At 37.3% G+C, this 144,179-nt stretch overlaps 8 protein-coding genes and 1 non-coding gene across 10 annotated transcripts; 7 read left to right on the forward strand and 2 right to left on the reverse strand.

The window, feature by feature from the left end:
• The first annotated feature begins 56,750 nt into the window (after positions 1-56,750).
• LOC111879071 (uncharacterized) lies at positions 56,751-60,207 on the forward strand. Its single transcript, XM_052769312.1, has 8 exons — positions 56,751-56,969; positions 58,309-58,432; positions 58,542-58,609; positions 58,709-58,768; positions 58,849-59,007; positions 59,176-59,322; positions 59,396-59,719; positions 59,911-60,207. Exons 1-8 carry the CDS (start codon positions 56,832-56,834, stop codon positions 59,992-59,994), a joined length of 1,104 nt encoding a protein of 367 aa, XP_052625272.1. The 5' UTR covers positions 56,751-56,831; the 3' UTR covers positions 59,995-60,207.
• Positions 60,208-60,905: 698 nt separating this feature from the next.
• On the reverse strand, positions 60,906-60,979 carry TRNAN-GUU (transfer RNA asparagine (anticodon GUU)). The gene has a single exon. It is a non-coding gene; the product is annotated as a tRNA-Asn (tRNA).
• A 207-nt stretch (positions 60,980-61,186) lies between these two features.
• LOC111879079 (uncharacterized) lies at positions 61,187-62,743 on the forward strand. The gene is made up of 3 exons (XM_023875557.3): positions 61,187-62,183; positions 62,264-62,320; positions 62,521-62,743. Exons 1-3 carry the CDS (start codon positions 61,355-61,357, stop codon positions 62,553-62,555), a joined length of 921 nt encoding a protein of 306 aa, XP_023731325.1. The 5' UTR covers positions 61,187-61,354; the 3' UTR covers positions 62,556-62,743.
• Positions 62,744-67,635: 4,892 nt separating this feature from the next.
• On the forward strand, positions 67,636-70,702 carry LOC111879119 (probable inactive purple acid phosphatase 1). The gene is made up of 13 exons (XM_023875595.2): positions 67,636-67,706; positions 67,820-67,993; positions 68,069-68,160; positions 68,241-68,307; positions 68,403-68,525; positions 68,606-68,698; positions 68,810-68,939; positions 69,048-69,129; positions 69,204-69,336; positions 69,445-69,650; positions 69,726-69,851; positions 69,930-70,239; positions 70,317-70,702. Exons 1-13 carry the CDS (start codon positions 67,668-67,670, stop codon positions 70,563-70,565), a joined length of 1,824 nt encoding a protein of 607 aa, XP_023731363.1. The 5' UTR covers positions 67,636-67,667; the 3' UTR covers positions 70,566-70,702.
• A 424-nt stretch (positions 70,703-71,126) lies between these two features.
• Positions 71,127-74,626, forward strand: LOC111879070 (probable inactive purple acid phosphatase 1). Of its 2 annotated transcripts, XM_023875547.3 has the most exons (13): positions 71,127-71,362; positions 71,469-71,633; positions 71,735-71,826; positions 71,894-71,960; positions 72,053-72,175; positions 72,277-72,369; positions 72,666-72,795; positions 72,934-73,015; positions 73,102-73,234; positions 73,308-73,513; positions 73,599-73,724; positions 73,808-74,117; positions 74,217-74,626. In XM_023875547.3, the coding sequence occupies exons 1-13, from the start codon at positions 71,360-71,362 to the stop codon at positions 74,520-74,522; spliced, it is 1,836 nt and encodes a 611-aa protein (XP_023731315.1). In that variant the 5' UTR covers positions 71,127-71,359; the 3' UTR covers positions 74,523-74,626. The 2 variants fall into 2 exon arrangements, with proteins under 2 accessions (XP_023731315.1, XP_023731314.1); XM_023875546.2 differs by lacking the exon at positions 71,127-71,362 and having other exon boundaries at positions 71,463-71,633.
• A 14,819-nt stretch (positions 74,627-89,445) lies between these two features.
• Positions 89,446-92,583, forward strand: LOC111879063 (probable LRR receptor-like serine/threonine-protein kinase RPK1). Its single transcript, XM_023875541.3, has one exon. It carries the CDS (start codon positions 89,628-89,630, stop codon positions 92,439-92,441), a length of 2,814 nt encoding a protein of 937 aa, XP_023731309.1. The 5' UTR covers positions 89,446-89,627; the 3' UTR covers positions 92,442-92,583.
• A 147-nt stretch (positions 92,584-92,730) lies between these two features.
• LOC111879064 (ABC transporter G family member STR) lies at positions 92,731-95,792 on the forward strand. The gene is made up of 4 exons (XM_023875542.3): positions 92,731-93,211; positions 93,328-93,507; positions 93,597-93,865; positions 93,940-95,792. Exons 1-4 carry the CDS (start codon positions 92,849-92,851, stop codon positions 95,546-95,548), a joined length of 2,421 nt encoding a protein of 806 aa, XP_023731310.1. The 5' UTR covers positions 92,731-92,848; the 3' UTR covers positions 95,549-95,792.
• A 2,707-nt stretch (positions 95,793-98,499) lies between these two features.
• On the forward strand, positions 98,500-98,977 carry LOC128132780 (uncharacterized). Its single transcript, XM_052769728.1, has 2 exons — positions 98,500-98,655; positions 98,741-98,977. Exons 1-2 carry the CDS (start codon positions 98,500-98,502, stop codon positions 98,975-98,977), a joined length of 393 nt encoding a protein of 130 aa, XP_052625688.1.
• A 7,424-nt stretch (positions 98,978-106,401) lies between these two features.
• Positions 106,402-108,498, reverse strand: LOC111879057 (ninja-family protein AFP1). The gene is made up of 2 exons (XM_023875534.3): positions 107,411-108,498; positions 106,402-106,982 (listed from the first exon to the last, which is right to left on the reverse strand). The coding sequence occupies exons 1-2, from the start codon at positions 108,069-108,071 to the stop codon at positions 106,603-106,605; spliced, it is 1,041 nt and encodes a 346-aa protein (XP_023731302.1). The 5' UTR covers positions 108,072-108,498; the 3' UTR covers positions 106,402-106,602.
• Between the last annotated feature and the right edge of the window lie 35,681 nt (positions 108,499-144,179).

Genomic DNA, 144,179 nt, shown 5'->3' on the forward strand with positions numbered 1-144,179 from the left:
CTCATAGGACTTTTTGAATTCGGCATTCATGGTGGCTATCATGATGCAATGTACCTTCGTTGCATCACGCTCGTGAGTTTCAAAAGCGGTCATTTCAGTCGGAGTAGCGATTTCTGGTTTGATTTTCTCAAGCTTCTCATCTAGGACATACTCCTTGTCCTCATAGCGAGCAATTGTGCGAATGTATCTTATCCATTCGCTAAAGTTCGTCCCATCGAAAGTGACCTTTTGACAAAGGCTCATCAATTTGAATGAACTAGCAGCAGCGTTGTTTGCGTTCGACATCTACAAATAGAAAGGACAAAGATATATTAGAATATGAATCCCTAATTATCACCCAATAAGAAAAATTAGGGCTAGGATCCAACAACAATATTTACATATTAGAAAAGGGATGTCGTAATCTAACATGCAAACAACTTGAAGGTGAGTGAATGACGATTCACTAATTCTCCACCACAAAACTTTAAGTTCTAAATGTATTGAGAATTCCTAGGTTTGGATGAGATACATTGAAAACTATTCAATGGCATGTTTAAATCTCGATATGCCCCTCTCATTTGTGACTGGGATACCGAGGATCACAAAGTGGGTGTGAATTACCATGCAAATTGACATAGTGCCTTCATTGTAACGATCACCTATTCGATGTGCCGGTAAACCACACACGCTCCATCGAACTATGATAAAAAATGAATCACCCTTTTCCACCTTTGCTTAGAACCAATTAGTGTGCCGGTAAACCACACACGCTCCACTAACTTCTTAGCAAGGGTGCAAAGTGTAATTTCATGGGATTGCATCAATTCACTTTTCCTAAAGTAACTAAGATTGGGAAACTTTGAAAAACATGTAGTTACTTTGTATTTTATATTATACTTTTAATGAAGAGATGAGGTTGCCCTATCCTACCCGTTCGGCTAACGACCCTCCACCGATCAAGCAAATGGTGGGTGTGAGTGTACACCCATTAAGCGCTATTTTATAGGCAGCAACCTTATACCCATCTTATAGACCGGCTTCGTGAATGAGGCCTACTAACGGTAAGACTAGTATTTTAATTATACATATATATATATATATATATATATATATATATATATATATATATATATATATATATTAATCTTGTAATATTATATTAGTATAGGGTTGGATTTTAAACTTGTAAAATTCTAGGGTTTGAAATTTAAATTGTCTAAATTAAACTTTTAATCACAAAACATAAATTTCAAAACTTGAGGGCAAGTTTTAAACTTTTAAAAACATGGAGGATCAAATAACAAATAATCTTAATTAACAATTAATTCCATAATTATCCATATTTGATTTATTTAATGATTTCTTGCAAAACAATTTACCAATTTGATAAAATAATTAATCAATTATCACATAAGGAAACAAATATTTTATTAATTGATAAATATCTTCAATTAGGTCAAGAATATACTCATATATATCATAAAATCGGATTTATATTGATCTAATATGATTAAGGCAAGTATCTCAAAGATAAACAGCAAGAAATCCCGAAGTTTCCTTTTTCTGACGCTCAAACTCGCCGAGTACCCAGATGGACTCGCCGAGTTGAGCCTACTCGTCGAGTACCACCATGGGACTCGCCGAGTTCATCAGCCAGAGGACAAAAAAAACAATTTTTTCAACAACAAACAAGCAATCAAAGTATGAATTCAATAGAAACCAATCTAGGCTCTGATACCACTAATGGGTTTTGGCCATATGAACATTCCTATGTGCACATGCAACCCTAATGCTTGGATCTAGGTTTCTCTAATTGAACATACGTTGAATCCAAGACTTCTAATGGCTAACATGCAATAACAATAATATGAAATCAGAGATTAGAACTTTACCTTGAATCACTTGCTTGATCTTGTTGTCCTTGAGGCTTTAGAGTCACAATTGTCACTCCTCTAATGGCTTACAAACACCAACTAGCAAGGAGGATGATTTGAGAGAGAGGAGGGAAGAGAAATTCGGCCAGGGTTTCTTCTCTAAGCACAAGTGTCGAAATCCCTTAGCCCCTGGGGCCTATTTATACTTGTAAGGCTCCTAGGGTTTCACCCTTAAACCCTAGTTGGATAACTTAAGCCCTAAGCAATCCAAATCCTTTCCATGATAAGCCTTGGACGATTTTATGGCTATCCTTAGCCCTAGAAATCGTCCACCCCTTATCCATAAAGGATATATAGCCCAAAGTGCAACTATCAAACAATTGACAGTTTATACCCCTTTATTTAATTAATCTCTTTAAGTCACCAAATTAATTCCTAATTAATTTACGACTTATATTAATCAAATAATAATATTATTATTCCTTATATTATTCTTATAATATATTAATAATATTCCTTCTCTCATTATAAATCATCCTGTCAAGTTGCTATGGTGAAGGCAACCCAAAAGGACCATGCTCAACCGGGTCAAATACTTGCCTAATATAGTTGTAGCCTTAGACACTATTCCAACAGATACCACTGCTAGGATAACATATCTAATGGGTCAGCCTTGGTGCCTTAGACCCCTTAGTATAGTGAGATAACTCACCTCGCAACTAGTGCTAAAGTACTACAAATCTCGGACTGTTTTCTCAACGGAACTCCCACACTACCACACAATAAATGCTAAGTTAATACCCATCATGACCTTCTTGACTAAATGTCCCCCATGCTCATGAATTCCCCAGAATACCCCAAAAGTCCAATAGTCAAAGTCAACTATCAAGGTCAACAGTCCATGTTGACCTCAACTCGTCGAGTACCCTCAGCTACTCGTTGAGTTCTTGGCATAACTCGCCAATTCACCGAGTCACTTGAGTGACTCGCCGAGTTTCTAGTGTCAGTGGCCGTAAACTCCTCGACCAATTCATAGAGTTTTCCACTTACAACTCGTGGCGTTCATACGTGTCCAAAGGTTGGGAAAACCCTAGACGAATCGTCGAGTCACTCATCTGACTCGCCAAGCCCACAACAATCTTCATCGGACTCGCCAAGTGGACTATGCGACTCGCCGAGTCCCTAAAATCCTTCATCCATACAGAGGCCTTTTAAGCCTTGCTAAGGCTCCAAATTATAGATACAGCTTCCCAGGGCATGTTTATCACGTAAAGTTGAAAACTTTACGTGCATGCAAAGCTCTATAGTGTAAAAATGACAAAACCAAGCTTGTAAAGAAGTCTCACACTTGAGGGAAGGCTCATACTTGCCAAAGCTGATAGCTTTATGGATCTAGAGTCCAAAAGGAGTCTAGATCTGAAGTTGCAACTTCAGATCTTGGCTCAAACATAAGAAACCTTTCCTAAAACCCACCCAAAAGATATTTAAGATGCAATGTGTAACACCCTGTTCTGGATTATTTTGTGATTTAAGGCCCGTGGGCCTTAATCCGAGTATGAGAAGGTTTTGAGGCATTGAAATAGAAAGATTATGCCCTTTTGGGATGTAGGTGAGGTAGGTTGTGTGATAAAAGAGTTTGGTTTGTGCTTTAAAGCCCAGATGTATTGTTAAGGCACTGGTTCGAGCTTTTCATGAATTTTGGATTTGAGTTCGAGTGGGATTCATGAGGAATAAAGTTAATAGAAGTGTAGGGCTTCTCGTTAGCTTTCTGTGGATATAAGGATCATCGGAAACGGACTTATAACGAAGAAGTTATGGCCTTCAGAAGTTTTGTGGTTTAGCCGAGTACGCTGGGTGTAATTTAGAGTACGTTGGGCGTAATTTGGAGTACGTTGAGCGTACTAACCAGGGAGGGTCGCGAATATTCTTTAGAGTACGCTGGGCGTACGCTAAACAGACCTGAACGCTATTTTAGGGTCTTGGGCCCTATTTAAGGTCCTTATCTCATAACCTAACCTTAATACCTTCAGCCTCCATCCCTCTAAACCCTAGAAATCGACCCTAAGCCTCCATTTGAGTGATTCTTGAGCATTTTGGTGATTTAGTGAGTTTTTGTTGACCAGAGGGTCCAACGAGCTACGGGATTGGAGGGTCCCGCTGAGACACATCGACCGGAGGGTCATACTGTAGCCTCGAGTGGCGTATGTGTTGTATGCGGTATTTTGGGGGACTCACTAAGCTTCGTGCTTACCGTGTTATGTGTTATGTGTTTCAGGTTCTTATCAGGATCGCGGGAAGGCGGCGGCTCGATTGTACACACCAGAGAAAAGAGTCACGAATGGGGATCCTGGATTTTGATAATGTTTTGGAAACTTTGTTGAGTATTAAATGGTGTTTATTTAAAATGCCATGTGTTTTATGAAATTAAAAATGAAAAATTTGTTTGAAAATTTACGGTGTTACACAATGAGCCAAGGTAATAGCATAATACCTTCAAGAGCGTGTCAACTGAAGTAGATCTTTGCTTCTCACGAGTTCCTTGCTTCAATTTACTTGTTTCCCCAAGTGTTTCTTCACCAATATCCCTCTTCTAAGCTTTAACACACTAAAGAAACACACACACATGATTTAGGGTTTAAGGGTGCCAAGGAGCTGTAAAGGGGAGGCTGGGGAGGCCAATGATCCTTTAAATAGGGTGCAATACCCCGGAATTTAGGGTTTCATCTGCCAGCTCCTACTCGTCGAGTCCCTTCTTGGACTCGGCGAGTAGGTCACTAAAACTCGTGGACCAAATCGCTGTTAATCGACGAGTAGGGTAACCAACTCGTCGAGTAGACCTTGAATTCAAGAAAATACTTACATAAAATCAAGACATGAAAATCGGGGCGTTACAATTCTCCCCCACTTGAGCTAGACTTTGTCCTCGAAGTCTGCCACGGCAAACAGCTCTGGATAGTGCTCCCGCATCTTTGCCTCTAGCTCCCACGTCCACTCGGACCCCCTCGGATGCTCCCACTGTACCTTCACCAAAGGTATCTCCTTGTTCCGTAGAACATTCATTTTCCTCTCCAGTATGGCCACAGGTCTCTCTATGTAATTCAGGAACTCATCGACCTGAATATCATCCAACGACACCACTGCCTCCTGATCCATAATGCACTTTCGCAACTGCGAAACGTGGAAAGTGTTGTGGATCCGACTAAGCTCCTCCGATAGCTCTAGCATGTATGCCACCTTGCCAACCCTGGCAATGATCCTGAACAGCCCAATGTAACGGGGACCCAATTTCCCCCTCTTCCTGAAGCGGATCACACCCTTCCAGGGTGAGACCTTCATGAGTACCATATCACCCACTTGAAACTCTAACTCAGATCAGCGTTTGTTGGCGTAACTCTTCTGTCGACTATGAGTGGTCTGCAGCCTAGGGATGCAAACGGGGGCGGACTATAATCACCGTCCCTGTGCCTGACCTCCAATCTCCATACCCATCCCCGCCCCCGACCCGCCAAATCCCCGACGGGTTCGGACGAAAAATTCCCCGTCGGATACGGGGAACCCTATGGATACCCGTGCTGTTAATAAATTTTATTGTTTTTGTAAATGTAAAAAGTTTAAAAAAAACACACACATGGCAACAATAATAGAAAAAACAATGTTAAAATATTCATGCTTCTACTTATGAATTTTACAGGGGATTTAAAAGTAAAACTATAATTATAAATTTAACTCATACATATCAAAATCTAGAGTACTTTAATCCACAAATCTTATAATGAACATACAAATGTCATGTTCCATTCTTGCTTTTTCCACTTAATTTTTTACCACAATAGTTGCATATGACGTTATCAAATCCATCAATCTTTTTCTTTTTAAAATGACACCAAACTACATAAGCCGTTATGTTTGATTGTGCGGGTTGTTGATCTTGACTGTCACTAAAATTACACAATACATTTAATAAGAATTAGAAAGACATAACTTCATTTATACACTAAGTTATACAATAATTTAAAAAGAATTACAATTTTTTTCTATTCTACAACAATTAGCCATAAATCGTGTTATTCACATTAATTTATTCATGCATACCAAATTATAAGAACATTAAAAAGAATTACAATTGAGTTTATGATTATCGATTACACAGACCTTTGAAAATTTTCAGGAAGATCATCTTAAAACCACCTCATCATCAAGATATCAACCCATAGTGTAACCAACACTACTGAAACCTATTAGTTCCTTGAGTTTCAAGCATTAAAACTAACACTATTGTTCCTTCAGTTCAATTAGTTGATAGAATGATAGTCCACATATATTAGAAGATGAATCTAGCCTATATACCTCCCTCCTAACTTTATATAGATATCAATAATAATAAAAATGATTCTGATGAGTTTAAGAAACTCTTTGATCGTTTAGATCTTATAACAGGTAAACCACAAAAGTGATAACAGCAATATAAAACACAAGAGTAAATCTGAATATGTCGAATGATTAGATTGATTCAATCCTCAGCAGAGCTCGATAAAGAACTTCCGTTGTAGAGGATATTAGGGTTATAAAAGATAAAGATCAAAATACTTGACAGAATTACTTCCAAAATCTTACGTTCTAGGATGCATACAAGCACCTATAAATACAAAACCCTATAAAATAACTCACGGATGGACAGGCCCATACCGGAGACTAAATGGACTAAATATCGAGCCCAAGACGCAACACCTTATGGACCTAACAATCTCCCCCTTTGTGTCAATTGGAGCGAGACTATCACTTCTTCTTGCTTGGTCCAGCTGTAGGAACTTTCTTAGTGGTTTCAAACAGATGTGGGATGATAGCAAGGATTGTCTGTCTGAAGTGAATGTATCACTGGATCATGTCATCGAAGTACTTCTTATCGTCTGCTGAATTTTGCTTGCATCGATGAATGATACTTATAACATGTTCCAAGCATGCAGTGGTGTAAAGGTGTTTGTCAGCTAAGGCGAACAGGCATTTTTGGCCTTCGTTCCTTGTAAACATGACAGAATTCCGTTTCAGGTCGATCCTTCCCATTTGCATCATGTTGAAATCACTAGCAGAGCCGACCGGAGAAATAGTGGGCTTTTTCTTGAAGATGCTAGCAATCTCCTAATCCATCTTGGAAACTTCCATAATGTAGCATACAATCATCCTCTTGAAGTGATCGATAATCGGACCATACTCAGCTTCATTGGTGAGGAGGATGTTGTGCAAAATAATCCATTCATGTGGATTCAGGTTGGGAAGATCAGCAAGCAATATGGCATGTTCGGTTTTAGCAGAACCTCTCAGCACTTTGAACCGAACGTTCGTGAAGTTCCCCTCACGAAACGGCTTGAGGACCCGAACGTTGACGATCTTCTGAGCGCTCCAAGTTTGATATTGTGGTTGAGCGGACTTTAGATAGAATTCGACGAGTTCCCTATCAACCTTTGGATGAGGATGAGGAACATCAGCAACGTTATCAAAGGCGTGGAAGATAAAGGATTTTCGGGTCAGTGGCATGTCGAACTGTGAATCGACAGAGTTGATACGATCCAATGAAATCACTGGTTCGAGCCACAGAATGATGGGAGTTTCAATTGCCTCTTTCAAAAGCTTCTCAAGAATCCACAGAGGAAAAAGGGTTTTCCTACTCTCAAGAAGGTCATGAGCCTCCTTCATTTTCCTATCGTTCGCCTCAGCCTCTCTGGCAACACGAGCGCTCATGTCTGCATCTTTATCACGACCCTGTTTCTTTAAGAGATCTGCAATCGTCTCTTTATCATCGTCATCACTGTCTTCAGCAATTTTCTTTCCTTTATCTTTGACACCCGAACCTGAGGCTTGACCTGCTTGAGGAGGTTCGGTTGTTTTAGTTGCTGTAGAAGTGGGATGTGATAGCCCCTTGAACAAGACAGTGAAGAAGTTGTTCCACTGAGGAGGTAGGCAAGATTTCTTGAATTTGGTCACTGTCGTCATAATTTCAGTGTATCCCATGTTATAAAACATGGAAAACAACGGCCCCACCGGGATGGATTCAGGATTAACCCTAGATTCGTCAGGTGCAAACCCTAAAAGCGAACAGAATCGCTGCTTGGAGATGGAGGCCTTGTGATCAAGAATGTCGAAGAAGATTCGATCGACAGACTTGTCATAGTGGGCTGTGGAGAATATTTGCGAAAGACACTCCATTGGAACTGTTTCGACCTTGGTGAGAGCAGGAACCAGCGGCGAATACTTGAGACATTCCATGATTGGAAACATGAATGCATCGTAAACTTGAGGAGTGAGGTCGATAATCAAGCTTTGTTGAGGACGGATTGGCAGAATGTGAGAAGTAGCATGAACTGAGGAAGAGTCTGCCATTGAAGAGAAGGATTTGGGAGAGATGATGAACAGTAGAGAAAACGAAGCTCTTTTTGCTCTCTAAGGATTTGGTGCAGTAAAGAGGTAAATTATGGAAGAAATTACCTTTTATACCGTACTGAGAAGAGAGAGAAAAATCTATTCCCAAATCTTCAAGGGAAATACGAAGAGTTTCCTTAGGTGATTGACATGTGACAGTTGAGATCCCCAATGATTACGTAGGAGAAAGAAAAACTGTCCCGTTTCACACGCCTTCCCATCAGGCGCCGTTTGAAATGTCAAGAACGGTTCCACTCCACACGCTTTCCCATCAAGCGCCGTTTGAAATTCAAACCGATTGGACTTTCGGCTGAGTCAACAGCTTATCCCTTTAGAGTGATGTGTCATCATAAAGCAAAATAACCACGTGTAACACTGTGATCCACATCTCTTGTATAACCTCAAATTCCATAGCAAAAAGTTGCTTGTAAGTAATGAAACCAGAATTATGGAAAATCAAAAAGATTTCCGTGCATAGTGTGTAAAAGAAAAAGAAATAAAGCAACACATATGTGGGAAAGTGTGATGTCAGCAAAGACACGAAACAATGGATCCCGGGCACGAATCTCTTCCTTCAAAGTCAAGAGAGACCTTAAAGTGTTTGTTTGGTTTCCCATTAAATTACGATCAGACACTTATTGAGAAGTGTTGAAAGGCATCTTTTAATTAGGCTAATTTGGGTGGCTTTCGCTTCAATACAGAATTCCTGATCTTGACATAAGACAGAAATCGACTGAAGTACTTGTGAGACCAATGTGGTCTGTTGAACAAGTAGGTGTGGAGAGAATTTAAGTGGCAGTTTGAAAATACTTTTAGGGGAAATCTAAAAAAAAAATAGAAATTGGATTCCAAGGGAAGAAATGTTATGGGATTTAACAATTTCATAGGAATCACACAGAGAGAAAATTAAGAGATTTCAAGGTACAGCCCCATAGGTGAATTCGTCAATTCTTTAGTGAAAACTAGAGAAAATTTAACTGGTCACCGTCAATGCATAGTAGGTATTGAATTGTGGGTTTCACTTAGCACGTAGTGGCACGAAGCTAAGATCATGAACACAGAAATTGTGTAACCATAAACCTTCGTGGTAATTTCTGAGAGTCTCAAGGGTTACGTGTATGAGGCGAGTAGGATGGAGAAAAGTATTGGAGATGGTGTAAAGAAACCAAAGTACCTCTGCTATTAAAAAAAAGGACCAAGCAGAAAACTCTTATCTCATGTGAGAAGAGAGTAAGGTAGCTCATGATTAGAATAAATAGAAAAGCCTAATTGGGAAGACAAGGTTTGTATATACCAAGTCAGTAAGGCTATTATTCAGAATCGGATGAGGTTTTGGACACATACAGCAGCATGCTTCTAGGGACACTTAACTATTAAAAATGTGAGAACAAGACTTTCTCCACAATTATTCACAAAAAAATTAACGAACACAAAAAAAATGTTTTTGGAGTTTTTGATTTAAAGAAGAAAAAAAATTTTAGAACCGAACCCAAAATAGACCGAACGCTCGGTTCATTTCGGTTTAAAAAAAACTTTGAAAAAGTAAGAAAGAAATAAGAAATAAGAGTACAAAAATTTTACAACCAAAGAAACTACCTTTAAGTGATAAGCGAATATTAGAGAATAGGACCGAACCCGAGCGCTCGGTTCATTTCGGCACTCACGTGAACCGAACCCGAACGTTCGGTTCATTTCGCTTCCTACTTTTAGTTTTGAGAAGTAGTTTTTGGTACTAACTTCGATTCCATCATACCTAGCCCTTGTACAATTTTATTGAAACTTGCTTCAGGAAGAGCTTTGGTGAAGATGTTAGCCAGTTGATCAGTAGTTCGTACAAAATGAATCTCTACGTTTCCGTCTTCTACGTAATCTTTAATGAAGTGATACCTCAATGCAATATGTTTGGTTTTGGAATGTTGCACTGGATTATGACAGATCCTAATTGCACTTTCTGAGTCACAATATAGTGGTATCTTTTTCATATTGAGTCCATAATCCCTGAGTTGACTTTGGATCCAAATCACTTGAGATGTGCAAGAAGCGGCTGCAATATATTCTGCTTCGGCTGTAGACAGTGAAACACATGTTTTTTTCTTAGATTGCCAGCTCACCAACTTTCCATCGAGGAATTGACATCCTCCTGTAGTGCTTTTCCTGTCTAAACCACATCCTCCAAGGTCTGCATCTAAGTAGGCTTGAACAAAGAACCCTGAGTTTGAGGGATACCAGAGACCGAGAGGTGGTTCGCTTCAGATATCGGAGTATTTTTTCACTGCTAGCATGTGTGGTTCATGAGGATTCGCCTGAAACCTAGCACAATAACACACAGAAAACATTATATCGGGCTTGCTAGTTGTGAGGTACAATAGGGAACCAATCATTTGGCGATATAGCGTAATATCGACTGCCGGTTTTTCCAAGGATGGTGTGAGTTTGGTGTCGAATGCCATTGGAACTTTGACCTTTGAATCTCCCATCATGCCAAATTTAGCAAGAAGAGTCTTGGTGTATGCTTCCTGGTTGATAACGATGCCTTTGGGTCCCTGTCTAATGTTTAAACCAAGGAAAAAGTTAATCGGACCCATTGAGCTCATTTCAAATTTAGTCTCCATCAGCTTTCTGAATTCAGCTGTTAAGCTAGGATTCGTTGAGCCAAAGATGATATCATCGACATAGATTTGAACTATCATAAGGTGGTTACCTTCCTTCTTTCGAAAGAAGGTTGGGTCAACAGAACCTTGTTTGAATTTAGACATCTTTAGGAACTTAGTTAGCGTTTCATACCATGCCCTATGCGCTTGTTTCAGACCATAAACTGCCTTGTCTAGAATGTAACAGTGATTTGGATGCTTTTCATTCACAAAAACTGGAGGTTGCTCCACGTAAACCGTTTCTTCAAGTTCTCCATTCAGAAAGGCGCATTTCACATCCATTTGATAGACCTCGAAGTTCTTGTGTGCAGCGTAGGCAAGAAATATTCGAACAGATTCCAGCCTTGCTACTGGAGCAAAAGTTTCTTCGTAATCAATTCCTTCTTCCTGGTAGTATCCTTTCACCACGAGACGAGCTTTATTTCGAATCACATTACCCTCCTTGTCCATTTTGTTTCTAAATACCCATTTGAGACCAACGACTGAGGCATCTTTTGGTGTTGGAATGAGACGCCATAACTTATTTCTTTCAAATTCATTGAGTTCATCTTGCATAGCCTGAACCCAATCAGAATGATCAAGAGCAGTATTGACGGTCTTCGGATCAATTTTGGATACAAAGGAATTATACATGCATAACTCTACTTTGGAAAATAAGGAGGTTTGCTTTGCCTTCACTTGGGATCGGGTCAGGACCTTTTCAGATACATCACCCACAATTTGAGACACAAGGTGATCTCTGGTCCATTTGATGAGAGGAGGATAATTTGGATCATAAGTGGGATCCAATTCAGCATTTACCTCTTCTTCCAACTCAGATTGAATATCATTATCATAAAGCAAAGTGGAATTCTCCCTCTCGACAGATGACGAATCATTTGGATTATCAGGTTGTTTCGGACCTTCGGGAGCAACAAAACTCTCAGGTGTAGCCGGACTTTCGGGTGCTACCGGACTTTCGGGTGTAGCTGGACTTTCGGGTGCTACAGGACTTTTGGGTGTAGCTGGGCTTTCGGGCGCTACATGACTAGAATTCTCCCCCTGAAAGTGTGAGTTCGGTTGATTTGAAGAAAGTAGATTCTCCCCCTCAACTGAAGTGTCGTGCTGAGGAGGTTCATTTTGAACTTTTTCTCCTTCTCCCATTTGTTTGGCTGCATCTTTGACAATCTGCTTCAGATGATCGATTTTGTTGTCTGCCGCCTTGGCTTCTGATAGAATGGCTTTCTCAGGTTCATCGAACAGGTCAACGAACTGATCAAATAGATTAGCAATCGTGGCTGTGACTTGACCTGTTTGAGAAAAAATCTCTCCAATAGCTTCTTTAGTAGTTTTTAGCTTCTTGATGTAGCTGTCATCGAAAGTCACATAATATGTTTCTTCAATCTTTCTAGAACACTTATTTAAAACCTGGTATGCTTTTGAAGTAAGAGAATATCCCAGAAAAATTCCTTTGTCAGCTTTAACATCAAACTTGTTACGATGTTCTTTGGAGTTGAAGATGAAGCATCGTGAACCGAACACATGGAAGAATTTTACGTTCGGCTTTCTGTTATTGATGATCTCATAAGGAGTGAGAGAGAAAATCTTGTTGAGATAAGACCTGTTCTGCGTAAAAAAAAGTTGCAACAATAGCATCATCCCAGAAATATAAGGGAAGAGAAGCAAAACTTAGCATAGTTCGGGCCGCCTCACACAAGGATCGATTTCGCCTTTCGACAATACCATTCTGTTGAGGCGTGTAAGGGGCTGAGAAGTTATGACTGGTTCCTTTTTCTGCCAAAAAGTCTTCGAATTCTTTGTTCTTGAATTCCAGTCCATTGTCGCTCCTAATGTTTCGAACGACTTTTCTCAGTTGCACTTCAACCTTTTTGAGAAACATATTTAACTTAGGAGTGGCCTCAGATTTGTGCTTCAGAAAGAATACCCATGTAAAACGTGAGAAGTCATCAACAACAACAAGAATGAACTTGCTACCGCCAATGCTCTCGATTGATGATGGACCACACAAGTCGACGTGAAGCAACTCAAGTGGTTCAACAAATTTTGTGTTTATAATTGATGGGTGACTTTGACGACTTTGTTTCCCCATTTCGCATGCGGCACACAAGTGTTCTCGATCAAACTTGAGCAGTGGAAGACCCCGAACATGACCTCCAGTGACAAGCTTGTTGATGTCTTTGAAGTTGAGATGTGAGAGCCTTCGGTGCCACAACCAGCTTTCGTCAGAATGAGCTTTGGACAAAAGACATATGGCTGGATTTCCTTTGATTGGTTTGAGATTTAGAGGAAACATTTCGCCTTTTCGATCTGATTTGAGAATGACCTTGTTGGATTTCTTCTCTATAATCTCTGAACCTTCATTGTCGAATGAAACTTTGAGATCGGTACCTCCAACCAGTTGAGATACACTAATGAGATTGTACTTCAACCCTTCTACGTACGCCACCTTTCTTATTGTGAAGTCTCCATTGGTTATCATCCCATAACCCTTTATCATTCCATAGGAGTTGTTACCGAACTTGACATTGCAACCATCTTGAAGAGATCGAAACTCCCTTAGCTCTTCCTTCCTTCCTGTCATGTGACGTGAGCAGCCACTGTCAATGTACCATTCTTCTTCGAACTGCTCATCACTGATAACCTGCAAAAATTAAGCAGATTTAGGAACCCAAAGTTTCTTGGGTTCACGTGAGCCTTTCACATGAACTGGAATAGTAAGAGAAACATCAACAAGATATGTGCGTTTAACTAAGGTTGTTTCATCTTTTCTTTTAATAGTAAACACTTTGATTTTGTTAGAATTACCTACAGGTGTTTTGGATTCAGATTCTGGTGTTTGAGCACTAGACTGCTTTCGGTTCTCCTTGACTGAGGAAATCTTTGTTTTTCCGTTCAAGTTCGTTAATGATCTTGAATTTTGTGTGGAGACTGAATTGGGTTTAGAAGAGGGTTTAGAATGAGAAGAATTAGAAAAAGAGAATTTAGAATGAGAGTTTTTCCTGACTTGAGGTTCAAAATGACCCTTTTGTTTATGATCATTATGTTGAATTAGTGTCTAAGTCCATAACTATTTTGGTATGTACTTGACCCGATGGTGCATGGTCCTTTTGGGTTGCCTTCACCAAAGCAACTTGATTGGAGAAATAAATAGAGAGAGAGGTTATTATGATTTATTAATATGTTATAAGAATAATATATTAAAGGAGAAATCATATTTGTTTAATTAATATTGGTCAATAATTAATTAAGAATTAATTTTGTGATCAAGTGTAATTAATTAAACTAGAGGGGTTGAATTGTAATTATGTGATAGTTACAAAATAAGGTAAGGATTATCTTATTAATAGGTTGGACGAATTTAAGGTGATAAGGCCTTAGAATTCGACTAGGATAAGGGTTTTCAAGGCTTATCTTACGGTTAATTGGTGGGCAAGCAACTAGATAAGGATAAGGCTAAAACCCTAATCTCTACACCTATATAAAGACCCCCAAGGCTCATGAATTCGTCCATGCCTTCCCAAGAGGTCCTAGAGACGAATTCTTATACCTCTCCTCTCTCTTTATACCTTCTCCATTTGCTCTTGGTGTTTGTAAGCCATTAGAGGAGTGACACTTGTGACTCTAAGCCTTCCAAAGTCAATTCAAGGAGGAATTGGGATTGTTATTGCTACATAACAATCAAGGTAATATCATAAACCTAATTATATGTTAATATCGATTTCCATATGCTAGAATTAGGGTTTATAGTCTTGGATTCAAAGCATGTACAATAGAGAAACCCAGATCCAAGCATTAGTATTTGTATGAGCACATAGGATGTCTTATGACCAAAACCCATCACACTAGAGGGACCGAACCTGGATCTTCGGTAGCTGCTCGATGATGAGCCGAAGTTGGATTTTTGGTTGTTGTTGGATGGTGGTCTGAAACTTGGTCTTTTATTATAAAAGCTTGAAGGACTGAAATTAGGTCTTTGCTTGTTATTACTTGGCGGACCGAAACTCGCTTTTCGGTTGCTGCTGCTTTCGGGACCGAACCTATCCTTTCGGTTCTGTGCTTCATGTGGCCCGAAAGTCTTTCTCTCTGACTTAGAATCTTTATCATGGTAAGAGTAATGAGGATTTTGAGAACGCCAAAATTGCTTTCGCTCTGAGAGATTCTTCTTGTATCTAAGATTTCTCTGCTGCTTTTGATTTTTCACCTGTTTCGGTTGTCTGTGGATATTGGCTTTTTGTTTTAGCTTCTTGACAGCTGGTTCACTTTTCATAGATGAGGTTTCGCTTATGGAGGTGACTTCTTCCACAGGTATTTCTTTTGTGCCACTTGTACCAGGTACGTCAAAGTTGGTAGGCTTATTTAGCGGTTTTGGCACATATCTTCCTATGGTCTTCCAAGATGTTCGCTCCGACAGACCAACTGTTTCGTCTGCATTGTCAATAGGAGCTGACCAGAAGAACTCATCACAACCATCTGTATTGTCTTCATTCACTATGGCAGTGAGTTCGGTTGTTTGATGTTCGGTTACTCCTGTAACCTTATACACCTGATTGGGAGTGGTTCTAACGAGCGAATTCCACAGACGAGCGAATTCCACAACGGCCTTTTCTTTAAGGGCTGGGGACTTAGTTTTGGACAAACGAGCGAATTCCACAGAATTTTCAGAAATCAGATTTTTGTGGTTTTCAGGTTCGCTCTTGACAAACTCAGAACAGTCGACTTCAACCTCTACAGAAATTTCACTCATATCATCGTCCTCATCAAGTTCAGATGCGTTTTCAACATCAATTTTATTTTCTGAACTTAAATTGGCACTCAATGAGTCGAATTTTTGTATGGTTTCGGTCCAGAGTTTCAGTTTATCGTTTTCATCCAAAAGATTTTTAAGCATGTCCTTATGGTCTTTGGATTTTATAAAAGATTCTATTTTGTCCAGACCATACATATAAGTGGGATTGACATCATCGGAAGATACAACACTTTCACAATTGTATGCTTCGGCATCGATTTCATCCTCCTTAAACTCAAGGAAGGGTAGAATCATGCGATGTATCTTCTACCCTATTTCACAATTTAGATGCAGTTGAGTAATGTTAGCATAAAGTCTTTTAGCGATTAAACAAAAAACATTCCTTTGTTTTAACAATTTCAAATTGTCTCTTTGTAAATAAATGTTTTCATCCCTAGACTTAATTAGCTCCGACTCCTTCTGCTCAATCCACATCCTTCGCTCCTCACTCTTGGACGACACCCTGCTTATTTGGTCAGTCAAATTAGAATTTGTGACCTGAGTTTGAGTTAAACAACTATCTAGATTTGAAAGTCTTGAATTCAATTTATTTAATTCCTTTTCATATGATGCTTGTGGAACTTTAAACGAAATGAAAATGGATTGTACCTTCTTGATCAATTCGTCGAGCTCATTGATCTGCACACTGAGAGGCTTTGTTGTAAAGCATACGTCCTCTCGTTCCTTGGTTGCATCATTTCCACCATCAGTGTTGTATCCCCTCATCTGAGATACATCCGCCACCATGAAACATCTTCCACTAACATCACCACTCTTCGCAACATAAGCCTTTCCATGAGAAGGCTTTCTCACTTCATCATCCTCTGAGTCGGTCGACCATACCTGTACGCCACCAAACTCGTCATCATCTGCCGAACCCTGCACAATAAGAGCATTCATAGAGGGATTAGTAGCAACTTTCTTCCTCTTAATCTCCTCCAGCTTTTTCATAAGAATTGCCTCTTCATCTTTCTCCTCATCCTTCTCAGCCATCTTCTTCAGCACACAATCCTTTGCATAATGATTCTTTCCCCTGCAGTAGAAGCAACTGACACCAGAGTCAACTTCACCCTTAGCTTCCTTTTTCGACTCCTCAACTTTTGGTTCAACTTTTACTCTTTCGGAACTATAGCTTCCTTGCCAATTACAATTTTTGTTGGAAGGAAACTTCTTCTTGATAAACCTTCTGGGATTTGACACCATTAAAGCATAATCTTCGGCTGTCAGATCGTGATCTCCTAGATTAAGATCCTCTTCATCTTCTTCTACACTTTTACCCTTGGATAAGAGCACTAGAGACCCCAGACTAGAAACCACGCTTTTTTCTTGCATCACTATCTTTTCTTGGGATTTCAAAATTCCCACCAGTTTCGCCAGCGAGTAAGATTTGAACTGTTTGTGCGCTTTGACTGTTAACACAACAGCTCTCCACTCAGATCTTAGACCATTCAGAAAAGTGACCTTCTGTTCAATAAGCTTCCTTTCAATATCATGTTTGATCATCTTGCTGAGAAGATGATTGAAGCGATCAAACGTCTGTGTAACAGATTCATCAGGGCTTTGCCTGAACTCTCCAAATTCAGACAGGAGCAAGGTCTGAATTAAGTGCTCCAGATCTTCATCTGTAGAATACAGCTCTCGCAGCCGATCCTATATTTCTTTAGTAGTACTGCAGGAACTAACCAATCTAAACGTGTCAGATTGAAAAGCGAATCAAATTAGTCTCAATGCTTTGATGTTGCACTGAAACTTCTCCTTTTCGTCCTGAGCGACATCTTTCACATCTTTTAACAAATCATTATACTCCTTTTGAGTTTTAATAATTCTGGATGTTCCTGAATGAGCAAATGGTCCAGATACAATGGCTTCCCATATCAAATACCCATTATCTTCAGATCCAATGACGTAGTCTTCGAAATGATGCGCCCAAACCTCGTAATCTTGAGTGTAGAGAATTGGAATCTTGGTTGTAGATCCTATACTGTTTGAGATATTGATAGGATTGGTTTGAGAATCGTCCATGCTTGATCGTTTAACCTGTAGTAAGATCATACTTGTAATACATAATATTAGGGCAAGATGAATAATTACTGAGATACGTCAATTATGGAGTGACGGCTCAATATATATCAGTAAATGCGGAATAAACCCTAATCACTTCTTTCACAGAAGAGATGTGTATGAATTACACAGCCTCCTGCTCTGATACCAATTGATGAGTTTAAGAAACTCTTTGATCGTTTAGATCTTATAACAGGTAAACCACAAAAGCGATAACAGCAATATAAAACACAAGAGTAAATCTGAATATGTCGAATGATTCGATTGATTCAATCCCCAACAAAGCTCGATAAAGAACTTCCGTTGTAGAGGATATTAGGGTTACAAAAGATAAAGATCAAAATACTTGACATAATTACTTCCAAAATCTTACGTTCTAGGATGCATGCAAGCACCTATAAATACAAAACCCTATAAAATAACTCACGGATGGACAGGCCCATACCGGAGACTAAATGGACTAAATATCGAGCCCAAGACGCAACACCTTCTGGACCTAACAGATTCAAATTAAACTAATAAGATAGAAGTCCATGGGACCGTGAAAAGTGTAAACTACAAAATTCCATTGCAAACATAAGAGCACATACAACTCTCACACACAGACATTAAAGGTATAGAAAATCGATTCTTGTTTAGCAGGTTAGATAAATAAAGAAGGAAATCAAAATTTAGCAACCGATGTCAAATGCATAAACTAAAACCAAGAAACAAGCAACTAAATTCAAAACACACCCGATATCTATTGATAGAATTGAAATGAACAAAATCAACGATGAGAAATCATATTTCAATCAAAATACATTAAAAAAACGATTGAAGCAAGTCATTCAAAAGAAATCGGATAAATAATACATAGCATCGATGAGTTGTATATGATATGACTACTGATGAGATATCAATTTTTACTAGCTAGACATGAGATTAGATTGAGAAATCGATTACAGTAAGAGGAACGATGAACAGGTATACATGCAACACAATCAATGAAAAAACTTACATGGGGTTCAGATTTTGGAGTGGAAACAGAGGATTATCCATTGAAGAGTTCAAATTGTTCTTTGAGGAGTTCAATTTATTCCTGAATCTTGACTTCTAGTAAGTTTGTGTCGATATCTAGGGTTTAGGGTGAGCAAGAAATCGACAATGGAGGAATGACGAGTTTTATTCTTGAAGACTAGAGACATTAATTGAATCTTGAAATGTGAACCTGAAAGGTTGAATCATGAGAGAAGAACGAAGAGTCGAGTACGACTCTCGAGTCTCGAAGAGATGAAAAACGCTGGAAAGTGGAACCATGGAAATTGGAATCGTTGCTTGACTATAATTACTATTATATATATATATATATATATATATATATATATATATATATATATATATATATATATATATATATATATATATATATATATATATATATATCGGGTTTTAAACGGGACGGATAGTACTATGCCCATCCCCGACTCATCCCTGATTCGGGTAAGATATTTAATCCCCATCCCCGATTCGTTACCCGCTAAGTCGGGTAATCCCCGATCCGTTCGGGTCAGGTCCCCGTGGGTAGTGGGGAATCCCCGATCCGTCTGCATCCCTACTGCATCCGCTGCCTAATCTACTGAATCTTATCGGTAGTCTGCAAGACAACCTCCGTCCGTCCCATCACCCTGTGTCCGACCTCACCCCAACAAACTGGGGTGCGACACCTCCGCCCATACAACAGCTTGAAAGGTGGGGTGCCAATGCTGGAATGATAGTTGTTGTTATAGGCGAACTCTGCAAGGGGTAGGTGGGAATACCAATTCCCATCGAAGTCAATGACACACGCCCTCAACATATCCTCGAGGGTCTGAATGGTCCGATCGCTCTGACCGTCAGTCTACGGTTGAAATGCTGTGCGAAAGTGCAACCGCGTGCCCAGTTCCTCGTGGAACTTCTTCCAGAAATGGGAGGTAAATCTAACATCCCGGTCAGAGATAATGGAGACCGAAACCCCATGGCGAGCAACGATCTCGCGAACAGATATGTCGGCCAATTTCTCACCCGACGAACTCTCCTGTATCGCCAAGAAATCGTCACTCTTGGTCAATCGATCTACGATGACCCATATAGCATCAAATCCCTTTGCTGTCCTCGACAACTTGGTAATTAAGACCATCGTGATATGTTCCCATTTCTACATGGGAATCTCTAGAGGTTGCAGCATGTCATGTGGCCTCTGATGCTTGGCCTTAACCGTCCTATCGGTCAAGCACCTCTCGACATACCAAGCGATTTCTCGCTTCATACATGGCCACCAGTAACTTAAACTCAAGTCTCTGTACATCTTGGTGGCCCCTGGGTTGAATAGAGGAGTGAGACTTATGAGCCTCCTCCATGACTGTCTGTCTGACTCCATCAGACATCGGAACCCACACCTGACCGTATCGGGTCAATAATCCCCGACCATACTGCACAAACCGGGTGTTCTCAGCATTGTTCCTCTCCGACTCCCAATTCTCCGGTTGCATGCCCTCAACCTCAGCATCCCTGATCAAGCTCACAAGCGGAGAATCCACTGCTATCCTCATACATACCGCTGGGGTGGAAGACCCAGCTGACTTGCGACTCAATGTGTCCACCACCACATTTGCTTTACCGAGGTGGTAAAGGTTCTCGCAGTCGTAGTCCTTGACTACATCCAGCCACTTGCACTACCTCAAGTTCAGGTTCGGCTGATCCAGGATGTGTCTCAAACTCTTGTGATATGTGTATATGGTACAACGGACCCCATATAGGTAATGTCTCCATATCTTGAGACTCAACACCACCGCTCTCAACTCTAAATCATGAGTAGGATATCTCGTCTCATGCGGCTTCAGCTGCCGCGACGCGTAGGCTACCACCCTTCCTCTCTGAATGAGGACCGCCCCCAACCCTGTGATAGATGCATCATAAAACACCATAAAATCATCCACTCCCTCCAGGTGTGTCAAGATTGGAGCCTTGCATAAACGTTGATGGAGAGTCTCAAACGCCCTCTGCTGCTCAGGACCCCACTGGAAATCCACCCCCTTCCTCATCAGACGAGTGAAGGGAATTTCAATCTTAAAGAAATCCCAAATAAACCTCTGGTAGTACCCTGCTAAACCCAGAAAACTCCTGATGTCCGAAGGAGACCTCGGCACTTCCCACTGCATAACTTCCTCGATTTTCGCAAGGTCGACCAAAATCCCCTCCTGATTAATGAGATGTCCGAGGAAATGGACCTCTCGCAGCCAAAACTCACACTTCGAGAACTTGGCATACAACCGTTCTCGCCTCAGAACTCACAACAACTCCCTGAGGTGCTCCTCATGCTGCTCTCGGGTCTTGGAATACACCAATATGTCATCTATGAGCACAATGACTGATCGATCAAGCATCAGTCTACAGACTCGATTCATCAGGTCCATGAATAATGATGGCGGGTTGGTGAGCCCAAATGGCATCGCCACGAACTCGTAATGACCATAACGAGTTCGAAACGCGGTCTTCTCCACGTCCTCCACTCTGACCCTAACCTGATGATACCCTAACCTCAAATCAATCTTGGAGAACCAAGATGCACCCTACAACTGATCGAAAAGATCATCTATCCTCGGGAGTGGATAACGGTTCTTCACCGTCAACTTGTTCAACTCCCTATAATAAATGCACATATGGTGCGAACCGTCCTTCTTCCTGACGAAAAGGATCGGTGCTCCCCATGGAGAACTACTAGGTCGAATAAACTTCTTGCCCAACAGTTCCTACAGCTGTGAAAATAGCTCCTGCATCTCGGGTGGCGCCAACCGGTACGATGCCTTGGCGATAGGAGCCGCACTCGGCACTAGGTCGATCCGGAACTCGACCTGCCTCTCCGGAGGTATCGCTGGCAACTCCTCTGGGAACACGTCAACAAACTCCCTAACCACTGGAACCTCTAAAAGTGAAATCTGATCCCTGACCCACGTATCCACCACATATGCTAGATAACCCGCACACCCATGCTGAATATACTGTCGAGCCCTGGTAGCCAAACAAAACCTTGATCCCACTCTGGTGCCCTCACCATATACAATCAGTTCTCCCCCACTTGGGGTTCGAGCTACCACCTGATGACCCTCACAGTCAATCATGGCACCGAATCGACTAAGCCAAACCATCCCTACAATCACACACACACACACACCTCCCCCATGGGGATCAAAATCAAGTCTATCAGAAAGGATACTCTGAAAATCTCCAACTCACATCCTCGGTAGACCGAAGAAGCAAAAATCTTGTGTTCATTGGCGATGGAGACTCGCAACGGACACTCTAGCTCACTTACTGGCACACTGAACTCCCTACAGAAAATCTGAGATACAAACAAACGACTCGCCCCCTAGTAAAATAAAACCAATGCAGGAAATGAGTTCACTAAAATGTACCTAAACACATGTACAACAGATAAGCATAAAACAGATATAATAAATGAGATAAAGGATAGAAACATACCAGCAGCCACATCCGGTGCAGCCCTGGCCTCCTCTGCTATAAGCTGCAAAGCACGTCCTTGAGCCTTCGGAGGCTCTGCCTTAACTGGCCTCCCATCTGAAGTCCTCAATGTAGCCGGCGCGGGAACCTGTGTCGGCTTAGCGGCAAGCAACGGGCAGTTGGACTTCAAGTGGCCAACGTGATCACAGTGATAACATAACCTCAGACTCGGAATCGGGGCGTTCTGGCAACAATCCTTCGCATAATACCCCTCCTTGCCACACCTGTGGCACCCACTACCATCTCGACAAACTCCAGAATGACCCTTACCTTACTTTCCACAAGTGCGGCTCTGCTGACCCTCGGTCCTGGAATCAACGGTCTTAGACCGCTTAGGCGCCGACTGCGACTATGCCGAGGCCTACCGTTGCTCCCTCAACTGCAGCTCAATCTCCAACTCACGCCGCCTAGCAACCTCCTGCAACTCCAAAAGAGTATCACATCGCTGGGTGGACACAAACTGACGAATGTCATTCTTGAGCATGCTCATATAATGGGTCATCTGAGCCTTCTCGGAAGCAAACTCTGGGCAGAACATCGCCCTCTCTGTGAACATGCGGGTGATCTCCATCACCGACTCCCCCTTCTGTCTCAAACTTAAGAACCCCTGAACCAACCATTCTCTCTCAACTCGTGGGACGTATCAGGTGCGAAACATATCCCTAAACTGCTCCCAAGTAATAGCAACTCTCTACTCATCAGTGTACGACCCTGTCGTCAACCTTCACCAGTCCTTGGCCCCGAGCCTCAACATGTTCAAGGCACACCTAACCTTCTGGTTAGTAGGACATGAACACGTGAAGAAACATCCCTCCACGGCAGATAACCACCTCATGGCTCTAATAGAATCCTGGGTACCATCGAATGTCGGGGGCTTCGTGTTATCGAAGTCTTGGTATTGGAAGCCCCGACTGGTTCCACCTCCTCCTACCGCTGATACAGCTAAGGCAGCTGCAGTGGCAGCCGTCTCTGCAAGGGCTACGTAACGCTCGTGAAAGTACTCAACCATAGCGGTCTTAATAGACCTAAACATCTCTAGCAGTTGTGCCCGGAACATAGTAGCAACCTCATCATGCATGATCTCTCGAATCCTAGCATCCAAATCCTCTGTACCCATCTACACCAAAGGCTCAGGTGCTGCTGGCCCCTCCTGGCCTCCGTCCCCTGATCCTGATCCTGAACCGGACCCAGTCACAAAGCGTCTCGTCATCACCATTCTAAAACATACCACAAGATATCAGATACTCCACATAAATAACTGGGAACCAAGTCCCGACTAAACCCTAGGGGTTATGACTTCCTTGATACGCGTATGGGTCATGTGCTTTTAGTAGTACGGTCCCATATTACCTTCCTCACCTACCCATATTTGTCTCAAGTATCACCACAACACCCTAACAATATTCTACCAACTGGCATAGCAACTAGCATGTAAACTAACTCATACTCAATCATGATACCACTGCTAGGATAATATATCTGATGGGTCAGCCTTGGTGCCTTAGACCCCTTAGTATAGTGAGATAACTCACCTTGCAAGTAGTGCTGAAGTACTGCAAATCTCAGACTGCTGTCTCAGCGAAACTCCCACACTACCACACAATAAATGCTAAGTTAATACCCATAATGACCTTATTGACTAAATTTCCCCACCATGCTCATGAATTCCCCAGAATGCCCCAGAACTCCAATAATCAAAGTCAACTATCAAGGTCAACAGTCCATGTTGACCTCAACTCGTCGAGTACCCTCAACTACTCGTCAAGTTCCTGGCATAACTCGCCAACTCTCCGAGTAACTGGAGTGACTCGCCAAGTTTCTAGTGTTAGTGGCCATTAACTCCTTGGCCAACTCGTCGAGTTTTCCCCTTACAACTCGCCGCGTCCATTCATGTCCAAAGGTTGGGAAAACCCTAGCCGACTCGCCGAGTCACTCATCTGACTCGCCAAGCCCACGACAATCTTCATCGGACTCGCCGAGTGGACTATGCGACTTGCCGATTCCCTACAGCCCTTCATCCATACAGAGGCTTTCTAAGTCATCCTAGGCTCCAAAATACAGATCTAGCTTCCCGATGCATGTTTATCACGTAAAGTTGAAAACTTTATGTGCATGCAAAGCTCTAAAGTCTAAAAATGACAAAACCAAGCTTGTAAAGAAGTCTTACACTTGAGGGAAGGCTCATACTTGCCAAAGCTGATAACTTTATGGATCTAAAGGCCAAAGGGAGTCTAGATCTGAAGTTACAACTTCATATCTTGGCTCAAATATAAGAACCCTTTCCTAAAACCCACCCAAAAGAGATTTAAGATAAAATGAGTCGAGGTAATAGCCTAATACCTTCAAGAGGTTGTCAACTGAAGTATATCTTTGCTTCCCACGAGTTCCTTGATTCAATTTACTTGTTTCCCCAAGTGTTTCTTCACCAAGATCCCTCTTCTAAGCTTTAACACACCAAAGAAACACACAAACACACACACACGATTTAGGGTTTAAGGGTGCCAAGGAGCTGTAACAGGAAGGCAGGGGGAGGCCAATGATCCTTTAAATAGTGTACAATACCCCGAAATTTAGGGTTTCATCTGGTAGCTCTTACTCGTCGAGTCCCTTCTTGGACTCGGCGAGTAGGTCACTAAAACTCGTGGACCAACCCCCTGCTACTCGAAGAGTAGGGCAACCAACTCGTCGAGTAGACCTTGAATTCAAGAAAATACTTACATAAAATCAATACCTGAGAATCGGGGGGTTACAAATTTAATCCATTAAAACCCAACAAGAACATGCATGGTCCTGATCTAAGCATCAAGTAAGCATTTTTATAAACTTACAACCTCAAGTTTGCTAAGAGTGGCAACTCAAAGCTTCTGAAGTGGTGTGCAACCACTAAATCTCACTCATAAGGTCAAAATGGAACCAAACCCCATATAATCTTAGATCTCAACTTCTAATGATCAAGATAAAAACTTTTTACCTTCAATGAGCTTAAAATGCAGCAAAGAGTCCAGATCCACAAGCCTTTCCTTGAACCACCACCTTGTACTAAGCTTCCACTTCTTAAAATGCACTACAAGCCACCAAAAATGCATTTACAAGGTTCACAAGACTCTTTGTTGCAACTATAGCTCGAGATTTAGGGTTTAAGACACTAGAGGATAAAATAGAGGCTCAAACCATGGACTTAAGGAGCTTAAATAGTGAGCCAACACTAAAAAAATTATGGTTTTGGCACTCAGCTCACTATGTTGGGCGTAGTTTTTGTACGTTGGGCGTACAGCTCTAAGTCCCGCATTTCACTTATCCAGCACTACACTGGGCGTACCCCGTATTACGCTGGGCGTACTCACATGCATGCATCCTTGCATGCATGGGACTGCCTTGTCAAATATTTCCATTAGGGACCAAAACTGCTAATAAATTCAAAATACAATAACTCCCTTGTCCTAGGTCTGTTTCCAATGAACCTTATATCCGCGAAAAGGTAGAGAGAAGCCCTACGCTCCTAACAACACACCCAAGCCTTAAAACCTCCCGAACAAAACCCAAAATATATAAAATACTGAGATACCCAATTACAATCATACCCTTGGCTCCGAAGACACACTCGAATACTTGGACCACTTATACCATGGAAACTACATCCGAAATGGGGTAAATCCTTCCTTTATCGAAGCCCTAAGCCTCATGACAAATGATGACTGGGTCGCAGCCCCAAGCAACGGAGCAAATCTGAAACCGAGCATTACAACTCATCATCTTCTTTGGTAGTCTGAGAGTTGTCCACACTCTTTGGTTTGGATAATCTTTTGTTTATGTTATTGACTTAGGAATACATGTGATTTTTAGAAGGTCAACATAATGTTGGTGATTTTACAGGTTTAGTAAGCGTGAAAATACGTTGTCAAAGTTCTTAAGTTAGCACTCATTGTATTCTCATCCTAAGTCAATATGTTTGCGTAATTCTTGTGTTGTTGTAGTAGGATTCAGATAGTTTAGTGACTAAATCGGAATCCTGATTTGGATCGAGGATGTATATTCTTACTTGCCACTTTATTTTATGGTTGGTATTCTAATAATATTCCTTTATTATTCCTTTTATCATATTGTAGGCACTACTTCTCAAGGAGTTCCTCAAGAATAGTGGATATCTAGTTTAATGAGCGTATTACGAACTCATTTCTAGAGTTTGATTGTATTATCACTACTATTTTAGGTTGGTTCCTAGTAGTAGTCTAAGATATTTTTAGTTTAACAAAGTTACAATGAGTTCCTATAACCGAGATGTGACTGTTGATCCTAAAAATCCACAACGCTTCATCGGACGTCATTGTGTTTAGAAAGTTATGCCTGCTTCGACTTGTTGTTGGGTTGTAGCTAGTAACCACAAGTGGGGGTGTCGACCTTGTATAGATCTATACATATCTTTCCCGCTCACTTAAGATTTAACGATTATAGGTCGAGAGCTAGCTGAAAATTTATCAATGTGTTCATGAATCGTGTCTCATCTAACTCTTGTTTTCGGGGCCTCCCCTGGTCGGTCATGTTGTTATCTGTGTTGTATTTATATGTTTTTACTTATTGTATATATTATTTATCTGATATATATATATATATATATATATATATATATATATATAATTTGTGTGTTTTGCGTAGCCGAGTATTTTGCCAGAGTAACACTAGGTACTAAGCTTATCCAAAGGGTGGCTAAAATAACGAGTTTCAACATTTCTTGGCAACTGAACGACATGATAACTAGGTATGATCTTATATATCATAGTGTTTTAACGTAACAACCAGACATAATATTAGCTAAAGAGTTTGGGCAGAGTAACTATCGGGCATAATATCATCCTAATGTTATGAGCATAATTATCTAACTACTATTAGTAATAACTATGTAAAGTTGCATTTTAGACACGTATCCCCCCCCCCCCCCCCCGAAAACTTTTGGAAAATTAGGTCGTGAACTCACCTATAATTCTTGAAACCATTGATGTAGGGTAAAAAAAACCACAAGTTCGACACTAGAGAGGCGCTCGGGAGTCATTGGTTCAAATTTTAAAGAGAGAGAGGGGTATGTTGAGGTGTGAGAAGGGATCAACTGAGTCTTTCTATTTATAGTGGTTTTGGTTTGCACGCAGTGTGTTGCGCACCGTGAAAATGCACGCGAACCATACGATGTTGCCATGTGTCGAACTCTTAATGTGCTACGACATCCCGTATCTCGACGTATCGAGTGTTAGATGCACGCAACACACTGTGCGCGAGCACGTGTAACGATAAAAATTCAACTTTGAAATTTCATAACTCTCACATACGAACTCCATTCTCAACGACTCTTATATATCTGTGTAGGTCACCTTATTCTCTAAAACTTTCCTTTTGGTTGTTTTGTCTAATTTTGACTTTTGTTTTTTGACGTGTTTTTATTACTGTTAAAAATCACAATTCTCTCATATGACGTATGTTTTAGGTGTCCTTTGTTCCATAATTCCTACTTTAAGTAGTACTACGATTGCCTAGTTGGTGACTTTTTCCAAAAGTCAACCAATCTCCTTATAGTTTTCGTCGTTGTAACTTTCGAAGTACGACAGACATTTATTTATTGTAAATGTCATATCTTATTCATACTATGTTGGAGTTTTGCGAAATTTATATTTATGGAATTGCAGTTGAGTAAGGAGTCTATATATGCTGACCTGCCCTCAAATTGATGCGACTTTTTGCGCATTTATTTTTGAGTCTATGGTTTGTCGTCAATAAGGGTGGTAGTTGAAATTTTAAGCATTTGCACTATTTTATTGTCATTTTTTGATGTTGACTATCGATGGCGGTTGGGGACGTATTTCCTGGGTTGTCACATACTCCCCCTGTTGAAGGAAATTTCGTCCCCGAAATTCAACTTGTAGTGCACGACGCAAAGGCACTTAGTTGAATTTTAGCTTTTGGAGTTTTTCTCCTATGGGGTAGTCCTATAGAAGTATTCTCTATTCTTAAGGTTTGTTTTTGCAATGAGGTTGGGAACCATTTTGAGTTCTGTCGGGAGGCTGATGGTAAGGTCCGTAAGCGTTAAGTGTCCAACCCCTTTAAGTTTTAAATTTCGTCGGGTATTTGACGACTTGTGAAGGGTTATGAGGTAGTTGGATGTGTATTCCTACTTTTAGTTTTTCGATTTCTTATCATTCTATATGCTTATAGTCTTATTTCTATTTCACTTTACACTAAGAGGAAACCTAAAGTTCCTATTGACCAATTGTGCTAGAGTTCCCTTGAAACTCTAATTTTCGTTCTGCGATCCCGTTGTTTCTGTTTTTAAGAGTGCTTATGTTTTTTCTTCGAGTTATTGTTTTATGTTTCTTATCTAAACTTTTTGGGTCTGGATGTGGTGGTTTCTCCTTATCAATTTATTTTATGCTTATGTCACCTTCGAATATTTGGCCTATCTTAGTTGGCTCTTGTAGAGTTTGCTCGAGGTTTTACTTCTAACTAACTGGTGTGAGTTCTTTCGAGATGTTAGGGATCTAATTAACCTAGTGGTTTGTTATGAACCTTATAGTTTGGTGTTATCTTGAATAACTAATCTAATATACTTCGTAACTAAGTCTACGGGTAGTAGTTGTTTATCATGATAGTCATATTCGTATGATTTCTAGCTGTTTGGCCCTTCGTGCCATAGATATTTAGTTTTTCTATTCTCTTTGTATACATATGGATTCATGGGTGGGAGTTTCTGTAGGGTTACAATGTATCTTGCCCTAAAGGGTATGTTCTATCATAAGTGCTTAGGGCCTTCTTAACCCTAATAGGTGTACAAGTCTTTGGGGTTCCATCTTTTTGTGCACTTTTTCATTCCTTGAATTCCTATCTTTTTCGAGTAGGCGATGTTTATACTTATTCTAGCTTTGACATGTGTTTCTACTTCTGGTATTACCTTTGTGGGTAGAGTTATATTATCATCCAGTTATTCATATTTTTCTAAAGAATGGAGGATGTCTTATTTATTCCTCAGATTCAGATCTTACTATTCTACTAGCCGAGTAATATATTACGGGTGGTAATCGTAACATAACACTTCTTAAAATCTTTGTGGGTTCGTAGGATGGTTTCTATTCCTTTTGCCTAAGGATTTAAGCTAGTTGCTTTGTTGTGCCTGTGGAAGGATCCTAACTGGCTACTTATGAATTCCTGGTAGATGTTTCTAGGTTGTTACTATGTTAGGGGTATCCTCCTAGAATTTTTCTTTTTCTTGTTTTCGCTTCAAGATTCGTGTTATAAATTTTAGGTTTGTATTTGGTTTCTTAGCAACCTGTCTGCTTATCACTTTCCATGTAGGTTTGTTTTTCATTTCTTTCGTTATTTGTTTATGGTTTGTTTATTTCAGTTTATAGCCTTTTTGGTGCATCTAGAGTTCTTTTAAGTTGGGGAATGAGTATTCTAGACGATTTTTCTAGGGCTTTAAGTTGGAAGGGGTCATGCAAAATACCTTAAAATTTAAAAAAATATATATTTATGGGTCTCCTGGGATGCGCGTCGGGTATGCGCGTCGAGTTGGTGTTGTAATAAGCTTGTAAGAGTACCGATTATCGAACCCTAATGCTTATTAGGTTAAAAATTGAATTATAACATCCCAAGATTCAAGTACAACTATTCAATCCTCCTTTTCTCTTATTGTCAAGTTTAGCCCTTTTGAGGAATTATGTGGCAAATGAGTACGCTGGGCGTACTCGGGAATACGTTGGGCGTACTCATGTGCTTATTTTGGACGCGAAGTCGCCAAGGTACGTTGGCGTACCTAGAGTTACGTCGGGCGTACCCGGCCCAGGTGCAAAAACCCTAATCTGTCTTGTGCACTATTTAAAGGGTGCTAAGGCTCATTTCTCAGCCTCCATATTAGTGAGTGAAACCCTAAGAGAGAGCCTCTTATCGTCCTTAGTGTGTGTGAGTGTTGTTGGAGCTAATTGTGCATTGGTGACTTAGTGAAGAAGAAGGAAAGGAGCTCTTGGAAGCTAAAGCTTGAAGTGCCAATTTGGATCTGAGATCTACAGAGAAAGGGGCTACACTTAGAGGTATAAAGTTCAAAACTTTCCTCTTCTTTTGGTTGTTGTTGCATGTGCCATTTCTAGGGTTAAAACCCCCAAAGGTGGAGACTTTATGAGTGTAAGGTGCTCCATGGTCCGAGATCTGTCCCTTTTCAGTGGTATTAGTGGTTTAGATCCATAAAGTTTTCATCTTGGTTGTTAGTTTGAGGCCATGCTTGAGTAATAAGCCTTCTAGAGTTAGAGAATGGAATATTATGGGAGTTGGTGACTTGTTCAGCCATGCAAAGGCTTAAAGTCATCAACTTTATGGATTAAGAGGCTTAGATGTGGTCAGATCTAGAAGTTGGACGTGGGTCTTAACTGTTTAAGACCTCAAGAGCTAAGGGGCTGAAGCAGGGGAGTACACCGGGCGTAATCCCAGTACGCGCTGCGTACTGGGTGGTGTTCCCCGATTCTGAGAGGCATCCAGGTACGCTCAGCCTACACATCTGGTACGCGCAGCGTAACCCAAAAAGTTGACTTTTGGTTAACTTTTAGGGTATGGTCTATTGTGGGGCCTTTTGAGTTATGAGAGGGGTAAAATGGTCTTTTACCCTTCTGAGAGTGTCATAAGAGGACATAGTCTAGCATTTGAGAGTTATATTAAATAGGGTATTTATTTCATATTATTAGGCAGAGGTTAGGCCAGCGTTTACCGAGTCAGAGATTTACCGAGATACCAGATGTGAGTCTTCTCACTATACTTTACCTAGAGTGGTAACAGGGTTATGTGACACTATATTTTAGAGCTATGTGCCAGTGTATTTGCATGCTATTTATGTGTTATAATTGTTGTGATATGTGATATGCATGACTCAAAGTTTACAGAGCAAAGACCAGTGGGTCCATAGAGTTAGGACCTTTGGGTCCACAGAGTTAGGGCCAGAGGGCCCACAGAGAGTTGGGACTAGAGGGTCCCACTGAGACACATTGACCAGAGGGTCAAACAGAGTTATAGCCTCGAGTGGCTAAAATGTGTTAGAGTGGTATTTTGGGGAACTCACTAAGCTTTATGCTTACAGTGTTATGTGTTATGTGTTTCATGTACCAGTGATGACCGCGGGAAGGCGCCGACATGATTCGTACACACACACATGGATTTTATGTATTTCGATCTTGGGGAATGTTTTGTGAAACAAGGATATGATACAATGACATTTTATTAATAAATGTGTTAGGAAAATGTGTTTTGAAAATGCGAAAAATTGTTTTAATTTTTACGGTGTTACAAGCTAGTATCAGAGCCTTGGTTTGAGGGATTCGGGTGCACCTTCGGGCGTATCTGAACTCAAACTAAGGATTTGAGGAAATTTCGATAATAAAATAGTTTTCAAAAGAGTAAAAAGAGCTTTCGAGACAAAACAGAGCAGAGTCGTGTGTACGAACAGCCAGCACCCGAACGGTGATTTCCCAAAATACCATTACAATAAGTGTTATGAGATATGATATGATATGTTATACGATGAGTTATATTATGCGTGCTAGAGTAGACTAGGTATTCTTATTAGGACTAGAGTGGCCTGATATGTGATGCCTTAGTCTAGGAGTCTTGCTGCTAGGGATGCTTTAGAGTGTTTAGATAGCAGCAAGGAGCTTATGAGAGATCTGCTAGCGAGTATCATATGATTAGAGAGAGTAGAGTACTTGGGATTTGGGACTCTAGGAGGAGGACTTGGGGTGAATGCTGATGCGGTATGGACGGTAGTATTGGGCCCGTACTACTAAAGACACCGGGTCAGTGCACAGTCCAAGTAAGAATCCTTAGAGTACCAAGGAACAAGTAGGGTGGAGTATTCGAGTGTGAGTATACTCGAGCGAGTCCTTGATATTTTTCTGTTGTATTTCATAGAGAGAGAGATAGAGAGAGATCATAGTTGGGACACACCACACTCCAGAGAGCAGCGGTACGAGTGACGAGGAGATCCGTAGGATCATCCATGAGGAGGTGGCTGCGGCCATCAGGGAAGAGATACCAGAGATGTTCAGGTCTATCAAGACCACACTGATAGAGACATTTGATGAGAGATACGCTGCTCTTTCTGAGTCTGTTGTTTACAGAGCTAGGACTAGTGGGTCCATAGAGTTAGGACCTTTGGGTCCATAGAGTTAGGGCCAGAGGGCCCATAGAGAGTTGGGACTAGAGGGTCCCGCTGAGACACATTGACTAGAGGGTCAAACAGAGTTATAGTCTCGAGTGGCTAAAATGTGTTAGAGTGGTATTTTGGGGAACTCACTAAGCTTTATGCTTACAGTGTTACATGTTATGTGTTTCAGGTACCAGTGATGACCGCGAAAAGGCGCCGGCATGATTCGTACACACACACATGGGATTTTATGTATTTCGATCTTGGGGAATGTTTTGTGAAACAAGGATATGATATAATGACATTTTATTAATAAATGTGTTTGGAAAATGCGAAAAATTGTTTTAATTTTTACGGTGTTACATGGATGAAATCGAGTCTGAATCCCGATCTGTCGTCGACGTGTTCTTGAGGCGCACGACGCATATGAAGATATCTGGGGCGCATCTTCAAATTCACAACATGATTTAAGAAACGCGCACGAGGAGCACATTTTTCTATATTTTTCCATTTTCATATTTCAATTGACTAATGTTCCTAATTAATTTTCTCAGGTTCCATGATGAACAGACGACAACGAATAGGCCCGTTTCCTCATAACTGGACGACACACCCGATTTTATCGTTCCTGGCTACTCTTCATGACCGAGGGTCTTATATCAAGAGGGTTTTAGAGTTGCTAACTAAGTAGATCAACATTCTGCATTCTCTGAACTGGCGTACTACAGATGACTTGGGCTTGACGGAGCTGTTGGAGCCTTTTTTTATGTGATATCTTCGCGATGTGACAGGCCTCATGACTTTCATCAGTCTCACATGGCATTGCATTTTGGGGTTACGGGAGTTCATCTTCAGGGAGCTTGTTACAGAGTTCCTTTCTACTTTCCGGTATAACCGGGACACTAGGATTTGGTCGGATGACTCAAACTTGTCTTTCAAGCTGGGTAGAGTTGCCCGGTCTTGTAGCTTGATAGAGCTTGGGCAGTGTTTGGAGATATATCCTGCAGAGAATGTTGATCATCCTTTATTGGAGGCCTACTTGGACCATTGTATTCTCTCGGAGCCGAGGGAATATAACCATTTGAGTGTCTGGTCCCTTTACATCGGAGATTACATTGCGAGTTCGGCAAAGGAGAGCAACTTCAGATCTCCTTTGTACTAGTTCATGCACTGTTTGATCGCCTCCACTATTCACCATCATAAGGAGCACATTAAGGTCCCTTCAGGTGACCTTTTTCCTATGTGGTTCCTCCTCCACACCGATTTTCACCTCTATATTCTTTACACCATTGCTTCTTTTCTCTCCTTCAGTCTAGCTCTGGGCGCTCAGCCACGGATCAAGATCTATGGTAGCCATTTCATCTGCTGTTTGGCTCGGTCTAATGGGGTTGATACCAATGGGATGACTCGTTATTCCCTCCGGGAGCTGGATGAGGCAGCTTTGACATGGTTATGAGTTGTTGTTCATGAGCCATATCGGATTTTGAGGATTCCTCCTGATGATATTGTTGTGCCCATCCGTCAAGTGGATCCAGAGCATGAAAAGGAGCAAGAGTTTGAGCAGGGTTGTCGTCAGCAACAAGTACAACGTGCTTCCCCTACTGCTTAGTGGGGTCCGCAGCCTGAGATGGATATAGCCCATCCCTCTAGGCACATGGATGATCTGAGTAGTGAGGTACATGATTTCCATCATTGCCATCAGTGGATGGCGGGGGCTATGAGTGTTTGGTTCACTTTTTAGGGATTTTCCTATCCCGTTTACCAGCGACCGAGTGATAGGCGGGTACATCAGGGACATGTCACGATGATGATGATGATGATGGTGATGGAGTTGGAGACGACGAGGAGTATTTAGATTAGTTATGTTTATTTGTTGTTTAGGTGTGTAGGTCGCTTTCTGACACTCTTGTTTTTGTATGTTCTAGCGGTGATGTATGGGCGTAAATACCTTCTTTTTGGTAGATGAACCTATGATGTATATATGTGGATTTATTTTGATATTATATATATATATATATATATATATATATATATATATATATATATATATTATATCTTGGTTGGTTTATTACTATATTTACTTTACTCCCTTCTGGATTTGATCAAGCTTTTAATCTATCAGTTACCATATTTAGGCTTAGTAGTGCATTAGACCCATCCCAAAATAAAAGATAGCTGATCAATTCTATGTCTAGTCTTGGTTTTACTAATGTACTATTAAACATATCTAGGGTACTTAACCTAAAATATTTATTCCATAGGAATTTTATTATATATTTTATTAATCTCTGGTTTTGCACTTCAAGACTATCAAATAATGACCAGTTAAGTGAGAAGTACCGAAGGGTAGGACCATTTTAGCATATAACTGTTTCGAAATCTAGCAACCCAAATGATAATTCAAACTTGTCACCCCTCCCTAATTAGTCTATTGGTAGTGTATTTTAATAATACTTTTAGTCATAGATCTAAGTACAGATCTTTATAGAGTATATGTCCCTAGGTTATAGTCGTATTTGTTGTGTTTTGAGCAATCTAACACTCCTAAGGTGTGTATGCAACCCTAAATACCTTGGATCTATGTTTTCTCTATTATATATGCAACCTTGAACATTCCAAGGTATTACCCTAACTAGCATACAAAAGTATATCCATGGGTAATAAAACAAGTTAGATAACATACCTTTTCTTGTAGCTGGAAGCCTTAGAGCTTTAAGAGCTTAGTGCCCCAAGTGTTGCACCTTAAATGGAATCACACAACACCACCAACAATTGGAATAACTTGAGAGAAGAACACTTTCACTTCATGAAATCAGCTAGCCCTCCTTACCAAGACTCTAGGTCACATTTCTCTAGGTAGAGTTAGACCCTGGCAAGATGGGTTGTAAGACTGTAGGAGAGCCATAACATTCATCGGATTGAGGAAGGTTATCGCTGATTTGGGGTTGGTTGTGATGTAATACTATGGTCGGGCCGGTTACATTCACCTAGAACGAAGTAGACTACCTAATGTTCGCGTGATGGTTAGTTAAGTTGTCCCTGGTTGGAACAGGGGTTGTTGGGTTCGTGTTGGCAAACAGACTAGGATAGCTTTTTTCAGATAGACTCTTGGTCGGAGTCTCGTGGTACGGTCGTGAGTGGGGATATCAGCTACAACAACTGGTTGGAAATTCGGTACTTCAATCAATTGGTGGGTCAGTACGGGACCGGGGAGATCTCAGATTGATCGAAAAAGCAAATTTTAACATCTGTTTTCCTAGATGAATCGAATTAGGGTTTCAAGGAGTTAAAAAGTAGAATTTTAGAAGAAATAGAGCCTCACGCATGACTTTTGAGTGGCCACAAAGTGAGATGGGTTTAGAAGAAACATTTGATCGGGACTGGTCTCACGGCGTGAGACATGGAGGCTCACAACGTGAGAACTGATGCAGCCCAAGCCCATGATCTTTTAGGGTTTCCTTCTTATTTAAGCACCTTTAAACCCATCTTAGGGTTCATCATCAACCTCCAAATCCTCTTTCACCTCATAAAAAACCCTAGTATTCATCCTTGTTGATTCTTGGCCGTTTTTTGAGCAATTCTTGGTTTGGAGAAGAAGGTAATCTTTTGAAGCGGCTTCTAAGGAATCATCGTCATCATCACCTTACATTGTCTTTAGACCTTTGTAAGTGTCAAAGATTCCTCCTTTCTTGTTAGTTGAGGCTAGATCTATATTTTTCCCACTTTCCTCCTTGTTTGAGCAAGTTTGAATGAACGGAAACCATAAAGTTGGCAACTGTATAGGTTATAAAGGCCTTAAGAGTGTTATGGAGTTCAGATCTAGTGAATGGTTGGGTTTTGGAACCTTGCATGAAAGTTGGATGTCTTTTTCTTCAACTTTTGACCCAAATGAGATCTAGACATGTATTGGACATATATTTCTTAAAAGCATCACCTTTACAGTGTATTATGGAGTTATAAGACCTCTTGTAAAGTTTGAGTGAAAGGCTTAATGGATTAAGGACTTAAATATTGGATTCTTGGCTTCAGGCTGTTCTCACAATGTGATACATGAGATCTCACAACGTAAGGGTTGAATGACCCTATCTACTGTTAAGTTTCCTTGAGCTCATGACGTGAGAGGAGGCAGCTCATGACGTGAGGTCAACTCCATTGACTTTTCCTTGATTGATTTGGTGTGACAACTGTCACTTTCTGGTCAAGTCAAAGTCAAATAAAGTCAAGAAGTCAAATTGGTCAACTCAATTAACCCTTCTATATTAGGGTTTACATTATGTTTACTATTGTACAACACACCATCCTAATGCAAAGTATCACTTAGAGTTTTCACGTGTTCAGAAAACCTAAACCCTAATCAGGGTAAGTGATGGAACTACTCAATAAAACATTATTACATACCTTACGTTGGCGTATAACACTCATAACAAGGCATAACAGGGTTTACAAACCTTGCATTAAGAGGCAAAACACTAACAAAGGTCACAAACAAAGTCTCTCTCAATCTCTCTCACTTTATCTCTCTTTCTCCCAAATCTCTCTCAAAACCTCTTTCAACTTTTTATAGTCATCCGGGGCATCCCGACACTTAACTTAGTCAAAAACTACTTGAAACGGGAAGATTATTTGAAAAACAGCCTTGTAGGGTCGAACCCTCTTATAGGACCGAACCCTCTTAGAGCCGAAGCCTCTGCAGAACCAAAACTCCCTAGGACCGAACTTGCATAAGACCGAAACTACTTGAAGGGCCAAACCCACCTTCGGTTCAGATCGACCTTCGGTCCGAGAATCAACCTTCAGCCCCGAATCAACCATCGGTCCGAAGATCACCTACTTTCGGTTCCATGCTTCACAAACCGAACCCTCGCAGATTCGCCTCTTCTTTCCCAGTTTTCAACCACCTTCGCTTCTTAAGCTCGTTTTTGATGATTTTAACGGGGAATTTTCACCCAAACCCATACTTTAACATATTAAACCCCATAAATCCATATTTTAATCTTATTTTTGGGAAAACTTTAACTATGGACAATATCTTTTGTACAAGATATTGTCTATGAGTGTTGACCTTTCTAAGAAGCTATGACACCAACCACTCCCATACCCACTCTATGACAACCCCCAATCACTCTTCACCTATAGCTAATCAACTATTTGTACTTTCATCCTTCTTCAACAAGTTTCCCCACCTTGTATCTTACAATCAAAGCCTAGAAACCCTTATCTCTCCTACAAAGACTTCACTTCTCACCTAAAGCAAATTTACCTCTCTCTTCCACTTTCTCTCTCTAAAAACTCGAAACTCAAGGGCTGATATTGAGCTTCTCATCCACTTTTGGTAAATATCTTCATCCTACTCTTGAATATTCTACTCTCCTTCACTCAAATCATGGATCTCTCATACAAATATCGTCATATTTGTTCTTAGAATTTTCAAATCCTCAAGTATCTTCCAAGTGTTCTTGACTTGGAAACTTCTTTTCTTCAGCATCCATCCCAAGAAATCACTCAAGGTGAGTTCACAACCCTACATTTTCATGTTTTCTACAAGTTTTAGGGGGGGGGGGGGGGACAAAAGTTAAATCACCTTAACAAAACTCAAACTCATACTTCAGCTTTTCACAGAAAAGTCGAGTCCTATTCACAGACTGTCTTTACCATCTTAAACTTAATATATTTAAAAACTGTTTAATATGAAATTATTTCAGGTTTATACATTTCTAATGACTACTTGCACATGTTCATACAGTTTTTCTACAATTTATGGCGATTTTTACAAAATTGTCTATCATTTCAGAAACAACTTCGGACCAATCTGTGAAGTTGAACATTTTCACACAAGTTAGAGACTTCTAAAAATCATAATAAAAATTATGAAAAAGCTAGACACATTTTCTAAACTCTCAAAGTTTACAGATTTAGTTTTCGACTTTGTATGATTTTTCTGTGATTTTTCTAAAACAATGCAGAAAAGTTGAGAACTAGTTAAACAGCTTACAATATTAACATCACTTTGTAACATGTTGAGAAAAGTGTATAACAATAAGTTTCTAAATGTTGAATGTATTTCTTGCTAGTTTAACATCATAAACAGAAATTAGACATTCATGATAAGGGTTTTCATTCACTTCGAACACGCACAATAAACTATAATACGTATAGTTTATGGATTTTACATTACAAACATACTACATAAAAGGGGATTTACTTCCATCACAGAAAAGGTTTAACAGTCAATCCAAACGTAAACTCGTTAAAGTAAATAGTGAGACATGTCTTCATTGTACTCTTAGAGTACGGGTTAAAATTCATGTAAGTTATAACCAAAGTCTCTTGTAGGGAGAGTGTCATAATTGTGTATAGATATATATTAGGATTGACAACCCACACCCAATGTTGCTTGCAATAGCCCGACCGGCCACTCGGGGGTGACAAATGTCATAACAGTTCCAACGCCTGAAGAACATCGCAGCAGGTCTACTCTGTCATAGTATGGTTATAGTGACTTACATAGGCAGATAACGACACATAGTTTACGGGAATTTCTACTTTAAAAAGGGGTTTTAGCTATTTTAAAACTGCATACATCATTACAAGTACGAAACACACACATACATTCGGTCTTGGGATTTAAGACTACATAACATTTTATAAGGAAAATATCGGATTCTTCTTGGGTATACATTACAATTACAAACATGTTACAAGTACAAAACACACACATACATTCGGTCTTGGGATTTAAAACTACATAACATTTTATAAGGAAAACATTGGATTTTTCTTGAAGTAAACATTACATTTACAAGAAAAGGTTTTCAAACTCTACATCCATAAGCTTATGAACTCACCAACTTAATTGTTGATACTTTTTTGAAACTACTTTTATTCTCAGGAAATCGGTGAAACAGGAAATCAACAACTTTTGAGGATGGGACGTTAAGACGTCAAACATTTCATTTTGTCATCATGGTGTAATTGATTTTGAAACATGTAAACCCATACTATGGTGTAAAATTTTTAATTATATTTATGATGGTTGTATTTGTTTTGGTTACTACTATACTCGTTGTTATGATACTATACATGAAGTCCGCCACTCCCAGACGTTTCCGCCATCCTTGGTTTGGGGGTGTGACATTTGGCTAGGATGAGTCAATATGGGTTCGAATCGGATAGAGTGAGCTCTCACAACATGACCAAGGACTGGTCACGATGTGAGGATCGATAGTTGAAATTATGGGTGGTTGACTTTGACTTTGAGGGTTGACTTTTGGTCAAAGTCTCTTATTATAAGGTAGACTTATGATTTACCTTGTGTGGAATGATAGGAGGTGCCGTGCACCCATATTTTGGTAGGAGAGCACTTAAATCTGGTTGGCTTTATGTTAAGGTGAGTTTCCTCACTGTACCCATGGGCCAAAGGCACCAATGTCGGCCCACTAGGATCTGTTATACTAGTTATCTATGTGACTCTTGCATGGTGTGTTAGTCTAATCCCATTGTATGATTGGCTAGGCCCATTTGTATGTTGGTTTGGGCCCACGGATCAGGAAGGGCTAGGCCCAATGTATGTTATGTAGGGTGCTAGTTGTCTCTGTGACTCTTGCATTTGTATATCGGGTTAGGCTAATTGGTTTGGAAGGGATAGGCCCATTATGGTGGGTTGGTCCCAATGTGAGGGCTAGGCCCAATGATATGTATGGTATGCGGTATTTTGGAGAAATCACTAAGCTTTGTGCTTATGTTTTTATGGTTATAGTGTCAAGTACCTCCGGTTCGAAAGGGAAGGGCTCGACTTGATCGCAACGCATCCACCCATGTTTCCGTAACTTTATGATTTTGGGATTGTACTTTGATAACTAATTTTTACTATGATATACTTTTGAATGATTGAAAAGGATTAAATGTGTTTATGATTGAATTGAAAATGAAATTTTTATCTTATAATTTTAGGATGTTACAATTTGGTATCAGATCCTTGGTTTGAGGGATTCAGGCACACTCTCGGGTGCGACTGAACTCAAACTAAGGATGTGGTAATCTTTTAAAAGAAAATGAATTTCTAAACATAATTTTGTAAAGAAAAAGGGGGTGTGATGCATGCAATCAGCTGAGCTCAAGTAAGTGATTCCCATAATACCCAAACATGTTGATATGTTATATGATATGAATGTTTGCATGCTACGATAAGGCTATGGATACTTTTAGGAATTCCATGATAGATTGGCCTGATATTTGATGCCTTGTAGCCTAGGAACAATTGGATGATATGATTGGGAATACGTATTGGTAACAGTAATTGCTAAGTGTATCGTATACCGTTAGGATCATATAGCCTTAGCATGACTGATTTGACCTTATTTCCTGTTCCTTGTCTAGTTGTGGTCCTTGGGTAGAGTTTTTCATTCGACAGTCTATTTGATCTTGTATTGTGTATAATTTGTATGCATTAGGCGACCAACAGTGAGAGTGGAAGTTCCTAACATGGGTTGTAGTAAGTGAGCTTGATATATCCCTTTTTTGTTTTGCGGCTTGGAGTGTTACTACACGAATATTGGTTGATTTGTGCTTTGTGGAGCTCTTAGTGATGTGAGTTAACTATTAAGTAAATAAGTTATGTCACATGTTGCAAAGGTTAAATAATCTCAGAGTGACGGATTTGACTCTATTGCACAACTCACGTTTGAGTCTAACTGTTGTAGGGGACAAGGACTATAATTCTCATTAGAAGTATAATGATAAATATAAAGTAACTAAACCTTTTATAAATTCCCAATCTTAGGTACTTTAGGAAAATGTGAATTTGGTGCTAACCCATTAAATTACACTTTGTACCTTACCAAGTTGTTGGTGGAGCGTGTGTGGGTAACCGACACACTAACATGGACTAGTAAGAGTGGCAAAGGGTGACTTAATGTTTATCATAGATCGGTGGAGCGTGTGTGGGTAACCGACACATCGATTAGGTGATAAAGATTAAGGGTACCAAGTTAATATGCATGGTTATTCACACCTTGTTTGTGATCCTCGGCATCCCAGTCACAAACTTGAGAGGGCACAATCGAGATTTAAACATGCCATTGAAAAGTTCAATGAATCTCAAAAGATCTAGGAGTTTCAAACCAATTAAAACCTAATTCCTATTTCATTTTTCATGGTGGAAATTGGTGAATCGTCATTCGCCTATGTTCAAATATTTTATAGCTTGGATTACGGCATCCCTCTTCCAAGTTATAAAATATTATGTTGGGTCCTAGCCTTAATATTTCATATTGGGTGTTCTATTAAGGACTTAAATCAACTAACTTGAATTTCTCCCATTGTAGATGTCTGGTTCAGACAACTATGATCTTCCTAAATCTCTTGGAACAAGCTTTCCTAATGAAGATGATGTCCCGCGATTGGATCATGGAAATCATACTCCTCTTCCTCCACCTCCTCCAATTATTCTCCCTAACCCACAAGCTCGAAGACTTGAAAAGTTCAAGATCACTCAAGCCCTACTTGAAATGCAACATAAAGATGAAAGACATGTGTGTACTAATGTCTTAGAGATGAAGTCATACATTGACAGGTTGAGAATGTTGGGTGTTGTTGTCCCAAGGAAATTGGCTATTGACTGGGTTCTTCAGTCACTTCCTGAGTCGTATAGTGAGTTCATTAAGGACTACTATGTGACAGATCACGACATGACCCTTATTGATCTTTCTTATTTACTTGTTGTTGTTGAATCAGAAATGTTTTGGCGCATTGGAAAAGTAAATTTGAGTGGAAGGTCTATTTCTCAAACTTCCATGGACATTGACAATGGTAACATTAGAATTACAGAAAAACTTTCTATTCCTAATGGAGAGGGATCGGCCTTGGTCAACTCGGCTGACCAAAAGGTAAAGGGAAAGGCTAAGTCTGTGATAGTCCTGTGTACCATTCCCAAAGAGTCTATATGTTTTTTTGTCAAGAGAAGGGGAATTGGTTGCGAAGTTGCCCTAACTACCCGAAAAATATAGGAGAAGGAAGAATCAAAAAGTTTGACTCTGCTTCAGGTAAGTCCACTATCTAACTCTATTAAGTTCCTAATTGTTGATTCTTAATACATGATGTGACTAGGTTGCATTTTGATGTTTTGTAGGATCAAGCAAAGGGAAGGAAACATAAAAGAAGAGTATGATGAATCTGATCGCGAAGATGGATTTCAATCGCATGGTTCGAAGATCGGATTTTTGAGTTAATACCTGGGGGTTATGATAGATTGCTAGAAAATATGTAATAGCATAGTTTTCATTTAAAGTTGCATTGTAAGGAAAAAGTTTTTTCCGCATTTTATAAATAAATAAACTTTTGTTTTATTTTATTTTGTATCTCCTTGAAATGGCCATTATGAAAAATTATGTTTGTATGTTTCTAGCAATAATGGAAATATGAATTTGATTCTTTCATTTGTGGTAGTGTCTAGATTTACCAAATAAGGAAAGATTCTCATCACCCAAGTTTCAATTGGACTGAAACTTGGAATCATGCAAGTTATATTGTATGATGAATGAGAATTTTCATCTTTGGAAAATTAAGATTAATTCCTTGTTCACATGTATATGTGAGTCAAGTGAAGGACAAAGGGATCGGGTACACTAGGTTGTGTGCTGGTCAGGTCCACCACAAAGATCGATAAGGCTACTCATCATGATTTACTAAAAGTTAGTAAAATGGTTACACTTACAAGGTTAAGTGTAATTCTGAAACACTAGAAAAGTTTCATTGTATGACAGGGCGGATGAGAAGAATCAAATTAGGCAGAAAGATAAAAGGTTTCTCGAATCTGAAAAGATGGGAGAGTACTTTAGTATCATGTTTTATGATCATCTTACTGATTATGAAACCATATCTCAATTCATCCTCTAAGGAAATCTTAGTGCATTCTAATGGCTAAAAAGAAGAGTCATGAGTTGTTGAAGTGGTTAAATCAACAAGATGAGTCATACTTCGTTCCAAAACAATTCTTAGAGTCATACTCCAAGATTGTAACTTGAGTGACACATCTTAAAGAAGGTTAATAACACTTGTCAAATGTAAGAGTACAATGTTTTCTACTCTTGTACATTTGAAATTGGTAAGTTGTGATGTTGTGGATAAAACAAAGACCAACTAAGGCCAACTGTGTGAAGTGTTTGTCTTGATAAGAATCCGCACTATCTCTTGAATATTTGTTTGTCAGGAATGGTTCTTGGCAAGAGAGTCTTACATGTCAAGATGACAGTGGGAGTCTAAAAGATCCTAAAAGAGTTTCAAGAACTAACCAAGAATAAAACCTGTAGTTTATCACTAGCGCACGACTTGAGGTTTGCAACCTATTGCGTTGACATATTCTTCTTTTTGTGTTTATTCCAGTTAAAGTTGACTATGCATATGAGTTCTACAAGCTCTCAATTGTTTTCATAACAACCTGGAAGCAATGGTAGGCCTTGTGCTACCAAGTGGCAAAAAGTTAAGATTGCACAAGTTCAGTCCGGATGAGTTTGGATTTATCACTAACCTTGTCTTGTGATTATGGTTTTGACAAATTCACATGGATAGGAACACATACACTATAAAATCTAAGTGTCATAAGGTTTCTCTTCGATTCATGAAAATGATGGTGAGGAAACGCTTTCACTGAGTAGATTTTAAGTAGATAGCAATTGTGATATTTGCATTCTTAAAGTCATCAGTGGAGCGTATGTGGTTAACCGGCACACTAACATGGACTTGTGATAAATGGAAAAGGTCTAAACAATTGAGACTATGATTACAACATCCCTTTTCATAGTTCTAAAATTGTTTAGAAACACATGTGAGCCATCTAAGGAAAGGTGTATGATTTTGATAAAGTCTTATCAAAGCATCTCGTATTAAAAATCTGAACTTTGGTAAGAAAGTCAATAAAGTATTGATTTCTAGAAGTTTAGCTGATACATGTCAAAGCTAGTGGGAGCATGAGTGTTATGCTAATAATCATCATGTTAGTGGGAGCATGATAATAATGATAAGTGTTGCAAGTTAGCAATGTTAATTATAGAAAACAAAACTTTCAATTGGGAAAAATTGTTTTGCTATAATTAAGGGAGAGGAAATCATACTTCATTTCAATTCTAAAAGATCAGATTGAGATTTTAATCATCTTTAGTCATATATATATATATATATATATATATATATATATATATATATATATATATATATATATATATTATGTTTTAATGGTTCAACATAAGGAAATTCTATATATATATATATATATATATATATATATATATATATATATATATATATATATATATTACGTTCTCAATATTCGATTATGATTATGGTATCCCTCTTCATTGTAGAATTATGAAAACATGGAAAATAAAAAAAAATATTGTAGCAAAAGACTGGTCTAGGATCATGTCTTTATGTGAGACATCATGAATCGTGTCCCATATGCTTCAGATATAGGATCGATTACATGTGCTATAATATTTATTCTTTCTAAATTTCCAAATGCCTAGGGCATTAAGAGGGGAAAAGGTCTAGAATTGGATATGACTAAAATGATTATGCAATTGTCGAGGACAATGTGAGGTTTACCAAAGATTGGTTGCTCATGGACAGTTGGAAGTATGGTATAAATTTTTTGGAAAGGACCATATTAACATATTCTGAAAAAAGGCAACTCTTATTCAAAAGTGATAGTCAGATTGGGAATACGGAAATGTTTCATAAGTGGAAGTTATTCATTAAATCTATGTAAGATTAGAAAAACTTAATGCGAAAAGGATGTTTAAAGGAATGTACTTTGAATTTGAGACTTCGTTTCCATGGAATTGATCTCCATTGGAGTACTCTGTAATGTCTGTTCACAAGTCTTTGTGACTTTGTGCATAGTCATTACAAGAGGATCAATGCATATAAGTTTAGAATCTAACAGATTTCGGTAAATGGCAGGAATATGGAATTCTTACATTTACTATAAGGATTTGGGATTGTGAAATAAGAATCATTGGAATTATGTTTAATTGATCTATTCAACAAAGTAAGGATCATAGACAAACATAGTGTGCATATTTGGTGTATGGCATAACTATTGTTTGGACAATCATAGTGTGCATGTTTGGAGCATGGCATGACTATTGTTTTGATTCAAGTATAAAGTTGATTATTCGAAACATTATGCAATGAATAATGAGTAATCAATATGGTGTTTAAATAAAAGGTGTTTTATTTACTCTCAAAGGTGCTTGGGACCATATAGGATTAGTATTATTCTTATGTTTCACTTTGCATGTTTTGACTTCCCGAATAACTAAGTTATTCAAATTCTCCATAGTCAGTCATATGTTGGAAGTAGATATGAATCAAGACTGACATGAATTTGGCTTGTAGATGTCTAAGGTGTTGGATATAGCAAGAGTTGCTACAACATTCATGAGTGCTCCTGGAATGAGATTTGGGTATTGGATTAAACCCACGTTCATTTGAATCACTTCATGGATTTTATCACGAGTGATCATGAGACGATAATATCTTATATTCTTCAAACCTAGAGATATGACTTGTTGACTATAAGTTGATTATACATTGATTATACGAAAACGCATCAGTAACTTGATGTTATAAAACGTGCCTTTGTGTATGATTCAACAAGTGGTTAGTACAAGCATATGAGTCAAATTTTATCCATTCCTTTTACCCTTGGATGGATAAAAGCGATATATGTGGGGCCCTCGATGATTTAGTGATGACACCCCTAAGTGCTTGGCCAAGCCTGGACTGGTTTGATTTGTTCAATTAGTCAGTCGTCATAGATCGGAAATTGTGAAACAAAAAATGGACAGAGATAATGATTATAATACATGTCTCAGTCCATATGGTATCAAGAATGGAGGAATATATGATCCCTTATCTAATGGATAAGTCATTTGACTAAGTCAGAGTTCGGCAGCGGCTTTAAGAGCTACGATTGCTAGTCGGGATCTTGGAGTCATATGCAATAATATTTTTAGACTTATCCAAGTGGGAGACTGTTGGATGAGATGTCTAAGCCCATAACTATTATTGGTATGTACTCGACCCGAGAGTAGCATGGTCCATTTAGGTTGCACTTCACCGGAACAATTTGTATGGATAGTCTTTTGAGAATAGTATGCCTACGGTTTATTAATATATTAAAAGTTGTAATATATTAATATGAAATCATAGTATTTAATTAGTATTGATCAAGAATTAATTTAGAATTAATTTAGTGATCAAAAGGAACTAATTAAATATGGACTCTTATATGTAGCATGGGCCAAGTTCATTTAGGTTGGGCTAAGCTTGCATGGATAGTCCATGGAGTTTTTAACCCATGGATCCTATGGAAATGAAAGGTCACGGGTATTAGGGTTTACATGAATGTAACCTTAATCCTCCATACTATATAAAGAGGTCTTTGGCACATGAAATGGCACTAGTGTGTGAGTAAACAAGAATGGGCCAATTTCTAGTGTGGTTATTATTCTCTCAAGATTTCCAAGGTGTTTTTGGTGATTTGTGATTCCACTTGAGGCTTACACACTACTGGGGCTAAGCTCTTAAAGTTCAAGACTTCAAGCTCAATCAAAATGTATGTCATTTAACTAGGCTTTTGTAGTATAGTTGCTTCAAATTATGCTAGTTAGAATTAAAACCTTGGAATATTAAATATTTTCATTCATAATAGAGAAAACATAGATCCAAGGTTTATAGGGTTGCATGTACACCATAGGAGTGTTAGAATACTCAAAACCCTTCAAGTTTGCTCAAGGTTGGGGTGTTCAGGACCTTGCAATGATTGGTTGGCGAATCTGTGGTGATGCATAGCAGATATGTGGTTGGATCTAGGTTGAGGGTTGTGTTAGAGCCTTTTTGCCTTTTATTGTCTGATAAAGGCTTTGGGGTTTGAAGCATGACCCGGACACTTGATTGGGATATAGTCAATGTGATGAGCGTGTTTAATTGTGGGTTGGTATGGTAGATGGAGAGCAAGACCATGAGGTGGCTCATGGTTGATATTAGAGTGTTGTAAGATTGCGAGGTAGTCATAGTATACACAAGGATGATAGGCTATCGGGGAAGTATAAGTTTGTGATGTAGTCGTAGCATCCACCACAATGAGGTAGGCCATGGTAGGAGTGGTTGTTGGGCTGATAGACGATCATCGCATGCTTAAGTTGAGGCAGACAGTATTGTCGGAAGATTTATATTTGTTTTGGTATGAGAGTCATTGGATCTAAGGAAAGGTTAGTCCTATATAGCACTTGATTGGGTGAGACCCGTGGGCAAGGCCCGTTCGATTGTGCAGACTAAGTGAGACCCATGGGCAAGGCCCGTATGGTTATGATAGAGTGGGTAAGACCTGGTGGGTGTTGGCTTGAGAAAGATATTGGATCACGTTTAGAGTGGGACGAATTTGTGGTCAGTGATTGGCATTCGTGCGGTGGTTAGGCTAAGGTAGCACTTATCAGCTTGACTCTTAGTCAAAGCCTTATAATGGTACCAAGTGCGAGATTTCCAGTCTCGGCGGTCGGTTAAGGCTTTTGCATCTCAATATAGTAGAAGGTAAGGATGGATGTAGGAGAACTCGAATAGATGGAATTTGCAAATTTGTAGTTATCAGGATGTGATTTTTACATTGGTTAGGCACCTAGGGGTGAGACTTGCATTGGGAGAAACCCTTGAATACAAATAGAAGGTTCCAACAGCGATGAATGATTGGGGATTTTGTTTTCTACTGGTATCGGCAAGATAATTCAGGCTCGAAAGGGGGTTTCGTGTGTTTGGATTGTGAAGTGGAGTGGAATTGGTAGTGATTCAGAATGGTTAGTCTGTCAGGGAGTCGGAGAAGGTTTTGCGACTTAGGTTTTCAGGCAGAGTGGTGATCGTTGTTCTTCAATAGTTAAAGTTTGTGGAACAAGGATCTGTTTGTTACCAAGGTATGTGAGTCCTGCTAAGGATGGGTTCGATCGTAGTCTTAGAAGGTTGTTGTATGTATGAGTCAACTTCTTAGTCCGTATTAGGGTTGTGGAAGGACTGTTCAAGTTACCTGGCGTATCTGGAAGGTAGTAAGGAGTAATTTCGAGGACGGAATTTAATTTAAGTTGGGGAGAGCTGTAACACCCATTTTCCTGGATGAATCGAATTAGGGTTTAAGGAGTCATTATGTGGAATTTTAGAAGAATTTGAGCCTCACAACGTGACCTTTGAGAGGTAACGGCGTGAGATGGGTTTAAATGAAACTTCTAATCGTGACCGGTCTCATGACGTGAGACATAGAGGCTCATGACGTGAGAACTAATGCAGCCCATGCCTATGATATTTTAGGGCTTCCTTCATATTTGAGCATCTATAAACCCATTTTAGGGTTCATCATCAGCCTCCAAACCCTCTTTCACCTCAGAAAACCCTACTCTTCATTCTTGTTGATTCTTGGCCATTTTTGGAGCGATTCTTGGTTTGGAGAAGAAGTAGAAGATAATCTTTTGAAGAGGCTTGTAAGGAATCATCATCATCATCACCTTACATTGCCTCTGGACCTTTTTAAGTGTCAAATATTCCTCCTTTATTGTTAGTTAAGGCCAGATCTAAGTTTTGTCCCACTTTCCTCCTTGGTTGAACAAGTTTGAATGAATGGAAACCATAAAGTTGGCAACTTTATGGGTTATAAAGGCATTAAGAGTGTTGTGGAGTTCAAATCTAGTGAATGGTTGAGTTTTGGAACCTTTCATGAAAGTTGGATGTCCTTTTCTTCAACTTTTGACCCAAATGAGATCTAGACATGTATTGGACATGTATGTCTAAAAAGCATCGACTTTCCAGTGTATTATGGAGTTATAAGACCTTTTGTAAAGTTTGAGTGAAAGGCTTAATGGATTAAGGACTTAAATGTTGGATTTTTGGCTTCATACTATCCTCACAACGTGAGACATGAGATCTCTCGACGTGAGGGTTGAATGACCCGATCTATTGTTAAGTTTCTTGGAGCTCACCACGTGAGAGGAGGCTACTCACAACGTGAGGTCAGCCCAAGTGACTTTTCCTTAACTGATTTGGCTAGGATGAGTCAGGATGAGTTGGAATCGGACCGAGTGAGCTCTCACGACATGACCAAGGGTTGGTCACGACGTGAGGATGGATAGCTGACATTATGATCTGTTGACTTTGACTATGCCCGTTGACTTTTGGCTTGGGTTGACTTTTGGTCAAAGTCTATTTTTATAAGGTAGACTTATGATTTACCTTGTGTGTATTGATTGGAGGTGTTGAGCACCCATATTTTGGAAAGAGAGTAGTTAGTTGTGGTCGGATTTGTGATTCGGGTGAGTCTCCTTACTGTACCTATGGGTCGAAGGCACCAATGTCGGCCCACTAGGATCTATTATGCTAGTTATCTATGTGACTCTTGCATGGTATGTTAGGCTAAGCCCATTAAATGATGGGCTAGGCCCATTTTTATGCTAGGTTGGACCCATGGATCAGGAAGGGCTAGGCCCAATGTATATTATTTAGGGTGCTAGTTGTCTCTATGAATCTTGCATTTGTATTTCGGCCTTGACCCATTGGTTTGGAAGGGCTAGGAACATTATGGTAGGTTGGGCCCAATGTGAGGGTTAGGCCCAATGTATAGTATGTGGTATTTTGGTGAACTCGCTAGGCTTTACGGTTATAGTTTGATGGTTATACTTTCAGGTACCTTCGATTTGATAGGGAAGGGCCCGACTTTATCGCAGCGCATCCACCAATGTTTTTCCGCAACTTTTGTGATTTTGTGATTGTACTCTGATAACTAATTTTTACTATGATATACTTTTGAATGATTGAAAAGGATTAAATGTGTTTATGGTTGAATTAAAAATGAAAATTTTACCTTGTAATTTTGGGATGTTACACGAATGTTGGTTAACAAGATGAGATTTGTATGTTGGTATGGCATCAACAGTTGACTTTTGTGTTGGAAATCGTTTTTGTATTCGATTGCGAGGTTGCCGGCATCGACGAAAGGTCAGGAATGTTGTTTTCCCGCATCAGTTGAACAACTCAAGGACATAGAGGTTTGTTTCGGTTAGGGTTATAGTATGGAGTCATTAGGGTTGTGATTTGGAAAGTTCATGTATGTGTAACATCCCGGTGTTCAGGTACTTCTAAATTCATCCCTATAATTCTATTTCATGTCAAATTGGTCCCTAAGTCCAAGATTTACGCCTTGAAGCCCTAGTGGTAATTTTGTAATTTGGGCATGAGTACGCCAAGCATACATGTGTGTATGCTGAGCGTACTAAGGAGCGCCCTAGTACATTCGGCGTACACTTATGTATGTTGGCGTACTAATGTCAGGAGGAAACCCTAATTGTTAGGGTTTGGGTAGTATTTAAGCAACATTATCGTTCATTTCTCCCCTCCTTTTCAGCCTCCACATCCTTTGAGACGTTTTTGCAAACCTTAGCCCCTTGTGTGTGTGTGTGTGTTTTGAGCTCAAGTGTGTGTTTTTGGTGTGTTAAAGGAAGAAGAAGTTGCATCAAGGAGCCTTGAAGTGGAAGCAAGCTTGTGGATCTGAGATCTTTCTTGAGAAGCTCTAGAAGGTATAAAGTCTTTACCTTGATGTCTTGGTTGTTAGATCCCATTTTTGGGTGCTTTACGTTGCTTTTCTTGTCCCAAAGGTCCCATATTGTGGATGGTTGGTTATTTTCATTTTGAGTTGTCCTTCCAATGCCATAAAAATGAGGTCCCAATTGTTAGAATTGTTTCATGCATCTTGTAGAAGGTCTTAATGGATTAATACCTTGTGTTAAGCACTTTGTGGACTTGTAAAGTCATAAAGTTGGAAACTTTATGACTCTAGGGTGCATTTGGACTGTGGATCTGAAGTATGGACTTGAGTGCTTAAGCCATTAAGCACTTAGTAAAGTTTTGGGGTTGCAAGGGTACGCCCCACGTAGTCGGTCAACCACCCCGATGGTGGTCAATGCGAGACTTCGCGTACGCTAAGCGTACCTTCGGAGTACGCCTCGAGTACTCACATGGGTCAGCCTTTTTGAGTTGACTCGGTTGACTTAGTAGGTTTGACCAGCTGACTTTGACCAAGTTTGACCTTGAGGGCTTTTTGTGTATTTTAGGAATTTTTATGGAATTGGTCATTTGGTGGAAATAGGTATCATATAGAGAGCTGAGATTCGGAGTCTGACCTCATCCATTCTGTTCAGTTTGCGAGGTGAGTTTTCCTTACTGTACTTACAGGTCGAAGACACCAATGTCGGCCCATTGGATTGACATCCTGTTATGCATGCTATTGTACTAAAATGTTATGTTAGATTGGTATCGTGGTATATAGGATGATGCTATGCTTAGTGATATGTAGATCTGGTCGACTGGTTGTAGACTGTTATATGATTATGTGTTATATGCGCACATGTTTGGTCAGTGGCTGAGGCTTCACTGCTTTGTGCGTAAGCCAACATGCCGGGGCATACTAACCCGGTTGACTAGGCCCGAGGGTATTCCATCTCAAGAATGATTGGACCCATAATATGCTGGCATTCTAACCCGATGGTTGAGGGGCTGGGGTATTCCAACCCGATCGTTGATTGGACCCATACATTCCAACCCGACGGTTGAAGGGCCCGGGGTATTCCAACCCAATGGTTGATTTAACCTATAGTATGTTGTTATTGTATATGTGTTATTTGTTTGTGTGTTGGTACTTTGGGGGAACTCACTAAGATTTGGGCTTACAGTTTTGGGTTATGTTTAAGGTACATCAGATGATCGCGAGAAGGCGAGGGCATGATCATGCACCTCCTCGTGTTTTGTTTTATGATTTTGGGAAAACTCTGATATTAAACATGTTTTGAAAAGTATTTTGTAAACAATGATGATTTGTGGATTGGTTTTAAAAGTTTAAAATTTTCATGAATTTTATGGATGTTACAGTATGTATGAAGGTCATATATGTTTAGGATTTTTAGTTTTCATGCAAAGTAGTTGGAATCTTCCTTAGTTGGTCGAGGCCGGAGGATTAAGGTTCGATTTTTATCGGGATATGTGATCCATGTTGAGATTGGAGCTTTGATAGCATAAATAGAAGATGGTATTCTACACAAGAGGACTTCTCAGTCCTAATTAGTATCCAAGAAGTTCTGGCAAGTTCGTCGGGTATGGTAGAGTAAGTTGTAAGGAATGATTTCGAGGACGAAATCTAATTTAAGTGGGGGAGAGTTGTAACACCCGTGTTCCAGATTGGTTTAGCTTTATATTTATCATGGACTAAAGATAAAGTCTTGGGAAAAACTTTGCGCCACGACATGGCGCAAGGATGCCCACGACATGGCATCAAATATATGATTGTGTGTTTTATTGAATAGCCATGGCATGTAATTAGGCTAGAAACTTTATCCATTTAGACCATGGAATAGACCAGATCTGAGCTTTGGAGCTCTTAGAATCAAAGAAAACGACTTGGACCATTAAGTTGTTGGAAATCCAACACCCACTGTGACATCCCCATTTTTACGGTCAGAAAAAACTGATTTCGTTTATGTTTTTATAATAAAATCAAAGTAATCTTTCAAAGAAAAGTGTTGCGGAATTTGTTCCTAAAACAAAATATTATAAAAATTTATCAAAGCAGTTCTTAAAGAAATGTATTTTCATTACATTACAAAACTCAGGATGTCATCGTCAATACAGATCAAAAACATAAACAACTCATCATAGGCCACAAAACAAAATTGGCCTCAAAACAATATAGGCCTTACAACATTCTATTTATTTTATACTGGCATATAAATCCATAATCTCTCATCAGATCATCCAACTAAGCTTTTGCCACTACCTGTAAAACAAGAAACTGAGTGGGTCAAGCTGGGGAGCCTGGTGAGCATATAAGGTTTTCAACCCACAATAAATAAGTTTATTATTTCCAACAATCATTCAATCCGATTACTCATTCCCGTTATCCTCACTTTACGTCCCTAAAACATCTATTAAAAGGGACCTATCCTAAGGAATTTCATCGGGATGGACACTACTGCTAAGGGCATTCCTCATCCATAAGGGTTCGTAAGGCAACCATGGGGGGATGGAGTACACCGATGAACACATCGTGCACAAACACCTACAGGTTGCGAGCCTGCTAGCGTTCCAATGGACTTCTTAGAAAAGTCTGTGGTCGTCATCCATACTCCGCTAGATGATTGGATCAACGTCAACATCAAGGCCTCTCATCATTTTATTTCATCACACACCAATTATTTCATTTACCCATGTTTTACCTAACATATTTGTAGATATAAAATACATATACAGTCTAGATCTGAAAAACAAAGTTCAAATCTTTCACCCAACATAGATCTTTAAAGTAAAAATACATATACGGTTCAGATCTAAAGAAAAAGGTCTAGATTTGACAAAAAAATACATATACAATTCAGATTTGAAGAAAAGTCTTAGACCTGAAAGAAAAAGTTCAGATCCGAAAAGAAAGAGGTTCAGATCTTTCATCCAGCATAGATCCCAAGTAAACAGATAATAAATATACATATAGCATGTAATTTATATAAAATACTTCATATCTATGTGTAAGATGAAAGTGACTATACACTCACCTGATAAGGAGTGATTCAGACAATACTTCGCTTCTTAAAACAATATTCTTTGATGAAACCGGGAGGTTTGCTTGAAAATCGGGCTCTGCACGGGCAGAGTTTCAAACCAAAAAACTCTTTTTCTCGGAGCCTTCGGGTGCTCTGGGGTTTTCTTTTAACGCTAGGGAGGTTTCCTACACTTCGGGGGTGTTTTGGAAGGCTAGAGAGAGATTAGAGAGAGAAAGATAGTTGAAAATGTGAGGAAAAGGGGGTGCACCTCACACCCTTCGAGGACTACGTTGGGCGTAGTTCCGAGGTACGTTGGGAATACACCGAAGTTCGTACAACGCATGTCGACAAACTGCTGGGGCAACGTGGCTTATCTCGGACCGCAAGAAAGGAGTTCACTAGGCGTACCAATCCTCGGATGCAGGGCGTACTCGTACGCTGGGCGTCCGAAGGTCTACGCGGGGTGTAGCCTCGCATCCAGCTTCGCAACTTACACCTCCGACTTAAAAAATTCGTAACTTTCGCATACGAGGTTTGTTTTTGACGTTCTTTATATCCACGCGTAGGTGAGACCGTACTCTACAACTTTCGTTTAGACTCCATCGGCTAATTTTACTCTATTTTTAATGTTATATTTTTAACAGGCCGGGACAGGAAAAGTCCGTTAAATTTCATATCTCCTTCATCCGATGTCCGTTTTCATTTGTCTTTTTATCATCGCGCTACTATTAACGAGATTTTCGATTCTCGTTTAGGTTGCGTCGGCTAGAAATATTTCGATCTAATATTCGAACTCCGGGCTGCATTACGCTAAGCCGAAACTTAGAAAAATAATAACTTCCTCATATGAAGTCAGATTTGGGCGTTCTTTTTATGCACGCCCTCGGTTTAATGAACACTACGACTTTAGTATAGATCGCTAAGACTAAAAATTCCTCTATCGTAAATTCTATTTACTTCACGTTGTGTCGTGCCGGTTCTACCGCAAAAATTCGACAAGTCATAGCTTCTTCGTTATAACTCGGATTTCGGTTTGAAAGGAACGATAGTTGCGACATTGACATAGATGGTTGGTGATGATGTGTGGTATTGGTGGTAGTGGTAGAGTTTTGCTTTTTGACTCCCCAAATTAGTGAATTAGTAATATTATGATTCTATTAAATTGTGAATTTTGTGTTAATATATGAATCGATGTTTGAATGAAAATATTAGACTGTAAAAATTATAATTTTACTCTTTTCGTACCAAAAAAACAAAAAAAAAAATCAAGATTTTAACATGTTTAATAAGTATTATGTATGTTTTTACTTATAAAATGGGGTACTTATATTATATTTTATATATATACTAGGTGTGAAACCCGTGTATTACACGGGTTGATTAAAAAAATATATCAAAATTTAAATATTAAGAATTTTTTAAAATAAATAGACATATTCTAATGAATAAATATAACCACTATTAAGAAGATCATCCATAATATCAATGATTGTTTTGTTATATTCATTAAATTTGTTATCATATTCAATGTATTTTAATATATCATATATATATTTTTTAAGATTTTTTGCATTTATTATCACATTAAATATACTTAATACTTTACATATATAAATTTAGTATTATGTGTCATATTAATTGATTTAATTAAAAAAAACCACAAAATGACATGTGGATTTAAATTTAATCAAAAAATTTACAAAATTACATGTGACAAATTTAATGAAAAGATGACATTTGGAAAAATGATCTTCATTTATTAGGATATATATATATATATATATATATATATATATATATATATATATATATATATATATATATATATATATATATATATATATATATATAATCTTCGTCAATTAGTTAATTAAAAGTTGAAAAAATTATTGATTCTTCTATTTAAGACATTAATATATCTACACAAAATATAAGAGTCCTTATTAGATATAAATATTAGGGGTGTTTGTTTGGGTGAATCGGTTTGATCCGATCCAATCAAGTAAATCAAAATGAATTTCAGTTTTCAATACATGGATCCGAATAGCCTAAACTATTTTCAAATATGATCCAATCCAACCAAATTATAGTTTGGTTGGATCGGTTGTTACAATTCAGTTTTCAAGAGGCAAGACATTTTAAATAATGTATAAATTAAATATTAGCTAACTCTTTAAAAGTAACTAAATAAAACTTTTTAGCTACGAATTATAACTTATAAACAACTATTAAGAAAATTAGTTATAGTTTAATATTTCATTGACAAAAAACTTTTAATAAGAAGTACATATTAAAGTATTATCTTGATTGAAAGTTTCTAATAATTAAAAAATAATTTAGTAAATTATTAAATGATTAAATATATATAGTAAAAATAAATAATAAGTGTTGTTTGTTTTTTTTGGATTATTCGATTCTTATTTTATAAACCAAAACCAATCTGAAATCTAAAAATAATAATTCAGTTTAACTTAAAATTAATCAAAAAATCAAAATACCTGAACCAAGAGTCCAATTTAAATTATCGAATTGAACAATTTGATTTTAACCAAACAGTGAAAAGCCCTAATAAATAAATATGTATACCAAATAATTTCTTCAATAAAATTAATAGACTCCCAAATTAAAAAAGGCAACGATTAAAATTAAAAAGAAAACGGACGAATCAACATCCCCTTTCTTTGCATCGCATCACACTCAATCACACCGTAAAGGTCATTAGAGAGAGAGAGAGAGAGAGAGACGAGGATGGACACCGGAACGCAACCGAGGCCGCAACCACAACCGCCACGCCGACCGCCGACGGAACCACTTCGTCAACAAGGAAATGGCGATTTCACGGCAATTGTCACCGTTCTATTTGCCTTCATTGCTATTGCCTCCCTTGTACGCACACTCACTCATGTCGACTTGAATAATCGTATTTATACACAAACCTAGAGATGCTGGTTAATATATTGTTGACTTGTACATCTGTAATATTAAAAGTTTGATTCTATTGAAGAACTTTGCTTCTAGAAATCGCTAAAACGAAACTTAGGGCTTTACTGCTAATAGTGCTCTTTTGGGTTTAAAAAATTGTAGGCATCTTGCAATATTTGTACGTTTAGGATCATAATTCTCAGAATGTTGCTCTGTTTTTATCTCGGACATTGGGATGCAATGTGTAGTGCTACTGCACCTTCCAGTTTTGGAACTCACTCTTTGAGATCGTAAGGATCTAGAGCTCAGACGAGTTTCATTAACTTCTGAATACAATGGTATAGTAATCCATGTGTTGTGTATCAGAATCAGACAATTTCCTTCTGTTTTCTGAGTTTCAGGATCAGTTTCGAGGTTGTATACTCAATAACAAATACATTAGTATGATTTTATATATTAGGATTTTGCAAACGCATTCCCTGAAGTTGAATGTATTCCCCAGTTAGCATTAGTTTTGAGAGTAAGATTTCTGGTGGCAAATTCGATTTTATTTGTGCTCTAGGGTACGTTGTAACCAAACCAGTACATAACTACATTCTACATATACTATAAACTGCAAAAGGAATCCCTGAAATTTAATGTATTTCCAAGTTTGCAAGAATGTGAGAGAATGATTCCTGATTTCATGTTGGTCATTTGGTCAATTTAATTTCATTTATGCGTAAGGGCGCATTATAACCAAACAGGCACATATTTGCTACCAACTTATAAAGCGAAATCTGACACTAAGTTAAAAAGGATAGTTTGGAGTACAACCAATTGCCAAGTAGTTTCACATCAATTCATATGGGATAAGTAATTTAGAAGAAATCAATTTTTAGTACATAATATGTTCCTCCATTGAATGTTCAGTGTTCTAGATCAATTCATCCTTTAAATGGCTTCCCCTTTGGGGACACACATCAAATGTTTACTTAAATGAGTAGCTCCTTGAATGTATTCATCTAACCAGCAAAGTAAATGCTTTCAACAGAGAAGCTTGTGGTCCAGTTTCCTCTTATCTGACATTGATGCCTTATTCATGACTAGTAGCTAATGTAATTTTGTTTTCTTCTATGTTCTTAAAACATATTCCATTTTTGGACTACCCCTTCTATTTTACGACAGTGAAGCTTCTTATTCTATTCTTATTATATGTTTACCTTGCTGGCCATGTGTAATAACAATTCATTTTTGTTTCTTATAACTTGTGGAAATAAAGATTGTTGGTAAATGGTAATAACTAATAACCCATTTTTTGTAGGTTTTGATTCCATCTTCATCACCAAACTTGAAGAACAGCTTAACAGTCTTGCATCAAGTTCCTGAAGGTCATGTTGGGGTTTACTGGCTAGGGGGTGCCCTTCAAAAGACAACTACAACTCCAGGTCTGTTAATACTTAATACTACTTCATACTTCATACATAATATTAATATCTTTCAGTTTCACATCATAAATCAACCACAAACTTTCTATAAAATTGCTTTTAAATTTAGGTTTTCACCTGAAGTTACCTATCATTACCCATTACGAGCCTGTCCAGGTCACCCTTCAGACAGATCTGGTAAGTTTTTTCTTTTATATACTCTGAAAAACATATGTATCACACTATCACTGAAGTTGTTGTTACTAAATCCATTCGTTATACATATATAATATATAGGTGAGAGACATTCCTTGTGGGACAAAAGGGGGTGTTATGATAAACTTTGACAGGATAGAGGTAAATTTTTATATATATAATTTCAATTTGTCCTAAAACTCATCAAGATTTATTTATATATAATTATTTTTTTCCTACAGGTTGTTAATCGCCTGAAAAAGGAATCTGTGTATGACACCCTTCTCAACTATGGTGTAGAGTATGACCATACTTGGATATATGACAAAATTCATCATGAAATCAATCAATTCTGCAGTGTTCACTCCCTTCAAGAAGTTTACATTGACATGTTTGATCAGGTATATAATATATATATATATATATATATATATATATATATATATATATATATATATATCGATTCTCTTATGTAGTTTTAATGCCATGTTTGTGATAAATAAAATGAAAGTAGGTTGGTATATATATATTATGGGTAAAAGAGTAAATTAGGTTGGTATTTTTTGTAGATTGATGAAACAATGAAAGATGCTCTTCAAGCTGATTGTACGCGTTATGCACCAGGCATAGAGATTATCAGTGTTCGTGTCACAAAGCCTAGAATTCCAGAAAGTGTAAGGAGAAACTTTGAGCAGATGGAAGAAGAACGCACCAAGGTTTGAAATGTCTAAAATACCCTTGAAAGGTATAAGTATAACAAAATAAGTAATTTTTTGTTAAATTTTATAGGTGTTGGTATCGGTAGAAAGGCAGAGGGTTGCTGAGAAAGAGGCGGAAACACAAAAGAAGATTGCTATTTCGGAAGCTGAGAAGAATGCTCATGTTAGCAAGATTATAATGGAACAGAAATTAATGGAAAAAGATAGTTTGAGGCTGCAAGAAGAAATTTCAAATAGAATGTATCTTGCCCGAGAAAAGAGTTTGGCTGATGCCAAATATTATCAGACTATGAGAGAAGCTGAAGCAAATAAGCTGAAGCTTACACCCCAATTCTTGGAGCTTAAATTCATTGAGGCAATCACTAATAACTCTAAAATGTTCTTTGGAAACAAGGTCTATTTCTTTCTCTTATCTCTCTTATTGGATATATATATATATATATATATATATATATATATATATATATATATATATATATATATATATATATATATATATATATATATATATATATATATATATATATAGTAAAGCAGTTAAATTTTAATGTAAATAACATTATTATTTTATTTTGATACATACAGATACCGAATATGGTGTTGGGTCAAAGGTTGCTTGGGAACTTCTTGCAAGAGGTGGAAGGAAGAACCAATTTGGAAGCAGCATAGTTTGACTGAGTATGACTATGAGGAAGGAGGTTTTGTTACTCTACTTACTTTGAGTAGAATGATTCTGTCTGTTTGATTATATATAAATTAATAGATACTACAAAGATTCTAGAGAAAACACGAAAAGACCTTTGCGTGAATCGGTAGATGTTCATATTGGACTTTTGTTTTCTACTTGCACCACGATTTTATGATGGGAATACCTGTTTGCAATTGTTATTTGTTTGTTTATTTTTTCTTTAATGATGAATTCTTAATTGGCTATGTCAATATGAGAGCATAATGAAATCAGTTATTACTTCATATCATTAGTGCAAACCATTTTTAAAACGTATTGCATTGATGTAGAGGTAATTGTAAAAAACTAGATTACATGGTATGTGTGGATGTAAAAATTACCACATCAATATTACATGTCACCTACGTAATCAATGTTACAAGTTGGTTGGGACTCGTGGGTTCGATGCGTTAGTATAAGAAAGGTAAGAAATTAAATTGGTTAAAATATACTAAAATTAATATAAGCTTGATTCTAAATATCGATAGATAGTAGATTGAACTTTTATGTGATTTTCCATGATTAATTACAATGGTAAGTCATGGTAATATATGACAAATTAAAAGAACATTAGGAACAATTTTTTTCATCAGGTGGTTATTATTGCATCGATATCGATAATTGTTAAAAACTAATGTGAGAATATTTTTTTTTTTTTTTTTTTTTTTTTGATATGGATGCAGAATGTGGGAGTTTATAATCAAAGATAATTATAGCTACTTCATGGTAATGCGACAAATTAAGAAAACACTTTGAAAAAGTAAAAAATTCTTACCATGTCATATATCTACAAGAATAATAAATTTCTTAAATAATAATGACAAAATTGAACAAAAAAAAGTGTAAAAGTAAGCGCTAGAAGGAGGGGTCGAACCTCCGACCTTGTGGTTAACAGCCACACGCTCTAACCAACTGAGCTATTCCAGCTTTGTGTTAAGTTAATTTGAATAATAATATAAATCCATCCATTTATCCATGCATAAATGAATTCTATATTACATTTGTAAGAAACTAAGAATGCTACCACCACATATGTGTAGTATTTGATTTTTGACTTTTACATACATATATAGTAAATCAAAGATGATGGAAATTCAGGTTCAAATTCAAATGAAAACAAAATAATTAGTACTACTGTCTGTAAAAGTTATAACCCATGATTACATTGAATCCACTTTTCAAGAAATCTTGAAATACTTTCACACCACACCGAAAGAAACCACCTTTTATGATATTGATATCCCCCTTTTAACTCTTTCAAACTATTTCCAGACACCAACACTTTCTTTCAGTACTCCATTAATGCCTGCTACAACAAGCTCATGTTCATGGCCACCGGCATGGACATGGCTACTTCTCAACTTCTTCCTCTTTCTCCCTAAAATACCCTCATCCCACGTACCTCCCATCGTCCCTACCTGCAGGGACAAATGTGGAAATCTCACTATCAAGTACCCTTTCGGCTCCGACTTCGGCTGTGGCCATCCGGATTTCGCTAGATACATAAAATGCACCTCCGGCGAGCTCCGGTTCTCCTCCGGCACCGGAATTTACAGTGTCTCAAGCATAGATTACACCACTGCCACCCTCGTCCTCACTGATCTCTTCATGTCAACATGTTCTTCCATGCAAAACTCCGGCAGCTTTCGCCTGGATCGGGGCAACCCGTTTACGTTATCGTCACAAGATACATTTATCCTACTTGGGTGCTCCAGGACTTCGCCTGTGTTCGACCCGAACGAGGATTTGTGTGATACGGGTTCGGGTTTGCATCTTTGTAGGGGAATGTATTCTTGTGAAGGGGTTACCGGAATCGGGTTGGAACCAAATGCGCCTGTTTCGAGCTGTTGTGTTTATCAACCCGTTATAGATTTCGGGTCGGGTTACTGGTTGGATCTACCGAAACTTCAGTGTTCGTCTTATGTTTCGATGTATGGATTCGGTGGTGATGAAACGGATCCGATGAAATGGCAATTTGGTATTTCTTTGGAGTATAATAACTCGTATTATACTGACACGTGTAAGAGTTGTGAAGCGAGTGGTGGGTTTTGTGGGTTTGCTGGGTTGACTCAGTCCTTTTCTTGCATTTGTCGTGGTGGTGGGAACTCAACGACTAATTGCTTTGGACGAGGTATGTACTATGTACAGATTTTAATGCATATGGTAAAAGTTTGGATTGCATATTATGACATTTGGATTTAATGTGGTTAGGGTATGCTTGGAGTGGGACATGGAGACACAAAATTCAAACCAAGATAAGTTTTGGAGGTAAGATGAAATGAATATATGAAATGTCCTTTTTTAATTAGATAAAAGCTATAAATATGAAAAGGAAAGTATTTTATAAAGTTAAGCCAACACTTAGAAACTAGAAAGATTTGTGTACTAATTTAGCACAAAATCAAAGTACTGACTATTGTTATATACTTATATTTCTATGTTTAAATGCCAATCTTTTGTTTTTTCAGGAATTTTGCTCTTGTGGGTGGTGCTTCTCCTTTAAAATTGTTAGGGAATTTGGTACTTTCTTGGTTTAAGAATCAAGAACGACTCATTTTTATTCGAAATATATTAGTATCTATTTCATAGTTTAGAAAATTATTATTTATTTGGCTTAAATATCAAAGATGATAAGTCGTGCTCTATGTATTTATATGATGTTTAAGAAGAATAAACATAGTTATCACTTAATTACTATGAACTCTAATGCATCGGTCATATCCTTTGTGAAAGTTTTAACAAAAAACTTACCTTTCGTCATAAATGATGTTGGTCTATAGTCTATAGACATACAAATGGAAAGTAGGAATAAAATGTTTGTGCTACTTCGATTTTCAATAATAGATATGTGGCATACCTTTCTCCCAATTGTTATAAATCTCAGCGTAAACAATAAATTACGAAAATCCTCCCTATAGTTTGATCAAATCTATAAGTTTTATCCCTAAAATTCTTTATTCACACGGAAGGTCCAATTTTTTTGTTACAATTATCGTCTCTAACATATATAAGATGTCAATTTTGTCCTCATCCATTTTTTTTTTAATTTTTTAATAAAATATTGTTAACACCTACCCATTTTATACATGATTCAGATATTGAATTTAATTTGAGTAGTTTGAAATTTTTGATCAATTTTCGTTCATACCATGATTGTTAGGAAAAAAAAAATTTCCCAACCCAAATTTCGAACCTTATCCAATCTCCAAATTGATAAATAGTTATATATTTGTGTTATCCTCTTTTATACCTCTGTTTTGGTATATCACATGTTTTGTCCAAAACGGACATAGGATAAATTAAAAATTAATAACCAAAATAGGGTGGTTAAATGAGGTTTAGAGGAGTTAAATTTATTTTTGTAATTGACTTCTTAATGGATTTTTTGGTTTCAATGTGGTTTATACCGAAATTAAAAACAATTTTGGTTATAACGTTTATGTGTAATACTGATTTAATTTGGTAGTTAAGTCATTTGTTTTATAATTACCATTTATGATTATGGTGACAATTACAAGTTTAATTCTTGTATATGACAACAAGAAACCAATAACGATTTACTATTCTCCCTTCTATTACTATGTTTTATTGTTGTAAAGAATCGACTATTATATCATGGAAGATAAATGTCTAATAGTATGTGTGGAACTATTTTTAGGAAAACGTATTTACACATGCCTCAGTCAACATATCATCGACATATGGCTTAGATTTGGTTGTATTGTTTGATTATGTTTCGAGTTGAATCATTTGGGTTTGGTTTATATCAACCGGTGACATTGATTACGTCTAACATGCCTTTGAGGTTAGACATGTTAGACGAATCAATAAAAAGTATTGCACTGATATCAATAAAAAGGGAGAATAGTAGAAAAAGAAACTCAAAACTTATAAGCCACATCAATAAAAAAGTATTGCACTAATATCAAAAGTACCTCGAAGGGAGCCTGTGGAGAAACTCAAAACTTATAAGTCATTTGCTTCACAAAGATTTGTCTTAGAAAAATAAATTCGCCACAAAGATTTGTCCATTGAGTAGTAAATTAGAGAAATGAGAAAGTTAGAAGAAAAAAATATGAGTAGTGAAAAACACAAAATCAGATACATAGGCGATATCAGTTTCCACTTATATTGGGAAAAACGCTATAAGAGAGACAAGTTACTCTTGCATAGATACATATTACGATTCAATTGAAATCTCCGGTCGATAAGATAAGCTGATAGGGCATGATCGGGGAAATGGGTGTCTCGACTCATTGTTTTCTGTTGTACGCACTCACATCCATTCTACGTTTTTGTTTCCCGTTATTGTTTCTCTAGTTCTCTTCTATGCTCTAGCAACGCACCTGCATTCATGACAAATAAAATTATACATATATTAGAGTTAACCCCCTACTTATGATGTCAATGTAACCCTTATTAGTATCTCTAACGTATCATTTTCTTTAATCTTGAGTTACAACAATGTTTATGTATAGAAATAAAAAAATAAGTCTTAAAAATTCATAAATTTGACCTAATAAACATCTGAATTTTAGAAAACTCAAAACATGAAAATCATAAACCCATGTGTTAAGTTTCTAACAACAATTTGATGATATTTTATAAATTTTATATGATTATTCTAATACAATATCGTATTTCCAAATAATTTAAGAGTTAGTTTGAAAACAACTGCTTACATTTTCAATGGAAATATGTATCAATTTCTTGTTTGTAAATATAGAATCAAATAATGTTTTTATTATTTGATGTTTCTTTGAAATCCAATAATATTTTATCAAATTTATCAAAACAATATATAGAAGTTGTTGATTAATATTAATACAATCAATACAAAGTTTAAATGTGGAAATATATGTAATCTAAATTTAGAATAATGTAAGGGTGTTGCTATATGTGCTCCTCATTACTAATTGTACCATACCCAAAAAGCTTAGTTGCCTTCTTAATTACAGGGTGTAAACGAGACGAGAAAACTCATGAGAAACTCGAACCTGACTCGGAAAATATTCGAAATTGACTATGCTTTAATCGAGTTGAGCTACTCGTATACCTTATCGAGCCAAGCTCAAGTAGTAAGTACCTGACTCAAAAAGCTCGTGAACTTAATCGACTTAAAATGTTTGTGAGCTTCGAGCTCGAGTATTCTAGGCGAGTTGAACTTCAAGCTTGGCAGTAGTCGACTTGACTCGACTCGTTTACACCCGTACCATTAATTATCTTAAACATTAATCAAATAAATAAAAAAGGGTTTTGACCTTTTAAATTTTTTTTTTGTCATTTTGTTGTCTTTTTTATGTATAAATTATTATTATTATTATTATTATTATTATTATTATTATTATTATTATTATTATTATTATTATTAAATTTTTTCCTATAATATTTTTTATGTTGTACAAAGAGTTGTTCATATTTATACAGTCATTCGAATAATTGACAGACGTTCATATTATTAATATTAATTATTTTGTCGGTTTGATTATCATTTGTTATTTTTTCATTTGGATTATCCATGTGTTATTTTTTTCATTCCAACTATCCATGTGTTACTTTTCGTTCCGAATATATAACATTATATTTTTTCATTCGGATTATTTATGTGTTATTTTTCGTATGAAATAATTCGAACAGAAAAAGTAAGGCAATAATAGTACGAACGAAAAAAATAACAAATGAATAATCTGACCGAAAAAATAACCCAATGATATTACGAACGAAAAATTAACACATGGATAGTCCGAACGAAAAAAAAAAACATATGAATAGTATAACAAAAAAAAATAAAAAAATTTGCTTTATTATTATTATTATTCTTTATATTATTGTTACTTATAATGTTTTAATAATAATAATAATAATAATAAATCAAATAAATTAAATAATATTAAAAAAATAAAAGACAAAATAGACTAAAAACAAAAAAATCAATTAAAAAAGATAATGATATAAGTACCTTATTTCCAATTCCACCATAACCATCTGATATGATTTTTTTTCTTCCGATGTTTTTTCCTTATTTTTTTGTTTTAATTATTTTTTATTTTATATTATTATTATTATTAGGCTGGAAGGAATTGTAACACTCTTAGTACGTTGCCATATAAGATTTCTTTTACTTTTTTTATGCCATATAAGCTTAACATGTTTAGCACAAAAATAGATAGAGAGTTGAAGTATGACAATTTATTAGGTTTAATTTTGAAGAAAAAATAAAATAAAATATATAAAGAAATATAAATCAACCAATCACAATACCTCTTCATACTCTCTTTACTATGTCTTCTCCGTACACCCATAATAACTTTTTCTTAGCACCCTCCTAGCGAGTGGTGTAGCTTCCTTAGCACCCCCACTTCCTATATTATTATTATTATTATTATTATTATTATTATTATAAATTTTGATAACCATATAACATTGGGACGACATTATAAAATTCGAACGGCTACATAAAATGGAACAAAAACAAAGTTTGTCTTTATTTATCACGGATATTAATCGGTTCGGTATTAAGTTTTAATTTCCAATATGAAATGGCATTTGTAGTGTAATTCCAAAAAAATAAGTTCTTTTTTTTAAATAATAGGAATAATATAATAAATAAAAGAAAAAAAACAACAAAAAACAAAAATAAAAAGAAACGAAAAAAATGATATCAAATTAAAAGATAAATAATTGATTAGACTGATATTAGATGGATAAAAATTATAAAGAGGATATTTATAGCACAACTCTTAAAAAACAAAAGGTTAAAAGAGAGAAAGTGTAATTAATAATTAGGAGTGCGTATAAAGTTATCATAACGTAATTAAGAAGTATTTTTTTTTCTCGAAAGACCGTTATGTATAAAATTTTAAGAATTAAAAGAGCGAGTTTCCCCTTTCCGGGGACAAAAACATTTATCGGATTCCAATGAAAAAACATACATTTGAAGAGATTTTTATAATTTTGTCTGAGTTTTAAATTTTGTTATAAACTTTATCTTTTTTTTTTTATGAATTTTTTTAACTGTTTGTACAACTATTTCTCCAACATTTTTTTTAGAAATTATTACATTTTTTTTCATTACTTTTTATATATTTTTACAATTTCTTTATAAAAAACATATATTTATTTTTTTCTATATAACTACTATTTGCAAATGATAAGAGGAACAGTTCATTAGAGTGTTAACCTTTATTTCATTAGCAAACACTTGGATTTATTTATTTATTTTTTTCTATTAAACTAGAATTTTTAGTTTAAAATAAATAAACTCATTCTGGTTTTCAGCCGTTATTTTCGGTTTTGGAGAGAGTTTGCTCGAAGTCAAGCACATGACTTTCCTCTGTTTTGCAGTCGACGAACCCCTCAACATGGATGACTCTCAGTGGAAGACTCTACTCTACCTTCTGACCTCCGCCTGCCAAAATGGAAAAAGTCCAGTGAAGATCGACGCTAATCTATAGTAATAATTGGAGAATATCAGTTGACTTCATTGTATGCGTATTTCACAAAATTCCATTTGACCTTGTGATGTGTTCTCATTTGCACTCTACAGGTTAGGCCTCTTTCTCCATATGTATGTGTAAGTATAACTCCATTCCATTTATTCACTTCACTCTGATTAATGACGATTAGAACCTGTACACCTTTGATTCTCAGTTTGGTAATTTGGTTAATAATCTAGGGTTTACAATGTCAATCACATTGTTTGTTTCATCTCATCTGTTGGTATATATAATAAACCTAATTTCGCACTTCCTTTTTTGTTGGCATCAGGTAAATGTAGGCGGATTCACATTGCTACTAACCTTATGGGGTTTCTCAAGTCTCCAAGGCGTCTGCTCACATGGAGTTCATCCTTTAGCCAGAATTGCTATAGAGAAGACTGTGTTGGACCTCAATGATTCTGCTTCCAGTGTTCAAGTCTCTCCTTCAGTTCTTGGACCAGGGGTATGATTTGATCTCATAAAACGTAACTTTTTTCTTGCAAATATGAAATTTGTAAATGATGTGTTATACTTATAGGGGCAAAGTTTTGATTGGGTGGATGTTAACATAAGCAATCCAAATCCATCAGATAATGATTGGATTGGAGTATTCTCTCCTTCTAATTTCAGGTACATTGGTTGCATTTCATTATTATGGCCAAAATTTCAGATGTATTTGTGATAAACCCATTCCCTTAAACTATTTTCAGTTCTTCCACCTGTGCCCCTGAAAATCCTAAAGTTCTTGCACCATTGTTGTGCACTGCACCAATTAAGGTTCGCCCTCACAATTCAAAATCCTTCTTGCTGAATTTCTGTCTCTTTTATCTTTTTACTATTATTTTGAAACTTATTGTATCATTTCTTGGCAGTATAAGTATGTAAAAGATGGAAATCCAAACTATAAAAATACAGGAAAAGCATCATTGAAGTTTCAATTGATCAACCAAAGATCAGACTTCTCTTTCGCCCTATTTTCTGGCGGATTATCACAGGTTTTAACTCTTATCAATTATTATTCAAATGTAATCTGAAAATGGCATTTACTTTAGAATCTCATATACTTTATTAACAGCCAAAGCTTGTGACAGTGTCAAATACAGTTGCCTTCGCAAACCCAAATTTACCAAATTACCCTCGCCTGGCTCAAGGAAAGCTATGGAACCAAGTAAATACTCTCTCTTGTTGCTAATCTTAATACATATACACCAATTCCAAAAGGTTTTTCTTTTCACCAATATAACCTATTTTCTTGAAAAAAAAAAATTACAATTCTCAGATGAGTGTAACATGGACTAGTGGATATGGAGTAAAAGAAGCCAGACCATTTGTTGAATGGGGTAAAAAAGGTGGAAAGCAGAAACGTTCATCTGCTACAACTCTCACATTTAATCGTAACAACATGTGTGGTATGTGACCACTTATTTATTTTCTTAATTTTTTTTAATAATCATGTATTATGTTATTTGTAGAAAATAATGCTTAGAAATATACTAAGAATCACAATCTTTTTGCAGGTGCTCCAGCAAAAACAGTTGGTTGGCGTGATCCTGGATACTTCCATACAAGCTTCTTATCAGGACTTTCATCCAACTCATTGTATGCTACACGTTTTTATAGCATGTGATTTTATAAAAAAAAGGCTAAATTTAACAAATCTTTAATCATTATAGCTATACCTACAAGTTAGGTCATAAATTATCTAATGGAACAACCATTTGGAGCAAGGTGTACTCATTTAAATCCTCTCCTTACATTGGTCAAAACTCTCTACAACGTGTCATCATTTTTGGTGATATGGGAAAGGTATATATAATATATGATTGTTTCTTTCTGGCTTAATGAGCTATATGTGTTAAGCACTTAATCTGGACAAGTATATATAATTGTTTCTTTTTTATTCATATGATGCAGGATGAGGTTGATGGGTCAAATGAATACAATCAATATCAACATGGCTCTCTTAACACTACCACACAACTTATTAAAGATTTAAACAACATTGACATAGTTTTTCATATTGGAGATATTTCTTATGCAAATGGATACCTCTCTCAATGGGATCAATTCACTTCCCAAGTTGAGCCAATTGCTTCATCTCTACCTTATATGATAGCAAGGTATCTTACTATAATCAATACTAAACTCTCACACCACAAGGGCAAAATCGTCACATTCTTTTCTAAATATCGCAGTGGTAATCATGAACGTGATTGGCCCGACTCAGGATCTTTTTATGAAACCGAAGATTCAGGAGGCGAGTGTGGTGTTGTGGCTCAAACTATGTTTTATGTCCCTTCACCAAAGAGAACCAAGCTCTGGTAAGTAAGTCTATGGTTTGAACTTTGAAGGGTATTTTGGTCATTTTTTTTTCAAATAATCTTGATGTCTTGTCTCAGGTATATGTCAGATTACGGGATGTTCAGATTCTGTGTTGCTGACTCAGAAAGTGATTGGACAGAGGGAAGTGAGCAATACAAGTTCATCAAAAAGTGTTTGGCATCTGTAAACAGGAAAAAACAACCATGGTTGATCTTTATAGCTCATCGTGTATTGGGCTACTCTACTTCATGGTTTTATGATATTTTAGGATTATATGGTGAACCTGATGGAAGAGAGAGTCTTGAGAATTTATGGCAAAAGTATAATGTTGATATAGCCATTTTTGGGCATGCACATAATTATGAAAGAACATGTCCTATGTATCAGGTATATATGTAATATATCTTGTGTTACTTTATAGGTGTTTTGGATATTGTTTTTAATGTTTTTTTTTTTGGATTCAGAGTAATTGCACAAACAATGGAAACCCAAATTACAGAGGGAGGTTGAATGGGACAATTCATGTGGTGGCTGGGGGTGGTGGTGCGAGTCTTACACAGTTTGCTCCGGTTAGCCAGGAATGGAGTTTGTTTAGAGATTATGATTATGGTTTTCTAAAACTTACATCATCTGATCCTTCTAAGCTTTTGTTTGAATACAAAAAGAGTAAAGATGGGAAAGTCTATGATTCCTTTACAATTTCTAGGGAGTAGGGGGTCATAAAAACATTTTATTTTGCATAATGTGTTGTGTTAATGTATTTTTGTTTTGTTTTTGAGTCTTAAGAGACTCATAAATGTTGTGTACTAACTATTGAAAATAAATGAATCATGTGAATTGTGAAGGAGAACCCGTTTATTATAAACGCTTAGCTTTCGTTACAAACATAAGGCGTGTTTGACAAAAATAACCGTTAGCTGGAAGATATAGATTTTATTTGTGCACAAGTGTTTGACATAAGTAGCTTTCTAGCTTTTAAATATGTAAAATTATATAAAAATCAAAAGTTAAAAGATTTGAAAGTTGAGGTAGTTTTTGGATTATGAGTTTTTTTTTGTTTAAAATAGAAGCTAAAAGTTGCTACGGGTGAGGGATATTTGCTTTAAAAGCTTTGTCTTTTTTTTTTTTTTTTGACACTTTTACAATATGAACCTTATCCAACACAAATGAATCTTAACAAACATAAATGATTTATTAATAAAAACTTTTATAAGTATACCATCCAAATGATCTAAAAATAAAGTCTAAAGTTACCCTGTTTTTTGTTGATCATTTGCTTAAAGGAACATGGTGTCCAACAGAAATGATTAATCTTCGCAATCTCTAGATATGCTTTGTTTGAATTACCCTTTACTCCATTTATGGTCGCTTATTATACTATATATCTTCTGCAACTTGACCTTCTAAAATTTATCTTGTGTTTACACTTCTTCTCTCTATCTCTCACCCCTTCTGTATATAAAGCTGCGCATTTATAGCCTATATGCGCTAATTAAGATCAAACACAATGGTAATCAGTTGACATATTGGTGTTTTTCTTAAGATTCTATTCATTCCATTTGGATCAATTTTGCTCGCTTTTGTAGCTATGAGTCTAACTACACGGATATATGCAGGCAATGGGGTTGAAGTTGCTAGCAATTTTATGGGTTTTATGTAGGATTGGAGGCGTAGCATCACATGGAGATCAACCTTTTTCAAAAATTTCAGTACATGAAACTGTGTTTGCTCTTAACGATGCTGCTTATGTTAAAGCATCTCCTCTTGTTCTCGGATTGAAGGTAGCTTCAAAATTAACGTCTTCGATTTACCATTACATATAAGGCTTATAATTCGAATCACACAATCGGGATTTTGGATTAAAATCTGTAACTATATCCAGGGGCAAACCTCCGAATGGTTGACTGTGACGTTGCACAATCCAATTCCATCTGTTGATGATTGGATTGGAGTATTCTCGCCGGCAAATTTCAGGTATTTCTGATTCAATCGAAATTAATAATATCAAGCGTTTAAAATCTTCCATTTTCGTTGTTTTCAGTGCTTCGACATGCCTCCCCGATAGCTCAATGGTTGCTCCTCCATTATTGTGCACTGCACCTATCAAGGTTTCTTATAGGTTTCTTCAGTTTCATCGATACCTTGATTTATTTCATATTTGTTAAGCTACAAATAAACCAAATCGTGTTTCCTTTTTCAGTTCCAATATGCAAATTATAGCAGTCCTAACTACAAAGACACAGGAAAAGCATCGTTGAAGTTTAGATTGATCAACCAAAGATCTGACTTCTCCTTTGCATTGTTCAGTGGTGGATTATCCAAGGTTTTTGCTCATGGCTTTCTGTCATTTTCATCTTCACCCTTTTTATTCTATCTTTCAGTTCCAAATCTCTAACATGAAATTAAAACTTCATTATGAAATAGCCAAAACTTGTTGCAGTGTCGAATTCAGTTGTTTTTGCATATCCAGATGCCCCAAATTACCCTCGATTAGCTCAAGGAAAGATGTGGAATGAAGTAAGTTTATTTCTACTTCACATGGTGTTTTTACTTTTTTTACTCATTTACTCATTTCCACAAGTATAATAAATAATAATTACTCAATACATTAGGAAAAAGCAAATGAGTAGTCATTTCACAAGATTTGTGCCATCTACTCACTTACCCCATTAAGTCAATCTTTTTGTATCAAGTCAAAAGGATACATTTATATATATACTAAATGAGTACTAATGTCTGTCTTGTGGATAAAGTCTTATATACACAAAGTCTGTTTCTTTTTTTTTTTAAACCGAATAAACTGTCTGAATCAGATGACCATAACATGGACAAGTGGATACGGAATCAACGAAGCCGAACCTTTTGTGGAATGGGGCCGGATAGGTGAGGTGGCACGGCGTTCTCCTGCTGGGACACTGACAATTGACCGAAATAGCCTTTGTGGTATGCAAATAATATTTAAATATCAGTATTCATGTTAAGTTTGACTCTCAAAAGTCACATATCAACACTAGTTGGACAAAATGAACAATTTTTTTTTATTTTTTATTTTTTATTTTTTTTTATTTTTTAATTTTTTAGGAGCACCAGCAAGAACAGTTGGTTGGCGTGATCCTGGATTCATTCATACCGGATTCTTACATGAATTATGGCCCAACTCAGTGTATGTTGATCTTTTTTTCTCTTTTTTTAAAATAATAAATTTGATTTTATATGTTTTCATAAAATATATCAATGTTCTTTATGCAGGTACACATATAAATTAGGACATAAACTTTTAAATGGTAGTTTAATTTGGAGTCAAGTTTACGAGTTCAAATCATCTCCTTACCCGGGTCAAGATTCTCTACAACGTGTGATCATTTTTGGAGATATGGGAAAGGTGAGGGACCGTTTGTGAAAATTTAGTCCATATAACTAAATGCTTAATTAATAGTATTGTTTAAATGTTGCAGGATGAAGCTGATGGGTCGAATGATTATAACAATTATCAGCATGGATCCCTTAACACAACTAAACAACTTATTAAAGACTTAAAGAATTATGATATAGTTTTCCATATTGGAGATCTTTGTTATGCCAATGGGTACCTCTCACAATGGGATCAATTCACTGCTCAAGTTGAACCAATTTCCTCTACAGTACCTTATATGGTAGCTAGGTATATATTTCTTCTCAAAAAGAAAAGTTCAATTTTCTACTTAGAAAATATAAAAAATACAATGTTTTAATATCATACTTTGCAGTGGTAATCATGAGCGTGATTGGCCGAATTCAGGATCTTTCTATGAAAACAACGATTCAGGAGGCGAATGTGGGGTTTTGGCAGAAACTATGTTTTATGTTCCTGCTGAAAACCGAGCAAAGTTTTGGTGAGTTTTTTTAATCTTTATACGATAAAAAAGCGTATTTTAAAAAAAAAAAAAAAGAAAAAATGTTTGATTGATTGTTGAAGGTACTCTACGGATTATGGGATGTTTAGATTTTGTATTGCTGACACTGAACATGATTGGAGAGAGGGAAGCGAACAGTATAAATTCATTGAGAATTGTTTGGCGTCTGTTGATAGACAAAAGCAACCATGGCTTATTTTTCTTGCTCATCGTGTATTGGGGTATTCATCCACTTCATTTTATGCTGTTGATGGAGCATTTGGTGAACCAATGGGAAGAGAGAGCCTTCAAAAACTTTGGCAAAAGTATAAAGTTGATATTGCCATTTATGGTCATGCACACAATTATGAAAGAACATGTCCCATTTATGAGGTATCCTCATCCTCAAAACTTATAATAAACTATATATGTACTTTTGTGGTTTGGATAAGGGGCAAAATAGTCATTTTTATATGTACTTGTAATTTTTAGAATATTTGCACGAGCAATGAGAAGCACGATTACAAGGGAAGCTTAAATGGGACAATTCATGTGGTGGCGGGAGGTGGAGGGGCGAGTCTTACTAATTTTGGAAACGTTAATACTACTTGGAGTTTAGTCAAAGATGTTGACTATGGGTTCTTAAAACTCACGGCATTTGACCATTCTAACCTTCTGTTTGAGTACAAGAAGAGTAGTAATGGGAAAGTTTATGACTCGTTTTCGATTTCTAGAGGTTATAAAGATATATTGGCTTGTGCTGTTGATAGTTGCCCACCCACAATCCTAGCTTCTTAGCTTTAAATTTGTATATTCATCAATGTTTGAACTCAAATTAGTTCAATCTTTTGAGTTCTTTTTTGTTGAATGTTAACTTTTATAAACAATGGGATTTCAAAATACTATATTTGTTTGTGTGTGTGTGTGTGGATCAAGTGTAAAGAAGATGAAGAGGTAGAAAGATGCAAAATGTTGAATCTTTTGAATTGTTAGGTTGATGAAGAGTTTTTGTATGAGCAAATAGCATGCAAAAGGAACGTATTTAAGCCAATTTTTAATTTAGCGAACGAATTTATACATTCATGTTATGTGGTTATAGCTTTATTCTTAGAACACCGGCTTACCATTGAAAAAGATAAAAAAAAAAAAAAATTAAATAAACAAATAATGAGTGGTTAGATGAGTAATGTAAATTATCTTTGTATGTGTTAGATGACTTATTGTATGTTTTCTAAAGGCAACATCAGAAGGTAGTCGACCAAGTCTCATGATCAAGAACCCAAAGCTCACCATTGTTGACTAATGTGTTTCTATGAACCGGCTTCACGTGTACGTAAATATTTTGTATCTTTTTATCTTTATTAGAAGTATTTCAGTGACTAGACAATTATATACACATCAAATTACAACAAAATAGAACTAATTAACAAAATAAATGAGTGAACAAAATAACCAAATGAGTTGTTGTATAATCATGTTTGGTTGGTAGACCGAGATTGAAAGATCCATCCAAATATGTTAAATGAGTGAACAAAATATCCAAATGAGTTGTTAACTAGACACCAAAATGATATCAAATTAATAAATAAAAACAAAAAAGCTATTTTTTGAAAAGATTAAATTTTAATCTCCATATGGGGAAGAAATAAAGTAATCTAACCACATAAAAAAATAATTTTTTTTAAGCAAAAATAACCACTTGGTCCGTGATGGGCATTTCGGAACAAGAAAAAATATTTTTTTTTAATGATTTCGGAACGGCATTCCGGACCAACATTCCGGATTCCGGACTAAAGTTTCGGATTTCAGAAAAAAAATGTCCGAAATCCAAACAACAATTCCAAAATTTCGAGAAAAAAAATCATTTTTTTACTTAAATTTAACCAGAAGTTGAACAAACATAGTAATATGAACTATATACGATATTAGTGTATAACTATATTTTATTGAAAGATGATAACATTAAACATTTCATGATTTAGCATTCGGAATCCAAAAAAAAAAAAGATTTCTTTGAAAGTTATAAAAAAAATTCGTGAACCGTACTCGAGAATGAAGACATTTAGAAAAAAATAGTTATTTTTCAAAAACTAATATAACTTATTTTATTTTATTTTTTTAAATAATTAGATTACTTAACTTCCCTTAGCACTAAATAACTTACTAATACACATATTCGATGTCCATTTGAAATATATTTATGCATTTTCGGTTTAAGAGTTAGTCAAGCAAGCTATTATTTATTATTTACAAAAAATGATATTAAAATAAGGTTTCATCTACTTTACAATACACTAAACTATATTTCTATCCTTGTATTTTAATTATGAAAAAATAAGAATTCTCGAGCTTTAAAAGGGATTTTTGTAAGAATTCTTCAAATAAAAATAAGTTTATAGTTGTATGATATCATTTTATGCATTATAAAAAAGAAGAAAGAAAAAATATCCTTGCTATGTGAATTGATAGTAGGGATGAGCTTAGTACCGAAACCAATATTGAACTTGAAAGTACCAAAACCGATTTGAGAAATTTGTAGGAACCGACACCAAACCTTTAGGTGTTATATGGTACCGGTCGTATCCGGTACTGTGTAACGCCCCATTTTCACATTCCGATAAAATTCAAAATAAATCGTCATTTATAAAATTCGAAGTAGAAATATATTACTTTTTAGTCAAAGTAATCATCATAAACATGTAAGAAACACCAATACGAATTCCGTAGATATATAGAACGCCCAGATCCGACATCGTATGAAAAAGTTATGCTTCCTCGAAGTTTCACGATTAAACCGACACGACTTAACGTATCGTAAAAAGTAAATTTTAGATAGGTTGCTTATTAGCATAATCAATCTAAACGAAAGTCGTAGTAGTCGTAAAACCATGAGTGTGCATATAAAGAACGTCCAAACCTGATTTCGTGAGAGGAAGTTATTATGATTTTTCAAAGTTTGAGCATAGTAGTGCGAACACACAAAATCGAAATTCAAATCAAATGATTGTTAGCCAAAACAATCTAAACAAGAGTTGATGATCTTGTGAATATGAACCCGTCGATATAAAGACAGTCGAGAACGGAGTTCGTATGAAGAAGTTGTGAATGTCGCACAGACTGTAACAGTTTAAACGGTCTAAATATGAATTTTAGTTAGAGTGAGAATTAGTTGTTGAGACCTAAAGGAAAATTGCAGAGCTCGTCGATAAGATTCCGAGGATATAAAGAACGTCGAAAATGGAGCTTGTGTGCGAAAGTTATGGTCATCTGAAGATTTCTGGAAAATGCCTGCAACGATGACGTGGTGGCACCAGAGTGCGCCACATGGCAAAAGACGCGCCGAGCCCTCTACCCGACACGATGATGTGTCACCACAAGGCTGTGACATGTGTCACCATAAAATCTTGACACATGGCATGCTTTTAGAAAAAGGTGATGTAGACAAACCCGGACGAGACATGTGGCAAGTGAAGGGTGGAGCCAGCAGAATGAATGGGCGCAACGCGCATGCCTTTTTCCCCTATAAATTCTTCCGATTTTTACTTCATTTCCACTCCAGATCATTCTAAAACTCTCTTAAACCTCCCAAATTCTTTAGGCCCAATTTTCGGGATTTTCATTGGTCAGTAATGAGGTTCTAGTGTGTCAGAGGGTCCGAAAAATAGGAGCTTTCGGGTCGAGATTCTGTCCGCGCAATTTTCTGGTTTTTTGCTAAAATCTTTGTAAGTTAAGCTACACTTATTTTATTTCAAGTGTAACTTATGTTTATGTTCATAGTCGTCATTGTGAACATATAAATAAGAATTATTAGTAATTCCAATAATAAGACTGATTGATCTACTTATGGGAGAGGTGCTTAGAATGGTCACATTGGATTGGTTGTTGGATTTCAGAAAAACTATATGTCGAAAGGATCCTGCCTCCCAATTGTCCTGCTTGGCCGATCCTTATTTGATAGAACTCTCGGTATTCGTTGGGATCGGTGAAAATCTAGTTTCCATTACTAGAATCCCATAAGAACTAATAAGTAATAATATAGGTTAATACTTGTTTGGCTCGTTAACCACCAGTGGGATCACCCAGAAAGCTGTTAATCTTATGAGAAACTGTCCAGGTGAGTTATCTCACTATACCATGTAGTATAATATATATCCATGTATGTTAGGATAGATAACTAGTAGAGTAGAAAGTATAAATGTTCTTGTATTAGTAGAATCTAAAGTGGAGTCTCTATATGTGTTTTTGTTGTAACATTTGACTTAGATAGAGGTTGACGGTAGAATGGTTAATGAGGTTGGGAGCCTATAGTCCCACGTAGATTTAGTTAGGGGATGATGGTGGAACGGTTTAGGAGGTCAGGAGCCCATTCCAAAATACAAATCTTATTGGAAGATCAAGAGTTATTGTTTGTATGCATGTATATGCATTGTGGTATATGATATTTGGGGAAAATCACTAAGCCTAGCGCTTACCCAGTTGTTATAAATGTTTTTCAGGTACTCATGAGAAAGGGAAACGTTGGAATGTACACACGCGCATTCGCAACATGTTTCCACATAATGTAAATTACACTCTGATATATTTTAATAAATAAAAATGAAAAATTTAGGTTGAAAATCAGGACGTAACATACCGACATTAGTACTTCGATACCAATCTCATTCTAGTACCAATATTGAAATATACAAATTACAAATGCAAAAGTGCATGCACACTTAAACTAACAACAACTTTAGAGTTCATATGAGAGGGTTATGATAACAATGTACACATAGTAAAAATAAGAATTCAAAGACATGTCACAAAATATGAATGATTTTTATATGCAACAACCCATGTTTGAGGCTTTAACTCGGATTTAAGTATAACAAAATAAGAGATTCTTGATGTCGAGATGAGTTTAACACAAAAAAGAACACGTAAAAAAATAATCCTAATCTAAGTTCATATAAGAGAGTTATGAGTGTTCAAAGTTGAATAAATTTTTTATATGGATTCGGTAAGAAAAAGAATAACCAAGTCTAGAAAATTAAATTTCAAGTACCCATGCTTAGGATCAGGGCCGACCCTAAGGGTGTGCGGGGTGTGCAGCCGCAAACGCCCCGGAAAAAATAGGGCCTGATTTTTGGTTAAATTTTATAGTTAATATGTGTATATATATTAATTTACGCAACATTCTATAAATGTAACTTGTGGTTCAGTTGGCAAGAAATTACGCTGTATCTTGTTTCATTCAATGCCACTGGGGTTCGATTCTAGGCACCACATTACTGTGTTGCCTTTTTGTTAAAGTTAGTATTGCCTTTATCGTCTTTAAGTAATTAAATTCATATTTGTCTTTTTTTTCCTTAAATTAATTAGTTTTTTTTTTTTATTTTTTTTCCTAAATATACGTTACCCATCCCATTGACTATAATTTATAAGGCTCTAAAGTAATTTAGTCCACTAAACAATCCAATTAGACTTTTTTTTTCTTTTAATTAGTTCTCATTCTTTTTAATTGTCGTCACCCACAACAATTAAACTTTATTTATTTATTTAATTTTTGGAACGACAAATAAATATAATCTCTTTTGTCTGTGATTGAACCCAAGACTTCCTAGTTAGTAGTTAGATTAGAAACCACTATATTAGCCAAATGGGGTAGTCCCAACAATTGATTGACATCATCACTTAAGTATCTTATTCCATTAAAAAATCGCAATTAAATGATTTGAGTCTATTAGTCTAATTAAATTAGTAGCGATTATCTATTTCTTTTTTATTAACAATTCAGACGTTATGAATGTTGGTATAACTATGTAAGATAATCTATTGAACCATTGTTTTTTTTTTTTAATAATAATATTGACAACTTAATATTAACTTTTTTTTTCTGTGTGTGTGTGTATATATATATATATATATATATATATATATATATATATATATATATATATATATATATATATATATATATAATACATAGGGGCCCAATATTATTTTGCGCACCGGGCCCTCAAAATCAACGGACCGGCCCTGCTTAGGATTCTGTAACTAATATTATACTTATCACAATCAGTTGATTCTTGAGCCTAATATTAGCCAAGACAGAGAGTGCACTGGAAGAAGAATTAACTCATTTGGAGCTCATATGAAAGAGTTATGAGGGTTGAAATTGTTGGATTAGGTGTCTAATCTCATAACTAAAATTGGTACATACTTGAATTAATAGTAGCACAATCCTTTTGGGTTGCCCTCAAACCTAACAATTGGACAAGATGATTTTCGAGAGAGAGATTACTTTTTATGTGAATAATAAATTAAATAAATGGTTTATTAATGTATTATGAAAATAATATATTAATTAGAAATCATATTATTTAATTAATAATTAATCAGAAATTAATTGGAATTAATTTTTGGATTAATTGGATTAATTAAAAGTACAAGGACTGCTTGTTTATTTCTTGATAGTTGAGAAATGAAGGCTCTAAAACCTCATGGAATGAGGTGGATGAAAATCTCTAGGGCAAGCCTAAGAGTTTTCATCGAAGGCCCTTAGATAAAGGGATTGGGCTGCTTGGTCACTAAACAAAGGGATTAATGTGTGTAAAATGCACTAGTTTTAATCCTACTAACTTAAACACAAAGACAAACACACAAAAGGCAGTGCACCTAACGATTAGCAGTTTAATTCAGGTAAGTAGGGTATCGGACACAGGGAACGGTAAACAATTAAAATAAATGTCAATATTATCTAAATAAAACAAGTAATAGAAAGAGGGTTTTCTCTAGTTTTGCAAGACTAGAAACTTAAACAATTAACTAAAACTTAAACTAAGAAACTAAGAGCTAAGCAAATAAAAATCAACTAAATTCAATAATTAAGGAGACTTCTGTTTAGGTTCGAATCATTTATTCCTATGGTTGATTTTATGACAAGTACAATGGATTAATTGGCATTGGCTACCGATAAGTGTGATTAGGTTCACGTTCGTTATTACTAATCCTTAGAAAACATATCAATTCAAGCAATGATCAAGTGATTAAACTAATAGATTTCCTAGTTTATTGATTTGGGTTAAGTAAGACTTGTAATAAGCTAATCAAATATGCTAATTCAATTAACTCCTTGTTGATGGTTCGTCCCACAAGCTCACACATTAACTTACCCATTTTCTAGTTAACCCTAGTTTCACGTTCATTATTCCTAGGCATATAACTATGTGTTCACATAAATCATATGAGATTAGCAATTAAGAGATGTTCATACAACTTAATTACTAATTTATTAACAGAAAATAGTTATTGTTAACTTATAAGGTTCTTTAACAAGCTTAACAAAAGTAAATTACCAAATAAAATTAATCATAACCATAAAATCATACCATAATCATAAGGTCATCTATCCTAAACAGAAGATAATAGTTTTAGCTTATGATTACAGTAAAACTAAGATCAAAAACGAAATCAAACAACTCAAACATAGTTCAACTTAAAGAATAAGTAAGAATGGACTTGAATTTGCCTTGATTCTTCTCAAAATTGGATCTAGGGTTGATTCTCTGGCTTCCAGCACCTTAGCAGGTCTTCTAATCGTAGCTTTACCCCCAAGGGTTTCTCTCCATGCCAGAGTATTGATCTGAAAGTCCCTTTATATAGATTTTCACAAAACAGAGGTGACTCGTTGAGTCCAGTGACCAACTCGGCGAGTCCGTCACTTAAAACCCGTGTACGGCAAGTCAGCGCGTCCAGAATCGAGAAAGTTTGACGTGACTCATCGAGTTTATGGCCTACTCGTCGAGTGCGTTTGGAATCAGCATTTTCTCAAAACACGAAAGTCGTCCGAAATTGTGTCTAGTTTTCAGAACATTTTAAATCTCGTAAATCGGAGTTACAGTTCATGAGATATGGCTAAAACACTGACGAGGGGTCAAGCTGTCCAGCAACATCCTTCTTTCTTCAAAATCCAAGATCCAAGCTTCCAATCGCTAGTTACGCTTCCTTTTCCACCCGAGCATGTCATTGTTGCTGAAAAATGAAATTCTAAACTAATTTAGCACCTTTTGTTCATTAAATGAGACAAAAACAACATAAAGTATTAAGATAATGCATGAATTATATGACTAAATATGCCCATATCATGGATCTAGGGCATATCCCTTAAACCCTAGCTTTGGCATCAAGTTTCCTCAAATATATAAGGAACCCTTTGGTCCCATATTTCGCAACTCCTTCTCTTCCCAAGGCTTAGACGAAATCTTGCCTCCCTTCTCTTATCTCTATTATATTATCCTCTTGTTAGCTTGGGTGTGATTCTGTTAGAGGCACGACACTTATGGTGCTTGCTTCTAAGAGATCAACAAAGGATAATTCTAGTTGTTTGCTATAACAACTAAAATGTATGTAATCCTAAAACTCTCTCATCTAAATTTCAAAAATACCCTAGGGTTTCCAGGTTTCTTTTTGATGTTCTTAGTTATAGGTTCAATAGAGAAAACATAGATCCTATTTAGGTTGCATGCAAAATTAAGGGTTGTAATTTTGTTTGTTTACCTAAATCTCATTAGAAATATGGTCATAAAGGTTCCAAGGGTTAAACATTCATATTCCACTTCGGTACCTATTTTTACCCGAAATTAATGGTTTTAGGCCCGCAAGAACTAAGAACAGAAAAACAGGAATTAGGAGAACTAAATATCGAACTGATGATGTACATACATTCTGGTTTAGTATAAGTATTAGTTCAGTTTGGTACCTACGACCCATTTGTTCATCCCTAACAAATAGCCCATAAGAATCAATCATATTTCTTAAAGATTGCTTTATTACAATATTATGTCGTAAACACATATAACTTTATGAGTTAATAATAAAAATGACCATAGATAGACTCTATTGCAATACAACGAAATTGGGTCTATAGCTGGTATGCGACAGCTAGGATCGACAAAGGAAGAAGGCTAATGATAGCATACAGAAGCTTGGAGGCACAAAATCCTAAGGAAGAATAATAGACAAAACTCTTACGCGGGTATGGATACTTTGACAAATTTTACGACTGCAAGTAATGGTTCGACTGCCTGTTCCCTGAGTGGGCTTGCAACAAAACCCACGACTATGTCCACCTCAGTTCCGACTATAACTCTGCCCATATTTTTTGAGAATTAAATAGAAAAGAATACTAATGATTCGAATGGAAACGCCAATAATTTCTTACATGGTTCATTTTTTGTTCTTCTAAGATGAGCATTGAGCGGGTTTCAAAGAAAGTGGAAGAGGGGATCAACATCAAACTAGCGACTCAATATTGTCCATGAGTTGTGCAATGGTCTTGATTCTAGTGCAATAGTCGAACCGTCAAAAGAGATGGTGAACATTTCATTTTCAAGTTCAATTTCACTAAGGATCATCGGGATTAGCATGATTGAATGAGTTTTTTAAATGGTTTCTTTAAGTTGATCAACAACAATGAAACCAATGCAATACTTCTAAAATATTCGACTTCTAAAAGAGTTTACACAATGCATTGTAAATCCAATCCTATGTAAGATATTAGCCCATGAATATGAGCTCTCTCGTTAATAAGAATATATAAACAGTACATGGTACTACTAAGCTATACATAAAATGACAAGACATTAGCCGCACAAGCTGAGTTATACATTAGACTATCAGTTATATTCCATTCTATACTCAATATTAGATACCACCATATTGTTTTATAAAACAAAAAAACATTATTAATAATTTACTATGCCATCAATTTTTATTATGAATCATATAGTATCCATAAGGTATTTTATTAGGTTTGGATTTATAGTTGTGCACTTGCTCATGTTAGAGCATCTCGTAATCATCGATTTCATGCATACCTTTTTTATTTTGCCATATAAAATTTCTATTAATTTTAGCATGCAAAAACTTATTAACTTATACCATTTATATGAAATATATTTTGAAAACCCTCATCAAAAGTTGTCATTTTTTACGCAAAACGATATACAGTGGCGGATGAAGAAAATTGTGATAGTAGTGATATAATTTCTTTTTTCCGTCCAAATATAAAATAATAGTGGCACTTATATTTTAAGATGTTGCATCTATATAATTTTTTTTGGGATAATGACTTGATAGGGTAAGATACTTTTTGAAATATACACATTTAGTCCTTATTTTTTTTTTGTAAAATAAACTCTTATACTTTATTAATATGTACACATTAGGTTCTTTTCACCGGAATCTACAGGTTTTGCTGACGTGGAAGAGTTTATTTTACAAAAAAAAGAGAATAATGACTAAATGTGTACATTTCAAAAAGTATCTTATCCTATTAAGTCATTTTTCCTTTCTTTTATTTTGTTGAAATGGAATACTCAGGTGGCATCCACATATCCACAACGAGATTTTTCCAACTTTTATTCATCATGAAAAAGAGGGAGAACCCCGATCTCTGGCGACTCCTTTGTGTGCTCCTACACATCACTGGTAGCAAGGAGGAATGATGGCAAAAACAACAAGGTCGAATGGAGAGGTAGGAGGAAGTAGAGGCAGTAGTTGGCGGCGAGGAGCTGCTCTGGTAGCCCCCTCGTCGATTTTTTCTTCTTTTTCTGGAAACATGTCTCAAAGATGGAGGCAAAGAGAGACAGATCGGAGAAACACAACAGGTAAATGGTGTTTGGTTGTTGTTGTTCGACCGGAAGGAAGAGAGACGAGAAAGAGAAGGGTCGTTGTAATGCCCCGTTCTAAAAAGTAATTATTTATGGATTCCAGAGATCAAGAGTAAGGGCGTTTCAGTCTTTTATGGGCAATAGGTTCATTCGAGAAGGTATCGGACCAGGGTATGTTGCTAGAAGCGTAGGGCTTCTCGCCACCTTTACGTGGATATAAAGTTCGCCGGGAACGAACTTAGAATAAAGGAATTATGACACTTTGAAGATATTGAAATTTATGGCCCTTAATGGAAAAAGTTGTCGAGGAAGGCCATGCATGCAATTTGGGACACGCATGGGTACGCCCAACGTAGGTTGGGTTACGCCCAACGTAATAACGTAAATGATCGCGGGTGCAAGGACGTGTACGCCCAACGTACGCTCAGAGTCATTAAACCCTAATTTTAGGGCCAGCCACTATATAAAGAGCATAAGGGATCAACCCCAACCTCCTTATCTGTTCCCTTATACTTAGAAAAACCCTAGATAACCGTTCCATCTCCATTGTTGGGTGTGTTTAGCCTTGTGGAGCTTATTTTGGAAGAGAAAAGGTTAGAAGAAGAAAGAAGAGGTTGGCAAAGAAGGAACCTTGGTGGCTGGAGCTTGTAGATTTGAGATAGCATCATCTTTTGCAACTATTTGGAGGTATAAAGTTCACAACTTTCCTTGTAAAACATAGATCTAGTTGTGTGGAGCTTTGGGATCTTTTTAGGTCCAAAGATTGGACCTTTATGGTGTAACTTCGTCCCAAAGCTTGGGATTGCCACCCTTAGAGCTAAAATGTCCCATGAGCAGTAAAGTCTCGATTTCGATGGTCCTATTAAGCCCATGCATGAAATCTAGTTCCCTTTATGGATGTAGAAGATCACTTTGGAAGTTTGAGTTGGTTTGAGCCATATAAAGTCACCAAGTCAGTGACTTTATGGTTTATGGCGTGAAATGAGACTTGGATCTGAGTTGGTAGCTTCTGAATCGACGTATTCAGCTCTTAATAGAAAAAGGACTTAACAGAGGAATTACGCTGAGCGTACGTGCTGGTACGCCCAACGTACTCACCATTTTGCCTGTACGCTTAGCATACATGGGGGTACGCCCCGCGTACTCTGTCTGTTTGGATCATGAGTTTTTGGGCCGTGGTTTGGGGCATGTTTGGGTATTTGGGCCTTAGTGGGCCATCAGAAATCATATTATATGGGCCAAGGAATATATTTTGGGCTTAGGGTGAGGCCCATTAAGGGATTGGGCCCAATGTAGCAAATTGGGCCATTAGTGGGTTACTAGTGGGCTTGAGAAGCTTACCTAGTGTTGGGCTTTTCATTTTATGGTGTTGGGCCTTAGTCATGGACCAGATTGGGTTAAGGGTAAAATGGTCAATTTACCCTTATAAGGATATCGTTTTGGGCTAAGTGTTATTGTGGCATTGATAGTTCGAGGAGCTAGAGGAGCAACAATGTGGGGATTGTCAGATAGAAGCTAGAAGGGTACCAACAGTGTTTCAACAGTTCAAGGTGAGTTATCCTCACTATACCAAGGGTCTAAGGCACCAAGGTCGGCCCTTTGAATTGTTATTTGAGTAATTGTTGTTGTGATATGTTAGTTTGGTATTCTGCTAGAATGGATGATTATATGCTAGTATGGTTGGTTAGATCGACATCCTGGTAGACTGGATGTGGCTATGCTTAGTGACCTGTAGCTGGTCGGACTGTCTGTGTGTTGGTAGGAGATTACCAGTGATATGTGCGCATGTTTGTGTAGTTGTAGAGGGTATTCCATCCCAGTAGGATGATAAGGCCCTAGTACCTAGTTATGTGGACCGTTATGTGATTATCTGATAAGTGCACATGTTTTTTAGTATGTGGCATTCCAACCCGATGGTTGTGGGCCAAGAGTATTCCATCCAGGTAGGATGATTGGACTCATAGTATGTTGGCATTCCAACCCGATGGTTGTGGGCCAGGAGTATCCCATCCCGGTAGGATGATTGGACTCGTAGTAGGTTGGCATTCCAACCCGATGGTTGAGGGCCTGGCGTATTCCATCCTGGGGGATGATTGGACCCATAGTAGTGGTTTTTGTATGTGTAGGTGTCCGGGCATTCCAACCCGATGGTTGTGGGCCGAGAGTATTCCATCCTAGTAGATGATTGGACTCATATTATGTTGGCATTCCAACCGGATGGTTGATTGGACCCATTGTATGTTGTTCATTGTTGTATGTGTATGGGTATTTTGGGGGAACTCACTAAGCTTTCGAGTTTATGGTTTCAGTTTATTGTTTTAGGTACATCAGGTGATCGTGGCAAGGCAAAGGCGTGATCGTACCGCTCCTCATATTTCATGATTTTGTGATTTGGTTCTGGGGATACTCTGATGTTTAAAACTGTTTTGAAAACAAGTTGTATTAACTTAATGGTTTTTGAATGGATTAAAATGTTTTAAATTGGTTGAAATTTTATGGATGTTACAAGTTGGTATCAAAGCCTTGGTTTGAGTGAATTGGAGGAATATTCGTGTGACTCCAGTCTCAAATCAAGGGAAAGATTTTTAAAATGGTTTTCAAATGGTTTTCAAAATAAGTAAAGGAGGATGCAGAGGGTACGATCAGTCGGAGCCAGTAAGTAGACCCCAAAATACCATGCAAGTTATTTGATTATGTGATATGTTAGAACAACATGCTAGTACTAGGCTAGGGATCTTCATGAATTGCATGATAGAATTGCCTGATTATGTGATGCCTGCTAGCCTAGAGTTTTCCTTATGTGAGATACTCAGTAATCCTCTAGGAGTGAGGATTGAGCGCTTGTTATGTGTGTATATGTCTAGGGCGTTGTGGTGATACTTGAGACAAATATGGGTAGGTGTGGAAGGTAGTATGGGCACGTACTACTGAAAGCACAGAACCCATACACGTATCAAGGAAGTCACAACCCCTTGGGGTGTTGGTTAGCAGTTAGTTCCCAGGCTGTTATGAGGCGTATCTAAGGATCTTTTTGGGTGCTGTAGTATGGCGATTACGAGATGCTTCGGGGAGGATCCGATTCAGGAGAGGGTGATCAGGATGGATCTGTACTACCCGAGGTCATTGGTCAGATGAGGACGGATGAGTTGGATGCTAGGATTGGTGATATCCTGCATGATGAGGTTGCTGCTATGTTCCGAGCTGAGTTTCCAGAGTTGTTTGGGTCGATCAAGACCGCCATGGTTGAGTACTTTGATGAGCGCTATGCAGCTCTTGCAGAGACGGTTGCCGCAACAACTGTAGCAGCGGCAGGAGGAGGAGCCGATCGGGGCTTTCAGTATTGGGACTTCGATAATACGAAGCCCCCTACTTTCGATGGGGTTCAGGATCCGATCGTTGCTATGAGATGGTTGTCAGACGTGGAGGGATGTTTCTTCACGTGTTCATGCCCTGCTGATCAGAGGGTAAGGTGTGCTCTGAACCTGTTGAGGCTCAGGGAAAAGGATTGGTGGATGTTGACTACGAGATCATATTCTGATGCGCAGCGAGCTGCGGTTACTTGGGATCAGTTCCGGGACATGTTCAGTACTCATTACGTTCCGCGAGTTGAGTGGGAGAGATTGGCTCAGGAGTTTCTGGAGTTGAAGCAGGATTCTGAGTCGGTGATGGAGATCACCAGGATATTTACGGAGAGGACGATGTTTTGCCCGAGTTTGCTTCGGAGAAGGCTCATATGACCTGATATCTGAGCATGCTCAAGATAGATATTCGATAGTTCGTGTCTACGCAGAGATGTAATACTTTGTTGGAGTTGCAGGAGGCCGCCAGGCGGCACAAGTTAGAGATCGAACTCCAGTTGAGAGAGCAGAGACAGGCCCTGGTGCAGTCGCAGCCTGCGCCAAAACGGTTGAGGGCCGCTGATTATCGACAGGGAGGTTAGAGGAGTCGCAGTTGTGGGAAATGCGGCAAGGTGCACGAGGGAAATTGTCGTTCTTCTTCTGGGTGCCACAGGTGTGGCAAGGAGGGCCTCATAGCCAGGGACTGCAGGCAGCAGGCTCCAGCTGCCGAAGTTCGCCTTTGTTATCATTGTGATCAGGTGGGCCATATGAAGGCCCAGTGTCCTCTACTGGCTGCCAGGCCAGTGCAGGCCCCAGCACCAGCCACTTTGAGACTTACTGATGGGGGTCAAGGTCGAGCAGAGCCTCCAAAGGCTCCAGTGCGTGCCTATCAGCTTGTGACCGAGGAGATCGGGACAACACCAGAGATGACAGCCAATATGTCTTTTCTTTTATTGAGAGTTTATAGAGGGGTAGTATCCGGTGATGCATTCAAGAGAATGAGAGGTCATGATCCAGAGATTCGGAGTCATCAGCAAGATTCTCGGATCCCTCGAAGTTCATTGTCTCGGATTGGACGATTGGGTCACGTACCAGCGTCGCCGCCAGTAGACATTAGTTAGTGCTCTAAGTGGGGGAGAATTGAAAATTCTCGGTGGGGCGTTGTTTTGAAGGATGTCGCCGACGCAGTTTGGAGGTCGGTTCGGGAGTGGTGCAATGAGGCGGTCCAGTTATGGTAGGAACCCTGCTTGTATTGTGGATCTTTGAGCGAGCAGTGGGGATACTGCTATGCTATAGCAATCAGTGGGATTGTTCCCAAGTGTCGAAAATGATGAGTGGCATGCGGATGCGGAAGAGTCTTCCCTGAAAATACTAAAAAAATATAATTTTAGTAAAAAAATAATAAAAAGTATTCGACTTCTCTCCACTCTTAAATTGGTAACAAGACAACAAAAATAGAATACTTATGATTACGAAGGCAAAAGAAATCTGGTGGTTCGACCACTGCGTACGTCACACCCCACATGGAATGCTGACCTGTAAACGGTGGTAACACGTCGCCAGTCTTCTTTCATCGGCTCATCCACTGAATCATAAATTTCACAGTTTCACACTAGGCCGCCATGTTGACGAGCTAATCGGTAAATTGTTGACTCTTGACTACCCACCACCACAGTGGGTCCCAATACGCGACCCCACAACGCGATGAAAGTAATGAGAACACCAACAGATTCATGACAATTAACAAGATTGGAAATTAAACTATGAAACCCATGAATGTTTCTCCACAATTTCCCTAAAAAGAGACCTTTATCAACTTTCGATAGTTTCTAGTTCCCAAATCAAGAAAACTTTCTATTTTCGCTTCTGGGTTTTTGTTTTTCTTTCATCCTTTCTCGAATTCAAGGAAGAAAATGGTGCGTGTGTCTGCAATGGGAGTATTGGTTCTCATCTTGCTGTCACTGTGCTGTTTGATTTCTGGAAAACCTGCGGAATTTTCAGAGATAAGTCAACTTCTGGAGTTGAAGAACGCCATTGTTGACCATCATAACATGCTCTCAACCTGGAAATCTTCAAACCCAAATCACTGTTCTTGGTTTGGAATCACGTGCAATTCACATGGTAGGGTTTCTGAGTTGAGGATACCAGGAGGTAATTTTGTTCATTCTGGTTCTTGTTTGAGTAGTAAATATTCTGATCTTGCATTGCATGGTTCTGGGATTGTGAGGGATTGTTCTTCGTTAAAGAAAGGGAGATTTTTAGGTGGGAAACTGTCGAATGTAATTGGGAAATTTTCAGAGCTTAGGGTTCTATCGTTTCCATTTAATGAATTTAGGGGTGAATTACCTAATGGGGTCTGGGGGTTAAAGAAACTTGAAGTGATTGACATCGAAGGGAATTCGATCACTGCAAATTTATCTACAATCAATTTCAACAACTTGAAGAATTTGCAAGTTTTTAATCTAGGGTTTAACAAATTATTTGGAGAAATCCCTAAATCTCTCTCAGAATGTGAAGCTTTAAGCTTCTTAAATCTTGCTGGAAACCAAATCGAAGGGTATGTCCCTGATTTTCTTGGTAACTTTGTGAAGTTAAAAGGGATTAATCTGTCATCAAATCAATTTATGGGATCATTACCAGATGAATTCTGGAATAATTGTCATGTTCTTGAGCATGTTGATTTTTCCGGTAACTTCTTGACAGGTAAAATCCCTAAAAGTTTTGGAAATTGCAGCAATTTGAGAACAATGTTACTCTTTTCAAATGGATTTTCTGGTGTTCTTCCTTTCGAGCTTACAAACCTTCAAATGCTTGAAGTTCTAGATGTTTCCAGAAACAGAATCAGTGGAATTCTTGATGAAAAGCTTCCTGTTCGTTGTATGCGAGTGTTTGATATTAGCAGAAATCTCATGTTTGGATCCATTCCTGATTTCATCAACCCTTGTCATCTAAACATTTCGCGACACTCTGATCCTGTCGCTAAATATCTCTCCCACCTCACTCATAAAACCCGAGTAGAAACCCGTCTTCCTTTTTCCCGATTTACCCCTGCCATGATCCATGATTTCAGTGACAATAATTTCACAGGTCCAATCCCATTGCTTCCTATGATATCAAGAACAGAGAAGAAGATCGATTATGCATTTCTAGCAGGTGGAAACAAGCTCTCGAGTGGATTATTTCGTGAAAATCCGTTTAAAAACTGTCATAATTTAAACAGGCTTTTCATAAATGTGAGCAACAACATCATATCCGATAGAATTCCATCCAATGTTGGTGTAAATTGGGAATGTTTGAAGTTCTTGGATGCATCAAAGAATCAAATCGCAGGTGAAATCCCTAAAAGTCTTGTTAATCTCAGAAATTTAACAGCTCTTCTTCTCAACAACAACAAGTTATCCGGCGAAATTCCTTCGGGTTTTTTGAAAATTAAGTTCAATTTTTCATTCAATAACTTATCTGGATCAATAACAATGGATCGAAATTCCATAAACTGTAAAAATTTCATTGGAAACCCATTACTCCATCGTTGCCAGCTCATTAGTTTGTCATCAGTCCCACCACAAGAACCATTGGCATTGGGTTTGGAGTCACTAAACAGTACGGTTTCATCAAATTCAAATCAAGGGAAAAAGGGTACAAATTATTTTGAGCTAATTTTGATTATAGTTCCATCTGTAATCATCATCATTCTCGTTGCTCTCGTTCTCATATATCTTTACCAGAAGAAAAAAAAACCCACCTCAGAGGTCGCCGGAATCTCACTCCCACCACTCCGATCTCCTCCTCCTCCTCCACGTTCTCCTCACCATTGTCAACAACCAGTTGTCGTTTTCAAAGAGATAGGGGTACAATTGACATTAGACAAAGTCGTAGAAGCAACCGGAAACTTCACTTCAAGAAACTGTATCGGGTCGGGTGGTTTCGGGTCGACTTACCGGGCCGAAATATCTCCGGGAACCATCGTGGCTGTAAAAAGACTCACAGTTGAAATGTGTCAAGGGGTCCCACAATTCAATGCTGAAATCCGAAGTCTCGGAAGAATCCGACACCCAAATCTCGTGACTTTAATCGGATATTACGCAAGCCCATCCGAAATGTTCCTAATTTACAATTATCTCCCTGGAGGAAACTTAGAAAAATTCATCCGGGAAAGACCGGCCCACGCCCTCGGATGGAATGTAATTCACAAAATCGCCCTCGGAATCGCAAACGCGCTTTCCTTTCTTCACGATCAATGTAAACCGCGAATACTACACCGTGATGTGAAGCCGAGTAATATCTTATTAGACGAAGAGTTCAATGCGTATTTATCGGATTTCGGGTTGGCCCGTTTGTTAGATGATTTTGAGACACATGTCACCACGGGAGTGGCTGGGACTTTCGGTTACGTGGCGCCGGAATACGCGCTGACGTGTCGGGCATCGGAAAAAGCTGATGTGTACAGCTATGGAGTGATGTTGCTTGAGTTGATTTCTGATAAGAGAGCTTTGGATTCGTCTTTTTCGAGTCAGGAGAACGGTTACACGATTGTCTCGTGGGCGTGGATGCTCCGGCGAGAGGGGCGGCCGGAGGAGGTTTTCACCACCGGATTGTGGGAAGCGGGCCCGGAGGATGTTCTTCTTGAGTTGCTTCATTTGGGTTTGGTTTGTACCGGAGATTCTGTCACAGGGAGACCTACAATGAGACAAGTTGTTCGGAAATTGAAGCAAATTCAACCTGTTTGATTCTTCCGCTTCTTGAACGTTTGGCATGTAAATATTTTGAATTTTGAGGAGTAAAGTTATAATGTTAGTCGTTAGATTATAATAATACATATAATTGAATCTTGAAGTCAAAATCTGAGTAATGAAAGTCAACATTAATTTACTGTGTTTTTGTAAAATCGAGAAATCATAATGACGTATGAGTATGTATGATAATAAAGAAACAAAATCCAGCAATCTGTTTGCGACACCATCAAGAAGTGTAATCTTGGGCTTTGCCGTCCGCCGATAGAAACCCTCCAAATCTGCTTTGTCTTAATCTCCACCATTCATTCTTTTCGACTTATAAAACTATCATCCGCCATAGCTGGATACCCTCATAGCTTTAAAGAACTCAAACAAGACTGTGTCTTTACAAGTCCATTTCAATGGCGGGAAGGTTTGCTCGAACAGACACTAACAGGAGTCTTGAGACATTGCTGGATCTGGACAAATCATCGAACAAAACGAAGAAGATGATGGGCAAGCTTCCGACCCGGAAAATGGAGGCGGGTCATGGGTTGGAGTTCAGTAACCTTTCGTATAGTGTGATGAAGAAACAGAAAAAAGATGGGGTGTGGATCACTAAAGAAGCTTACCTTTTGAATGATTTATCTGGTCAAGCCATGCGAGGTGAAATTATGGCCATCATGGGCCCTAGTGGAGCAGGAAAATCGACGTTTTTGGATGCGTTGGCTGGCCGGATTGCTCAAGGTAGTCTCGAAGGGTCCGTCCATATCGATGGCAAGCCGGTAGGTACCTTTAAACATCATGGTCTGATTTGTCAGCGTCCCACGTTAGCTAGACACACAGATAGATACACAAGATATATATGTTGGAGTCTACCCTAATGTTTAATTTGGTTTAGGTAACTGCGAGCTACATGAAGATGATATCATCATATGTTATGCAAGACGATCAACTCTTTGCTATGTTGACGGTTTTCGAGACGCTCATGTTTGCAGCTGAAGTTCGTCTTCCGCCTTCTTTATCACGGGCTGAAAAGAAAAACCGAGTGGTTGAGCTTCTCGACCAATTGGGCTTAACCGTATGAATCTTTAATCTTTATACCAATTTGGCCCAAAACAAAATTTTGTTTGTCTTTTGAAAAAAGAATTACGATTTTGATGAATGCAGAGCACTGCCCATACGTATATCGGTAATGAAGGGAGGAGAGGCGTTTCCGGTGGCGAGAGGCGGCGGGTTTCAATCGGAGTTGACATAATTCACAAACCGTCACTTTTGTTTTTAGATGAACCGACATCCGGTCTCGATTCAACTAGCGCGTTCAGTGTTGTTGAAAAAGTGAAAGATATTGCCCGTAGTGGCAGCATTGTTCTTATGACAATCCATCAACCTTCATTTAGAATCCAAATGCTTCTCGACCGAATCACGGTTCTCGCAAGGTATACAATCTTCAATTTGATTCACAAAATCGATTTTATTTCAATTGAAATTGAATTGATTTTTATCATTTCAGAGGGAAGTTGATATATTTAGGGAGCCCGAATGGCCTATCCGCACATCTTGAGGGATTCGAGCGACCCGTCCCGGAAAACGAAAATAATATTGAGTATCTTTTGGATGTGATTAAGGAGTATGACGAATCCACTATTGGGCTCGACCCGCTCGTGTTCTACCAACGAGACGGGCTCAAGCCCGATCAAGTAGCCCAAACTCCGGTCCCAAAAACGCCGAGAACACCTCGAACACCATACGGGAAAACTCCACAAAACCAAAAACACATCCCACTACGTAGCATGAATATTCCGAGTGGCAATACTACCCCTCGTGGTAATTCCACCACATTTGACTATCATGAAAACGAGTCCGATGACGAGTTTGACAATTCCCGAGAGCGTAAAGCTGCACATACGCCAATGAGCATGGTAGGCGGAGCGTATCATCCACGTTTAGCTTCACAGTTCTACAAAGATTTTTCAGTCTGGTTGTACCACGGTGTGAAAGGTACTCCACACCGTGCACCATCATGGACCCCAGCTAGGGGTACACCTACACCTGGCCATAGCCACAGCCAGATGACATCAGTATCTTCGAGCCTAAACCGCCGTCTCCCCACCAAGGCTACACCGATTTTCAGCCCGTCTTCCGATTCTTACGTATCGTATGAAAACGTGTTAGAACCGGAGGTCCTTGATGAACCGGACCTCGGGTCCAAATTTGCAAACCCGTGGTTACGTGAAGTCATGGTTCTCTCATGGCGAACCGCGCTAAATGTCATTCGTACCCCTGAACTATTTCTTTCACGTGAGATCGTTCTAACTGTTATGGGTCTCATCTTAGCTTCGCTTTTTGAAAACCTAAGCCATTATGACTTCAAAACAATCAATCGTCTTCTCAACTTCTACATCTTTGCGGTTTGTCTGGTTTTCTTTTCATCAAACGACGCAGTCCCAACTTTCATCCAAGAACGATTCATATTCATCCGTGAGACTTCCCACAACGCTTATCGTGCATCCTCGTATGTCATCTCTTCCCTAATCGTTTACCTCCCGTTTTTCGCTATCCAAGGGTTCACCTTCGCAGCCATCACCCAGTTCATCCTCCGGCTAAATAGTAACTTGTTCCACTTTTGGGTTATTCTTTACTCATCGCTCATCACCACAAACGCTTACGTGATGCTCGTGAGTGCTCTAGTTCCGAGTTACATCACCGGCTACGCGGTGGTCATAGCCACCACTGCTCTGTTTTTCTTGACTTGTGGGTTCTTCTTGAAGGCCTCTCACATTCCCCCTTACTGGATCTGGCTGCACTATATATCTGCGATCAAGTACCCTTTTGAGGCGTTGTTGGTGAACGAGTTTAAAGGCAACCGATGTTACACCGGAAACTTCTCCGAGTTATCGCCGGGTCCTCTTGGCGAAGTGAAGATAAGCCAGGCTCATAAGAACGACCCCACAAAGCAAGGGATTGATTGTTTGTTGATTGGAGAAGACGTGTTGAAATCAATGGATATAAAACTAGACAACGTGTGGTATGATATTGGGATTTTGTTGGCTTGGGGAGTTTTGTATCGTCTGTTGTTCTATGTCGTTCTGAGATTTTATTCCAAGAACGAAAGAAAATGATCGAGTGTTTTTTTTTTTTTTTTTAATGTTCGAGAGCTTCGTGTATCTTAACACGTTCAAGAACCCGTCATTGTTAAATTCAAGCTCGAGCTCAAGTTTGATGGTCGTAAGCTAAAATCAAACTCGATTAGATTGCTAAATGAAAGTTCTTGTGTAAGCTTGAAAAAAGATGGGTTAAGAAATGTCTATTAATATTGTACTCCATAAAACAAGTTCAATTAGAAAGTTTGAATATATCAATGAAAATTGTTGATTAAAGTTTGATCAAAAAGTTTTGAAACATATATACGACTCAAGTTGGTCAAGAAGAATTCGATTTAAGATTGTAGAACTCGGGTTCGTATCTTTATATATTCCTGAGTAGTGTGCAACAAATTAAAGGTGAATTTCAATGCTTGTGTTTGAGTTTAATGTTTACTAGAGAGTATAGATTGGCTTAGCATCTTAGATTATTTTCAAAATAAAACAGTCTAATCTATATTTGGATTCTAATTTTAGCTTTTCTGTTTCCTTGTTAGAAACATTTTCGGTCTCAAATAATCTCACTGGATTCCTCTAAAACTCATTTCCCTCATTGATAATCATATCAATAATAACATGTTTAACAAATTATTTAAGCAATGCATTATTATTCAATTTCAAGTTAGTAGGAAAAGAACTTTCAGTTAGCAAATGCAAAACCTTTAGTCTCCAAAACCTTACATTTGCTAATTGTAGGTTTTGTGTATACTATTTTGAAGCTGAATAATAATGCAAAATGCTTAAAGAATTTGCTGACTCTATTGATATAATTATTAATGGGAAAAAATAGTCTTAAAATGCTTATTGCGGATGGCTTTTAAGATTGAAAATGTTTTAATAACAAAAATATGAAAATTGAAATTAAATTCTAAGCATAGACCGGAGTTTAGAACCTGTTTTTCCTGTTTAATTATAAAAAAACAATACAATGCTAAGTAACATATATCATTGTTTCTCACATGCTACTATTTCATAACATCCTACAAATAGATTTTGATATGTATTTTTTTTTAACAACAATTACACACAACTATCTTCCTCTTCGTTTACAAAAAAATATATATGTTTTTTTTTTGGATTTTAACATTGAAAAATATTAAAAACACCATAAACAACGAAAGACGGGAAATCATCAGCCAAACCCAAAAATTGGTACAAATGAAAAACTTTTTCAATTGTAAGTTTTTTTCGAAAAATAAAATGAGTATTTAAAAAAATGTTGAGGTTTTTTTCCGAGAAAAATATGTAAAAACGGAAAGATTACCGGTAAACCTCCTAAATGAGTCAAATTCAAATAAAAATTAAGAGTTTTTTTTTAAAATAAAAAATTAGTTTTGATTTAACCAGAAAAAATTTAAAAACATATATAAACTCTCTTATTTAATTAATTCGTCATTGAGTTAAATTTCTAACAATTTTTGAATAAAACTTAATACTCTAGCCAAAATGTTTACGAGAATCAACACAATATTGTCTCCAATCCAATCGACCTTTATAACACTCATCAAATTAAGAAATACGTAGTCATTTATAAAGAAATATCCTAATAAAGTGTGGAAGCCACAAACTCATACATAACGCAATTAACAATACTCTTACTACAATCATCAAAAGCCAATATCTTATTTAAACATCAGCATCCAATTGCTACTTCTATTAATCCATACAACTACAAGTCTTCATAAAATATCCTTTTATCTCACGATACATGTTACTTCAAACATTTTTTAATCGAGAGAAACATCATAAAAAGTGTTAGGCCTAAAGGCCCTAAACAAAGATAGTGAGTAATATATGAGTATATACAAATCATACGCTATAGGTTGGAAAATCAGGTTTTTCCGGTTTGAACATACTTTGTGAACCTTATACATTTTCAAAATAGATAAATGGTAACATATTTGTGATCTTATGATATATTTGTTTCGGTATACTACACGTCCATAATAACAACATTCAGGTTGATAAAAAATTAATCATCAAAGTTTGGTGTATGATTGAAGCGGTTGGAGAAGATGTTAAATGACTTTTTAGCTATCCTACATAGACGTGTGACAGAAATAAAAGTGTTTATATAAAGATAAGGTTTGTAAGTTTGTAAGACTTATAAGCCTTTATATAAATATAAGTTTCTTAAGTTTGTAAGACTTATAACATCAATAGTTTGATTTTTTTTTTACCAAAATCTTTCTTTTTCGTATCTGAAATTAACATGTTTTCAATTTTTTGAACTCCATTAAACAAAATTTAACAACTAACAATTTTAGTTATGTTTGAGTCATTAAGATCATTAAGGAGGTGTTTGTTTTAGCTTATCAACGACATATTTTTCGAGCTTACTTTGTTTTAGCTTATTTTTTATAAGCTCATTTTTTTGGCTTCTTTTTCAACTTATGAGCTTATAATGACTTACGCTAAGAAAATAAGTCAAGCTCATGGAAAAAAAAGCTAAAGAAAATGAACTTAAAAAATAAGACCTTAATAAGCTAAAAAAACACCCCTAAATACAAATTATTTGCAACTATTTTAAACCATCGAAATGCATTGAACTCCGACACAACGAACCATTATATCTCATGTTATATATATATATATATATATATATATATATATATATATATATATATATATATATATATATATATATATATATATATATATATATATATAGGGATAATGACTTGAGAGGGTAACATACTTTTGATTTTGATCACATTTGGTCACTGAACTTTTTTTCGTGCTCTATTAACCCTTTAACTTGTTGATTTGTGCAAATTTTCCCCTTCCGACTGGTTTTTGCCGGTTTCAATGAATTTATTGATCCTACGTGTCAGTTTTGATCCTACGTGGCATCTAGGGTTCTTGTTATTAAAGGAGGGGCGTTTGTTGTTCATTTATTGTGCTCTAATACCCCGTTGCCCTAATACCCGATGGCTTCCTCCTACAGCATCTCATCCTCCCTCAATCGATCAAGCAAGAAATCCACAGTGAATGATCCAAAAACTTGTGATTGTGGGTTCCCTGCACGTATTCTAACATCAACAACACCAAAGAATCCAGGGAGGCATTTCATGGTGTGCAATGAAGTAAGCAATTTCACTTAAATTTTCCCTCTTTTCTGATTCATTTATTCCAGATTTGAAATCTCACTTTGAAATTTTATTGTGGAAGGGTAAATGCAAATATTGGAAATGGTTGGATGTAGAACTTGTACAGATGCCTCTGATGGAAGTGGTGGAGGGAATGAAAGCTGAATTAGTAGCATTGAAGACCGAAGTAGAGAAGGTGAAGGAAGACATGGAACAGATGAAGAAGGAAAAGTACTCTGATGTCATTGCAATGAAGGAGAAACTATATAAGTTTACCATTGGATTTCTTTTTCTGATCATCGTGTATATGATGAAATGAAGTCACATGATGTATTGAAAGATGTTGTTTGAATAGAATAGAGTTGTTATCTTAACTTCTTGTTGGAATGGAATGAAGTAACATTGATTGTAATGGAAAATTTAATTATAAAGAAGCATACATATTAACTACATACATATTAACTTTGATTGGAATGGAATCACAAAGAATGGAATGAAGTAACTTTGACTGGAATGGAATCACTAAGAAATATTTTTGACTGGAATGGAATCATAAGGATAAAGAAGCATACATATTAACTGCATACATATTAACTTTGATTGGAATGGAATCACAAAGAATGGAATGAAGTAACTTTGACTGGAATGAAATCACCAAGAAATATTTTTGATTGGAATGGAATCATAAGGAAGCATACATATAACAATGAATACATATTTGATTTTGACTGAAATAGAATCACAAAGTAGCATGCATATAAAGAATTAGTTTTGACTGGAATGGAATCACAAACTAGCATACATATAACAAATACATATAATAAAAAAGTAAGTGAATGTGGTGGTTGGATTCATTGTAATACGCCATTAATATTCTACAGTTATATAAGTTTTTGTCTGCATACACAAAAGTAGTTTCTAGGTAACACAAAAGATTCCTGCATAGACAAAAAAAGGCTTATGGTATGGAACATCTGGCCACATTTCACTACTATTGAGAGGATTAATGCTATATTTGTAGCATTTTAGGTAAGCCTCAGTAGTGTATGATTGGGACACATATGCCTCAACATCATGATTTAAGTAAGATATTGCTGCCACTCCATGTAAGCATGGTATCCCTGTAAGTTGCCATATTCTACAGGCACACTTCTTTGCAATTAGATCCACTCCATATGCAACATCAGTGAATCTAACCTCATACTTTTGATAACCACAAGGAGTAACTCCCCACAATCTGTTTAAGCATATTAACATTAGTGAATCAATAACACATCCTCATAATTAACATAAGCATATTAAAGTAAAATAATTACCTCTGTTTAACCTTCAGATCTTCTATACGCTTCCTAATAGCTGGACATATAAGCAAATCCCATTCCATTCCTTCAACTCTTTGAGTGTATATCCTTTCCATCACAAATAACCTAATCTCCTCCAGCATAGTGATTATAGGTCTCCTTCTAGCATGCTTAATAGCATAATTGAAACTCTCACTGACCCCATTCTCCACTGCATCACAGTCTCTTCCTTCTTGAAAGAATGCCTTAGACCAGGTAGTAGGATCTCTGTCTATAAGGTAATCATAAGCATGAGTATCAATAGATTTGATCTTCTCCATTATACCTCTGAACTTCTCCACAGTACTAGCCCTTACAGCCCTCCAAAATAACTTTATGTATTGTTGACCAGTAAACCTTTTATTAAAATTGGCCAGAATGTGTCTAACACATTGTCTATGTTCAGCTTCTGGACATCTTTCCTTAACTGCTTGTAATAACCCCTACAAATCACAACATCATTATGAGTGAAAAAGCATAAAAATGAAGCATAAAAATGACCTAGTACTAACCTTGTGTCCATCAGAAAGAAGGGTAATGCCTGCACCAAGACCACCATTAATGTCTTCCATAAGCAAATCTATGAACCACTTCCATGTTTCTTTATTCTCAACACATACCACAGCCCATGCTAAAGGGTAGATGTGGTTGTTTGCATCTCTCCCAACAGCTGAAATAACTTCTCCTCTAACTATACCCTTTAAAAAGCAACCATCAAGCCCAATTACAGGCCTGCACCCTTCTAACCAACCATCCCTTACAGCTTTGAAACACACATAAAACTTAGAAAACAAAGTTGTGGAATCTGGCATGATGTCTACATCCAATCTCACAGTAGACCCAGGATTTGACCTGATAATTTTCTCACCATATGACCACAATCTCCCATAATGTTCAATTAAACTTCCTTCAATCTCTTGTAATGCAAATTTCTTTGCATTTCTGCATTGCCCCACACTCACATTTATGTTGAATGTTGTTGACGCTTTAGCTTTCATCTTCCTTGCACTCATTTTTGGGTTCTCTATAATTTGACTCATAAAATGTTTCCCTATCCATCTATAAGTTACAATTGACCCAAACTTAAACACCCTACAACAATTATGTTCATTCACTAGAGATTTGATCTGAAAAGTCTTTTCTTTACCCATCCAGGAGGCCCATAGTCTGAAAGGGCAAGATGGTGACTTATTCTTTTTGCAACATTTCACTAACAATCTATCAGAGTCATTTTTTTCAAACCATAGATCATACCCATTAGCAACTGCATAATTGCTTAACATATGTTTAAGCTCAGTAGGGTTACAAAATCGCATACCTATCATTGGTTTCATCTGATCCCATGGTTGTCTCTCATCATACACAGGGTACTGGGGTGGCACGTATTCATCATCTTGATCTTCACTCTCTATAGGTTCACAAAGGATGTTTAAAAATCTATCACGTGCAGTTTTGTTTGCTGGAAATGGATAGGTAGCATCATCTTCTTCATGATCAACAAAATATGAATCTTGAATAACTGAATCCTCATCTTCATCTAAGTCTTCGTTTTCACTTTCACTTTCCTCAGCCTCAATCCAGTCGAAGATAGGTTCATTATGGTGATCCACATATACGTTCATTCTCTTGTCATTAGCATACGCCAAATCCAAAGATTCCTTGTAATCACCGTCGTTCACCAATGTATGAATTCCAAGACCTAAAGACTCTTGTGGAAGGCAGAAATAGATGTCTTTGCTTCTCGATTTGGTGAGCTTGTGAAGGAATTCCATGAATTGCTCATACCCAAACCCACTGAAGTCAACATCTCGCACTGATGCTCTGTCGGGATCAAAGTAAACTAAGGGATTGGGTGCAAACTGACCATTGTAGTGGAAATTCACTACAATGAAGTTCTGATCAGTAGGATTTGGAGATGATGCCATAGAACGGTTGAAGGAGATGAATGATCGATGGAGAATTTGGTGACCTAGTCGAGTTTAAGGACCAAATGAGACTTCGGAGTGTGGTTTAATGAGGGGTGTGGTTTAATGAGACGGAGACGAAAAATCGGGGCCTACATGCCACCTCTTTCGCCACGTAAGATAAAAAATACACGTAGGATCAATAAATTCATTGAAATCGGCTAAACCCGATCGGAATGGGAAAATTTGCACAAATCAACAAGTTAAAGGGTTAATAGAGCACGAAAAAAAGTTCAGTGACCAAATGTGATCAAAATCAAAAGTATGTTACCCTCTCAAGTCATTATCCCATATATATATATATATATATATATATATATATATATATATATATATATATATATATATATATATATATATATATATATACCGAATTGATAACCTACCATTTAACTCTCTTATCAAAATTTATGCCGGTATATATATATATATATATATATATATATATATATATATATATATATATATATATATATAGGGTTAAGTTAATATGTTTCTTACTTTCTTATATTTATTATGTGTTAAAATGCACCAATAAGAATTTAGTAAAATTAAATAATTATTTAATTAAATAAAAATAGATATTAAATGATTTTTTGTAGTTGTATGTATATTAAATAATATCTATAATTATAATTATCTTTTTATGGAAACTAATTAAATTTTTCATTAATGTCAACAATAACATTATTTCAGAATGAATTCGCATCTAAGTTTTATTTATAGTTCGTGTTTTGTTTCAGCACTAACTCACTTAAAATACAATAAAGTTGCATGGAATATGAAAAACGATAGTATATTCTACTAGAATACACTCTTATTCGACTAGAATACACTCTCAATCTTCTAGATACAAATTCATTCTGAAAGAATATTACTGTTGACATTAATAACGAATTTAATTAGTTTCCATAAAAAAAAAATTATAAGTATGAATATCATTTAATTAACATATAATTATGGAAATCATTTAATATCTATCTTTATTTGATTAAATTATAATTTAATTTTTACTAAATTATCATTGGTGCATTATAACACACAATAGAGGTGAGAAACATTTGAACATACATATATATATATATATATATATATATATATATATATATATATATATATATATATATATATATATGAATTATAAAGCTAGCATTTTTCCTTTGATTACATTCATTTGAAACTCTCATGCGTTTTTTTCTTTCACCATATTCATTTGCAACTCTCATGACTTTTCAATTTCTTCCTAATAATTGTTATAAGTTGGTTAATAAGATTAAATAAATAGCAAACATAAAGTGTAATCATATACAAACTAAATTTCAATATCAAAAGAATATTTTTACTTCTACTTGTAAAGTTATGTTTTTTAACTTTTAACATATTATACTTAATTTATTAGTTGTAATATGTTGTTGTGTGTAAACTATTATTGTTTTAAAGCTACAATTTTTGAACAATTTGTATAAAATATTTAAATTATAAACTTAAATATAACATTACAGGATCAACTTAAATATAACTTTTAGTTTAACTTAAACAACACAAATAATATTTTGTAAACAGTTAAAAGTGATAAATTGTAGTGTCTTTCTAATAATGATTATAAACTGGTTAATAAGATTAAGATGTTGTATGTAAACCATTATCAATTTAATTTTTAACAGATTATACTTAATTTATTAGATTAAGATATTGTTGTATGTAAACCATTATCAATTTAAAGCTATAACTTTTGAATAGTTTGGACAAAATACTTAAATTGTTAATTTAAATATAACATTACAGTGTTAACTTAAATATAAATTTTAGTTCCACTTAAAAAACTCAATGAATATTTTGTGAATAGTTAAAAATGATAAATTATAGTGCTAAATGCCAAAACTGAATTATAATCTCAATTTAACTAAAATATTTCCTAAAGATATTTGTATAATCATTAAAAGTTTTAAAATAAGTAGCTTAAAATAACTTACAATAACAATAGTTAAATATAACTCTATATAAATGATTATATTGTTACCTTTAAAATCAAAAAAGAGTGTTTGATGTTTTAAATAATCATAATGATATAAATTAAAACGTTAAACAAATAAATTTTAAAAAACTAATTAACAATAACAACTATAAATAATATTAAACTATATATTATATTTAATTTTATTAATGAGTAACTCGCGGGTAGAAGTCATTCAAACGGTTGAAATTTTGAAGTTGTAATAGATGTATATATTATCATATAATTCAAAATAATCAATATATTATATCAATTTAGTATACGAATTATTATATCAAATTTAACAACAACGTTATTGTTATATTTTAAAAAACATATATTTGTATAGATTTCAACTATAGAAGTGTTTCTGCGCAATGCGCGGGCATTCACCTAGTATATATATATATATATATATATATATATATATATATATATATATATATATATATATATATATATATAGAGAGAGAGAGAGAGAGAGAGAGAGAGAGAGAGAGATGTAGTGTCCGAGAACAATTTCAAGAACATGTCATATACTGCATATAAATATAATGTTTTTTACAAAGTTTTTACTATGATGTTATTTAAAGGTTTTGCAATGTTTTAATTTAACAATGATTTATGAGATGACACTTACTTGGAAACTTCTTCATTGAAAATACAAATGCATGCCACTTAGGATCGGTTGATGTAAGTGATTTTTATACATTTAGAGGGTGTTTTGTTAGGAAAAAAAAAGTGTTTATAGTTTATTGTTTATCCCTACCGCTATAAGCTAAGTTTAACGTCTCGTTCCCGAGTTTAACAAAAGAAAAGAAGAGAAAAGAAAAGAAAGTCATGAGAGAAAAAAAGAGAAAGGAAAGGAAAACAAAATTTTCTTTCATGTTCCTGAGTTGGAGAGAAGTAGAAGGAAAATGAATCATTTTGTTCTTTCTTTCTAAATCCTCCCAAATCGGAAGGAAAGTTAGGAGGAAAAGTGATCATCTCATTTCCCTCCACTTCCCTCATTTAATGAAACCCGGGAACACCAATCTCTTTTATTTTCTTCTCATTTCCACTGATTTCATTTCCTTTCTCTCGTTAAATTGAACCCGGGAACGAGGTGTAAGTGTTTGGATAGGAAACACTAAAAATCAGCTTATTGTGGTGGAGATAAGCTAAATAAGCTAATTTTAATAAGCATCCCCCATTGTTTATAGCTTATTGTTTATTTCTAATCCTAACACTTTTATAAAAACCGTTTTCTCTCATCGCTATAAGTTAATAAGGTATAAGCTAATTTATCCAAACATCATCTTATAAGGATTTAATCATCTTTTGTCTACATGACTTGTTTCTCTTTGTACTATTGATCTTCATGATCCATCTATTAGGATTAGGACTTGTTTGGGAGTTAAGAATTCGGTTTGAAAGTTAGAAGCATGTATATTGCATCCAAAAATGATTTTGTATTTATTAGAGTAAATTATAGGAATCATCTATCGTGTAAGTGACAAAAAACATTTTTAATCGATATTTTTAAAAATTAACTCGGACTGTCCTTTAAATTATAAAAAATTGCACGTTTAGTCCCTACTAATAGCATAAAAGGGCTACATTACCCTTTTCAATTTATTTTTTAATTATTTTTAATATTTCTAATTAGTTTTAATTATTAAAAAATACTTTTTTAAATGAAGTAGGACCACCACATACACCCTATCCAATACTTTCTATCAGTAACCACCAGCCACCACCTCTCCACCGGAAACCACCATACACCGCCATTGAGTACCACCACCATCGTCCACTACCATCAGACGCCATAACTTCCCCCCCCCCCCCCCCCCCCCCTCAGACGACTAAAAACCATCAGCATATATGCTAACATCATCGTCGGAGATATGGGCCACCGGAAAAGTAGCACATATACATCTACACAAAACCCACCTCCAATCTATGGTTTCGAACAGAGGAGATCGATGATTTTCATGTGGTGCTAGGGTTCCAATGGATATCGATGGTTTCAAGTGGTGATGACGATGTTAGGGTTTCAGGTAAAGATCATGGGAGATCTACATAAACGCTAGGGTTTTAGCAAAGAGTAGCGCTGTTACAGAAGGTAGTAGATAGTAAGGAGGCAGAACAGTTTGACTGAGAGAGTGGGGGGAGAGAAGATATAGGTCACCGGAAAAGTAACAGCGGAAAAGTAGCACATATATTGCAGTGATGTTTGCAATTTGACTTTAAAACTACATAACACCACACATTAATCACCCTAAATATTGAATTCATGTTCATTCACATATAACGTGCATGTTCATTCGCATATTAATAACTTAACAATCACATACTATATAGTATATATTAATATATGTATGTTTAATTACATCACTAACTTAATATATATTAACTGTATATGTATTTCTTTTTGTAGATGTATACATATATCCAAAGAACAAAATTGCTAATCCTTTCACTTCCATTGATAAATTACAAGCCCCATACATATCGTTTATCATAACATCACTCATCTCTAAGGGTCTATCATCTTGCATCAAAATTGATGATGATAATAATAATAACAATAATACTCTGTACAAACATCTAAAACAATATTAATATATTAATTAAGAATCAAGACCCCACCATTTTTCATCGATGATCATGAGAAGGAACTAGGTTTAACTACGATGTGTCTCAATGGATGAAGAACGTCACTTCCGCCTGCGTGTTTCACAAACTCCGCCGGAGATAAAAAGCTACCATGGCAAGCACACAGTATCTTCACCTGTTCTCCTCTTCCGTACTTATACAAAATTCCTTCAATCACTCTTCCATTAGGTCCATCTCCTTGAGTGAAAACGCAAGGCATCTCCTCCATTGAACTCGACCGTATCTCCTTACCCTGATTCCTCGCCGGAGTACTTTCCCGGTGATCACCACCACCCGCCGGTGCCGGTGGTTTTGAACATGATGAACCAATCACATGATGATCATTACGTTCTTGTAGCGAGCTTGTTTCTCCACCACTTCCGCTTGATCCTAAATGGGAAAACAAATTCATTTCTACATAAGCTAAACCATGAATCATCGAGTGTAGTTATTGCTTATAAGTAAGCTTCGAAGATTGCGAGTGTATAATGAAAAAATTAAAAGGACTGAGATGTAACTAAGCTCAAAGTTAGTGGACTATTTGTGCTCATAATCTTGTAGAAAAAAATTGTCTAATCCAAACCAATGTACACTTTTTAATCCACATTGTAATTGTATTTACAGATATTTTGACTGGATTTAGTAATTTAATGTCTGGAAAGAGCGTTTTACCAACCATGACTTACAATTAGGGCAACAAAAGAAAAATATAAATCAAGTTCACCACTTGAATAGGAAAAACACGTTGCACTTATATAAAGTACAAACAATACGGCACGAAGTACAATATGGCAATGCATAAAAAATATCCACGTTACCTTGACGATGCGTACTCTGATATTCTGACATACTTCCTTGCGACTCCTGTGAAGCCGGCGACGACAACCCTCCACCACCACCACCACTACCAGTACCACCGGCTGTCGTTGTTCCACCACTTGACGGCCATTTATCCGAACCGAATGGCGGTCCCGGTGAGGACCCAACGCGGCTCATAGCTGCCACGTACTCCTCCCGTTCACCTCTGGTCAAATTTCTCTGTTTTTCCGACCGTCGTCGCTTTGCGGCGAGTCTCCTTAAGCTCTGAAGCTCCTTTCTTTTTCTCCATTCCTCCTCCGTCTCTACCGGCAGGGACGATGTTCGGATAAGGCCGGAATAAGAGCGGCCCGGACCTGTACTCCCTGCACCACTAGCTAACACGTCGTCGTCTCTTACAACCGGCAAAATCGCAGCAATTGAAGACGACCTCACCAACTTAGTATTACTCTTGTCAACACCAAATCGCCCTCCTAACGACAACCCTAGATTCAACTCCACCTCGTCGCCGGAACCCGAACCCAGATCATCTTCCGGATCGGATCTTCGATGAGGTCCGGCATCGGCGCTACCTACCGTAAATCTTCGTAATAAATCTCTAGGAAATCTGGTTTTTGTTTGTATTGATAAGTTTTCCATCTCATTGCTTGTTCTTTCGCCCATATCGCACACAAAACGAAATTTAAGATTGAATTTGTTGGATTAGACTGCTAATTTAGTAAAATCAAATTGAAGCTGTTGATGACCTGATTTGTGGAAACCCGGATGTGGAAACTTGATTACAATCCGCATCTTCTTTGGGAATGAAATTGTTTTTCAGGAGTGATCAGATTGAAAAGAGGCAACACATGATGGGTTTAAGTCAAAATAGCGAGACAAGCAATCGCCGGAAACAATGGGTGAAACGATATTATGGAGAGAGAAGGAGATACAGAGGTAGCAAATCAGGAAGAGATTCGTGGGGAAGGGAAAAGAAAACTTGACAACGAAAGAAGAAAAAAAATGATATTTTCATTTTGGGTCCTTCAAATTATGAATGCTTGTGTTTATTTTGTTTCATTGTAGATTGAACATTTGATCCTTATCTTATATATTTTAACGCGCATATCTATCATAAGTGTCAACGCGCATATCAAAGTATTGGATAGTTAGAGGAACTTCAAATTTTGAAAGGATGTTTTCGTAATTTCTTATTTTCCAAGGATGGTTTTGGTAAGAAACAAAAACCCAACAACAATATAAATGAATGGACGAAAATGCCCTTTTGGAAGAAGGTGGGGGACATAAAGAAAGGACAAGTGGCAGAGACAAGAGAGGGGTAGTGGTGACACGTTGGGTCTTGATTGATCATCAAAGCTTTAAGATTTTAACATTAAAATGGAATAAAAAATTATATAAACAGTCTTTTGTATTCAGTTCAAATTTATTTTTTTTTATTTTATTTTTAATATCAAAATATATTATAGTTATAATAATTTTTATAAAGTTATTTATATTTTAAAGACATTTTAATGATTATTTATTTTATGTATTTATTTTTTATTATAAGATAGTTATAAACTATATTTTACTGTAAAATTATAACAAAATATATTATTATTATTATATATTAATTGTTTAATTATTTATTTTTTATATGCATTTAATATATTAAAATAAAATTGAGTAAATTACATGAATGGTCCCTATGGTTTAGGGTAATTTATGTGTTTGGTCTCTAACTTGTTTTTTTTAACTCGGAAGGTCCCTATTGTTTGTTTTTGTTATATGTTTGGTCCCTGTCTTACCTAAAAAAACTATTTTGTCCTTGATTTTTTTAAAATATTTAAATAAACACACCCCAACCTCAACCCCCATCACCTTACCTTACTTATCTTATCATTTTTTCCTATTTAAATAACAGTTTTTTAGGTAAGATAGGGACCAATCGTGTAACAAAAACAAAAAGTAGGGACCAAGCGTGTAACAAAAACAAACAGTATGGACTTTTCGAGTTAAAAAAATAAGTTAGGGACCAAGCGTACAAATTACCCCAAACCATAGGGACCATTCGTGTAATTTACTCAATAAAATTATATAATTATAATTTATATAATATATAATGTTATATTACAAATATATTTTCATTATAACTAGTGAAAACTCTAAATGCCATTGGCATGGATTCAAATAAGTTTAACAAAATTTGTGGAGGCTTGATTAATATTTATAAATGTCATGGCGTTTTTAAAATGATAATAATACAAACATAAACTTTCATAATATTCTTAGGAAGTATAACATGTAGAATCTTCCTACATATATCAAAATTATCGACATACATGTTTTGGTCAAAAATCGACTAAATGGAAATCAACCAAAGCGTATGAAAGACTGTGGTGTTTTTAGTGAAGTGATAAATGAAATTAGAACAAGATTACACAAGTGATTTATAAGGAAAAGCCTTTGACAATTGCTAGGATCTCCGACACAAAACATTGTGAGGTGATAATGATCACTTGTCTTGATGATTTTATTGATTGATATGAATGATTATAGAGAAAATATAATGAGTATGAGTACAAGTGCTAGCATATTGCCAGAAATCATGTGTTATGTGATGAATACAGGTGATATATATAGTCTAAAGTTAATAACAACAATTCCAAAAAATTTGGGATCCTACGAGATCAACTTATAGTCGTTGCATGACTTGATCCTCTGGTTCTTTTGCATGGTTGTGACTATTCATTGAGACTCTGACTAGTTATTTATGCATATGTGAGAAAGACAAAATATATATATATATATATATATATATATATATATATATATATATATATATATATATATATATATATAACTGTTATAAACAAATAAAAAAAATATTAGTCAAGATCCTGGAGTATATTTGGGATCTTGAGGTTCGAGGATCCTGGGTTCTTGAGAATCCTTAGACTTGAGGATCTCGTAGTAGTTCTGAGATCCTAGCCCTAACAATTGTCCCCAAATTATTCATTCATAATATTTTGGAGTTAGTTTGCCATTCAAAGGAAAAGTTTAAAAAATAAAAAGAAATATGATAAAGTGTTTTAAATTTTAAACCCTAACGGATAGGATTTATCCGTTCAAGAGTCATTATAGTTGGTCTAATCAATCTTTCTCTTTCTTCTGCCGTTAGCATAAATAGAGGCACTAGATTAGGGCTATTCTTCCGTGTGTCTTTAAGCTTTCGTCCAATCGTATTTTGAAGGTACATTTCTTTCTTCTCCTTAATTTTTCCTTTTAGTAACAATGGGCAAGAAAATAATCGTATCTCATAAGAACATGCTTGCGTATACTAAGGATGATTTCGTCGACCAGAGTATCTTATCATACGACAAGATCTATTCTTTCGACGACGATGATATCGAGTCGTTGAAAACAGTTGGCACTTTCTCTACTGAAGTTGTCTTCAAACCCTTCGATCTAAAACACCAAACTGACTTTGCTTCCTTGTCTTAGGTTTGCTTTCCTGGATATCCCTTTGGTTTGGGTCTGAAATACCGTTTTTCTGGGATTATCTCCAAGTTCTTCGAAGTCACCCAAATCTCTTACATCCAAGCTATGCCCATATTCTGGAGAATCTTGTTTTGGATCTAGAAACTGAACCAATCTAGAGATCTAGATATAGGTTTAGCTGAGTTGGCTCACGTGTATGATCTCACTACTTTTGGGAACTCTTGTTTTCTTCTTAGGCTCAAACCCCACAAAACCCCTTTTGTTGTGAAAATGAAACATAACGATGGTGCTTAGAAGGAGAAATACTTCTTTGTGAGACGTGATTCGAATCCTGGTGGGGATTCCCTATCGAAGTCTTGGGTTAAAAAGGGTAGGAATAACTTTTCCTTGTACCGAGGATCCATAATTTCACATTTCATTAGTTCATTTGGTTTTTGCAACTTTCAAGTTTGAAGAGTTCATTCCTATCGCCATGGATTCCGAGGATAAGATGGAGAAGCTTTTTACTGTTTCTGCAGCTGACATGTCTTTCAGGTTCGATTGCTCTAGTCTCCATGAAGGCTCATCCACCACCGTATCAATGGCTACTGGTAAGAACTCTTGTATTTCCTGAAATAGTTTGAAATCGATGAGGATCCTGAATTGATAAGGATCTTATGTGGTGTGTAGGATCCAAGACTATCTCTTCCAATGCCCGATTCACTTTATCTGATCTTGAAGACGATGTGTCCAACGACTTGATCATATCCAAGAGGGAGAAAGTTGCCTTGCCCCTTCCTCTTAAGAAGTCTCATATTGATCTTACTGTAAAGACCCCACCTTCCCGTAATAGGAAGACCTCAGAATCCATGGATCTAAACTTGGAGAATCTTGGGGCCAAAGAGTCGCTTCTGAAGTTGCTTTCCTTTTCTCAAGCCGTAAGTGTTTCTGTTATATTAGTTTGCGAGTTCTATTAGCTTTTACTAGCGCCATGTTTGTTTCAGGTTTCCGATCATGTTTCCTAATCAGTGGCTGATTTAAAGGCCCGGGTCGAGGAGGTTGAGCGAGTTATAAAGGAGTGGGAGAAGGAGTGGAAGGAGACCCATTGCAGATCTCCTCAAGAGGATTAATTCACTGATCAAAGAGAAAGCCGAGAAGGAGCAGGAGCACGCCCTGGAAATCAAGGAGGTGATTGTTGATGCAAAGGCAAGCAAGGCGGTGGCTATATGGGAGACTAAGATCAAGTTGGTTGAAGATCTTGATAATTTAGGATCCTGGAATGTAGCCGGATGGCGCGAGGCACTAGCCAAAATAACTGGCAAGCCTGCCACTGCTACCGAATATTCTGGGTCGCAACCTGCAGAAGTGGAGAAGAAGAACGAGTCCGATGTTGACCAGGCTAAGGTCTAGGCCCGCAGGAAATTAGTTTAAGTTTTTTTGTTGTTTTAGCAATGTAAGACAATTAGTTTTTCTGTTGTGGGGTTGGTGTGCAACCCCTTTTGAATGCAATGACTATGCTTCTTTTACGTATTTTTATTTCGATCATCATGCATAACTGTTATGATACTAGGATCCTTAGATAACTAGGATCCTAAAAACTTGGTTCCTGCAAACAATATTAAGGAAAAACTCTTTTAGTATATTATAAGTAGCCCTTTTAAACTCAAAGACTTAAGTTCTGGTAACCAAATAATCACTATTCGGGATCCTAAAAAGTTTAGATCCTTAGATTTTATCTAGAGTTTTTCAAAAATAAGGACAGATGAAACCTGGTGATATCAGGAAAAGTTTGAAGTCATGAATTCCTTGTCTTCGTATGACCTTGATGCTATCATGTGAAAGGATCTTTGCTTTAGAAGCTTGTTAGGAAGGATCTTCACCTTTCTTTATCTCGTCAAATTTCAGGAAGGATCCTTAGCTTTAGCTTGAGGAAAGACTTTGCATAATAACGCTATAAATCTTGTTTATTTTCCGGGGAGTATCCATCTTCAGCTAATGTCATGGCAAGTTTTCAGGAAGAATCCCAAATTAAGATAACATGTTAATGTTACAATCTTTAGTGAATTATGGGGAAAAATCCCAAGCCGTAAGATAAAAATGTTATAAGCCTCATGTGTTTTTCTGGGGAGGATCCCAACTTAAGATAACGTGTAAATGTTATGATCCTTAGGAATGTCCTAGGGAAAATCCCAACTTAAGATAACATGTAAATGTTATAAACAGTTGGAGGTTTCTGAGGGAGATCCCAACTTAAGATAACATGTAAATGTTATAAACCTTAGGAATATTATGGGGGAGATCCCAACTTAAGATAACATGTAAATGTTATAAACCTTAGGTTCATACTTCAGGATCTTAAATTATGTTCAGAAATAAGAGGGTTGCCAAGTCACTGAAGCATGAAACGATCCCTTTATTCACATCCCACAGTTAGATATTATGCGTCCAAGCGAGGTGTATAAACTGTAACGCCTACGTTTCTGGATAAGCATTATTATAATGATGTAATAGTTAGGGTCAATCATTGTAACCTATTTTTAAGTAATGAAGATGAATTATTTGAGTATTATGTGATTTATGTGCTTATAACGATGTAATAAAATAATAATAATAAAAATACACGTCAAAAATAAAATAATAGATAGACCCAATATCTATGAAGAAATTTGAAGTGGCCGTGACAAGGATTCTGAAGATATAAAGAACGTTGAAATCCGACTTATAACGAAGAAGTTATGACCCGTCGAAGTTTTACTACTAAACCGGCACGACGTCGCGTATCGTAAAAAGTGAATTTTTGATAAACTACTTTTTAGCCTTAGCGATCTAAATGAAATTCATAGTATATGCTAAATCGAGAGCGTGCATATAGAGAACGTCCAAATTTAACTTCGTTTGAGGAAGTTATGATTTTTCTAAAATTTGGCATAGTAGTATGCATCCCGAAAATTGAATTTTAGCCGACATAACCTAAATGAGAATTGAAGATCTCGTTAACAGGAGCTCAATGATATAAAGACAGCCGAAAACAGACATCGGAAGACAAAGTTATGAATATTTAACGGACTTTAACTGTCTAAACCTGTTAAAATATAACTTTAAAATTAAAGTCAAAATTAGTCGACGTAGTCTACACGAAAGTTGTAGATCACGTCGCTACCTACGTGTGAATATAAATAACATCAAAAACGGAGCTCATACGCGAAAATTACAGATGTTAGAAATAATTAATTTTGGGGTTAAGTTCCAGAGGTGACAGGTGGCACCATCTCAGCCACAGCTTCATCCCCATGCCTTGCCACCAGATGGTGATACTTGCACCCCAACAAGCCGTGTTGGTCAGTTTCCAAGCCCATAAATAGAGGCGCAAATCTCTCATTTTCTTCACACCATTCTAACCCATTCTCTCCTAATACCCTCAAACCCTCTGTTCCATTCCCTAGTACTTCCTAAATGTTAGAGGCGAGTCCCATAGCGCTAGAAGGCTCCGAGAAGAAGAGCTTTCGGCTCAGAAGTTCTGCCCGCACAGAGCCCTGTAAGTTGAGTTATACTTACCGTACTTTAAGTATAACTTATGTTTAAGTTTATTATCGTTATTATGAACCTGTAAAGACAATATTTATCAGTTATTCAAAGTCATTATACTGATTGATCTGCTTATAGGAGAGGTGTCTAGAATGGTCATGTTGGCTTGGTTGTTGGAATTCATAAAAGTTATATGCTGAAATGGTCCTGCCTCCCAACTGTCCTGCCTGTCGGATCCTTACTTGATAGATCATGAAAGTAGACCTTGAGTTAATGATAAATCTAGACTAATAATTAGTCGCAATAAATATTAGAGTAAAATCTAGTAATGATAATACTAGGTTTCGTCGAAGGAAAAGAAAATTGTTAGAAGCGAAGCGCTGCCCGAATTTGGAGTCTTCATTTTAACAAGTGAGTGCATAGTTACTTTCATCTTACACATAGATATGAAGTATTTAATATAAATTACATGCTATGTGTGCATATTAACTGTGTTCTTGATATCTATGTTGGATGAACAAAATATACATGTTTTATTCGATTTAAACTGTATATGTATTTTATACCTATAATTATGATGGGTAAAGATGGGTAGATGATATAGATGATGAAATAAATGATGAGAGGCATCGATGTTTAATTTGATTCAATCATCTATCGGAGTATAGATGACGACCACAGGCTATTCTAGATAGTTCAGTGGAACGCTAGCAGGCTCGTAGCCTGTAGGTGTTTTTGAACTACATGTTCACCAGGTGTACTCCATCCCCCTCATGTTTGCCTTTTTGACATATATTGCTAAGGAATCCCCTAAGAAGTGTTGTCCGTCTCGATTATAATCCTTAGGCTAGGTCCCTTAAACTAGATGTTTTAGGGATAAAAAGTGAGGATAACGGGAACGGGTAATCGGGTTGAATGATTGGATGAAATTAATGAACTTAATTATTGTGGGTTGAAAACCCTATTTGCTCACTAGGCTCCCAAGCGTGGTCCACTCATTTTATTGTATTAAAGATAGTGGCAATAGAGCACTTGAGTGATGATCTGATGAGAGATCAATAGATTATAGGCCATCAAAATAATAGACGTTTGTAAGGCATTTACTATTTATGTTTATGCTTATGTACTGTATTACAAATGACATCCCAATGTTTTTAATATAATGAAAAAACATTTCTTCGGACATGCTTTGATAGTTTACTTATCATAATTTTGGGAACAGATTCTGCAACATTATTCTTCAAAATGATACTTTGATTTTTAAATAAAGTATAAACATATCGGTCTTTCTGGCCGTGAAATTAGGGATGTCACATAAACCTTACTCGTGTGAAAGAGGTAATTAACTCTTTAAACCTTGGAGGGGATTAAGTACCCTTATTAGTAGGAAAGATGATCACTCTTTATTCTTGGGAGATTCATACTGTGAATTGTAGGATGGTTACAGTTGTGGGACTCTTATGTGCTAGTGATCCCTTGGATATCAGGATCCTTGAATATTCATATGTCAAGATCCTTAAGTGTTAGGATCCCTAAGCATCAGGATCGTTAGAGGTTAGGATCCTTAAGCGTCAGGATCCTTAGTTCATGCATGCAACAAACGTTAGCTTAGGGTGGGCGTTAGCTTGGCTAACGCCCCTCTTATGCTTAAGTTAGTAATGATATTTGAAGAAAATAAATAATGAAAAATGAAGGATAACATGTGTAACTTGATTGCATCATAAGAAGACTAGCTTTACTTACATGAAATAGGTTTTGAGATGCACAACATTCCAGGATCTTGGCAGAATATTTACATCTAGGGTGGCTAACCAATATTCCCCTTTTCTTGCTTCAGCATCTATGAGATATGGTCCTTCATTTAGGTGCTAGTTTACCTGTACTAGGATCCTTGGTATTTGGGAATGTTTTTCTTAGTACCAAGTCTCCTACTTGAAATCTTCTGACTCTTATGTTTTTATTGTATGCTCTGGTTATCCTCTGTTGATGAGTAGCAATACGGATCTTGGCAAGATCCCTAAGTTCATCTATAGTGTCGAGATCCTGGGCCAGGATCCTGCTGTTGTACTCTTGGTTTTGGAGTAAATATCTTGTTGTGGGGATCACCACTTGAGTGGGAATCATTGCTTCCATTCCAAACACTAATGAGTATGGGGTTTGGCCCGTGGCTACCTTGGAAGTGGTTCTATCTGCCCATAATACGAAAGGAAGTTCTTTAGCTTATCTTCCTTTCTTTTCATCCAACCTTTTCTTCAAGTTGTTTATTATGATTTTATTGTTGGATTCTGCTTGGCCATTGGCTTGAGGGTGGACAGGAGTAGAAATCATCATCTTGATTCCCCAAATTGTGCAAAAGTCCCTTGTCCTTTTTCTTATGAATTGGTATCCATTATCACATATAATTCCAGCGGGGATCACAAACTTGGTCAAGATGTTATGTTTGATGAAGGATACTACTTCTTTGTCTTTTACTTGTACATAGGATTCAGCTTCTATCCACTTTGAGAAATAGTCAGTCATCACTAGGATGAGGACTTTTCCTCCAGGGGCTATTGGCAGTTTACCTACTATATCCATTCCCCATTTCATAAATGGCCAAGCAGAAATGACAGAATGTAGAGGTTCTGTTGGTTGGTGCAGGATGTTGTTATGTTTTTGACAAGCGTCGCATTTATGGGCATGAAGGAAGGAATCTTTTTGTTGGATTAGTGTCTAACGCCGTAACTATATTGGGTAAGTACTTGACCCGATTGTGCATGGTCCTTTTGGGTTACCTTCACCATAGCAACTTGACAGGATGATTTATATAGACAGAAGAGATATTATTTTTATTGATGTATTATAAGAATAATATGTTAAAGGAATAATAATATTATTTGATTAATATAAGTCATAAATTAATTAGGAATTAATTTGGTGACTTAAAGAGATTAATTGAATAAAAGGGGCATAAACTGTCAAATGTGTGATAGTTGTATTTTGAGCTAAGAATCCTTATGGATATAGGGTGGACGATTTTAGGGATGTGCATCACCTAGAAATCGTCCAAGGCCTTATCTAGAAGGGATATTGGATTGCTTTGAGGCTAAGTTATCCAATTAGGGTTTAAGGTGAAACCCAAGGAGCTCACAGTATAAATAGACCATTAGGGTTGTGGAAATCGGCACCCTTGTTATTAGAGTAACCCTAGAGCCGATTTCTCTCTTCCTTACCTCTCTCAAACCATCTTCTTGCTAGTTGGTGTTTGTAAGCCATTAGAGTAGTGACATTTGTGACTCTAAGCTCCAAGAAGAAGAAGGTTTTCAAGCAAGTAACTCAAGGTATTATTCTAGATCTGTTTTCATATGTTTTGATTGTTAGTTTACATTAGATCTAGCCATGAAAGTCTTGGATATATTGCATGTTCAATTAGAGAAACCTAGATCCAAGCTATAGGGTTGTATGTGCACATAGGAAAGTTCTTATGTCTAAAACCCATCAGTGGTATCAGAGCCATGATTGGTTTCAATTGAATATGATGCTTAACTATTTTGCTTGCTTAAAATCGTTTTTCTTGCCCTCTGTCCGACCCAACTCGGCGAATCAGTGTTTGGACTCGGCGAGTTGGCCCTACTCGGCGAGTCCGAGCGTCAGACAGAGGATAATTCGGGATTTTGTTGTTGTTTTGTCTTGGATTGATACCTAAATCGTTTTATTATGTAAAAATCTGAATTTTAACCTAATTTAATGATTATCCTTGACATAATAATAGATAATTTCAAATCTTTTGAATATTAATTACTTATATGATAAATATGGACTATTTAAGATTATTTGGTAATTATCTAATGACTAAAATTGGATTAGGTCAAATATAGATAATTATGAAATTAATTGTTTAATTTGAATGATTTGTTATTTGATCTCTATTTTTTTTTGAAAAGTTCAATATTTATCCCAAAGTTTTGAAATTTGAATTTTGTGATTAATAGTCTAATTTAGAAGAATTTAAATTTCAACCCCTAGAGTTTTACAAGTTTAAAATTCAACCCTATACTATTATATTATTAAAAGCTTAATATATATATAAGTAAAATTAAAATGCTAGTCTTACCGTTAGTAGGCCTCATTCACAAAGCCAATCTATAAGGTGGGTATAAGGTTGCTGCCTATAAAATGGCGCTTAATGGGTGTACACTCACACCTACCGCTTGCTTGACTGGTGGAGGGTCGTTAGCCGAACGGGTAGGATAGGGCAACTCTCACTCCTCATTAATAAGTATAATGAATCTAAAAAGTAACTAAACTATTTTATAAAATTCCCAATCTTAGTTACTTTAGGAAAAGTGAATTGATGCAATCCCATGAAATTGCACTTTGCACCCTTGCTAAGAAGTTAGTGGAGCGTGTGTGGTTTACCAGCACACTAATTGGTTCTAAGAAAAGGTGGCAAAGGATGATTCATTGTTTATCATAGTTCGATGGAGCGTGTGTGGTTTACCGGCACATCGAATGGGTGATTGTAACAATGAAGGCACCGTGTAGATTTGCATGGTTATTCACACCCGCTTTGTGATCCTCGGTATCCCAGTCACAAACTAGAGGGGCATATCGAGATTTAAACATGCCATTGAAGAGTTCAATGAATCTCTAAAATCTAGGAATTCTCAATAAAACTTAAGGTTATGTTTTCGTGGTGAATTAGTGAATCGTCATTCACTTACCTCCAAATTATTTGCATATTGGATTACGGTATCCCTTTTCTAATATGTAAATAATGTTGTTGGGTCCTAGCCCTAATTTTTTTCATTTTGGGTGTCTAATTAGGGACTATATTCTAATCAAACTTCGTCCTTTCTATTTGTAGATGTCAAACGCAGACAACATTGCTGCTAACTCATTCACCTTAATGAGTCTTTGCCAAAAGGTGACCTTCGATGGTACGAACTTTAGCAAATGGATAAGATACATTCGCACAATTTCACGCTACGAGGACAAAGAGTATGTCCTCGACAAAAAGCTCGAGAAGGTCAACCTGGAAATCGCTACTCCCGAAGAGATGGCTGTCATTGAGACACATGAACGTGATGCAACGAAAGTCCATTGCATCATGATAGCCACTATGAACCAAGAATTCCAAAAGTCCTATGAGGACATGTATCCCTATGAAATGCATCAAGACTTGATGGAGAGGTACCACCAAAGCGCGAGGCAAGAGCGCTACGAGATCATCACCAACATGATCACCGCCAAGATGGGAAGTGGAGAATCGTTAACCGTGCACTTGCAAAAGATGCAAAGGTATGTTGATCGTCTTCGCAAGTTGAATGTCAACTTTGGGGAAGATTTGGCTATCGACATTGTTGTTCACTCCTTGCCCTCATGCTACAATCAATTTAGGATGACCTACCACATGAACAAGGAAGAGGTCACCCTAAGAAAACTCCAAGGTCTCCTAAGGACTGCTGAGAGCAAACTTAAGGACAAGTCTGTTGCACCAACTCCCGCACCAACCGCTATTCCTGTTTTGGCTATAGGGCAGGGAAGGGGAAAGAAGAGAAAAGCTTCATCAAAGAGCCACCGCAAGGGAAAGTCCCAAGATGGTTCCTCTTCTAGTGGGACCAAGGTTGATCCTGCTAAACCCAACCCTAACCCGAAGGAGGCAAAGTGCCATCATTGCCACAAAATAGGGCATTGGAAGAGAAGCTGCCCGGAATATCTGCAAGCCATCAAGGATGGAAAGATTAAGCCATCTTTTGCAGGTATATACACAATTAAATCTAATAATTCATCTCATACTATTTATTGGGTCCTTGATACAGGATGTAGTTACCACATTTGTTCTGATTTGCAGGGACTAAGAAGAGATAGAGATGTGGAGCAAGGAAGAATAAATCTAATCATGGGGAACAGAAGATCGTCGCCTGTCACCAAGATTAGAGTGTATTCTTTAGTGCTTAGTAATGGAGTAGGATTAGATTTAAATAATTGTTGCTACTCGCCAGATATGGCAAGAAACATCATTTCATTTCATGGTTTGTTTAGAAAAGGATTTAGATATTCGTTTAATAATATGAATGGTTCTATTTATGCTTATCTAAATGGTGTTTTATACTTTGAAGCAATGCCTTGTAATGGAATTTATGAAACTGTTATGGTTGTAGATAACCTAGGAAATGATGTGTTGTGTATGGATTCTTCCAATAGTATGGATAAAGCATCTTTGTGGCATTGTCGTCTTGGACATGTCAACAGGAAACGCATAGCCCAACTCCAAAAGGATGGAGTGTTGGAGTCATTCGACCTTAGGGAAGATGACACGTGCGAATCTTGTTTGCTTGGAAAGATGACCAAGTCACCCTTCACTGGCACTTGTGAGAGGGGTGAGGGTTTATTGGATCTCATACATACCGATGTATGTGGGCCCTTTAGATCCACCACAAAGGATGGAAACCGCTTCTACGTGACTTTCACCGATGATTATAGTAGATATGGGTATATTTACTTAATCAAGCACAAGTCTGAAACGTTTGAAAAGTTCAAAGAGTTCAAGAATGAAGTGGAGAATCAATTAGGCAGGAAAATCAAGATGATTCGATCCTCGTTGACACGTATCAAGGTTTGGGGTTGTGAAGTTTTCGTAAGACGAGAAACTCATGACAAGCTCGAACCTCGTAGTGAGCGATGTATTTTCATCGGCTATCCACGGAAATCCTTTGGACATCTCTTCTATAGACCGAGTGACAATGTTTTCTTCGTTGCGAGGAGAGGGGTTTTCCGAGAACGAGAACTCATAAATCAAGCAGATAGTGGGGGCAGATCGATCTTGAAGAGATTCAAGAGTCGAGTGATGAAGGAACCTCTACCGCTGGCGCTCAACCCGAGGAGGAAACTCCGGTTGAACCAATTGACGAGTCGTTACCTCTTAGACGTTCCGAAAGAGTTAGAGTTCAACCCCAGTTGTATGGTGTTCATATTACCACCGAAGGGGACATGTATATTAGTGATAGTACACTAATAAATCTAGATGAACCTAATTGCTATAAGGAAGCCATGGCAGGCCCAGAGTCTGCAAAATGGAAAGAGGCAATGGACAGCGAGATTCAGTCCATGTATGACAACCAAGTTTGGAATTTGGTTGACAATGTGCCCAGACGTAAGACGGTTGGGTGCAAATGGATCTTCAAGAAGAAGACCGACATGGATGGGAATGTGCACACGTACAAGGCGCGATTGGTGGCAAAAGGCTTTACTCAAACTCCCGGAGTTGACTATGATGAGACCTTCTCACCAGTTGCGAAAATAATATCTATTAGGGTGATGCTAGCCATTGCTGCATTTCATGATTATGAAATATGGAAAATGGATGTCAAGACCGCTTTCCTTAATGGGAAGTTGGCTGAGAAAGTCAAAGAGTTTGGATTTGTACGAAGCGAAGATGAATCATGTGTATATGTCAAAGCCAGTGGGAGAATAGTTAGCTTTCTCGTTTTGTATGTCGATGACATACTGCTCATAGGAAACAACATCCCGACTCTGCAGGTGGTAAAGTCCTGGCTCGGGAAGTGCTTCGCTATGAAGGACCTCGGAGAGGCTTCCTATATTTTAGGAATAAGGATAGTGAGAGAAAGAAGTAAGAGACTAATAGGACTTAGTTAGAATACTTACTTAGATAAGGTACTAAAACGTTTTAGTATGGAAAACTCGAAAAAGGGAGAACTACCGATACAAAGTAATATCAAGTTGAGTAAGACTCAAAGTCTGAGTACCGAAGCCGAGATAGCTGATATGAGCCGAGTACCTTACGCTTCCGCAGTTGGCTCGATCATATATGCTATGACCTGTACTCGTCCTGATGTGGCCTTTGCTTTGAGCATGGTCAGTAGATATCAAGGGAATCCTGGTAGAGTGCATTGGATTGCGGTCAAAAACATCCTTAAGTACCTTTGGAGGACCAAGGAATGGTTTCTAGTCCTCGGAGGGAGTGATGACTTAAAGGTGCGAGGGCATAGTGACGCCAGTTTCCAGACCGACAGGGACGACTACCGTTCGCAGTCGGGATGGGTCTTTACCCTTAATGGAGGAGCGGTAACGTGGAAATGTTCCAAACAGGAAACTGTAGCTGATTCAACGTACGAATCAGAGTATATTGCAGCGAGCGAAGCGTCAAAGGAGGCAATATGGTTGAAGAACTTCATTGGCGATCTTGGAGTTGTGCCTGCTATAAAGGAGCCCATGGAAATTTTCTGTGATAATGAAGGAGCGGTTGCCTTGACCAAGGAACCCAGAGATCATGGTAGATCTCGGCATATCGACAGAAAATATCACTTTATTAGACATCGAGTAGAAGAAGGACACCTCGTGGTTAAGATTATATCATCAGAAGATAACCCAGCAGATCCGCTTACGAAGGGACTGAGCAGGGTTAAGCATGTGCAGCATGCTAGGAGTATTGGGCTGAAGGATGATATTAGTTTAGATTAGATAGTTTTAGAAACATGTAATAGGTAAATGTAATTAACATTTGATGATTAAATAAAAGAGTATTATTTATAAGTAAAGTTACTATCTTATGTTAATTGTTTAGCTATTGTTTCACTTTGCATGTTTTGACTTCCAGAATAATTGAGTTTATTAAGAATAATCGAATTATTCAAACTGTCCACAATCGTTCATATGTTGGAAGTAGATATGAATGAAGATTGTCATGAATTGGTGTGTAGATTATCTAAATGGTATTAGACATAGCAAAGGTTTGCTGCAACGTTCATGAGTGCTTATGAACAAGTTTTGAGCATTGGAATAAACCCGCGCTTGCTGGAATCACTTTGGAGTGATCGCGAGACGATAATATCATATGGTCTTAAAACCTAGATATATGGTTTATTATTTACTAATTGGTTGTACATAGATAACGCAAAACCGCATCAGTAAATTGATGTCATAAAACGCATTGTTGTGTATAGTTGATTAGTCGATAAGTAAATGCATATAAGTCGAAGTTTATCTATTATTTTTATCCTAAGAGGGTAAAAGCGATATCACGGCCGCTCGATGATTTGATTTGACTTATGTGTCGGGCCCGGTCGGGACTGAATTGATGTGATCAATTAAGTTCTATGTCAAATAAATCTGAGATCGAGAAAATAGATGCTGGACAATAAGTATGACAATGTTTCATGAAATTGTCTGCACGATATCAAAACAGAGGACTGTACGATCCCTTATCTAAAGGATAGGTTACTGATAAGATCAGAGTTGACAGCGTCTTTGAGAGCTACGATTGCTAATCGGATTGTGTTTGCGTTTATAGTTACTAGACTTATCCAAGTGGGAGACTGTTGGATTAGTGTCTAAGGCTGTAACTATATTTGGTAAGTACTTGACCCGATTGTGCATGGTCCTTTTGGGTTACCTTCACCATTGCAACTTGACAGGATGATTTATATAGACAGAAGAGATATTATTATTATTGATGTATTATAAGAATAATATGTTGAAGGAATAATAATATTATTTGATTAATATAAGTCATAAATTAATTAGGAATTAATTTGGTGACTTAAAGAGATTAATTGAATAAAAGGGGCATAAACTGTCAAATGTGTGATAGTTGTATTTTGAGCTAAGAATCCTTATGGATATAGGGTGGACGATTTTAGGGATGTGGATCACCTAGAAATTGTCCAAGGCCTTACATAGAAGGGATATTGGATGGCTAAGTTATCCAATTAGGGTTTAAGGTGAAACCCTAGGAGCTCACAGTATAAATAGACCCTTGGGGTTGTGGAAATCGACACCCTTGTTATTGGAGTAACCCTAGAGCCGATTTCTATCTTCCTTACCTCTCTCAAATCATCTTCTTTCTAGTTGGTGTTTGTAAGCCATTAGAGGAGTGACATTTGTGACTCTAAGCTCGAAGAAGAAGAAGGTTTTCAAGCAAGTAACTCAAGGTATTATTCTAGATCTGTTTTCATAGGTTTTGAATATTGTTAGTTTACATTAGATCTAGCCATGAAAGTCTTGGATATATTGCATGTTCAATTAGAGAAACCTAGATCCAAGCTATAGGGTTGTATGTGCACATAGGAAAGTTCTTATGTCTAAAACCCATCACTTTTTTCATGGTTAGCCTATCCCATCCTCAATACTGTGGATCATAAGGATTTCCCCCCAATGTGGTTACCACAGTCTCCTTCATGATTATCCTTTAGGACTTCTCCAGCTTCATGATCTTCCAGGCACCTGAGGTATGGTCCTGCAACAGATTTTTTGTATAATTTACCTTGGATTATAACAAACCTTGAGATCCTTGTTCTGAATGCTCTTTCTCTTTTCTCTTCCACAGGGATCGTGCCATTTTGGAGGCATTCCATGATGGGTTGGATCCAAGATCCTGAAGTTGGAGAAGGATCATGAAAGTTGGGATCCTGATGTTGGATCGTTGAGTCGGGATTTTCAATTTCAGCGATGTCAGTAGTCCCTTTATGATTGTCAGGATCTTTTAGTCCCTTGGTGGGATCCTCGATCATCAGGATCAATATGTGGGTTACATAGATCTTGGTTTCCAGCGGGATCCTTAAAGAGGATCCTAGATTGGCTAAAGCATATGCTTCAGCATTGTCTTATCTAGGAACCTAGTTTAGGCTAAATGTTTTGTATTTTGAGGCTAGGTTTTTTAGGATTTGGAGATATCAGGCTAGCTTTTCTTCTGTCACTATATAGGATCCATTAAAATGGTTAGTTAGTAGTAAATAATCGATGAATACCTGAAGATCCTTGGCTAATTGTAGTCCCATGATCAACGCCTCGTGTTCTACTTCATTATTGGTTACATTGAATTCACAACTAATTGTTTGGGTAGGATGTCCCCCTGTGGAGATTTTAGTATGATCCCCAAGCCAGTTCTTCTTTGATTCGATGCTCCATCTGTGAATAGAATCTATCTTCCCATGTTTTCCTCTTCTATAAGTTGTTTGGTTTCTATCTCAACTTCAGCTCTTAGATCATCACTAAAGTCATCCATAAAATCTACTAATGTTTGGGACTTTATGGCAGTTCTTGGTTCGTACTTTATTACATATGTGCTTAACTTCACAGACCATTTCACCATTCTTCCTGATATTTTTGGTTTTCTCATAACATTCTTAATTAGATACTTAGTTTTTACAATTATAAGGTGTGTTTCAAAATAATGTCTTAACTTAGTAGAAATTGTTACCAATGCAAGTATAATCTTTTCAATATGAGTGTACCTAGTCTCAGGTTCCAGTATACTCTTACTTACATAGTATATGGGATGTTGGTCCCCATCGAGATCCTTGGCTAGTACAACGCTTACCGCGTTTGAGGATACTAAGAGGAAAAGAAGGAGTAGTTCCTCATATAGTGGTTTTACCAGTAAGGGTGGTGAGCTTAAGTATTTTTTAAGCTCTTGGAAAACATCTTCATGTTCCTAGGTCCACTTGAATATTTTTTTCTTCTTCAAGATGTCGTAGAAAGGTTTGCAATTTTCTAAGGATCTTGAGATGAACCTATTTAAGGCCGCCACTCTTCCCGTCAATCTCTGAATATCCTTTGTTGAGGATGATGATCTTAGATAAAGGATGGCCTTGATTTGCTCCGGGATTGTTTTGATTCCTCTTTTGGTCACCATGTATTCTAGGAACTTACCCGATCTCATCCCAAAGGGGCACTTAGAGGGATTCAGTTTCATGATGTATTGGTCTAGGATGTCGAAGGATTTCTCGAGATCCTTGAGATGATCTTTAGCTTTTTTTGGATTTGACTACCATGTCATCAATGTAGACTTCCATTGTGACCCCTAGTTTCTCCATGAACATCTTATTCACCAGCCTTTGGTATGTTGCTCCTGCATTTTTAAGACCAAATGGCATGGCAGTGTAACAATAGATACATGTTGGAGTTATGAACGTTGTGTCTTCTTGGTTAAAGGGTTCCATCTGGATCTATTGGAATCATGTCGATGTATCCATGAACGTCATTAATTTATGGCCTGTTGCTGTGTCTATCATGGAGTCGATGTGTGGTAGAGGGAAAGGATCCTTGGGACAAGCCTTGTTAAGATCTATATAGTCCACACACACACTCTCCATTTACCATTCTTCTTTTGTACCACGACCACATTAGCCAACCATCTTGGGAACTTTACTTCCTTGATCATGCCGGTTTTGAGGAGCATTTCTACTTCTTCTTGTATAACTTGGTTTCTTTCCGATGCAAACTTCCTTCTCTTTTGGTGTATTGGTCTGAAAGATGGATCTATGGTAACTTTATGGGTTATTATGCTTTTATCGATACCTGTCATGTCATCATGCGTCCATGCAAATGTATTGCTTTAGGCCTTGAGGAACCTTATGAGATCATGTTCGAGTTGTTCAGGCATTGAGGATCCTATGAGAACTTTGGCTTTAGGATCCTCAAGGTTCAGGGGCACTTCTTTTATATCATGTTATCTTGCCTCTAACACGTCTTGTGCCCCCTATCTTAATTTCTATGCTTTTCGTGGTATTGTTGAGGACTTCAACGAAGTCTTGTAGCATTCCTTTGATTCTTGTTGATCTCCTGTGATCTTCACCATCCCCCATGGGGTGGTCATCTTTACGCATTGATGATATGTTGATGGAACGACCTTCATTTCGTGGATCCATGGTATACCTAGTATGAAATTATAAGAGGATAATGTATCAACGACACAAAAACGTTATACATAATTACCCCCTCTTTGTAGATTGGTAGCTTTATTTCACCGATGGTGTGCTTGGTTTCACCGATGAATCCGATTAGCACTAATGATCTTGTAACTATCTCAGACTCTGGGATGTTCATTCTTTTTAATGCATCCCGGAGTATGTTAACGGAGGATCCTCCATCGATGAGGATCCTTTTGATGAAATGGTTGGCGATGTATACGATACTTACTAATCTGTCATGGTGAGGATCCTGGATGTCTTGCCTATCCTCCTCGTCGAAGGTGATCTCCTTCTCATTAGTGATCATTGTGTTCGTCTGTGGTCCCTTTTATTTCTCCGTTTTGGATACCTTGGCGTGCCTTTTTGCCATAGAGTAAGAGGTACCACAAATGTCAGATCCTCCAGAGATCACATTGATTACCTTTGCGTCAGCTTGGGGGGGGGGGGGGGATCCTGGTCTTTCGAGGATCCTTTGAGGACCCTGATCTTTTTCTTTGGTTTTCTCCTTTCTTCTTCCTAGGATTCCTTGAGGTATCCTTTGCTCAGGAGACAGCTGGTTTTCTTCCTAAGAGCTATGTAATCTTCTATGAAATGACCAAATTCTTCATGATATACACACCATTTGGACTTGTCTTTCCAAGGGATTGATTTTTCTCTTTTTCTTGGCCATCGTGCTTTGTCTCCAAGATCCTGCATGGCAAAGATTATACCTAAAATACCCACAGAAAAACAGTAGTCAGTAATCTTAGGGAAATCTTCTTCCTCTCCTTCATCTTCCTGGGCGTTAACCCTGTGATGGTCGAGTTTGGAATAAGGTTTTGATTTATAGGATCTTTGGGCCAAGGAATCGACCTTCCTATTAGGGTGATCATAAGAGCTTAGTGGGTTGCTCCTCTTTTGGATCTCCTTGTCTTCTTCGAGCCTGATGAGTCTTAACACCCTGCTCCTAACTTCATCCATCCTTTTGCATGGGGTCATTACAAGATCTTCATAGAATGGAGAATCCTTCTTTAAGCCCATTTTGAAAGGTTCGACTGCAGTCACCATGTAGATGTTGGGGATACTCAGAGCTTCCTTGCCAAACCTATTCACACAAGTCTTAAGGGATTCCTTAGGATCCTGAACTACTCGATAGAGATCACTAGTGATCTATTCGAATGTTCTGCTACAAGAAAAATGATTATTAAATAAATTAATTAAGTGAGCAAATGATGTGATTGAATAAGGAGGAACGTTAAGGAGCCATTTTAGAGCGGATCCTGTAAGAGCAGAACCAAATCCCTTACACAGACAAGATTCTTTCAAGTGAGTGGGGATAGGAATAATTTCCATCCTCTCCTTATATTGTGCTACGTGCTCCTCGGGATCCGTGGTTCCGTCGTAGGGCTTCATGCTGGGGGTCTGGTAGCATTTTGGAACTTCGGTATCAGCCATCGTCGGCACAAATCTGGAGATCCTGTGACTTGTGGGGGACACTTCTCCTTTAAAACCGCAAAACCTTATCATACCCATATTACAACCCACGAGCCTTAAATCATAGAATGATCTAAAACAGGATGTTACAATTCTCCCCCACTTAAATTAAATTTCACCCTTGAAATCGCTCTTTACCAACACTCAGATCATATCAAACAATCTGAGAAGCGCAACTAAAAATTCAGAACACAAAACGATCTCCCCAAGACAACCGAACCCAAATAGAAACCTCCAATCCGACGAAGGACGAACCTTTCGCCACTGCAGAAACAATTATGCCTCTCCAATGTAAAATCCCAATTTTCAAAAAAAATTAAACTTTTAATTTCATAAACATCATCCATAGGAAGTACAAAAATCCCAATACATATCCATATTATTTTTTAATTCAGAGTACAAAAAGATAAATGTGAAAACACTGGAGAATGCATGCCACGTCATCAAGCCGGGCCCTTTCCCTTATCAATAGAAGTACCTGAAACATTCAATAAAATTTTAAGCACAAGTTTAGCGAGTTTCCTAATCATACAAATCATATAATCACATAATTTCATGCTCATACACACACATACAAGTTTTTCCATGGACTCCCTCCATGGTCTTCAATGAAATGCCATGGGCTACCCCCATGGTCTTATATCCTCATGCCATGGGCTCCTACCATGGTCTTGCCAAGTGCCATAGGCTCCTCCCATGGTCTTCACATAAACCCATACATAAATCAAATAGCAAACCATTACACATTCCAATACTAATCATCTCATATCAATTAATGGGCCGGCCTTGGTGCCTTCGACCCATGAGTGTGGTGAGAAGACTCACCTCAATACTGCACGGAAGCTGACTAGGTCGGGACACCAATATCCGTTCTACACAACCCTATAACAGAAACAATTTCATAAATACAACTCAAAATGCCCCAAAACCCCTTAAAGGTCAAAGGTCAAAGTCAACATCGTGAGTTGACCCAACTCACTGAGTTATAACTCAACTCGTCGAGTTTCTTTATCACATGTATGTTAGATTAGGTGTCTAAGCCCATAACTATAATTGGTATGTACTTGACCCAATAGTAGCATGGTCCTTTTGGGTTGCCTTCACCATAGCAATTTGATAGGATGAATTATAGAGAAAATAGGTTAATTATGATTTATTAATATATTATAATAATAATATAATAATTGAGAAATCATATTATTTAATTAGTATTGATCAGAAATTAATTTGGAATTAATTTGGTGATCAAAAGAGACTGATTAAATTACGGGGACTGATATTGCAATTATATGATAGTTGCAAGTTGGGCTTCTGGATCCCTTGGAAGGGATGGAAGAAATTATATGTGTAGCCCACACAGAATTCGTCCAAAGGGGGATTCTGGAAGGATCTAATGGGTTGCTTAAGGCCTAAGCAGATGTCACACCCCCAAACCAGAACGGCGGAAACGTTCGGGGGCGGAGGACTTCATGTAAGTATCACAACACATGCAATATAGTAATCCAAGTACAAACAACCATTGCATTAATAAGTATAAGTTTTACATAAGTTTTTAAACATTACATATTCAAACACCAAAGTAGGTACAGTGGAAGACAAGAGTCGTGGTACGGTACTAGGTAGTCTTCTCAAGAGCTTCGGGAGTGTACCTGTCTATTGGATTCCTGAGAATACAAGTTATTTGAAAAGAGTAGATTAGCATTTAAGCTGGTGAGTTCATAAGTATTTTAGTTCTGTTAAGTATACTCTAGGTTCTTTGGAAAAGTTCACTGGTTCCTCCAGAAAATCCTATATTTCCTGAGGTGATAAACTGATAACCTCAATAGTTTCCCTTTGTAATTACTTAGTTTATACTAATTATGTATAACCTAATATCGAACTGACAGTTAAATGGGTGTATCTGCCCTAAGCCCACAACCAAACAAGGAACAGGAAGTAAGGCGGAAGTCACACATTTCACTTTTAATCGGATATTACTTATATATAACTCTGATGTAATAACTAAGGACTTATATAATTAACCACTAAAGGTCTTTTATGTTATACTAGTTTACAGAGATTGATTGACTAAGTTCCATTTGATAAGTGGTTTAATTCCATAACCCGTTTCATTTGTAAAAGTGGTTTAATCCTATAACCGTTCCATTTGTAAAAGTGGTTTAATCCCATAAACCATTTCCTTTGTGTAAGTGGTTAAATCACATAACCCGTTTCTTTTGAAAGAGTGGTTTAATTCCATAAACCGTTTCATTTGTAAAAGTATTCTTAGTTATATGTGCTCTATGGTAAAAACCTTAGTATTAATCCTGGAAAATATTATATTATCCATAATACTGCCTTGTGGTTTTAAATGTTCAAAAACAGAAGTACAAGTATATTTACCATACTTGATTTCATGATACGTAGCTTTTACTGTAAGTAAAAACTACAGAAGGTATATTTAGTCGGGATGTAATTATCTTTTCTTACTGTTTTAAGAGAAGTATATTACTTAGTAATTCACTCGTTGTTTTATCCATATGAGTTCTATTAACCATAATAATATGACTGATATGCCTGCGACGACGTTCTTCAGGTGTCGGAATGGAATGATATTTGACACCCTAGGCCTGCCGGCCAAACTGTAGCGAACAGTAGAGGTGCGGGATTGTCAGTCCCATATAGATCTATATACAAATTCACGCTCTCCCTACAAGAGATTCTGGTTAATAGGTCAGGGCTTAAAGTCGTACTTAAATAAGTACACCGTGAAGGGTCTCACAAATTTATTGTTTCAACGAGATTTACGATGTATTATTACCCCTTGATTGCTAACCCTGGTACTCTGTATCGTACCTTTGTTAATGCAAACCCGGTATGATGTATTTTTACTTCTTTAATATGTTATTCATATATTAAAGGCATTATACATATCCTGGTATAGTTAAATAAGTTTTGGTACTTTCCTTGGAATGTGAATCATACTTGTATATTTAGTTTTGAATCATAAATTATACATATTATAATTTATATGCTCTATCTGGTTAACATGATTTCTCATGGATGAACACCTTTGCTCAGCCTGATACATGGGTAATGATACCAAAACGAGTGACCTTTTTATACTAATATATGTATAATATATATAATTAAGAAGGAAACGACCTTCGGACAAATAACACAACCTTAACTCCACGTCCAAACAAGGAAAAGGAAATAAGATAATTCATTAGTCCTAAGTCCTTCAAATCTTATTTATATATTTATACATATATAAACATGATTTTTGGCATTTAGAATTTGAAATAGTTTATAAAACATTTTTCAAAGAATTTAACGGAGTTTACATGACTTTAAAGATTTAACATGGCTTTAAGTCATTTTGGATGTATTTGGTAATTCTTGAAAGCATACGGAAACTATTTACGTGATTATTATCACATACAGTTATTAACACAATTTAATATTGTGCTAAACTTGTATTCCCCCGCCCCACCTAAAAAGCATTTAGAAACCATTAAAAGTATAAATTATAGGGGTATGAACTCACCTTGATAGGTGGTAATTCGGGCAGCGTTTCGTTTCCCGGAAAATAGTTTGTTTGACGAAAAACTGGCTTAAATCGGGCAGAGTTTCGACAGGAGAGATGATGAATTCTCGAGAAATCTAGGACTCCTGGGCTTGTTTCGGGCTTTAGACACGATACCGGGGCCTTGGGGGGTCGTGAGAAAGTTTACGGGGTGGAAATGTGAAAAAAGGAGAAATTTTGGGGTGAAAAACTCTTCAAATGCGAGAAGGCTCGCACCCTTTATATAGGGGTGCGAGGGTGCAGTCCGAAGGGAGACAGCTGGCGAGGGCAAGGAGTCAGCAGCCACACATCGGATAGGATGGTGGTACACGAGGCGAGGCTTCGGACATGTCAGCTTCTGAGTGGACCAGACTTCGTTCCAATAGGAGAAGGCCACGCATGCGAAGGGGGTGTCCGAGAGGTGTCCGATGCGAAGGTGTAGGCTTCTTATTGGATCGCAGCTGTGGTCCAATCCGATGGTGACACGGCAATTTGCGGTCCAACCCGAAGATGACACGTGACAGTCTCGCATGCGAGGGTGACGTGGCAGAATAGTGACTATGCGATTTTTCTCGGTTTTTGAGCCAAAAACTTCTAAAATTCATAACTTTTGCATACGAACTCCGTTTTTGACGTTCTTTATATACACGCGTAGGTAAAACTATACTCTACGACTTTCTTTTAGACTTCGTCGGCTAATTTTGACTTTATTTTTAATATTATTATTTTTAACAGACCGAGACAGGAAAATCCGTTAAAAATTCATAACTTCTTCATCCGACGTCCGTTTTCGTCTGTCTTTTTATCATTGCGCTACTTTTGACGAGACCTTCGATTCTTGTTTAAGTTGTGTCGGCTAAATATCGATCGATTTATATTTCGAATTTTTAGCTGTCTATTGCTAAACCGAAACTTCGAAAAAACATAACTTCCTCATACGAAGTCATATTTTGACGTTCTTTTTATTAACGTTCTCGGTTTAACATAATCTACAACTTTTATTTATATTGTTAAGGCTAAAAAGCCTTTTATCGAAAATTCGCTTTTTACACTGAACAGTGTTTTGCCGGTTTTATCGCGGATTTTCGATTGGTCATAACTTCTTCGTTATAACTCGGATTTCAGTGTTCTTTATATTTTTGGAAACCTTGTTACAAACTCTAGCCCTTGGTCCATTCCAATTATGATTATAGATCAATAAATTTTTGACCAAAATTTGACTGGTGTCACAGCAGAGAATTAGAGTTCCACTCCGAAACCCTAGTAGCTCAGCTATATAAGGAACCCTTGGATCCCTAATTTGATCCTAAGAGGAACCCTAGCCGATTTTTGGAGCCTTCCTACCTCTCTCATATTCTTCCAATTGTTACTTGGTGTTTGTGACTCACTAGAGGTGCAACAATTTAGGCACTAAGCTCTTGAAGGTCAAGATCTACAAGCAACAAGGAAAAGGTATTCTTATAATCTTGTTTTATGTTGTAAATCTCCAAAATTGTATGCTAGTCAGGGTTGATGCTTTGAATGATTAGTATTGCATGTATAACTTGAGAAAAACCTAGATCCAAAGCATTAGGGTTGCATGTGCACCATAGGAATGATGTAGTACTCAAAACCCATCACTGTACAGATCAGGAAAAATCCCATCAACTCGTCGAGTTCACTAATGAACTCATCGAGTTGGCTAGAAATCCAACCTCGTAATGCATTAAGCTGATACCATCGAATCTAGGGACTCTAAATCTCAGATCTCATCCAAAATGATGTCTAGAAGGGTAAAGTTTCCAACTTTACCCTCAAGAACCATCCAAAAAGAAGCAAACCCAAACCGTAGGCTCTTTAGACTGAGTCTTAGTCCATTAAGCTCTTGAACTCTCCCAATATAGTCCCAAAAAAACAGATATAGAGTCCAAAGGTCAGATAATCACGTAAAGTTTCCAACTTTACGTCCATGCAAACTAGAATACACTCTAGAGCTTAATAAGGACTTAATGAGGGACTTCTTGCATGAATGGGGCTTGGAACTAATAAAGTTTGCAACTTTCAGCCATGAAAAGTCATGAAGGGGTTAGATCTAACATAATAACCCCTGGAACCGTCAACGTCTTGGCTAGCCCACCCAAAATCCCAAAATCATGCTAAAACTTCCATTAAAGAGATCTAGATGATAACAAAGCAAGATGTCGAATTTATACCTCAAGAAGACTACTATTGGTGAAGAGTTTCTGGATCTATACTCATTCTTCTAATCTAGATGCTTCCAACTTCCAAGCTGCTTCCAAAAAACCACCAAAATCAATTCTCAAAGCTCACACACTCAATATTGAAAGGTGATACATGAATCTAGGGTTTCTGGACAAGGATGGTTGGTAGGGAGGCCAACCAAGGGGTTTTAAGTCCTTTAAATAGGGTGAAACACCCTAAAATTAGGGTGTCATCTTCAACCGCCAACTCGTTGAGTTGGGACTCCCCGACTCGTCGAGTTGGGTCATTAAAACCTGCAGCCACAAAATTCTCGACACGACGAGTTGGAGCTCCCCAACTTCTCGAGTTCCAACAAAATTCCAATATTTTGAGAAATGTATAATACATGGACCAAGCATTACATCTAAAACCTGAAATCTATATTGGCTTGACTACCCGACCGACCGCCCATGTGGAAACATCACCATGTCAATCCCTCATCGAATAACGGATCAAACAAAACAATTCCAACCCGGATTATCATGATGCAACTGATGGAAACAATTCATTGATCATAACCAACTGCAGAACACTTATGCACGACATACCAGTCGATCTTGACCGAAACTCAGAAGAAAAAGAGGGGTCACCTCGCACCGAAGATCAACCACCGGTACTGCTATCAGAACCCATCTGAAGAATAAACCTCAATACTATGCCCCATACATTAAAAGAATAACATTTCGATCCGCATGGAAGCTGAAACTTTGCACAATGTCTGACCTCCCGTCAGACAGAACCATTCCAATACCAAACCCAGTACGATTCAGCTCCGACCCTGAATTGAATGACCATCCTCGACTGGAACTATCCACTGATAGATTGAAAAAAATAAGCTCCAAATACATTCCAATGCTTAACACCAAATCTGAATACAAGATCAACTCCCGACCCAAAAGTTAAACCGCTAAAGGCTGTTCTAGCCCATTCGCCAGAACGACTCCATCATTCGTTCAGTCCAACAAATCCATCTCAACCAATCACATTGCATAAGCAATCACTAAGTTTGCTTTACTCCAAGCGAATACTACAAACCGATCTGTTGATACGCCTCACCTCCGACCTTTGTGGCCTACCACTTACTAATTCCATGCATGTTGTGGTTTTCCTCCAGCCAAACGAACATACCCACGCAGGTCTAATACATCGAATGAAATCCATGAACACTCAAAATGAAGTCCATCTGAAAATCCAAAATCCCAACTTGCCAATCCTCTACAGAGATGGAGCCAAACTCAAACACAAGAGTCAGATCCGACAAAAAAGTTGAAATTAACCATCAACAATGAAACCTTTAACTAACACTCTTGGCATTCGCGTCCTTTAACCCACATCCTTCATAAAGAAAGCCTCACCCAAACACCTACAATTCGCAAATCGAGATCTCACCCATATCCAACCTGATACACAACTCATGACCCGAGATCCACAAATATGCACGTGCATTACACCCCAATCCTTTTGATTTATGACAACCTATCCCTAAATCGAGATATGACACCCTGTGGTCTTATAACACTCCCTCACTGACTTGTGAATGCTACGACACCCTGTAGTCTTAAAACTCTCCCTTCATTGACTTGTGAATGCTATGATACCTCGTATTCTTACAACACTTCGAAAATCTCGTTACTATACCATCACTATATTGAGTTTACTGAACTACTACTCTACAACCAGACGTCAATAGGTGCACACGCCCATCCAGATTAAGCACTTACTACTCCCAACAAAGATTGTCGCATACAAAGCACCTTTCCTTTAGAACAAATTCACACCCTTGTACAACCCCATCTGACAATAAATAACTGACAGGCCCACAACTGGAATAGGTAGATAGTCGTTTCGATGCTCCACTTGCAACCAAACAAACCTAGGTCTTATAATAATTTTACACTCCAACAATTTAGGGCATCATACTCTAAAACCACGATACACCATCACATAATCTCATGATAGTTTTTCACGACCATTGATCCTCAACCTATACAACTCGAAACCTTTGAACTGCTCCAACTCATTAATGAAGAACAAAAAAATTATCAACCATTGAGAATGCGTTGACGAAAACTCAAAATCCAAACATTCACTGATCATAACCCTCGCGAAACTACACATACCGACTCTGAAGTTGATTAACTGATTCATCGTTGCTCTTCCCAGAGTATAGATAGCAATCTATACGTCGAATTGACAAATCCTTCGATAACCAAAGATTGAACCACACGGCCCAACCGCCTCATAACCCGAACATCGGCGAACCCAAGAGAACCTTGACCGAAACGAGCTCCCTGACCAATGGCTACCTACCGTGAAGACACTCATTCCTGAGCACATACAACATGCATCATCTCGTTCTACACCTCGCCTTAACCAAATCTAGACCTAAGTCCCATACGCCCGGACTGCAGATCCCTATAACCCAATCTTATGAAGCCGCAACTCGATCATATCAATGATTCTTTCAATAGAATACTCAGTTCTCCCCCACTTAGGGTTCGAACTACCGCCAATTGGCATTCTGATCGGACTACACATCAAATAGGTTCACCATATACACCATTCCTGACTCTTGGAGCATTCCACGCAATGATCGATAACCTTCTGGATAAAAACTGATCAACTCCAAGCATTCTGAATCTCAAATGGAGGCCTTGGAAACTTCCCCATGTGACTGTCCCAAATCACCAAGAATCTCATACAGCTGCACAAGTAGATATTTTGACATTCCTAAAATAGCAACGAATCTTTATCTAGGAATAATAGACTATCACACACTTCATTCACGACATTCTTAACCAACACGCCGTCGCAAGAATCGACATAGAGATAGGAGACCTCACTCTCACAGTCGATACGCAGCATAGACAATCGAGGGTTGTTGTCCCAATATACTCCTCCTGATCACCTGAAACAATTTCTAGAATACGCCTTAAGGCATATCCTTGACCTCATCTGCCACAGTCCCCACTGATGACTCTCTTACGACACAAGAAATACCTCAAAGTGGCCATACCACCAAAACCCTTTGGTGCATATACAACAACTATCTGGTACCCCATGGGGTCTACCTCCAAATTCTGAAATCAGAAGCTCGCTCTCTCTTCCTTCCAATACGGAAAATATGGAATAATATAATCCTCGTCATAGAAAATGACATCACAAACCATTAGCCGCTCACTCAACCCAGACTGCAACCCTCAACAACACATTACCTCCACTTCCTTTTTAAGTCCTGCAACTCCAAATGGCACCTCACCAATCAAATCCCTTGAGTCCTAAACTATTTTTTCTCGCAAGGCCTACTCCATTAAAACCTGACCAATTTGGCCATCGGGCCCAACAATCACTAGGACCATTCTCAGTCTGAACAACCGCAACCGGATAACCAGTAAAGACAGAAACCCACTCTGCAATGAGTCATGGTACCCAACCATGTTGTCTACTCTCAATATTCTACTTAGAACCCCTATAACTCTCCTCAATTCGAGTATGGATCCTTTGCTTTCAGTAGTACGGGCCCAACGCTACTTTCCACATCTATCCATACTTTCCTCGAGAATCGTTCCATATTTTATAAGTAGCTACTGAACTCCACTAACGACCAATCCAATTCCACATGGTCGTTCTTTAGCGACTACTCATCGCTAAACACCACACTCATCAAACTGAAAATACTCCCTAGGCTCCCTAGGATTTCCCTTCATTCTGTTCTCTGCCATTAGCTGCAAAAAGGAACTCCTATTAATACCTACTAACTACTTCTTGAATACAACTACGTGCTTCATGCATTGGATAAATCTTCGACTGCAAGATCCCGCCCTACCACGACTAGACTCACCCGAGAGCCGCACAATAGAGCTAAATCTAACCTTCTAAAATTATCTACTCCACGAAACACGTAACCTAGCATATCCGATTAATAGTTAGTCGGTGTGAATGGAAGTCTCTAAAGGCACAAAGCAAGCGACATTCGAGCATCAAGTAACCTCCACCAGCACACAAAACCACTCTAGCATACAACTCCAAATGATCTATCCACAACACAAAAGGCATCACCGAACTCGGACAATCCTACCTCACAACTCCCGGAGATCTCTAATCATAAGCATGCAACACTACTAGCTCAAATAACAGACATAAAGGCATCTATCCTAAGCAGGCACACCAGCATGTAATACTGAGCAGATTCCTAGCCCTAAACTAGCATGCAGTTCTATCAGCTCATAATAACAGCACATAACCAAGTAAGGGTATTGGAACATCCCAATTTTCAAGACCAAAAATTTTGTTTTTAATTATGTTACTTATAAAAACCGTTTACTGAAAAACATCATCAATATCATATATATCCATAAAACATAATCACATGTCTCAAAAGTCATATCATCATTAGTAATAATATCATAGTATAATCCCATGGATCTCAAAATGCAAAAATCATGCGTGTGCGATGCGCTGCTACCATGCCAGCTCCTTCCCCTTCGACGAAGAGGTACCTGAAACCAAAACTAAAAACTGTAAGCACAAAGCTTAGTGAGTTCTCCCATCATACCACATACCACATAATTCCTATCCCTCGATATCTTTCAACTAGTATTTATTTGGCATAACCGGGAGTTGGGCTCCCCTTCGGTATCTTTCAACCGGTAACCGGGAACTAACCTCCCTTTCAGTATCTTTCAATCGGTAACCGGGAGCTACCCTCCCCTTTGATATCTTTCAACCAGTAACCGTGGACTATTTCACCCCTACCACTATCATATAATAACATATCATGATCATACTGCTAGGCATGCATGGTTACTATCTACCCCTTCAACATCTTTCAATCGGTAACCGGGGACTATTTCACCCCTACCACTACTAACACATATGTCATAGCATCCTAGCACATAAAGATAACAGACAACAACATACGATAAAATTATTACAAAGACAATCATCTTTACTACAATCTCTTACTAGTGGGCCGACCTCCGTACCTTAGACCCACTTTTACTGGAAGGTAACTCACCTCAGTGTCGTGAAGTCTGAACTATCCTTGATGTCGGGATCAACTTCTCTCAACTCGTACACATAACAACCTTCCTTAATTTACCATTACATGCTCTTAACCCCTACAAGGGTTACTCAGGTCAAAGCCAAAGTCAAGGTCAACACCTTGATCAAAGTCAACTCTGGGTCAAAGTCAATGTCTGGTTGACTCAACTCGCCGAGTTGACCCAACAACTCGCCGAGTCCCCATATCCTCAAAACACTAAAACCCCGAACCTACTCGCCGAGTCTTGCACGCACTCGCCGAGTTCTTCTTCATACAAAGTCGGGACCTTCTATAACTGACTCGCCGAGTTCATCCTTGAACTCGTCGAGACCTTCTTCATGCAATAAGGCACATTCAGCCCTGAACTCGCTGAGTTCCTGATGAACTCGTCAAGTATGTCTTCATACAGTTGGGACTTGTCTTGAACTCGTCGAGTTCTGTTCTTGAACTCACCGAGTTCCATGATTTCCAAGTCCACAATGAGCCTAATTGATTGAGTGTTCTTCTAACTCAATACATTGTCCATTATCAGAAGAGGTTTGGGGGAAACTGCGACCCGACTCGCCGAGTCGTATGAGCGACTCACCAAGTCCCTCCTTCTCCATAACTATTCAGTCGATTTTAGTTGGTCTTAATGCATCCAAAACATAGATCTGACTTCCTAGGGTCCATATTACACGTAAAGTTACAAACTTTACGTCCATGCATGGGTCTTCAAGCCCAAAAGGTCCAAAAATGGATTCTATAAGATACATGGGGTTCTTATGGCAATAAAGTTGGCCCCTTTATGCCTTGGGAACCCTCAAGTTTCCACTTCCTTCTTCAAGCTTCAAACCACCAAAAACACACAAAAATGGCTCAAGAACACTCCTAATGCTGTAGGGTTTCGATTTGGGGATTTTCTAGACTGGGAGGGACAATGGAGGTTGGGTTGGGACAAGATAAGGCATTTAAATAGGGTGCAAACCCTAAATATTAGGGTTTCATCCAAACAGTCCTACTCGCTGAGTCGGGCTCTCTGACTCTGTACATCCCAAATTTTGCCTGATGCATCAATCAGATCCACTTGAAGGATCATAATCACAATCAAGTGGATGATGCAAGATAGAATGGAGAAGAAGAATAAAGAAGAACTTGATGAATCTATGATGTATTAATGACATGAATGATAATCCCTACATAAGATTCACACACACTAGTTCTCTCTAACTTTCTCTCTCTAAAACACCTTAGTTTACACACACTTGACCGTAAACTCCTCCTTTCCATCTGACGTCTACTGGCACTATTTATAGGGAACAGTAGATAAATGCATTTACAACCGTAAACACGTTTACAACTGTAAACACATTTACAACCGTAAACACAAGGCTGTTTTCGGTCCTTAGACTAAAAATAATAAATGCTTAGAAAATCAAAGTATAAACCATATTTTTGACCCAACAATCTCCCCCCTTGGTTTATAGCTTTCTTTTCTTTGACCCAATAAACTCCCCCTAAAAATGTAGCTGACTTTTCTTGTCAATCTTCATTTGGAGTTTGGCTTCAACTTTTTGTCTTATATATTTTCACAACATCAAGATGAACAAATGAATCTTCTAGGTGAATGACTTCATCTTGAACCGATGGGCAATTTTTCAGAATTTGGCTTTGAACGAACGTTGGGTGTGGAGGCTTCTTGTATGGATTCTTGAAAATCTACGCTTTCAGATTGAGAATCTTCAGAGAGAATATCAGTGAGAACGAATCTTCTGGATCACTTCAACAAGTACATAGATAGCAACAAACTGATTGAGGAGGCTTCAAGTGCAGCTTCACCTTGCTTCTGGGGTTGACAAATTGAATATGGAAAGAATAATCTTCATTTCTTGTTCCTTCGAATGAAATTCTTCAACGATCACGGATGAAGCTTTGGCTCAGAAAATCTCGATACAGTCTCCATGAGTCTCATCTACATCTGAATTCACTTTTCAAGACAAAGCAAAATTTGAGATAAAAACAAAACTAGAAGAAAACTTAACACATAATATTTTTGGATTTTTCATATTTTCTAAAAAAACATAAAATAGAAACAAAAATATTTTTGGATTTTTGATTTCTCTGAAAAAAAAACATAAATAACAATATTTTTGGATTTTTGGTTTTTTGATTTTTGTTTTTTTAAATTTTTAATTCTCCCCTTAAATTTGTGCATAAAGGAAAAACTATGAACAAATTTATCAAAAACAAAAATAATAACAAAATTTAAAACTTTTGGGATCAAAATTGTCAAACAATTCAATATCGTTTATCAGCACACACTTGCATGTTTAGATCTGGTTAATCGCCGATATTATGGTCCGCTTAAACACAAAGTATATTAACAAATTAAACATATTATAAGTGACAGGACAGTTGTACCTATATTCCTAAATAGACCATTTAGCTGACGACGACCAAGAATATTGTTGTTCACTTAAATTCAACATCAAGATATACAGACAACCATTTAAATTGTTCAATTTTAGATGCACTAGAACGTGTTTCCCACTTCCCGATATACCCCGGTAATCAAGAACTTCCAAAGAACTCCTTACTTTAGGTGAGTATTCAATCATTAAGAAAGAAGTCAGATATAGAAGCGTATATGTTGTATCCCAGGTTGGATGTTTTCTAATCACGCAGAGGGAACAACATATGACTAACATAGATAGAGGGTTACAAAGATAGTTGGGTGCATATGCAGCGTCCCAGGTCGGATCTTCTGATCCCGCAAAGGAGACAACATATGGCTAACAGATAGAAAGAGTTGCATAGATAAGAAGATGCATAGAAATAGAGTTGCATATGTTGCATTCCAGGTTGGATATGTTCCAATCGCGCAAAGGAGGCAACATATGGCTGATAGATAGAAAGCAAGAAAATAATTTCCTACAAACCTACTTTATCAGAACCCCCCCAGTCGCCCTATCAGTACCGGAATTAAGGACATGAGTCCATACATCGAGGAAATGTTAAGCCACAATTCTTGATACATATGATTTTTTTTTGTATCCTGCAGGTTCCCATGTTTATCTCACTACTCAATCTACCCAAGCGTCATATGGTCAATCCAAATAAAACTATCTAAGTTCATATTGTCTAGTCCTTTCATTGTCAATCCATGTCTAGTCCTTTTGAATCATTTGTGCCTACCAGCACACTGAACACAGAGTCTAAACAATTCGGCTTTAGTGCATTACACGAATTTCATATTGCTCTTTATCACTAGACTTCATATCACTTCCCAATAAAACCTACAAAAGAAAAACTATAAGAAAATAAAAGATTGTCTTCAAAACGAATTAGTGTAAGAAAAACTCAAGAGTATCAAGAAGAAAACTCAAACCATAAGTCACCAATTGAATTTGCATCCAGAAGGTCTGAGAACAGCACACATATTTCGATCTCAGAATAGATCCAAAAATTCTTCACATCGTTAAGCATAAACCCCATTTGTGATCCTTTCCTTTCTTCCCTTCCCGCAATGGACATATACTCTCAAACAAAGTTCTGAGTGTTGTACAGTTGAGAGATGCCTCCTATCATGTGCCTGGAACAACCACTATCAACAAACCAAAGTATGATGATATGCCTCCATAGCTGTTCCGACACAAAGCGGGATCAGTTGGTCCTTGGAACCCAATCCATTTTGAAATTGGGTCGACCTTTGTCATCTTTGTAAGGTACTCTCTCCCATGACATATCCTGCTTATCACAAACAAAAGATGAAGAAATGTTATAATCATTAGACGATTTGGGAGATTGAACCTTTGGTACCCATCTGTAGTTGGGTTTAACCCATTTCTTGTTCGAGCGGATGGGTGCCTCGACACTTGATTTTGAACTTGAAGCCGATCTTTGAGATGACTTTGATCTAACTGATATTGGTTTCACTGGAGCATCTTTTGGATTAGACTTCTTGGCCGGTATTCCCTTCTTGACTTTGGGATTTTGATTCTTGACCTTTTACGCGTTCTAGTCACCATTGTTTGAACATGGCCTCGAAGGGTTTCTTTTGGAAAAGCTCCCTCTTTGTGCGTTCTGCCAACCTTGTGCATAGTAGGGAACATATGCGCGATTTGGACAATTTCTGGCAATGTGTCTAGGTGTTCCACAGTGAAAACATGTCTTTTTCTTCATGTAGGAATTGTTTCTTCTTGAACCTGGCGGCGTGCCCTTGCCCCGTTTCTGATTGTTCCCACATGCACACATACAACAAGCCGTCTGTTTCACTTGTTTTTGTGGCCTGTACTTATTAACAACAGGTTTGTTAGAATTGACTAAATTAGAAGCAACGAATTCAGAGTTCAAGGAGTCGTTGGTTTAACAATCAACAACATCAACATAATTGGAATCAGTTCTGTTTTCCTTGCTCCTCTTCCACTATTTTACCCGCACAGGAAGAAGAATCATTAGAATCTTTCATCTCAACACCCTCAGTTGGCCCTGATTGTTCAGTCTTAACTGAAGCTAGAACAATGGTTTGGCCATACTGAGCATGTATTTCTTTCTCGTTGGTCTCAAGGGGTGAGTTATAGTTGTCATTGAAGGGAGGTGGTACACTGTGATACACTAGACCCTTAGTTTGATTATCTTTAAACTTTAGTTGCTTTTCTATCATGGACTCAACTTTCTGACTTGACACATCAAATTTTTTGAATATAAAATCTGCACTTTCAAATTTGTTTTTCAAATGCATCAAGTTCGTTGGTCAAGTTAGCAAGCTGTTCCTTAACATAATCATAATTCATTCATTTATTCCTGTATTC

The sequence above is a fragment of the Lactuca sativa genome, chromosome 3 (genome assembly GCF_002870075.4).
Source record: "Lactuca sativa cultivar Salinas chromosome 3, Lsat_Salinas_v11, whole genome shotgun sequence".
Classification (NCBI taxonomy): domain Eukaryota; kingdom Viridiplantae; phylum Streptophyta; class Magnoliopsida; order Asterales; family Asteraceae; genus Lactuca; species Lactuca sativa.

Bases quoted from the DNA above. Each gene is read 5' to 3' on its own strand.
- LOC111879119 (XM_023875595.2), top strand. From the start codon at position 67,668: ATGACGATTAGAACCTGTACACCTTTGATTCTCAGTTTG. The intron at 67,994-68,068 runs GTATGATTTGAT...TTATACTTATAG, and splicing joins CTTCAGTTCTTGGACCAGGG to GGGCAAAGTTTTGATTGGGT. The intron at 69,852-69,929 runs GTAAGTAAGTCT...GTCTTGTCTCAG, and splicing joins CCAAAGAGAACCAAGCTCTG to GTATATGTCAGATTACGGGA.
- LOC111879071 (XM_052769312.1), top strand. From the start codon at position 56,832: ATGGACACCGGAACGCAACCGAGGCCGCAACCACAACCGCCACGCCGA. The intron at 58,433-58,541 runs GTCTGTTAATAC...TTTTAAATTTAG, and splicing joins AAAGACAACTACAACTCCAG to GTTTTCACCTGAAGTTACCT. The intron at 59,008-59,175 runs GTATATAATATA...TATTTTTTGTAG, and splicing joins ACATTGACATGTTTGATCAG to ATTGATGAAACAATGAAAGA.
- LOC128132780 (XM_052769728.1), top strand. From the start codon at position 98,500: ATGGCTTCCTCCTACAGCATCTCATCCTCCCTCAATCGATCAAGCAAG. The intron at 98,656-98,740 runs GTAAGCAATTTC...TTATTGTGGAAG, and splicing joins ATTTCATGGTGTGCAATGAA to GGTAAATGCAAATATTGGAA.
- LOC111879057 (XM_023875534.3), bottom strand. From the start codon at position 108,071: ATGGGCGAAAGAACAAGCAATGAGATGGAAAACTTATCAATACAAACA. The intron at 106,983-107,410 runs GTAACGTGGATA...TTTCCCATTTAG, and splicing joins TCAGAGTACGCATCGTCAAG to GATCAAGCGGAAGTGGTGGA.
- LOC111879079 (XM_023875557.3), top strand. From the start codon at position 61,355: ATGCCTGCTACAACAAGCTCATGTTCATGGCCACCGGCATGGACATGG. The intron at 62,184-62,263 runs GTATGTACTATG...TAATGTGGTTAG, and splicing joins GACTAATTGCTTTGGACGAG to GGTATGCTTGGAGTGGGACA. The intron at 62,321-62,520 runs GTAAGATGAAAT...TTGTTTTTTCAG, and splicing joins AACCAAGATAAGTTTTGGAG to GAATTTTGCTCTTGTGGGTG.
- LOC111879063 (XM_023875541.3), top strand. From the start codon at position 89,628: ATGGTGCGTGTGTCTGCAATGGGAGTATTGGTTCTCATCTTGCTGTCA.
- LOC111879070 (XM_023875546.2), top strand. From the start codon at position 71,463: ATGCAGGCAATGGGGTTGAAGTTGCTAGCAATTTTATGGGTTTTATGT. The intron at 71,961-72,052 runs GTTTCTTATAGG...TTCCTTTTTCAG, and splicing joins TGTGCACTGCACCTATCAAG to TTCCAATATGCAAATTATAG. The intron at 72,176-72,276 runs GTTTTTGCTCAT...ATTATGAAATAG, and splicing joins TCAGTGGTGGATTATCCAAG to CCAAAACTTGTTGCAGTGTC.
- LOC111879064 (XM_023875542.3), top strand. From the start codon at position 92,849: ATGGCGGGAAGGTTTGCTCGAACAGACACTAACAGGAGTCTTGAGACA. The intron at 93,212-93,327 runs GTAGGTACCTTT...AATTTGGTTTAG, and splicing joins TCCATATCGATGGCAAGCCG to GTAACTGCGAGCTACATGAA. The intron at 93,866-93,939 runs GTATACAATCTT...TTATCATTTCAG, and splicing joins CGAATCACGGTTCTCGCAAG to AGGGAAGTTGATATATTTAG.